At 39.2% G+C, this 144,179-nt stretch overlaps 7 protein-coding genes, 1 non-coding gene and 3 pseudogenes across 8 annotated transcripts in view; 3 read left to right on the top strand and 8 right to left on the bottom strand.

The window, feature by feature from the left end:
* The window catches only part of slc35a1 (solute carrier family 35 member A1), a 5,035-nt gene extending 3,446 nt beyond the window's left edge, over positions 1-1,589 (top strand). Inside the window, exons 7-8 of the mRNA XM_030781286.1 lie at positions 513-647; positions 812-1,589. Coding sequence (XP_030637146.1) covers positions 513-647; positions 812-945 — 269 coding nt within the window. The 3' untranslated portion in view covers positions 946-1,589. The remainder of the gene's footprint in view (positions 1-512; positions 648-811) is intronic.
* A 659-nt stretch (positions 1,590-2,248) lies between these two features.
* Positions 2,249-12,289, bottom strand: rars2 (arginyl-tRNA synthetase 2, mitochondrial). The gene is made up of 20 exons (XM_030782357.1): positions 12,207-12,289; positions 11,907-11,980; positions 11,496-11,598; positions 10,980-11,063; positions 10,600-10,697; positions 10,344-10,399; positions 8,859-8,942; positions 8,532-8,608; positions 7,357-7,515; positions 6,684-6,790; positions 5,530-5,625; positions 5,210-5,270; positions 5,021-5,097; positions 4,645-4,769; positions 4,116-4,183; positions 3,670-3,779; positions 3,392-3,490; positions 2,647-2,721; positions 2,484-2,547; positions 2,249-2,335 (listed from the first exon to the last, which is right to left on the bottom strand). The coding sequence occupies exons 1-20, from the start codon at positions 12,240-12,242 to the stop codon at positions 2,249-2,251; spliced, it is 1,740 nt and encodes a 579-aa protein (XP_030638217.1). The 5' UTR covers positions 12,243-12,289.
* Positions 12,290-15,478: 3,189 nt separating this feature from the next.
* On the bottom strand, positions 15,479-25,473 carry LOC115819336 (B-cell receptor CD22-like). Its single transcript, XM_030782899.1, has 8 exons — positions 25,347-25,473; positions 22,261-22,584; positions 21,116-21,460; positions 19,072-19,299; positions 18,033-18,302; positions 17,827-17,906; positions 15,721-15,944; positions 15,479-15,530 (listed from the first exon to the last, which is right to left on the bottom strand). The coding sequence occupies exons 1-8, from the start codon at positions 25,471-25,473 to the stop codon at positions 15,479-15,481; spliced, it is 1,650 nt and encodes a 549-aa protein (XP_030638759.1).
* A 779-nt stretch (positions 25,474-26,252) lies between these two features.
* On the bottom strand, positions 26,253-31,412 carry LOC115819335 (sialoadhesin-like). Its single transcript, XM_030782898.1, has 9 exons — positions 31,304-31,412; positions 29,164-29,340; positions 28,415-28,759; positions 28,091-28,324; positions 27,716-27,985; positions 27,245-27,521; positions 26,814-26,874; positions 26,507-26,730; positions 26,253-26,316 (listed from the first exon to the last, which is right to left on the bottom strand). The coding sequence occupies exons 1-9, from the start codon at positions 31,410-31,412 to the stop codon at positions 26,253-26,255; spliced, it is 1,761 nt and encodes a 586-aa protein (XP_030638758.1).
* A 9,704-nt stretch (positions 31,413-41,116) lies between these two features.
* On the bottom strand, positions 41,117-58,651 carry LOC115819333 (semaphorin-4E-like). Its single transcript, XM_030782897.1, has 18 exons — positions 58,439-58,651; positions 58,273-58,335; positions 58,022-58,120; positions 57,729-57,828; positions 57,267-57,377; positions 56,802-56,953; positions 53,129-53,301; positions 52,560-52,716; positions 52,206-52,428; positions 51,792-51,907; positions 50,382-50,574; positions 49,635-49,743; positions 47,935-47,989; positions 47,728-47,842; positions 45,878-46,024; positions 45,292-45,398; positions 42,112-42,163; positions 41,117-41,214 (listed from the first exon to the last, which is right to left on the bottom strand). Exons 1-18 carry the CDS (start codon positions 58,649-58,651, stop codon positions 41,117-41,119), a joined length of 2,283 nt encoding a protein of 760 aa, XP_030638757.1.
* An 11,615-nt stretch (positions 58,652-70,266) lies between these two features.
* Positions 70,267-102,486, top strand: LOC115819332 (B-cell receptor CD22-like). Its single transcript, XM_030782896.1, is given in 21 exon segments — positions 70,267-70,321; positions 71,527-71,859; positions 71,943-72,176; positions 72,517-72,864; positions 72,961-73,209; positions 73,588-73,866; positions 74,040-74,312; positions 74,394-74,658; positions 75,272-75,276; positions 87,241-87,281; positions 87,283-87,390; positions 88,180-88,415; positions 89,165-89,205; positions 93,721-93,914; positions 94,393-94,575; positions 95,249-95,366; positions 100,843-101,091; positions 101,331-101,597; positions 101,784-101,871; positions 101,980-102,034; positions 102,391-102,486. Coding segments are annotated over 21 exon segments (3,717 nt in total).
* LOC115818297 (translocon-associated protein subunit gamma pseudogene) lies at positions 80,522-81,467 on the bottom strand (annotated as a pseudogene).
* On the bottom strand, positions 90,489-90,607 carry LOC115819876 (5S ribosomal RNA). The gene has a single exon (XR_004025550.1). It is a non-coding gene; the product is annotated as a 5S ribosomal RNA (ribosomal RNA).
* Positions 102,487-109,775: 7,289 nt separating the features above from the next.
* Positions 109,776-134,113, top strand: LOC115819331 (sialoadhesin-like). Its single transcript, XM_030782895.1, has 13 exons — positions 109,776-109,980; positions 110,080-110,328; positions 112,694-112,895; positions 114,273-114,363; positions 114,738-114,741; positions 129,756-130,079; positions 130,342-130,563; positions 130,864-131,208; positions 131,423-131,647; positions 132,275-132,619; positions 132,988-133,221; positions 133,409-133,536; positions 133,997-134,113. Exons 1-13 carry the CDS (start codon positions 109,776-109,778, stop codon positions 134,111-134,113), a joined length of 2,691 nt encoding a protein of 896 aa, XP_030638755.1.
* On the bottom strand, positions 117,260-117,368 carry LOC115819893 (uncharacterized; annotated as a pseudogene).
* LOC115819891 (uncharacterized) lies at positions 118,061-118,179 on the bottom strand (annotated as a pseudogene).
* Positions 134,114-144,179: the final 10,066 nt, after the last annotated feature.

Raw genomic sequence — 144,179 nt, 5'->3', positions numbered from 1 at the left:
CTTTTTTTTGTCCGGATGAAACGGCATGAAAGAGCCACAGTCCCTGAAACTGAGGACCCTCCTGCCTCATTCAAATGAACGATGTGGCAATACAATCAGTTTTGCTGTCATTTAGGACAATGGAAATCTTGCTGTCATTTTCTAGATGCAGAACCTTAAAAGACACTCATGGAGAAGAGCCTAAAAATAACTGGTCTTGAAGTTTAGTTTTCTTACACTCATTTTCTAAAAGGAGAACCCGTAAAATAAAAGGTTCTGAAGATTTGGTTTTCTTTCATTCTTAGTTTTTGAAGAGCTTTGTCGCTATTTGCGTTACGTGTGTTCTTTTTGTGTTCAATTTCTATATGTTTAAAAACTATAAGAAAAACGTCACTGCTGAGTTTTCTTTCAACTCAGACTGAACCGTGGTATAAAATTGGAGGTTAAAACCATTGAATAGGATGAACGGTTACACCTTCGGTGTCTGTGTTTTGAGTGTGTTCTCAGATTTCTCCGTTTTTTTTTTTTCTTAGTTTTGGCCAGTGTGGGTGGTTTGTATACGTCCATAGTGGTGAAGTACACAGACAACATCATGAAGGGCTTCTCTGCAGCTGCCGCCATTGTCCTCTCCACGGTCGCCTCTGTCTCTCTGTTCGGTCTCCAGATAAGTAAGTCAATCATTCACATGCAGACAGCTTCATAAGCCTCCGCCACGCCCCTCCCAAATCCCTACTGCCTTTATGACATCATAAAAGATAGAACGTCAAGCCGGATTCTGCTCCTGACTCTCTGGGCATGTCAGCTCACTGCTGTTCCTTGTCTCTTTGTACAGCTGCAACCTTTGCAACCGGAGCTCTGCTGGTGTGCGTTTCCATATACCTGTACGGACTTCCCAAGCAGGATACCAGCAAGTTAGCCAGAACCGAACCTCAAAAGGACTCGAAGTCAAAACTGATCTCCGTCTGAGAACCCGTGGAGGACGGAGGGATGGACTGAGAGATGAAATGGCCAAATTGCTCCATTTCTGCTCTGGTCATTTTTTTTTTTTTTCTGGAAGAGGCCATAGTTCAAGATTAAAGCCCATACTACTGTTTCTGGGAAATTCCAGTCGCCAGTCAAGTTTCAGAGGTAAACCCCTGACATCAGCCACCTGGGGTCCTGGAAGTGGAAGTCGCCACATGTGAAAATGCAGCGTGTTTTTGTTAATTTGTTTGTTTGTTTGTTTGTTGTTTTTTGGGGAGGGGGGTAAACGAGGGTATTGGGGAGTCGGTCAAAGGGACTGTGACTGCACACTAAAGGAAGCTTTTGTCCTGGTTTTTCTGCCTTTAATGTGCACTTATAATGCTGTTTGTGTTAAGACTCAGCAGTCACGGAGACTGCGCTCAATCAAATGAATTCTGTTCTTGTTGCCATGTTGAATGTATTCATATCAGACAGACATCAGAAGTGGAACTAAGACAAATCTCTCAATCACTTTTTATTATTATTATTATTATTATATATTGTAAAACCAATATTTCTGTTTTTTTTGTCATTTATCTTTGTTAATTTAAGTGCATCACTGTCTACTGTTTACTGAACAAAATCAAAATTTCATAAATTACTTGATGACAGCCCCTGAACAAGTCTTGAGTATGAAATTCTGAACAGTGTTCTGTTTGCACCATTTCATAAACATGAGACTCAAACTGAATGTAGACAGTCTGTTTTAGTACTTAGGACAAGCTGGAGGAACGCGTGGGATGATATTTGTACAACGGTTCCGAGAAACAATTTGTTACTGCCCACAAGTTTCGTCAAGGTGATCACTTATCCAAGTAGAACACCAAAGGTCATGTAATGAACTTCTGGCCTTCTTTACACCCCAAGTACCATGTTATTATCGACATGACTGTTGAGTGAAGCGATGAGTAAAAACAAAAAAAAAAGAGGAAATATTGTATGCTATTGTCCTTAAAACTCTCAAGAAATACCTGACGGGTTACTGAGAGTCACAGTTTTTGAAAGATATCTATTGAATGCATAGCACCCTGACCCACCGTCTGTGAGCTCTCATGAGTGATGAGAGTATGCTGTCCTGTTACAGGTCAGAAACAGCCTACAGCTAAAGGTAACGGGTTTTGGCACAACCGTAAAAAAAAAAAAAAAATTGTTTATGTAAGGCTTTGTATTAACAGCATGTTTCAGTTCAATGACCCACAGAAGGTTAAGGAAAAAAGAGACGAGCATTTATAAAATATTTTAGCACTTTTTTTTTTTATTATTATTTTCACATTTTCTCTACTGGCTGCATTCCCAAGATCGCCATTCCGTTTGCCAACACACTGCGAGCGCCGCTGAAAAGATGGAGCCTCGCCTGTCAATCAAACAAAAACAAACAAACAAACAAAAATAAACGCAAAGAGATGGATGAAACAGACAGCACAGGTAGCCGTCACAGGAGTGTGTTCATTTACATTCTGTGAGATCAAACAGATAACATGAGGGAGGTGCGTCTTATTTACCTGGGCCACCTCTGAACAACTTCCTTTCACTGGTAATTCTCTGTGAGCTGAGGCCACGAGATGACTACAATCATGATAGGAAAGAAAGAAAAAACAAAAGATGTCTAATCATGTCTAATCGTTCTGTCTGTGGGGTTTATGGTTTGGGAGTGGTTCCTCTTACCATAGAGTCATAAGAAAATTGACCAGATGCTTTGGTTGTAGATCTTGTGAACACTGATAAAGCACCTCGTCATATCTGGGAAAAGATTAAACACAGACTGTTCAACTGGTCTTTTTTCACCCAGAACCATGTCAGTCAACAGTAAAGAATATTAAGATCTAAAGTAAGGATCCTTAAGATCTGGTTCTTTTTCTTGGTTGGTCAGTGTGGGTGCCTGTCATAGGGTTAAACCGCGTCATTGAAAGAAAACATCATGACTCTCTCGGGCTGGGTGGGGCATAGCGGGCCAGGTGTGGGATTGTTCTGGTAAACTGGAATATCTCTATAAATACTGAAACCACCAGATTACAATCAGACACATGTATTTGGCAGTTCGTAGTTTGGCATCACGCCCGGTATCTGACTGAACCGGGTGGTGTAGGATCGCTGTGTGTGCATGCCTGCTTCATGCTTGCACGTGCCAAAACTTTCAGCACCCACTTTTATTAGATCTACTCAACTGGTCTAATGATACCTGGCAATGCCAGCCTGTGTGGCACTACCAATTCATGTAATATAACCCCAGCAGTGGGGTTATAATCTACCACCCCCCCCTCCTCCCCCCTTCACACACTATTGTCCCTTTATCTATGTCTCGGTTGAAATGTAGCAGTCAGGTTGCCGGGGCAGGTTTACCGTGAAAGGGGTTGTGTGTGAAGCGGAACAGTGTGTGTGTAACAGCACGCGCAGGACAGGTTAGACTCACCTGAGGAGGTGTTGGAGAATGGCAATGCTCCTTTTCTCCATGAGAGGTAATGGGTCAAAGCTGCCATCCAGATGGCTACCAGCCTGCATCTGTAACAAACTGAAACCCAAAGTCTTTGTCGGGCCGTTAAAACGCAAATACGAAAAGCGTAAAAGCTATAGATGTGTTTGTCAAATCAAAACTCTGGTTAGGTTGCAGAAAACGTTGAACCATTCACGTTCTGTTTGTATCAAAGTAATGCCACCTTAAAGGCCTTAATGTTAGAGGTTAAAACACACCTGCAGAGTCGAGCATGTGTGTACTGCAGAAATACTCCAGTGTCCCCTTGGGCCTGTAAGACTCGCTCCCATTCAAACTTATAATCAGATATGAGAGGTCCTTTGAAATCCTGAAACAACACCCATTGCTTGACGTGACAAAAGTACAAAAATCCTACTTCACAATTTGTCACAATAAATCACATTTAAAATACCTAAACAGGTGTGGACAGAGGAGAGGCAACAGAGACAACACTTAAAATAAAACTTGGATTTTTTTTACGTGGGTGGAATTATGTCATGGCACGAAACACCTTTGGGTTTTTAAATAAAGAGACAATACAAGTGATCAGTTTGCCACCCACTACTATTGTCTGTAAAATTGACTAAAGTCAGCAAACCAGTTGAGAGACTGAATTGAAGAGAGCTTGAGCATTCCTTAGGTCAGTTTAAGAAAGTTGTTTTACCTGAATTATCAGAGCACTTATCCCCACCTTCTCAGCAGTGTCCTTGGGGTTAGGCAAATCTTTAGAGGCTAGAAGAAGAAAGAAACAGACAAAAAAACAAAACAAAACAACCCCCCCACCACCAAAAAAAAAGAGGTGAATGATTCTCTATCAACACATCTACTTGCAGTCTAAAATTGTTGTCTTGAACGATACCATCACAATATTTCAGTTTTAACACTAAGAAATCTGTGGGATGTTTTTAAAATCATAGAGAAGTCATCAGATAAGAATGTGCTTTGCCTTTTAAGCTAATTCACATAAAATAAAAGACCAAATAAACAATTAAAATGTTTACCCTTGTGTGCTTAAGGGCTTCTGTGTAATATCTAAGTACTGGAAAATATGTGGCTACAAACAGTTTTTTGTCTCAGAAATATCTGCTCCTGTAAAATCTTCCACTGACACATCGGACTCCATGGACAGCGTATCTAAAACGTGGGGCGCCCCTGAAAAGCCCTGTGGAGAGTGATTTCGGGGCGGTCCTTACTCTTGGACAGGCTCATGTTTTTGAGCATCCTGTCGCATGCTTCGTCCAGCACGTCCTCGAGGAACACGACCTCCCCCTGCCGCGTCCGCATGCCCTGAACGAGGCCGAAGGGCACGTGCCGACACCTGCATAACAGCAAGGAGTGTACGCACACGCGCGCGCGCACACACACACACACACACACACACATTTAAAGCAAAGCAGCAGGGAGTACTGCACACAGATTTAAAGGACAATACACAAACACACACATTTAAACCATAAAAGCATGAAGCCTCTCACACACACACACACACACGCACACACGCACGCACAGGTACACACACAGTGATACAGTGATATATGGCAGCAGTACAAGTAAAGCTTATGGTTTTACCTCTCTGCCCATGGATGTCCCATTGCCAAGAGGATCTGAAACAGATGCTTGAAATGGACGGTTTGACTCTTGTCTGTCTAAAGAGGGAATAAAAACACAGAGTCATCGCTCTTGGGACAAGACTCGCGTGAACGTTAAAGAGAATCATCTCGATCTAATCTTCAGGAAGGGCTTTGACTTATCTCCTACCACATAGATCATCTCATCGAAGTTATACGTCTCTTTTCTGTCCAGAGCAGCCGCAAGGTCTCTAGGGAGCATACACAAAAACGCTCTATGCTCACCCGGTCAACTGTACTGTCAATTATGTATGAGTAACTGCATTCAATACATTTAGACTGCTGACTGCACTCGAATGAAGTCATGAAGGAATTATGAGGGAGATGACCAAAGGACTGAAATAGTTTATGGAAGCTAAAAGATCTACAAAAAAGACAAGTTTGATTGCTCTTAAAAGTATGTCTCAGCGGTCTTCTTTTAAGCTGTTATCTTCAGATCCCAAGACCTGCCTGGTGATGTAGAGGGAGGTGCCGTCACTGCGAACAATGGTGGAGTAAGAGGACATGTCGCCGGCCGGAGAGAGATCCACTACTCCTGTTCCTTTCCTACACGCCCAAGCATCACAGCACAGCACAGGGTCAATGAATCAATGGAACAATGAATCAATCAATCAAAGAACCAATCAAGTTTTGACAAGGGTGTTATTTGAGGGAAATCTTGTGTTGGATAAAAACGCCTTTAAATAACACAACCTAGTAGCGATCCTGACCAGACTCTGACTAGAGAAAAATGGGAGAGTTTATGCTCACATCTCAAACACACACACACACACACACAGACACACACACACACACTCTCAGAATAGGTCTGCAAAATTAATCGAATTAAAATCGAAATCGCGATAAGTCCGCGTGCAGTTGCTAAACCACAAAGAGCTGTGACTGAATAAAATATATTTATAACATAAAGTGACAATGGAAAATACACGTGGCTGACTGGCTGGCAAGTGTCAAGCTTGTGTATCTGAACATCTCAGTCATAAATTCTGTCAAAAGTTTAATCACTGTTTTAAATCAGTGAACCTGCATTCAGCGTAGGCCACCCTACTTCGTGTGGAGTTCTTTGCCTCCAACTCATTCATTAGTTTTCTGGACACCCTGTCGGGCATGACACCGTACTTCACGACGACTTAGAGCTTTATGATGAATTTATGTGTGAAAGAGAAAAAAGACAGATGAAAGCCGACCTGAACTAAAAGAGGCAATTGCTGGTACCTTCACATACGTGATGTTCGGTGAGAAATCCTTTTTTGAAAGATCATAAACTATTTGTGCTGTTTTGTCATTGAGTACTTATGTTATTCTTAAGTTTTTATTGAGTTGACATACTTATTTCAAAACATCCTTTTACAGTGTGGTTTTATCCCTTTATCTGATTTTAGTCTTGACAACTAAGTAAAAATATGAGATGCTAACTTAGATGTTCATCATATCGCACTTCAAATCGCAATCGAAGAATGTTTCCGTCTAACAGCGATATACGATTTTTGACCAAATCATGCAGCCCTAACTCAGACACACACACACACAGTGTTTTGATGAGGCTTCTGAAGTCAGTGTTAGCTGGTTTGGATAAGCGTGCATGTATTACAGTCATAACTCACTCTGTGGTTTTCAGCAGGCCTTTACTGGTCAGATCCTGCAGCACATCCCGAACGCGGCTCTGGTGAAAGGATTCCCCTGCATAGTGGTCAAAGTGAACCCCTAAACGCTAAATATAAAACACAACATCATCAAAGTCCCGACTCTCTGAGCAAACAGTAACCCCCTCTCCACCCCCCCTTTCCCCATCTAACTTCCTGGCAAACACGTAAATCTGTTCCCTCTGAAACAGATTAATAGACCAAGATGCATTTTTGAATGGAAAACCCTTGTCTCTCATTTCCCATATTCTACATCAAACCCTGGGGGTCCAGAACCCTGTTGGTTTTTAGGACTCTGAATGGTTGTGGGGTACATACACCTGTTTCCATGTAAAATCCAGCCTCAAGTTATGAGCTGAGAACAAAAGCCAGCATGACGGCAGTCTTCCAGAACCAGTTTAGAGGATTCTCGATCTACGTTTTACATCTTTCAGAGAAACGTATGATGTACAACTTTATGCTCTACATTCGCTTTAGGCTGGAACCTAAGGGGTTTTCCCAAAACTGACTGGAGTGACATTACTGCCTGACTGCTCCTGTACTGTGTCATTAAGAACACTGCCTCGTTAATGGACTTAAGACCAATGAGACTACTCAGTAGAAGTGATTTCAGTAAGTTCAGCAGTTGCATTACCTCATATATTCTTTTGTATTCCTCCACTGTTATGTCTCTGAACTGTTTCCATAGTGACAGGGACTGTTCCTCATGCTGTTCCAGAGACCTGAAGAAATCTCGAGCATCCAAACGAAGACTTTCATTGTTGTCTGCTTCTCGATTTACCCGTACGTACACCTGTAAAGCACACACACACACACACACACACACACACACACAAACACAAAATTGAGGTAAAGGCCTCTTACATCTGAACTGAGAGTAAAGTAATCAGAAGTAAACGCAAATCAAACATGAGAAATAGCAAATGATAATGTCTAGTATAAAAATATTTGACAAATTCTAAATTCTCACTGACTTTTGGAGAACTTCCAGATTTGATAGCTTTACTGAATGGAGTTTGAATAGACCTTTACTGTGGAAGTAGTTAAGAGTTCTTACAGGCTGGGGATCAGGCACTGTACAATGGGATATATGCATACTAAGCATATTTCACATACTGACATAACAGAGTCATTTAACAACGTCTCCCTGTACTAACGTTAACCTAAGGGCAGATGTCTTTCAAAACTGTTAAACAATTCAGTCTTTAAGGAGGTCAAAACATCCTTCTTAGCAGTTATTCTAAGCATCCCCACCGTCATTTTAACCGATTATTTCATTACCAGTAATTAAGTAAAAATAACTTTTCCACTTCAATTTGACTGTTTAGATCTACGGAAAACACGGGACATTCCAGTTGTGAAATGTTCTAGGAGTGTGATCGTTTTTTTTTAAATTTGTTTTGACATGTGCTGGAGAAGTAAAAAAGGCCTTCATTTGGTTTTTAACAGTATAATTTACTCGGGTGACTGGAACACTTGTTTAATGACCATGGAGACGAAACACTGACAAATGGACGATGACAATTGAAGTGTCACTCACACTCAGCTAAAACCTGCAGTTCTGGTTAGGGCTGTCAGATTCATTGTGTGTGGTTGATGAAATAGGTACATTTGTTCTGCATAACGAAGTATTCGCTTTGAGAACAAGAAAGTTAATGCATGACTAAAACAAACAGACAAGAGTTGAAAAAATTGTTTGTGTTGGGGCTGCTGCAGTGTACACAGGTGAAAGTGACTGAAATACGACTGAAAATTTTGGATTTTGGATGAAAATCCAGTAAATAAGATTTTGGATTTCCACTGACTGACTTCAAAGAGATGCTGCAGGGGATTCTCCCTCAGTTTCTCCTGGGATCCGTAACGCTGAAATCCAGTTCCGAGCAAACCTGTCATTAACAAGAGGAAGGTCTGCTCATTCCACATGATCTTTTACTACAGTTAGCTGCATTGGTTTTAGTGTTTTTTCCTCATACAATGGATTGAAAATGTATTTATTTTTTGTTTAAAAAAAAACAAAACAAAACATGAGAAGTATGTTTAAGTTTTTGCAGGTTACAGTATCTAGGTTATAGCAGTTTGACAAACAGCTAACATTCCCAGACACAGAAGTTCAGATGGTAAAGTTTTACCGCTTACCAAACTGCATGCCCCAGTCTCCCAGGTAATTCATCCTGATCACCTCATTGCCCAAGGCCTGTTTCAAGTTCGCAATGAAGTTGCCTGTCACAAATGAGAATTCACTATAATAAATTGGTGTCCACTACCAGCCTATTTACATGTGAGGAATTCAAAAACTAGAGGGAAAAAAGAGAAGGCGATCAATACACGGTAAAGACACGGGCAGTCTACACTGGGTATCTTCTAATGTGGAAACTGAGTTGTTGGCGCAACACCAAATTTGAAAACCGGGCTCTAGAGGTGTGTGTGTATCTCTCCTGAGACCGACCTGATACTCATCCAGATGCTCGGTAAACGGTGCCATGCATTTAAGACAAATTTTGAGAGACCACCAATTACATACATGCTCGCTCGCACACACACACACACACACGTGCATACACACACACACATGCACACGCACGCACGCACACGCACACGCACACGCGCACGCACACACACACACACACGCACACACACACGGATTTAGCCCTGACTCACTGCAATAAGATGTGATGCAATCCAATTCAGCATAGTGCAAACAGTTCCATTTTAATCCTCCCTCATAACACACTTCTGGGAGAGTGAGACAGGAAAATGTAGGCTATACTACATTGGGATCCCTCACACTGTTATGACAATGATAACATCCTGTTTGTAATGTCGTTTGTTTACATACACGTATGTTAGCAGATAATAAAACATCACCCTATTCGAAGTAGTTTCACAACTGGGATTTATGGACGTTTGCTGGCGCATCACAAATTTGCTCTCCTTCACTCGGCACTTGACGTGACGTGTTCTACAAGTTGACAAGTTTAACAGTGAGCAAAAAAAAAGTCACAGCCACTTCATGTGTGTACAGACAGGCAGAGAGAAGCACTGCGAGGTAAACAGTGTCGTAACAGAGGGAGTCACACGGTTGGGAAGGAAATTAATCTAATAACGTTTCCAAACAACTGTAATAATAATAGTAATACGTGCCGGTGTGGTATCGGACTCTACTGATACAGAGACACATCCTCCCAGTCACATTTCCCTCTCCTCATTTGCCCAACACGTGTTTGAAACTGATTCAAACGGGTGAATTTTTCCAACTCTGCTTGTAGGATTCACAGTATTCTCACGTGTGGAGTGTACCCTCCACTGGTCAATGTATGAACTGCATCTTGCATCTTGGGCACTCACTGTATACCAGTAGATGACAGGGCCAGCACAAAATGACATTTTTAACACTAAAAACAAATTTGAAAATTAGATTTGCTCAGTATGGAAAAAAAATATATTACGTGCTTTTTGTTGGAGAAAGCTGACATATATCAGGGCACTGACTTACCTAATCAAGCTGGCATATCTAACGTATTTTAAATGGAATACACTGCCTTCATAAATTAGTAGAAACAAGGAGTCTGCTTGAAAAACACCCGTCCATAGCACTGATATTGCTAAAGTGATGAAACTCACCAATTATAGTGGATCTGAGGTGACCGGCATGGAACTTCTTTGCAATGTTTGGTGAGCTGTGAGATGAGGTGAAAAAAAGGGGGGGGGGGGGGTCTGGTTCACACTTCAATAAATTAAAGCAAATCCAGTAAAAACACATTAAACCATATCACACAATCTAAACCTGATGAACTGACTAACTGTGGTAGAGTCATGACTATATCTGAGGGAAATGTACAGTAACATGTACAGAGAGGTCACTCGTTCAGGAACTGACCTAAATTCTACTAGAGTACGAACTTTGCACAGGTCCCTGAATAGTTCACTCTTCACTCCAAAGAGATGAGGCTCCTTATGCAACTGATCCAAAATTCTCTGTCCAAAAATAAACGACAGACAGACAGACAGACACACACACACGCACGCACGCACGCACGCACATTAAAAAAACAAACAGATGGGAAATCAATGTCAAAACATTCACCACTATTACCAACGTAGTGAGTCGATGCTATTTCGAATGCAATGTTGGTCATCACAGAGAATAAATGTGTTTTAATTACAAATACAGAAATATGTCAAAATGGCAGGAAGTTCCAATTAAGGGCCAAGCTTAAATCTGCAGCGTGCGCTAAACGGAGTGAGGCTTCATTTTACCCTTGTCAGGAGCCGCCTGTTTACTCTGAAGTTAATCACCCCATGACCAGGCGAAACCTCTTCAATTACGCTGTCAGGTTTTATCTACAATACAGAGAAAGAGAGCCTGTTTTATAAAATGTGATGCAACACTGAACCATTTAACCACAATGAGCTAACAGGTTTAGCCTACTTTTACATTATTGCTTAACAGCAACAAAACACAAACAAAAAAAAACAAAAACAAAAAACTAAAACAAAAACTGACATTGGCCGACGTAAGTTAGTGAAACACAGAGACACTTTATCACTAAGATTCAAATGTACTCATGTGTGCTGACAATCTGTGTATGACCATCTGTCTTCACTCATGTATATCTAGAAATGACAGTATCATCCAGTATTGATATGATCAGGGGTCAGAGGTCACACACAACTACAACAACCTTTGGGATATGTGGTAAAAACTGTCATTGCTGGGGATACAAACCCTCAACTTTATGATTGCTAAGTCAACCACTCGACATAAACAGGTACCTGTCTAGCCAGCTTCTCTGTGGTAGACTGAAGATCTCCACCAGATGATACACTGCCATTGCTCACCAGTGAGTTTACTGACAGTCGGAAATCAGGAGTTTCTCTGAAGCGTAAAGGTCACATATGTTTGAAACGGATACTGCAATCCATTCAGTCAGTTACAAATACGAGTGGAAACAACCTCACGAATTGTAAACAACACCATTATATTTCAGCAGCTAGGTCTGAGAACTGATTTGTATTACTGGTGAAGTAAAACGGTTCACACCATAATATGTACAAGGACTACACAGAGCGCTCAACATCTGATTCATAAAGACTGGTGCGAGACTAAGTCTAAATATATGTTAATATTTAACGTCAAAACCAGTTCGGATGGAATGCTCTAAAATGTAAGGATGTTTACGTAACTGTTTCTTTGACACAGGGACTGCAGACAAACACGAGATGAAAGTTTCCTCTGGTCGTCCACAAATTCTGGAGAGCTGAGAGACCAGCAGTAACAAAACCAGTATAACTAACGATATTTGAATTACGATTCAGAACTAAACAATCAAGTGCATGCCCAGTAATGAGAATGAATGTATGCCTAATGCAGACAGGTTTCGGTCAATTCTTTCTGATGTCTCATTCAAGTGAATCAAGTTACGTGTATTTATATTAACTTATCAAGAAGGGCATGCGTTAATAGAACGGAAATTTCATGTTTACCTGCGATGCAATATTTCTCCTGAAAAAGCAAGCCATGTGCACAATTTAATACACACACGTGTGGAATCAAAAGTTGCAACGCTTATGGATTTAATAGCCGGTTACTTGAATTCAACCAAATAACCCATGGAATCACATTTGCAGTGTGAACACAGTAACACGGGAAGTATTACGGCAGCAAGGTTGTCGTCTGAACATTGTCAAAATAAAAGCCGAAGAAAGGAAATATGATTGCAGGCGTTACACTTAATATGTGGTTCTTCAATGGTCCAGTACGGACAGACACTTGAGCGCACTAATCATTGCGTGCCAATGGTACACTACAACCTTTCAAAATAAAAGCACCAGAGGAAGCGGACGCAAACCCGGTTTGTAACCTGGGTTGGTTCGGGCAATGAGAGAGTAAGTTCTCATAGTATTTAGTAGAAACGTTAAAGTGATGTGCTTTTTGTTTGTGGTATGTTCAGAGGTGTTTTTGGTGCATACTGTGGTAAAATAAAAGCACAATAACAATAAAAATGTGGTATTTGTACCTGACAGACCTAACAAATGTAAGCCAGTGGAAAAAAAAAACGACTGAAAAGGCTAATATCAGTAATCAGCTAATATAAAAATCATAAACAATCATCAAAATGCAAAATCAGCAAATATCAGCTAATGTAAAAAAGATGGTCATGGGAGACTTCTCCTTAGAGCCAACGTAAGGCTCAAAAAGGCAACTAGTTAGACTAAATGAATGGACACCTGAGATTATTTTTCATGAGAAGGGAAAGAAATAAGGTCAACATCTACCATGAGTGTATTTAATTTATCATGACTTGTATGTTGTTTTCATGTGGCTGAACACATGATTTTCATATTGCTATTTTGGGTGTCATTGGTCAGAGAACTTCTGTAATTTGAAGGCGCCAAAGGTTACCATGACCTGCTTGTACTCGTCTTGTAAAAGTCAAAAGGTGAGTAGCACATTCTTATCCAGTCCCAGGCATGGCAAACAGTGAGTAAAGAGGATCCAGAGGGTCTGGTTTCAGACTCAGATTATACAGGTCATGTAGACCGTGGAATGTCTAAAGACACAGTCTGCAGTCTCACTATTAACGATACTCTATCAATTCCATTCTAAAATAGCTCAGTTACAAATTACCTAACAAAATTTAACATGTTTGCTTTGCCATTGTAAATTAAATAGCAGATTGTTCTGAGTATTTCACTTTGATGTGCACACAAAAATAACCCTATATAATATCAAAGAAAAGCAGACACAACTGACCTGTAATATCCTCTACCCACTGAATCCTGAAGCTCACCTCTGTATGTGGCACAGAAAAATGAATGGTTTCTCAAAGGACCACACACTGACAAAATGACGCGTCTTTCCTCTGATGATATTTACAATTTACAATTTAGTATTTAGTAGACGCTTTTAGCCAAAGCAACTTACAATAAGTGCATCAGTCAGATCCTATTACTTCATAAACATTTATTTGTAATATTTGTAATCTTGGCTCCTCTGGGTCCGCTGGTGGTTCTAAACAGTATGTAGTGTTCTAGTGTTCTATACCTGTCATGGTAAAAATAAACAAATAAACGAAAACTCAGGAATGAACACAGAGTTTTGCCTAAACTGGGAGAAAACGTATTGGGACAGTTAGTGCTCTCAAATCAGGGCATGTTCCAGTGTTGAATCATTTCAAACCTAAGCCCAAGGTTAATGGATGTGTCAGCTGTCATCAGATCAAGTGGAAATCTTACCTCTTCAATATACACAAGTACCTAGTTCTACTGGTGTTATTTTCCTGGCAACAGGCATTTTGTATATGAGGTTGTGTTTGTACTTTTAAAATGGATTCATTTTGCCAAACATGAACATGCACAAAATTTACTGATTTAGTATTAGTACCAAATTTATTCTAATAATCCATTTTTCACACTACAGTGAACTTGCTGTGATGATCAAAATACACTCACAAAAATATAAAAGAAACAGACCAGAGTCAAGATTCTGATGGATGTAAACATATAATCAAGAACTGAATTTCTCTGCAATTCAAGGAAAGTGGGATTTTAGGATCCTGTTAAGACAACTACAATGGAACAAAGAATACAGCTTGCCAGCACAACAAGGAAAAGACCTAACTCATTACATTTGGAATGTGCCACATATTTCTAAAAATCCCAGGTGTTAAAACTACCATCAGGATGTGTTATATGTCTGTAAGAAAATATATGTATGTCTAAAGCTGATAACATCTAAGGCTTCGTAGGCACTTCTAATGAGGCATTAAGGCTAGGCTATTAGGCATCCTTCTTAAAAAGTCCAGGTAAGACAATACACACGAAGTGTAAAAGACAAAATGACTCTAAAGAAGCCATTCTTATTAAACAAAGAATTAAAATGTTGGTATGTCAAGGGTACAGTTGACATCAACCCTTTCAATACATTAAACAGAACTGGAGAAACTGGCATGTTATCTAATCTCTCTCTCTCTCTCTCTGATGCCACACAGAGAGAGGCCACAGAGAAGCCAGTCTGATGAATGGAAAGACTTTGTGATCTCCATTACAGATAATAGGAACTGAGGCCAAGGTAAACGCCAGCTGTCCAGTTCATATTACTGGACAGGACACTCAGCAGAGGTCATCCTTTGCAGATATAATATCTATCTTTTAACAGAAGAGGAGCTGTCACTTTCAGTAAAGAGAGGAACTATGATAAGGCAGCAAATCATTTGTGTACAGCACTGCATGACTTTCTTTCTCTCTTATTTTCTTTCTTTCTTTCTTTCTTTCTTTCTTTCTTTCTTTCTTTCTTTCTTTCTTTCTTTCTTTCATCAGTATCACATTCCATGAACACATCATCCAGTGGGATGGTGTGTGTGTGTGTGTACCACTACCTGACCGTTACAGTACATTTGCCACAGTAAGGGTTTCCTGTGTGTATCTGGGTATGTTAAAATGTTTGCATTCATATTTAAGCATGTGCTAGTCTTTGTATGTGTATTTGGGGCTTTGAGGGATGATGAGCTTTGTTTGGTTTGTCCAGGACCAGAGAGTGAAATAATAATGCATTCTGTGAGATTTCTGTGAGACTTAAGACACTCTCCTCTTATACACTGTAAACTGTATACTGTAAAAATCATGTATGTACAGAATGGATTATTTTAATGCTCTGTTGTGGGAGAACACTTGTGGCATGGTTTTGGGGCTGCTCATATATATTCATTTTTACACATGCAATTTAAAATTTAGTTATAACCTGACTATAGTTTCATTCAGGTTGTTGCTTTCTGGACTGTAGAGTAGATCACTGCTGTATCCTCTCTCCTGTCAGAGAATGAAGAGATGACAAAAACCATCACCAGTTTCAGGGTTTAAATATTTGACTATGGCTCCATACCATTCAAACTGTGTCATGACTGGTTTTGTGATTAGTATCAGCATGTTACTAATTATTGCTCCACCACAGTCACTGAACCATTACTACAGCTGTGTTGTAATAATCAGATTTGCTCACCGGGTGGCAGCACTGGGCCCAGTGAAATTCAAAGTAGCATACTGAACTTCCTCCTCCTGTGTGCTGCTGTGAGGCAGTTGGAGTGTTGAGTACAGAGGAATGTCAGACTGACTGAACTGAATACAGTTAGTGTAGTCCTGACTGTCTGAATCCTCTCCCTGTGTGGAGTCAGAGGTCACAGCCAGCGCAGAGTTGATGTTGTCATAAAGAGGAACCGGGTCATCCTAACGGGACGGAAACAAACAGATTCAACCAAAATCTGTATAACATGTAATCTGTTTTTGGTTATGGACATGTCATAAACTGAAGTCTGGACAAGTGCTGGCTCGAAATATCCAACTCAATAATCCTGATGTCACATTCCAAACTCTGCCTCACACTAACTCTGATTTATCTCACTGTGTACCTTCACTCACCTGTCTTTCTCAGTTGCCTACCTACTGATCTCACAGACCTGTCTACATGTCTCATGCTAAAACGACAGGTCATTTGCCTCCAGTCATATGCCACAGTACCTGTCTGACATCATCTTGGGCTCTGGTCTCTCTGTGTGGGCTGAGTTTTCTCTTGCGATTTCTGAAAGTACAGATAATAAGTGACGTAAACATCTTACGTTTCTCCTAATGAAAACAAGATATTTTGGGTTGTATTTTCTCACAGATAAAATGTAATTAATTTGTATTCACTCACCTCCACCACAGAATAAGAAGGATTAGTATGAGACCCACACACACTGTCATTCCAATGCCTACATATCTTGATGTTGGTGTATTTCCTTTAATTACTGCATAAGCAAAGTTAGGAAATTATGAAATTACATAACATAAGATTTCTAAAATTCTGAATTATCCACATATGTATGGAGAGAGGGGGGAAAGAGAGAGAGAGAGAGAGAGAGAGAGAGAGAGAGAGAGAGGCTGTGCCTTTTTTCCTTTTTTATGCCTCATTTACTTATGGTCTGACTTATTTCACAAATTCAACTTAATGTCTCCCAATTCTGACTTATGTCTCAGAACTCTATTTGGCATCTTTCATTTGTCTTAATTCATTTAATGCCTTCAAACAGTGGCACTGACAACTTAACATGTCAGAACTCCAATGAATCAATACATCTCGAGATCTGCGAGTTATCACCTGAAAACTGAGACTCAGCATTTCAGAATTACAAGTAAACGGACTGATATTACAACTTAATATCGTAGAGTTGTTACTTGATTTTTTGAGAATTACCGTTATATTTCACACAGTATGTTCTATCTCCATTTTAATATCTATAAATTGACTGATGACGTTTCACAAGTCCACGAGAACGCAAAAACAGAAATGAACGCATATTGAGAAACGGCCATTTTTCGCTGAACATTAACGGCACAAAATATATATAAACTGTCGTAAGAGTTGACGGAGTAAGTAAATTAAATCCAGATTTCACTTCTGTTCTTATGCACCCCAGTATGCGTTTGATTCATGAATTTTATGAAGAAATTGCACAATAAATATAAATATGTAGGTCAAATCTGTGCGCAGATACAGTATGTATATAAGGCAAAACGAAATCGAGTTTTTCCTTTCTTTTTAAAGAAATTAAGACCGCCGATTTATTTCTTTATTTTGGTTCTGGGTGCATACCTTTCAGTTAGCTGTCATGGCGACCTTTCATGCAGTGCTACTACTGCTACTACTACTACTATAAACACGAATTGAATAAAAAGGCATGCCAATATTTAACATTTCTTTCAACGGATCATGGTGTCTGAGCATATATTGTCGGTGTTTTCATGTGTTTAACAGACTACAGCCATTTTTTGAAAACTACCTTAAGTTATTTATCAGACAACAGAAATTTGCTGTCTTTTCCATGTCTCATTCAGTCATGGCCTCATGCATCTTGCAAATATAACTTGTCTGCAAATTCTGATTTAGATCTTATAAATGTGATTGAAATGTACCTTGAATTATAGGAGCAGATGTTCTTGATCCTACTGAATTGTTGGCCATGCAGTAATATAAACTGTCGTCCCCTGAAGTTAAAGTTAAATTCTTTTCTGTCCCAACAGAAATGAATCCATCACCAGTCTTTTTAAACCAGATGTAATTATGCGCTACTGGATTGGCATCACTGATGCAGATCAGAGTCACTGAACTGCCAGAGGAAATGACAGACACTGATGTGTTCTTAGGAGGATCTGAGGACAATAAAACAACAAGGTTTCAAATAGACTCCAGTTTGTCAAATTCTGTACATAAAAAATGCATCCACTTGGCACATGAAAAGAGGAAGATATAATTTTCAGCAATGTTGTCACACTCACATAAAACGTCAACTGTGATAAAGGTTGAGTTCTCTGGTCCTAAAATATTCTCTGTTTTGCAGTAATACTGTCCACTGTCCTCAGAGCTGATGTTAGTGATGCTGTAATTCTGTCCTGATCCGATCAGTGAGGTTCCAGCTCCAGTCTTCTTATACCAGGTGTATGTGTGAACTGGTGGGTTGGCATCACTGCTGCAGGTCAGAATCACTGAACTGCCCTCCACTATGTCACCAGAGGAATTTATGGAAGCTCTAGTGTTCTTTGGGGGATCTGATGAGTAAAATGTTAAGTTAATAAAATATTAGTGTTCATTACAAAACAAGAGAGATTTGCAAGGACTATTGGTAACATAAATCCATCTGACAAACACTTTCTAATGTAGTTAAAATTGCCTCATAGAGAGAATGAAGTATGACTTTCTCATGAAAGCACGGCACAATACGATAAAACTGAGAAATAATGTCTTATGCCTGTATTCCTGTTTCAGCTGGCACTGAATAGTCCCAATGTTACATGTATCTCTTCACACAGCTTTGCTTTATAATGTGTTGTAAATGAAACAAGGTTCTCACAAGTTACATTCAGGTGTACTTCAGTAGAGTTGCTGTTTCCAATCCTGTTCTCAGCTCTACAGTAATACTGTCCACTGTCCTCAGAGCTGATGTTAGTGATGCTGTAATTCTGTCCTGATCTCATCAGTGAGGTTTCAGCTCCATTCTTCTTATACCAGATATATGTGTGAACTGGTGGGTTGGCATCACTGCTGCAGGTCACTGAACTGCCTTCCACTATTTCACCAGAGGGACTGACTGACACTGTGGTGTTCTTTGGAATATCTGTGAGAATACGACAACATTTACAAATTTAATATATGTTTCTGGCTGAGGAGGTGAGTTTGAATATCGATGTAATTGAGACTGTTGACCATCTGCCTAGCCCCTCCCCCTTTAATGCTTGCTTTAATATGCTTTAATATTTTGTTTGAAAGCATTTTGTGATGGCAGAGATGATTAAAAGGCATGTAAAAATCCTCACTCACAAACTGCAGGTGATTGTTGATCCTCATGACCTTTTACAGCACAGCTGTATCTGTCCTCACTGCTGAACAACACTGAGCCTGTGGATACACGGTCTGGAGATGACAAAGCTTTTCCATTCTTATACCAGATGTATGTAGGGTTGTTACTCAGAGTGCAGGTGGTGTAACAGGTCAGTGTTACTCTCTGTCCCTCTGTCGCTGTGTCAGGAGTCACTGTCACCTGCAGATCTGAATAATGAAACACAAAATTCAATATTATGAAGCTGCATTCTTTAAAATAACATTAAATATGTTAGCATGTTAGCAATACTGAGGTCAAAGCCAAACCCCTTCTCCCTGTCTCTTCCCCTAACCACTCCCCCTTTCTCCTCTATCAGATTATATTGGAGATCTTTGGATAAAAGCATCTGCTAAATGCATACATGTAATGTAATGCAATGTAATAAGATCTAGTTTCAGCAAAATGACAGCACTGACCAACAGGGGGAAATGTAAACTACATAACATATTGCTAAAACCATCCCTTCTTTGATATGTGAATGAAGGGGCTGTTGAAAATTGTATTTTGATTGGTTCTTAATGGTGTTTCTACTACCTGTAACAGTTAGACTGACTCCAGATTCGCTGTTGTAATTTGCACTCTTATAATATGTTGATGGAGATGTTTCAAATCTGAAGAAATATTCTGCTGAGTCGGTCATTCTAAGCTGTGTAACTCTTAGTAAACATGAATGATCAGTACAAATGAACTTCATGTGGTCCTTCTCCTCATCTTGACTCAGCTCCTTAGGCTCTGGGTTTCTTCTGATGTACCATGTAGTTTTTGTGACTTTGCAGTAGTCAGGGTATGAGAAGTGGCTTTGGATGTCAACTGATGAACCTATTAATCCACAAATGTTTGACTGTGTATACGCTACACTCCAGCAGTTCTGTTGGAGAAAACCTGAAATGTAATATAAATAAATGAATAAATTCATACATACATAGATGCTTAAATACATACACACATACATACACACACACATACATAAATACATACATACATGCACACAGCATCAGTTAATGGATGAATATTTTCCCTTAGATCGATAGATAGATAGATAGATAGATAGATAGATAGATAGATAGATAGATAGATAGATAGATAAATAGACAGATAGATAGATAGATAGATAGATAGATAGATAGATAGATAGATAGATAGATAGATAGATAGATAAACTTGATAGAGATTTTAAAAGCTCTCTTTCGCTGAATTTTTTAAAAAAAATAGATGCATTTTGAAGAACCATTAACTTCTGAACATATTTTGAGGAAGATAAACATTGTTTTTGGCTTTCTGAACACAAATATTCAAATATTTGTTTTCCACAAGGCATTTGTTTTAAAACATATCTGTATGTATCTATAACTTATATATACATGTATCTTATCTGGAAGTCTTCCTGTCTCATTTTTACATATGCCATGTATCACCAAAGTGAATATTTAGATAAAATGCATGAGATGGTTCAAGAGACAACACAAGCCTGCATGATTTTAAATGTAACTGAAATCCATTAAATTTTTAGTCAATTTTAACAACCTCAGGCAAATGAAATTTAAGCTTACAAACTGTAGGAGAACGTAAGCCCTCAAATCCTTTAACTGCACAGGAGTAGCTGCCAGCATCCGCAGTGTTAGACAGGTATATTGTCTGGGTGTTTCTGTAAGTTCTGTAAGGCTGTCCGTTCTTGTACCAGATGAATGTAGGGTTGTTACTCAGAGAGCAGGATGTTTTACAGGTCAGTGTTGCTGACTGTCTCCGAGAACCATATTTGATGTCCACCTTTAGATCTGAATGAAGTTTAGCAAAGAATATGTCTTCCATGTGAAAAATCTCCAAATGCTTTTCACACTAATATCTATATCTGTATCTATATCTATATCTATATCTATATCTATATCTATATCTATGTTTATATCTATATAATGTGGCATGAGAATATGTGTGTGTGTGTGTGTGTGTGTGTTACATTTGCACAGAATATTTGTACAGAATTACCTGTTATAGACAGACTGACTCCACTTGTACCTGAATATTTTCCTTCTTCCTGGTTGGTCAAAAATCTGAATTTATAATTTCGTGCATCACTCTCTCTCAGATCTCTTATTCTCAGAGTGCAGTCACTCTTTTTGTCTCCTCTGAACTCCACACGACCCTCATAGTCTTCATCCAGACTCAGGTCTGTGGGCTCTACCCAGTACTGCCATGTATTAAACCACAGAGTTGTAGTCACTGTGTGCCAGGCTGGGTATGTGTAAGAACAGGACAGGTCCACTGATGAGCCTCTCAAGGCACAAATGTTCTTCTGTCTGTATGTGACACTCCAGCAGCTCTTTCCAATGCCTGAAACACAGTGACAGCAACAGTTACAAGAAAGGAGTTAGGTTTTAATACTTATTCAGCCTGAAGTCTCTGATACACATTAACAAATGAATCATTTAAATAGCTCTTACATGCATTTCATTTTCTCTTGTTTTCAAAAAATGGCTGATAGATTGTGCTTGAACAAAAATGTATTATAATCAAATATTATTACCATGTAATGATATTAATGTCATATAGTGTTGCCTGAACTATAGACTCATTCTTTAATGCATTGTATAAAGATACATTTGTTCTAATGCAGCAGTGTGACATGCAGGACCAAAATCTACACTTTCACACTTCAGGGGATCGGATGTTCTTATGGCTTTGCATAGAACAGCTGTAACTGTTCTCATACCAACTGTTCTTGTATAATGAGATGGAATCAGAGGGCAACCTCTCTAAATATCCATTCTTGTACCAGTCATATTGTATTACTTGGTATGGTGAACAGGTGGTGCTACAGGTCAGTTGCACCAATTGTTTTGTCTCTGTTTTTACCTTCACCAGGAGATCTGATTAGAATGAGAAATAAACATCCGATTCCTCAGTTACCTGATTACTTCATTATTTAAAAAAATATTTTAGCTTTTTCAATATTTAGCTCTTATTCAAATTCGGTCAGATATGTATTCATTATGCAAGGGAACTGATAATAGTAACAATAATAGTAATAGTAGTAATAATTAGCATTTTACACACACACGCACACATATATGTGTGTGTGTGCATATATAAACTATTTATATTTTAAATGGAGCCAAATAAGTGTGAATTACCTGTCACGGACAGCGTAACCCCAGATGGATCAGATATCCAGTCACTATTCCATGTTTTAAATCTAAAGTTATACACTCCAGAGTCACTCAGACTCAGTTGTTTGATTCTTAGTCCACAGCTCCAGTCATCATACTCCACACGTGTCTTGTACTCGGGGTCTGTTCTCAGATCTCTACCCCACCCTCCAGAGGTTTGAATCCTGTACCACTCTTTACTTTGGACTGTGTAACCATTCACTGTGTAAGTGCAGGGAATGTACACGTCTGTCCCTTTAAGAGCACAGATGTTTTTCTGAGGGAGAGTCACACTCTGGCCCACAACACCTGGAACACAGTCACACACAGTGAGAACTTTATAAAACATGAGGCCAAAGTGAGACATCCACACTTTACTGTGCTGACACCATTAGGGGGTGTTCACTGCTAGTGTAATTGTTTGTGATTGAGACTGTTGATAAACTAAGTGTGAATGGAAAGTGAAAATCCTGTGAGTGCAACAGCAGAGCTGCACTGAACAAGCACTTGGTATAATATCTACTAGTTTATCATATGTGCTCTGTTAATACTTTAATAATACACATAAATAACAGACACATCTAAACATAAAGTAGAGAAGAGAAATAAATATGAAGAGACAATTACCTCTCAGACAGAAGAAAGTTACAGCTGCAAATATGACTGGTGCTCTCCGGAATGTGGTTGTATTAGCCTGCAGTCATATATATATGTATACATACATACATACGTATGTATGTACAGGATACACACACACACACACACACACACACACACACACACACACACACACACACACATATATATATATATATATACAGGATATATGAGTTTATACAGTGATGTAATTATGACTCATAAACAGTGAAGATTTTCAGACAGACTCATAACTCAGTGATGCATATATGTAAAAGTATGTTTGGTAGTTGTATCAGTAAACACTTGGCTGTAGAGAGTGATCTCAGTCATTTTGCTTTTTACTATTATTTGATCATGAGGTAACAGACAACAAATGATAAGGATTACAAAAAACTGAATATAACAAAGTCACTGAACAGCAATACAATAATGTACACCAGTGAAGTGTAACTCTATATATACTCACCATATGGACTGAAGACTTCAGTTGTCAGTTACTAACTGGGTGTTGGAAAATTTCATATTCAGTCTGACTGTTGTCTGAGTACAGTGTGCTGATGCATAACACACTTCCTTCCCCATTTTTCTTAAACTCAGCACACAGTGTGGTTGTTGAATGACTCATTTAAATCCATTTTCACTCTCTCAGATGACAAAATATCTCTAATCTGTTCTGCTTTATTAAAGAGGAGATGAGGAGAAAGTGGATAATTTTCTGTTTTGTAAAAAGTCTTTGTACATGTATTCACACTACAGTTTCAGTGAGACAGAGGACCAGTCGTTTCATAATAAGAGGAAACAGTAAGTTGCTTCACTTTTCAAACACTACAGCCACGAAGGAATTCAGTCTCATTTGTCTAGATGTCATGGAGCCATCTAGTGGACCTCATAGGCACTGCGTGTTAGTGAGGGCATCCTGTTAAGTCTCGCAAAACAACGCTAAGATTGAATAAATAAAACAACAACTTGGTATCAGAAACCCTCTGAATGTGAGACAAACTCTGAGCAGACTCTGTTGCATGAGGTAGTGGATTGCAGGTTGACATATTTGAATAAATGATAAGAATCTCTCATTAGATTTGTCTTCATTCAACTCTGCTACGAAGAAGGTGCAGTAGACTCAGTCTAGAAATGTCATAATTATTCTCCAGATTTCCCTGGACTGCAGCCGTGTTTCCATGTGGATGCTGTCCAGGGTTCTTAAACTTCTATGGTCTTTGAGGTTAAAGGAGATGGAGGGGACATCAGCATTGCAATGCTGTACTGTCCCCACTAGGGGGGCTGCTGCATTCTACTTATCAAGCAGCTCAATGAAGCAGATGACTTCCTCTCATTCTGGGGAGATTTCTCTAAACATGAAACTGTTCTCAGCCATGCATAATGACTGGCCTCCCATGTGTCCTATTTTTTTTTCTCAAGTCATTTTTGTAAAAGAGTACATTACCAATAACATTCACAGGGTCAAATATTATATTAAGGTCTGGGTGGATTAATACAGTTACTCTGTTTAGTAGAAAACATCCTGTATGGGTTCTGAGCTAACATAAATAGTGTGTTTACAGTTCGCTGTGAGAATAAGTTATAGTTCATACACTCTGATTGAGTCTTACAGACCCATGTGATGTTTTGTAGTGATGTCACTGTCCATGGTGCTGAATCCTGCCTGTTGTGGTGGTGATGGGGATTCTCACTGGAATGATGTATGGAGAGACTGCAGCTGGTCCTGAGCGTTTCCCCTAGCTCATGTACAGTGTGCATACCTTACATTCATATTTATAGGGTTCAGGTAGGGTTATGTATAGAGAATACTAATCATAGACTTTTCACACCTATGAAACTGAGAAAAAGGAAACTTCCCTCTGTAACAGCACTGATCACTCTTCTCTGCCCATGTTCATTCATTGTTATTTTGTAAAACTCTCAAATACAAATACAAATGCAAATACAAATACAAATACAAATACAAATGCAAATGTAACATGCAATTCAACTTTTCACTGCATTTCAAGCTAAAAAGTATCTTCAGCTAACAAAGAGAAGAAGAAGAAGAAGAAGAGGAAGAAGAAGAGGAAAAGAAGCCATTTTACAAAAAGATATGGCTGTACAATTAGACATTTGATAATAATATTTATATATATATATTTAAGTCATATGTAATGTTTTGATGGGTTTTTATTTGCTTCTTATTGTGTAGTGTGTGTTTCTATGGTATTTTGCTGATATTAAGAAAAAAAAAAAAAGAGGTCACCGCAGGATTGAACGTACAGGTAAAATTCAAACATTAATAGCCAAGATGGCTAAATGAATTTTGAGCTTTTCTCAGTAATATGTTAATTAATATATTTTCTATACAGAATAGATTATAGTTCTGTCCAATCAGAGAAAGGTTCCAACCCTTGCAGCCTGTACTATATAAGTACTGAAGACCCTACAGGCTGACGTGCTGGAGAGAGGTGTGACCCAGGAGAGCTCCAGCCCCTGGGCCACATTCCTACTCAACACTGTTGTGTTATGAGACTTTGGCACTGCTACTGCTTCTACTCCTATGACAAGTATCATTTCTAGTAATAACAGCACTGCCGCAAATAATAATAAAGATGATGATTGTAATGAGCAGGCAGTCCTGTGTGGAACTTCTAGTTAACCTGGTGTAAAAGTCACAAGAATGCAGACGAGAAATGTCAGTATTCACAGTGGAACTCAAACCGTTGCTGTAAATTTGATCCAGTTAACTTAGTGAGAGGTAATTACCTCCCTGGACTGCTTCAGTCTAGAGACACCTCAAAACACATGAAATATGGGTTACAAGTAATATAAAACACCCCCAAATACTGCTATAGTCTTTGTACATATACTTGGAGATGTTATAGCATTTGTATGTATATTTAAATATATTAAAACATTTTGTTTTTGGGAAATAACACACTGGAATGAATGAGAAGCAGAGACAGTAGGAAAATGCAAGAGATTATGCAGTAGATCTACTGGTAATGTGGTTCGTTTGGTTTGTCCAGGACCAGAGAGTGAAATAATAATGGATTCTGTAAGTTCTGTGAGAACTTAAGACACTCTGCTTTTATACACTATACTGTAAAAAAAAATGTACAGAATGGATTATTTTTATTTTCTGTCCAAAGACGATATGCATGCACAGCATGACTTACATATCTTAAATGTTACACATACAGGATAATTTTATATTTGTTTTAAGAGTCCATACATTGTATGTACAGTGTCTGTTGGCTTTTATATATGTAAACATAGGAAACACCACAGATTGACAAGTGCTATGATTATATGTCTCATACAATGTACAAAACCATTCAATTATATGCCAGTTAGTGCTCCACTCCTGCTGTTGGGTTCTGGACTGTAGAGTAGATCACTGCTGTATCCTCTCTCCTGTAAGAGAATGAAGAGATGACAAAAACAATCACCAGTTTCAGAGTTTAAATATTTAACTATGGCTCCATACTATTAGAATTGTTTGATGACTGGTTTTGTGATTAATATCGACATGTTACTAATTACAGCTCCACCACAGTCACTGAACCATTACTACAGCTGTGCTGTAAATATCAGATTTGCTCACCGGGTGGCAGCACTGGTCCTGATGAAGTTCACAGTGGCATATGGAGCTCCCTCCTGCTGTCTGCTGCCGTGAGGCAGTTGGAGTGTTGAGTACAGAGGAATGTCAGATTGACTGAGCTGAATACAGTTAGTGTAGTCCTGACTGTCTGAATCCTCTCCCTGTGTGGAGTCAGAGGTCACAGCCAGCGCAGAGTTGATGTTGGCATAAAGAGGGACCGGGTCATCCTAACAGGACGGAAACAAACAGATTCAGCCCAAATCTCTCTAAACTACAGGTCTCATTGGCCCCCAGTCATATGCCACACTACCTGTCTGTCATCATCTTGGGCTCTGGTCTCTCTGTGTGGGCTGAATTTTCTCTTGCGATTTCTGAAAGTACAGATAATAAGTGACAGGAACATCTTACGTTTCTCTTAATGAAAAAAGGAGCTTTGGATATTCTGGGATGTATTTTCTCAAAGATAAACTGTAATTAATTTGTGTTCACTCACCTCCACCACAGAATAAGAGCCATTATTATGAGACACGCACACACTGTCATTCCAGTGCCTACACGTCTTGATTTTGGCTCATTTCCTGCATAACCAGAGTTATACAGTTATAAAAGCATAGAGAGAGAAAGAGAGAGAGAGAAAGAGAGAGAGAGAGAAGCAAAAGGGCTGTTTCCTTTTTTCATATCTCATTCAGTCATGGTCTCATGCATCTTGCAAATGCAACTTGTCCTCGAATTCTGACTTACATTTCATAAATGTGATTGACAAACACTTCTGGAGGTGTACCTTGAATTATAGGAGCAGATGTTCTTGATCCCACTGTATTGTTGGCCATGCAGTAATATAAACTGTCGTCCCCTGAAGTCAAAGTTAAATTCTTTTCTGTCCCAACAGGAATGCTTTTATCACCAGTCTTTTTAAACCAGGCGTAATTATGCACTGCTGGATTGGCATCACTGATGCAGATCAGAGTCACTGAACTGCCAGAGGAAATGACAGACACTGATGTGTTCTTAGGAGGATCTGAGGACAATAAAAGTGTTCATCAAAGACAAAAAATTAATCATGAAATGAATTGATCAGATTCTCAACCCTAATGATGTATCCATATTTACATTACACACTTTTAAAGCATGTGAATGTATAAATGTATAAAGATTTTCTACTTGTTCCCCAGAAGATGAAATACTTAAACTGCATAATCACATTTCACTCACATAAGACATCCACGGTAAATAAGGTAGAGTTATTTGAGCCCAAAGTATTCTCAGTGCTACAGTAGTACTGTCCACTGTCCTCAGAGCTGATGTTAGTGATACTGTAATTCTGTCCTGATCTCATCAGTGAGGTTTCAGCTCCATTCTTCTTATACCAGGTGTATGTGTGAACTGATGGGTTAGCATCACTGCTGCAGGTCAAAGTCACTGAACTGCCCTCCACTATTTCACCAGAGGGACTGACTGATACTGTGGGGTTCTTTGGAGAATCTGTGATAATACAATTAATTACACTTTTAATTAACATATTAAGCAGATCTTGACAGTTTGTGAAATTTTAAAAAGATGAATTTCTCAAGCTAAATTGAATCTTACAGACTGAGGGGGATCGTAGATTCTCAAGTCCTTTAATAGCACAGGAGTAGCTGCCAGCATCTGCAGTACTGACATCATTCAAGATCAGGTGGTTGCTGTTTGTTTGCCTGTTAGTTACAGACTGTCTGTTCTTGTACCAGATGTATGTAGGGTTGTCACTCAGAGAGCAGGAGGTGTTACAGGTCAATGTTATTCTCTGTCCCTCCCTCATATTAGAGACACCCACCTGTAGATCTGAATGAGGAATAAATGAGAATATGTCTCTTATCTGTGAGATTCCCAAAAAGCAATAAGACAACACTGTCATATTTAGTGGAGAATTACCTGTTATGGACAGACTGACTCCACTTGTACCTGAATATACTCCTCCTTTCTGGTTGGTCAAAAATCTGAATTTATAATTTCGTGCATCACTCTCTCTCAGATCTCTTATTCTCAGAGTGCAGTCACTCTTCTTGTCCCCTCTGAACTCCACACGACCCTCATAGTCTTCATCCAGACTCAGGTCTGTGGGCTCTACCCAGTACTGCCATGTATTATACCACAGAGTTGTAGTCACTGTGTGCCAGGCTGGGTATGTGTAAGAACAGGACAGGTCCACTGATGAGCCTCTCAAAGCACAAATATTCTCATGACTGTAAGTGATACTCCAGCACTCCTCCACACTGCCTAGAGCAAAGTCACAGTTACTTCAATAGGGAAAGCTTTTAGCCTTTTTTTTCTCTAGTATTTTCAATGTGTGAGACACAAATGACGTTTATAATGTATGAAGTTAGACCAGTCATTCAATTGTTACCTCCATTCAAACCACATTTTCCTACTGTTTCCTGTCAGAGTACTAAATTGCTTAGCTGTACAAAGCAAAAAGAAAGTTCAAGGACTAAACAACCATTTTTCAAGAAGCACAAAATTACCTTTGACAGACAGAGTAACTCCAGATGAGTCAGATATCCAATGGCTATATTTAATTTTAAATTCAAAATTATAAACTCCAGAGTCACTCAGTTTCAGTTGTCTTACTGTCAATCCACAGTCATACAAGTATCTTGATTTAGTGTTTGAGTACTCCACACGACTTTGATACTCTCTGTCCTTTTTCAGATCCACTCCAGATCCTCCTACCCGATACCATCGTTTTGACTGGACTTTCTGATTGTGCCATATTTTGTAACCACAGGGAATCTTCACGTCTGTCCCTTTGGGAGCACAGATCTTTTTCTGAGGGAGAGTCACACTCTGACCCACAACACCTGGAACACAGTCACACACAGCGAGGACTTTATTAAACACGAGGCCAAAGTGAGACATCTACACTTTATTGTCCTGACACCATTAGAGGGTGTTCACTGATAGTGTGATTGTGACTGCTGATAAACTCAGTGTGAACAGAGAGTGAACATGCTGCTGTGTATACACAACAGAAACACACTGATCCAGCACTTCATATGGGCACTGTTAGTGTATCATCCATGTTCTGGAATGCTATAAGAAATGTCAAACTAGCAGAGCCTGGCACAACTACTAGCATGTTGTATGGTTTTTTCAAGACACATAAAGCGCACTGAAACTGAACTCTCAAGTGGGCAGCATAATCAATCTACTTCAGCATTTCCAAGAACAATGACAACCTGTCCTTAGACACTTATAGAAGATAAATACTTATGAAGGGAAGATTACCTTTTAAACAGATGAAAGTTACAGCTGCAAATATGACTGGTGTTCTCACGAACCTGCCTGTTCTATCCTGCGGTAATATATATATTGTATGTGAGTTTATACAGTGATGTCATTATGACTCATCCGCAGTGAACATTTTGAGAAAGAGTTTGTCTCTATTTAGTTGACACATAAAAATAAAAACATGTTCGGTAGTTGCATCAGTAAACACTTGACTGTACAGAGTGATCTCCTTCATTTAGCTATCTAATATTACATGGTCATGAGGTAACAGACTAAAATTGATAAGGATTAAAAAAAACTGAATATAACAATGTGACTGAATACAGTAATGTATATCAGTGAGGTGTAACTCTATATATACTCACCATATGGACTGAAGACTTCAGTTGTTATTTACTGACTGGGTGATCGTTTTCATTCTGAAAGTGGCCTGAGGACACTCTGCTGATGCAAAACAGACTTCCTTCCCCTTTCTCTTTGTATATAGCACAGAAAGACGCACTTCCCAAATGACTCATTAAAATCCATATGAAGTGGCAAAGACATCCTTCATTTAAAGTGGTAATGAAAAATAAGCAGATAAACTGTTGTACTGTAAAAAGTCTCCGTGTATATACATCCTGCTAGAATGTGTGTATGTTCTGTGAGTGTCTCTCCCGTGTGTGTTCTGTGTCTGTGAGTGTCTGTTCCATGTGCCATTACAGGTTCTTCCAACATTGAACCCTGTCGTTCAGATTCCTGAACCCTTGTTTTGAATGTTGCAGTTTCCCATCTTCCTCTGTGTACTTGGTCTAGGGTTAGAGGTTTCTATAGAAGTGTGGCTTTGGAAGACAAGGATTTAACTTTGTGCTCATCCTCGCTTCATGTTTGCTCATGTGGTTTTACTTTTGTGTGTTTGTTCTGGATTTCAGCCTGTTTTGTTGTGTTTTGTTTGGATTTGCCCTTCTGATCATGGTCAGGGCTATAGGTAGTTATGCTACGGCCATGCCAGTTAATACAAACTCATGTTTTTACATACACCTATGTAAATACCCACATACTTCTTTGTGTGTGTGTGTGTGTGTGTGTGTGTGTGTGTGTGTGTGTTTTCCTGTTGATGAAAACATTTAATGAATCAGACATGACATTTTTAATTAGTTAATGTCATTTGAATAATGTGAGGTTAACATTATAGGACAGTTCATCTCAGCAGAGTAAATGAAAATCTGCTGACAACATCACACGGAAACCAATATTTCACACTAACCTAGAGAATGAGATAACAGAACAAGTGACAGCCTACGAGGAGTCATGCTTGAGTAAATTTACAGTACAACATGTTGACACCATTTACTGGAGTCCCAAAACTATTCAGAAAAGGAACTACACAGGTGCTGAGTGCATTCATGTTTGCTCTCCCACCCCACCTCAAGAACCGTGAAAACTATGTAAATTAGGGGGCCCTTTTTTTCAAATCTCGTTTCTTTGTTTAAATGTGTTCCTGGTACTCTTTTGGCACTATGGTTTTCAGCTAAACAAAATTTTTGTGTATACCTTTGACTGTAACTCTCTGAATCTTGTCCTCTGAATAGATACAAAGTAAGGTTCGCACCTCCTTTTTGGTCTGTTTTCCCGCTGCTTTTGGTGTGTTGTAGTTTTCCATTTTGCTCCAGCTTGATACAAAAATACTTACTAAACATGGGTACTTAAAAATGGTAGTAGGCCTCCTTGGTGATTTCACGACATTTATGTTTGACCAATCAGGACACTGCATTGTAAGCCACAGTCAGTATTCCCTGAATCGTCAAAAAGTCACTACTCTGGAGGTTCAGCAACTATGGTTCAGGGATCAAAATCAGCTCTTGTTCCTGTTAGCGGAAAAGGAGGTAAAATTCCTGATTCCTGAACAAAGTTTATAGTTCCTCAGAAAGTTCCTGTGGCAGAAAAGTGCCTACGGTGTGGATTGCAGCTTGACCAACTTGAATACATGTACAGAATCTGTATTTGGATTTGTCTTTATTCAGCTCCCCAATTAAAAACATACAGTAGAGAGTCCAGGCATGATAGAATGAAAGGAATTATTTCACTCTGATGAGTGTGACGCTCCCCCTACTGGTGACTGTGCAGCATTGAAATGCTGATGTCTTTTCCATTTCCTTCAGCCTTAAAGACTGTAGAAGTTTGAGGACCCTGGACAGTATCCACATGGAAACACAGCAGCAGATCAGGGAAGAATAATTCTGACCTTACATGATTAATGCTATAAAAGTATACTGTGAAAATCAGTCAGAGTTAAGGCACTGCCATTGATTCTTACGGGCCTACTCGATGGTGTGATGTTGTTGTTCATGGCACTAAATCCTGTTGTTCTTATTGATGGGGTTTTCTCAGGGCAGTGATGTAGAGAGACTGCAGCTGGTCCGCAAACTTTACATTCATGACATTTAAAAGCCTAGGTATAGAAACACTCACGGTAGCACTGAAAAAAAAAAGAAACAAAAGAAAACAGAACTTCTTTGCAACAGCTTTTCCAGCTGATCACTCTTCTCTACCCACATGCCATCATTGTCTTTCTCTTAAAAGTTACAAAGCGTGAGCTATTAGCAGAAATATTTCAAACCAAAAAAGCATATGCAATTACACAAAAAGAATGTAGTTTAAACATTCAGACATTACCATCTAATAATATCTGAATATGTGCATGATTTGTATAAGTGTGTAATGTGCATGTAATTTTTCATTATTTGTCAGTATTGTGTTTCTATGGTATCTCACAGATATTAAGAAAAAAGGCATGTCAGGTTTCAAAGTACTGATACAATTCAGACACTGACAATAATGACTGAATGAGTTCTGAGCTTTTCTCAGTAATATGTAAATTAATTAAATAAATTAATGTGTGTTATTTATGCAGTAGATCACAGTTCAGTCCAGTTAAGTTTAGAGTTTAAGGAAGCTTTGTCTTCCTGTGCTAGAGTTTGGTCTCTGCTTACATCTTCACATTCAACAGTTCCACTGTAGGGACAATCAGTTCAACATCTCACAACTCCAGACACAGCTCCACCAGAAAGTAAGTACATTATATTATGTAATAGGCCTACAACAATTTCAACAAAATGTTTGTTGTTCACAGCACAACATGTGAAACTTTACTGAAACGTAGAGACAAAACACACGAATAAGTGTTACACGTCATCACAGCTGAACTTGACAAGAGGCTTGTGCTGTATGTGAGCACGTATCACATAGCATAGTAACTGGACACATAACACAGTATATTGCATCAGGATAAAAAAGGATTTGTTCACATGCCTCGGGTTCAAATGAAAACATCAACCATCAGTTGAAATATGCAATTCCTGTCTTTCTGTTTAACCATTTCCTTGTCTACTGCACAAATATATCTTTGTCATCCTGGATATACATCATATGTCATGTGCTGATGTAACATGACTAGTCTTCTTGTCCTGTCATGGTACATCAGTACAAGAGTTCTTCAATATGTCCTGTGTTTTATAGTATGATCTGTTTTATCTTATACGTTACCACTGTAAGAACTGTCTGTTGTGCACTCTGTGGAGTGGACTATATTGCAATAGGCTGCTACAGACTTCTAGCTTTCTGCGTTTTATTGGGTTGTTACAGACTCACCTGTGAGCCTAGAATGACAAACCTTTTAGGAAACTTCATCGTTTACCTGTCATGCACTGAGAGTGACTGGAAACAGGTGCAGGCAAATCTTTAATCTAAGTTGTAATCCAAATACCTAGCCAAAAAACAGAGAGGGTCTTGTGCACAAAACGCAGGCTACTGGAAACTAAGAAATACCTTAAGTCAGGTAACAAGCCAAGTTCAGTACACTGGAAGGCTAACGGAAACTAAAAGACTAAAGGGGAAACAAGGCTAATAGGGAAACAAGGCTAGCAAAGGAACTAAGATAAAAAGAGAACAAGGCTAACAAGCAACAAGACAAACAAGGAGCAAGGCACCGCTCAGCGCTGTCAGTGTGTGAAAGACTTTATAAAGGCACACAGCAAAACACAGGGGTACGCATATATACAGACACAATGAGGAAACAAAATACACTTTTATTTAGTTAGTTAATTATAGTGTAACATGAGCTACAGTGTCCATTTCTATGTTGTGGGCCCAGTTTCTGCTCTAAGAAGAATTTGAGCTGAGTGCAAGTGCAAGTGCTATGCATAAGGTAATTGTGCAATGTTGACATTTGTTGAGTCTTTGTAATTTTGTGTAAAGCTTCCTTGATGCTTGGAAGGGTTTGTGTAATTAGTTAATGCATCTTTTGAATGGTAGATTGTGCACAGGGAATGGTAACTGTAGCAGTGATGCCAACCCACCAGTTCACACATACACCTTGTATAAGATCAGAGATGACAAAACCTCTCAGGTCGGCAGAGAGAAAAACCTAAACTTCACTTTGATGCATGAGACCAGTGGACATTACTACTGTAAGGCACAGAATCAGATTGGAGTTGAGAACTCAACTGTAGTTTCAATCCCTATGACAGTGTCACGCTGGTGATGTGGTGCAGGACCCAAGTGCAAAGACACGATGATGTGGGTGAAAAAACGGAAGACTTTACTTAAAATGAAGATCAAAATACAAGTGCAAACTAATAACAAAAGCCGATAACAAAAGGTGCAGCGTAACAGTGTGCACTAACACAAACAACGATAGACAATGGACAAGGCAAACACTAGGACTTAAATAGAGGGAGAACTAAACAGGGCAACACAGGATTGGTAGAAATTAACAAGGTAATAATTGGACAAACGGGTACAGGTGAGGGGCGGAGACAGACAGAGAACAGGAGCACAAAGACATGTCAAACCAAAAATCCAAAATGGCGGTGCAGGTTGTGACAGACAGGTATGATCTGGTTTTGTTTTGTTAAAGTCTTACTTGGAGAGTCTTTGTTATAGTGGTATGTTTCAAAATTTTATTATTCTGAATTTTTTTTTCTTCCTTGATGAGACATTTAAGAAGGGCCGAGAGGGGCGTAGTCACGGAGCTGAAATTCCGGTTGAAGCGGCAGGTAGAAGTTGGCGAAGCCCAGAGAAAGCTGGAGTTCTTTTACAGATGTGGGCTCTGGCCATTCTGACACCGCATAGATCTTTTCCTCCTCCATTCTGACTCCTTCTGGCCCGATCACGTATCCTAGAAAAGAGACAGCGGTTTGGTGAAACATACACCTCTTTAACTTTACATAGAGCTGATGTCTGAGCAGACGAGCCAAGACCAGGTGAACATGTGCGACATACTCAGGGAGACTGGCAGAATGGATGAGAATATTGTCAATGTAGGCAATGACAAATCTCAACAGCCTGACCCCACCCCATACCCAAAATATGGTTTTTACATAATTTTTCATAACTTTTCGAGCCGATTCAGATGCACGTTTGTATGGAACTCCAAATCTGAGTCGAGCCCTGTTGTGCGACATGTGTCTCATAAATCATATTTCGATTTTTTGAAAAATGGACTCTAGTGAAAAAAAACATTTGGCATTAAGCCTAACATCACACAGAATACATTCATCTGAATCTCGTCACTCTTGGATGATTTGTCTACTTTTGTGAACGTTTCTCATTGTTTCTCACATCCTCTCAACCTTCTCAATAAAATATGAAAAGATTTCTCATGGTGGTCTAATTTAGCTCAGTCACACGTTGCCACATCCGGCTTGTCCTCAGGAGGTTATTGATACCATCCACGGAGCAATCGGACAGGAATTTTTTAATGATTTGCAGCCTCACCTCGTGTCCGGGAGCAACGCATGGGTTGAGCACAAGCAGATTTTGGGGATTGTCTTGAAAATACACAGTCAAAGGACCTAAGAGACATGAAAGCTTTACAAATCCTTCTCTGGGCTTGGGAAGCCTACCTGAAGCTTCTAGGATCCCCAAGGCTTGCCAATTTTTTTTTAAATTTCTCATAATGGCTCTGTGTTTCCATTGACATTTTCACTGTATAGACATCTTGATGAGGACCATAACCTGACAAAAATGCCTTTGCTGAATAAGACAAACATATACCTACAAAGAGACAAACGCTAGCTTTGCAGTCAACCAACATTCACTAACTTTGAAATAAAAATTAAACATTTTTAAAATTAAACAAATGTACATGGGCTGAAAGTGGTTGTCATGTACATGTACATCTCGTATGTTTTCTAAGGAATGGATAAGATACAATGTTCTGCTTATTATCACTGAACAGAAGAGTATGAAATCTTTAATTTGATGTAAATTACTTGTTTTTTTAATGGGAGTATAGTTAATAAACAGCTTTAACAATGTGGCTATGCTAAGAGGCCTGAACAAAATGGGCTGGTGAGGCAAAATGTAGACCTTCATTCTTATAGGGATAAGATACAATGATGTGCTTATCATCACTGAAAGACAGAGAATGAGAGCTTTAATTTGATGTATATTATTTGTTTTTTAATTATGGTATGGTAAATGAACAGCTTTGACAATGTGACTATACAAGGTGGCCTGAGGCAATGAGTTCTCCTGACCTCAGAATTCACTTAGGCTGGGAATGTTCACACATAGGTTGACAGAGTTGGCTTTAGGTAAATGCTCAGGGCTGCAGAGGGAAAATGTAGCCCCACTTTCTTGTATGTTCTCTAAGAAATGGATAAGATAAATGTTCTGCTAATCCAAAGACCGGGGTGGACCGCTCGAAGGAACCGTAACTGATTTAAAGAGCCATTCACAGTTTCACTGTACTGTCTGTGTGAACATAGACTTGTATGGCTACTCTTTAAGACAAGCATATGTTTACACTTATGTTCCTAATATGATCATGATTGTATTATCTGTACATTGTCTAGTGTTGATAAATGGAATTTCAAAGCTCTACATGCTGTCGTTGCTTCACTATACAGTGCAAAGCAGGTGGAGAGACAGAGCCCAGAGGTACTCTCCCTACGGCTGGTGAGCAGCGGAGCTGGAAGGCAATGCATGTGCCGTAAGAGCGCAGCTGCTGGTTGAAGCAATAATGAAAAATGCCACAATGGTGGAAGAAACCACAGCCCCAGCCGCCCCTGCTGCACCAGCAAAAAAAGGCTAAGAAGAAGGCAGCCTCAAAGCCAAGAAAAGTGGGTCCTCCTCTGTAAGAGGTGCAAAGGAATTAAAGTCAGACGTAAGGTGGTGTTTATGTAATTCAAAGAGTTTGAGGCTGGAGCAAGATGGCAAAAGAAGATGTAAGGCACCTATGTCCAGGCATTGACCAAAGGACAACCACATATTCAACTATGTACACAATGGCAGAGGAAACTGCCACTAGCTCCTAACCCTAACACTAAACCTATCTTTAACCCTAGCCAGCCGCCCCTGCTGCACCCTAACCCTGAAAGGCAATGCGTGTGCCATCAGAGCGCAGCTGCTGGTGGAAGCAATAGTGAAAAATGCCCTAGTGGCAGACGAAACCACAGCCCTAGCCGCCCCTGCTGCACCAGCAAAAAAAAAACTAAGAAGAAGGTGGCCTCAAAGCCCAGAAAAGCGAGGGTGCATATCCTCAAAGACTTTGTCAAAGAGCACTTTCCAGCCACCTGGCTGCCCAGCTGCTGGACTACGCCCTGGAAGTAAAGAGAATCACCACTTCCACCTCCTCTCTGTGGCGCTCAGATCCATCTTGTCTAGGGCTTTTTTCCTTGTGTATGATTTCTGTATATAGTTCACCTTGTATCTAAAATTCTTTGTTTCTTTGCAAATAGTTCCATTGTAAATAGTTCCATTCTATGTGTGCGTGTGTGTGTGTGTTTTTCTGTTACCTTTCTTTATTTGTTGTCATGAATTTCACCCACACCCACCCCCAGTTTCCAGTTAGAGCACTTGGTAATCAAGAAGGATGGCAACAGCAGAAAAGGGTGAATCAATTGTTTGTTTGCCTTATTGTTGTACTGTAACCGTACTTGTAGGATTAACACTGAAGTCTCTGTGGACCTTTCTGTGAGAACAAATTTTGGGCCCAAATTTGGTTTTGTTTTGTCAGCGATATTCTGCTGACCTCTGACCTTTTTGGTTTGCTTCAAATGATTCGAAGTGCTTGACTACATACACAAGAAAACATATATAATATAGAGAGAAGGTCACAAGGAGTAGTTTGAGGTATAGTTCTCTGCATATCCCTTTGATTTCTCCTTCTCAGAGAACAAACCACAGCGCATCCCTGTTGCAGGCACTGTGTTCCTCCAGTTGTTGCTGAAGATGTTCTGGTGCATGCGCACGTACAACCTGGCCATTCTGGAGAAGATCCAGAAGAACCAGAGGCAGGACCACTTGAATTGCTAAATGTGGAATCCCATTCACTTTGAATATGATTGCAAGATTAGCATATGAAATGACAAATTCGTATCATAAAGTTGGAAGTCACTTGGGTGGCAACCAACAGCTAATGCTCAGTCAGATGGGGCTCAGTTCCTAAATATTTAATTCACATTTGCTAAATGTGGAATCCCATTCACTTTGAATATGATTGCAATATTAGCATACGAAATGACAAATTCGTATCGTAAAGTTGGAAGTCACTTGGGTGGCAACCAACAGCTAATGCTCAGTCAGATGGGGCTCAGTTCCTAAATATTTAATTCACATTTTTCTAAACATGAAATCCCATTCTCTTTGAATATGATTGCAAGATTAGCATATGGAATGACAAAATCATTCTCTTCTTTTCATATATCTTAACTGTCAGGTTGGGATTTGTAACATTTCAGTTTAGATAGTAATGCTACCCATTTAGTTTGATTACATATATTTAGTTTAGTTTTAGTTTTAGTTTGTTTACTATGGTTACATTTGATAAGAAGAGTATCGACACTGTATCATCTCATGAACCCTGTATCGAGGATCGTCTTGTCTTGTGGCCTGAATGTATCATCCCACCCCTAACATACACAATGTATACATTTCTGTATATAGTTTGCCTGTTGTCGTAAATTATTTGTTCATCACAAGGCTTTGTAAATAGTTGTTGCAGCTTTTCTGGGAAGCCATACTTCACAGATTTGGCTTTGTTCAAGACAAGCTCTCTGCATCATCCTTCAACTTCCCCTCAAAGAACAAACCACAGTGCATCCATATTACAGACACTGTGTTCCTCCAGTTGTTGACAAAGATGTTCTGGTGGGCCCCTCGCCCCCTGGCCTGGGTGGGTTTAGGATCTGATAAATGCACCTCTTTGACAACTCTGAGCTTGCCAATGCTAAGTCCTGCTTTTCTAGGCTTGGATGCCACCTTATTCTTGGACTTTTTAGGTGGTGCTGCGGTGACAGCTAAGTTGATTTGATCCATATCAGCCATCTTTGATCCACATTGTCATTTTCTAGTACATTTCAGTAATTCTCCTGTCTAAATTTATTAATTTATTAATCCCCCTCCCAGGGTCAGCACAATTTTGCATTTATTAGCTCTAGAATTGCCACAGTTGCAAGTCACTTGTCACACTAAATAAGTTGCCAAGTCGGAGTGATTTATCAACTTGGTAGTAAATGTCGTATTTATGGATTGGAGTACTTACACAGCATTTGTGTAAATACACAGTGCTATCTCTGGGCATACTGTCAGGCTCGCCACTTGTTATAAAGTGACAAGTCAAGTGAAGTCACTTATTTATAAAGCACATTCAAAAACAACAGAAGTTGGCCCAAAGTGCTTTCCAGTTGAGGCAGAATAATTATCAGTGCAAGTGGACAAAAGGAATAAATAGCATGTTTAAACGCAGGACTAAGAGAGAAAAAATAAATAAAATAAAAAAATAAAATAAAATAAAAGCACAGGAACAGAAAGAAATACCAGATGGAAAACAAAAACTAAATAACAAAGGTAAAAACCAGGACAAAACAGATGAGTGAAAGATCATGAGTAAAAGATATCAAAATCAAAGTAGTAAAATAGGAAATTAAACTGAATTAAAACCAAGAACAGATCAGAACACAACAGAGGGCAAAAAAAAATAAAAATTTAAGAGTGGACTTGACGAAACTCTTGGGGCAACCTCAGACTGAACTAAAAGCAAGAGAAAAAAGGTGAGTATTTAATCTTGATTTAAAATTATTAACAGTAGTGCATGACTTAATGTGAGATGGGAGACTATTTCAGAGCCTGGGGGCAGCAACAGGAAAAGCCCGGTCACCTTTGGTTTTGAGACGTGAGCGGGGAACTGAGAGGAGTTGTTGTGAGGATGAGGTAAGAGATCTAGGAGCAGAATATGAAATCAGCAGATCGGTGATGTATTGTAGAGCTAACCCATTAAGAGCTTTAAAAACAAATAGTAAAATTTTAAAATCGATTCTGTATTTCACTGGTAGCCAGTGCAAGTGAGCCAGGACAGGAGTTATGTGTTGTCTTTTCTTGGTTCCAGTTAAAAGTCTAGCAGCTGTGTTTTGGACCCTTTGTAATCGAGACAGCGTGGAATGGGTCAGCCCCATGTGCAAAGGACTGCAGTAGTCCAGCTACGAGGTGATAAAAGCACTGATGACCATTTTCAAGTCCTTATGAGATAAAACCGGCTTCAATTTGGCTATGGATCTAAGCTGATAAAAGTTGCCCTTCACAACACTACTGACTTGCTTGTTAAAATTCAAAGAAGTGTCAAAAAAGACGCCAAGGTTTTTCACTGCGTTTGGCAAATTTGCAGACAGGGGTTCAAGTGCATTGCTTAAGCTAGGGACGGAGCTAGGACAGCCAAATATCATTACTTCAGTTTTGTTTCCATTTAGTTTAAGGAAGTTCCATGCCATCCAGCCTTTGACATCGTCTAGACAGTTAAAAAGTGACAAGTCTCTGGTCCCATTTGCAGCAGCCATTATGAACTCAATAGAAACAGCTGCAAACCTATGAGTAGCCTACTCATCCAGCCAGTCAACCAATATTTTATTCTTGGAACTCCATGTCATCTTACATCAAGTTATTTTATTTACTTTTTTCTTACAGTTTTACCACATAGGTATTTCTCCTGTGTCCAGCATTATATTTTTGCTCATTTTCAACTTAATTCTGTTTCAAAGAGCAGATGTGTCAGTTCAGACACAATGTCAGAGAGTGAGGACAGTGATTTTGAATCTTGGCAGACTGTGAGTATAAAGAAAATATGATGATACTAAGTGTTCACCATGCCATATTCAAGTGCCATGCTCATAATGCCTTGCGGCTGACTCTACTTTTGCTTTCTTTTCCAGTTTGACACTGAAAGCCTGTTGCGTGAAGTGAGTTGTCAGTTTGTTGCTTTTTATTGTTTTATTGTTGTTTTTGTTTACTATTTTGAAGCTCATTTTTGTCATCAACCATTAAATACCATTTACTATTGATTTCAGGACAGTGAAGCAGATTTGCAGCTCACTGAAAAGGAGGAGGCACCAGCTGCTCCAGCACCAGAGCTGAATCCACTGGCACATGTGCCTGATGCACTTGTGTCAGCGGCACCAGTACCAATACTAGAGGAGGAGGAGGAGGACATAGAAGAATGGTTTGGACAGGAGACTGAAGAGGATGAAGAGGAAGAGGAAGGACAAACAAATAAAAAACTGTATTCCTCCTCCTCCTCTGATGAAGAGGGCATGGTGCCTCCTCCTCAAAAGAAGGTTAAAATGTAGTGTTATGTCGCTCTTTATTACTACTATTATGATTATTTTTTAAGAAATTTAAATGGATTATGTGTCCAGTTGCCCCAGATTGCCCATTAAATACTCAGTAGAGTATTCTTTACCACTAATAAACATTTGTCAAAGCAGTCTATTTACCATACCAGAATCAAAAAGCAAGCAATATACATCAAATTAAAGATCTCAATCTCTTCACTACAGTGATGACCAGCACATAATTCTCTCAGATCCATTTCTTAGACAACATACAAAAACATGGGGCTACATCATCCCTCAGCAGCCCTGAGCACTTACCTGAAGCTGACTCTGTCAACCTATGTGTGAACATTCCCAGCCTAAGTGAATTCTGATGTCAGGTAAAATCATTGCCATTGTCAAAGCTGTTTTTTTTTTGCCATACCACAATTAGAAGGCAATTAATATACATCAAGTTGAGGATCTCAGTCTGTTCTTTTCAGTGATAATAAGCAAATCATTGTATCATATCTATTTCTGAGACAAGAGACAAGAAAGTGGGGTCATGTTTTGCCTCACGAGCCCATTTGGCTCAGGCCTCCTAGCATTGCCACAGCAAAGCTGTGAATTTACCATACTCCATTTATGCATCAAATTGAAGATGTCATTCTCTTCTTTTCAGTGGTGATAAGCAGAACATTGTATTTTATCAATTTCTTAGAAAACATACAAGAAAAGTGGGGCTACATTTTCCCTCACCTGTCCTGAGCCTACCTGAAGCTGAGTCTGTCAACTCCACCACCTCCACCAGCCAGAGCATGTTTGGCTGTGAGGAGAGGGTAGGTTACAACTGGGCTTACAACACCATGATGACCAGGGCCTGGAGGACCAGCTATAAACTGTTTATATACTAAACTACCAAGGTTGGCACAGGAAGGCCGCGTCCTGCAGTTTTTTCCTCATGCCTGTGCTGGAGCTGCCCTTTGCCCTGCCCTCTCACTGGTATGGTGACCCCTGCCACACCCAGCTTTGTAAATAGTTCCATTCAAGGTGTTTTTTTGTTTTCTTAACATGAATTAAGGCATGTATTGTATGTATGTCATTAATTTGGTTTTCTTTTTTCCTTTTTTGTGTATATAGTTATATAGCTTGCCCTTGGTGTGTTTTTTGTGATTCTGTCTTAGACACAAAGTTTAAACAGATAGAAGATCTTACACAGCTGACTGAGCAGTGCTAGGTCGGGTCCAAAGATTGTGTCCTTTGTTCTGCAGGTGCTGCATACAGGTTATCCACTGCAATCTCAAAAAACCTCTCTATCTAAATCACACACATATGTTTATGATTATGTTCTCTGTACATTGTCTAGTGTTGATAAATGGAATTTCGAAGCTCTACATGCTTTCGTCGCTTCACTTTACTGTGGTTGCGGGTATCAGAAGTACTATCAGAATGCAGACTCAGGGGGGTCAGTTCAGAGGTCTGAATTGCCAAGCATCTTCACATTCAGTATTTGATGATCTCACAATACAAAAAACCTGTTGAGAGAGCACTGAGAAGGACCAAAGCAGGTGGAGAGACAGAGGTTGCCCACGTGGTGAAGGTGAGAGAGAGACAGGAGGACATAATGCCACTAGCCTAACATGACATGAGGAAAGCCCTGAGGTACTCTCCCCTGGGCTGGTCACCGGCTGAGCTGAAAAACGGTGAAGTCAGGGGCCGAAATGCACCTGTCCAGCTTCACTTTTCTGATCAACAAAATTACTTTTCTTTTTTCTTTTTCAATGAAAAATTACGTTCAGATCCATCTCATCTAGGGCTTTTTTCCTTGTTTCTGATTTCAGTATATAGTTCACATTGTGTCTTTAATTCTTTGCTCCAAACAAGACTTTGTAAATAGTTCCATTCCGTGTGTGGTTTTTTTTGGGGGGGGTAAACTTTTCTTATGTATTGTCATGAATTTCACCCACATTTGTCTTCTGTTGTTTATCATTTACTTAATGTATATGGTTACATTTATTCCTTCCTGTTTTTGCTTTTATAATTCCTTGTTATCGTATTTTTCTAACGGCTTATCTGATTCTTTAGGCTCTTGAGTGAATCAACGATTTTGTCGATCTTGTGGACTGGTTTGAGATATCTCAACTGTCAGGTTGGGATTTGTTACATTCCAGTTGAGATAGTAATGCTGGGCTACCCACTCAGTTTCATTACATTTGATACGAAGAGTATTGACAGTGTATCGGCTTGTGAACCTTGTACCGGCGATCGTCTTGTCTCGTGGCCTAAGTGTATGAGCCCACCCCTAATATCCCCAATGTATATATTTCTGTATACAGTTCACCTGGTGTTGTCAATTATTTGTTCATCACAAGGCTTTGTAGATAGTTGCATTCCATGTTTTGTTTTTTTTTTGTTTTTTTGCATGCAGCTGTTATAGGAAGCCGTACTTCACAGATTTGGCTTTGTCAAGACAAGTTCTCTGCCTCATCCTTCAACTTCCCCTCAAAGAACAAACCACAGTACATCCATATTACAGATACTGTGTTCCTCCAGTTGTTGACGAAGACGTTCTGGTGGGCCACATTGTCAAAGCTGTTTATTTACCATAGCACAATTAAGAAGCAAGTAATATCTTCTTTACAGTGATGATCAGTACATAATTCTCTCTGATCCATTTATGAGACAACATACAAAAACTTGGGGCTACATTTTGCCACACCACATCTGCTGTTTATTTACCAGTAATATAATATACATATATATAATAAGTAATATACAACAAATTAAGGATCTCATTCCTCCTAGCACAGGCCTCCTAGCATAGCCACAAAGCTGTTTACTTACCATACTCTCATTAGAAAACTAGTAATATACATCAAATTAAAGATCCCAGTCTGTTCTTCTCAGGGATGATAAGCAGAACATTGTGTCTTATCCATTTCTGAGACATTATACAAGACAGTGGGGCTACATTTTACTATGAACTATATACTATAAACTATTATTTTAAATTATGTCAAGCCAGTCCTTAAAATATACACAAGAATACATATGCAATGGAGATAGGGGATCACAAGGAGGGTAGCTGACATAGGCACTTATTTTAGGCTGTTATTTTGTGCTGATCTCTGACTTTTGTGGATTATTTTAAATTATTTCAAGCAAGTCCTTGAACATATACACAAGAAAACATATGTAATGGAGACAGAAGGTCATGAGGAGTATTTTGAGGTATAGATTGTCATAGTTTATAGTAATTTTGTTGTGCAAAAGCTGACTTTTTTCATTTGACTAATGAAACCATATTTCTATAACATAATTCCCTGAAGGTCAGAATTAGGGTTAGGGTTCAATGTATTCCCACAGCTTATAGAAAAATATGTGCAACATGTGATGTGGTGAACTGAAGACACAAGGTAAGCTATCTACAGAAATCACAAACAACATTGAGGAGTCTCAATATGCTATTGGTAGCCAAATAAAACTAGTTAGGATTAAAACTGGAAAACATAAAATATGTTGCTAAAATGTTGAGGGCAATATCTAGTTAAAAATACATGCCGTTGAACAGCCTAAGAGGTCAAGACAGAGCGGGAAAAAAATAATGATGCCAAAAATACCCCCTCTATTGGTCAATAAATAAAATGGAAATGATGTGTTGACAGAGTAGATGAAAAAGTTGACATTTGAATGTTGAAAGTTCATTTCATAACAGTAATGAGCCTAAGTGTGAGTAAGGACGATCGAAAGCAGTATGAAGGAAACAGACAAAGTATCAATTATTCCGTGCGAAAGTTCCCCCCGCAGCCCACACATTGCAAAAGAGTGAACATTACATATTTTATCAAAAAAACCCAGCCTGATATGAAGTCTTAATTGCAAAAGAATGAGAAATGGAGCTGACAGTTGAGGCAACAGGTGGCCGATGACGCATGTGTGCGGACTTGCTCACACGTGCGTTGCAGAGTCAACCTCCACAGGCTCGGGCTCTTGGGAAGGGGGAACCGAGACGGGTGAACTGGTGGTGCTGGACAGAAGGCGACGTTCCAGGAGGCACTGATCTGGCCGGATGGAAAGCGCAATAAGGGAGTCAAGGCTGAGATTTTCATCTCGACACGCCAGCTCCCTTGCCAGAGCGGTTGCTCATTCCAGCCGCTGGCTGCCCCAAAGCAAGCAGAGGTGGAAACTTGGTTCCCTCTCCATTCATACACTGCTGTAGCCCACTGCCACACTCTGGCAGTGAGAAGGTTGACGACTGTAGCGATTTTGGTAGAGTCTTTAGGAGAAGGGTGTTGATCAAAGTAGCCTATAACTGATATTGTGTTATGAAGCCACGACAATCCTGAGGAGAACTATCGTAATGCTGCAGAAGTTTCACAGGGGAGTCGTGGAAATGGGGAGCCTCAACTGATGGTGCTGGAGGAGATACTGGGGCTGGAGCGCGAAGTGGTGACTTGATGGTCATTCGCCCTACATGATGAGTCAACTCACCCAGGGCGGTGCGAAGATGGGTGAGTTCAAGCTACAGATCCACCACTACCTGAGCCAAGTCTGGACTCGGTGAGGACGGGGCGTGTTGCTCTGGACTCCATTCCATCAGGAGAGGGATCTCTGCTGTGTCCATACCTGGCAAAGTCTTCTGTCAGGACCATGGAGCAGGATGCAAGTGTGGAGTAACAGTAAGGGTCTTTAAACACAATGAAGGTTTGGTACAAAACGGGATAAACACGGGACTGAAACTAGATTCAAACACGCACTTGATGCACTTGATCCAAAAGTTTACATGGTTTAATTTATTATTCATTTTGGCTTTATTGGTTTGATGTGTATTGCACGATTTGACTACTTGGATATCAGTTTGAGTGGGGTTATTGTGTGAATTTATGGATTTGCTGTGTTACACTATGTTTGGACTGAGGATCAAGGTGATCAGAAACAGCTGTGATTAACTGAATCACCAACCTCCACAGCTTAGGGCTGGCTGACACAGGACTGTGTGTTGCAAATGTTTATTTAAGAAAGATGAGGGAGAGCTTTGTGAGGCAGCACAGAGGCCAGCATGACTGCAGAAATTTGGGTCACGAAATAAGGATGCCAGCAAGGAAGTCGGCTTGAAGCACGGCAGCACGACTGTATCGACGGGCGAGTAATAATTTTTCCAGAGAGTCACTTACTCAGACAATGAAGCAATCTGTCTTTCATCATCAACTTCCCCATCTCTTGTTTCATGTGAAACAAGAGTTCTGGAGTTAGCTCAGTATCTTCAGACCTTTTTCCATCCTCACTTGCTTGAACAGCAAATCCTATCACAGCATCATCATTATAAGCTTTTATCAGGTCCTGCTTTGATATCTGTCTCAAGGCCCTCAACTCAAAGTGTGTTGAAAAAGCAGAAATATCCGTTGCACATTCAGGAGAGGCTCCCGACTGATCTATGTGCCTTGGTGGTCTGTTAGTGGACCCAGAGACACAGATTTGTTGGCAGATGGACTTCACACCTGCCTGTGGTATGGTAACCCATTGTTGGATGGGTGATAAATGGGTGTACTGTATCAGGTATGGTATGTTTGGGATGGGTGTCTTCCGGGGGTTTCGGTTAGAACACACAGTAGTGCATCACATGCAATGCAGTAAATTACTTATGCTTCAAAACACAGCAAGCACAGCAGGGTACAAATTGTATGTATCAGTGTGATTTTTACAGCAAAGATGCATGCTTGACACACAGGGCTTCTCTCGAGTATTTCACTTTAACATTCAATTCTTGGGGACTCACTGGAAAGTTCTGTGTGACACATGTGCAGAGAAGCAGCCTTTCCAGCACCCATTCTCATATGTTGTCCAAGGCACACTTTAGAGACAGAAAAGCCAATTGGGTAGTGTCAGTTCTCTCAGACTGTTTCAGTTTTCTGCTGGCAAACACCACTGGTCAAAAACCCTCAGCATGTTTCTGGTAGAGTATGGCACCAAGTCCTTTTAAACTGGCATCAATATGCAGGATGCATATGCAGGTCCACAAATGCTAGCACCGATGCAGGAGTAAGTGACCTGCAAAAGTGTAGGTGCAGGACTGGTCCTACCTCTCACCAAAGGGCTCAGACTCTTTCAGATGTTTTACTCTTGTCATGCTTTTTACCTTGCTGAGTTGGGGCATAACTTTTTGTGAGATTCTGTGGCTATTACTGCAAGTTTAGAGGCCAATGGTTCTCAATCCTGCACCTGGGGGACCCCTGCTCTGCATATCTGTCCTTGCTTTGAACACACCTAATTAGTGTGATTAACATGCTCTTGATTAAATCAGGTGTTCTCAGCCAAACAAAAGTGCCACTGATGAGTTCAGTCAGGTAGGTAGAGCAGGGAAAGATGGAAAACTTGCAGAGCAGGGGTCACCCAGGAGCAGAATTGAGAACCACTGGCCCAGAAACCTGCAGTAGTAGCCACAGAATCCCAAGGATTGTCGGGTCTTCACGTTTGTGGGCTGAGGCCAATTGGTGACTGTCTTGATCTTCAGTGGGTCAGGCGAGACACAATGTGTCACAGGTATTTCACCTGCGGATGGCAAAACTGACGCTTGAAAATTAAGATGTTCAGCCTCACCTCTCCAAGTTGATCAAGAACTTTGGGAAGCCTCTCCTCATGTTCTTTCAAAGATCTCCCAAAGACAATCATGTCATCAAACTAAGACCTGGAACAAGTTCGTGTTGCCAACAGCCTGCTGTCTGGATTTCATGGATGCAAGATCGAAAGCCCCAGCTGGTATCGTACTTAGGATCTCACACACTGCTGGAAATTTTGCTTTGCATAGTTAGCTCTAACTTCAAGTATTTGCAGGCTAACTTTGCACTGCGATAATGTTGACGTCATTATGGAAGTAGACTTATCAGTAAATTGTAATTTTGGATGAATATTTAAGAAACATCACCCTACTAATTTTTGCTGCTTCAGTTTACAACGGCATCTGTCCAACAGCAGCATTGAGCTAACATGCTATTACACTGACAGGATGGCCACACACACACACACACTTGCAAGGACTCACTGTCCTTTGCTCATTCAAAGTCTTCACAAAGTCTTTGAGGATTTGGAAAATGCAATCAAGTCAATATAACAATCAACAATATTGCACTTTAAGGACAGTGTTGCTTGCTCAAAAACAATAACAAAACAAAAAAGCATATTTTGCCAAAGGAGCATTCGATATTTCGTTTTGAAGGTACTATGTGTGTTTTTCCGGTATTCGGCTTATGTGCACAAACTGGGTAGCACTAGCATGCTTTGTCACCTCTCAGTAGAGTGGTTTTGTATTCAAACTCAGTGTTACTGATGAATAATTACTGAGGTGTAAAAGTGATATCAGTTTTGCAATCCAAGATTTTAAAAGCAAACTTTTACTTTTAATGGTTACTTTATTGTTAATAGCAAATAAAACCTTACATTTAAAAGTCTTTCGGTATATATTACACTAACAGTTCACCACAGTAGGTGATAGTATTGAAATAATACTACACTTTATCATTTTGGGGAACCAGTCCTGACTGACAACGATGTCCATAAAAAATTAAATATCTGAAGTTATAAACTCTTAAAAGGCTTTACAGCTGATATGATATGAGAAAAACAAAATCACACCAGTAGAGTTTCTATGCAATTTTTAATAGTTTTCAAAATCATTAATTAAAGGGATTAAGGTATGAAAGATAACTGATAAAAGAATAATCTGGTAAAATAAAAAGAAAATTGCTTATATTAAACAGCGAAATCAAACCAATAGAGTTAAGATAAGATCAAGCAGAAACAATGTCAAATGAACGAAGTTAAAAAACAACTTAAACCTAACTAAAAGTTGTTTCACCCAAAGAGCTCTGTTTGCTACAGTCATTTCTGCAATTGAAGGAAACTGAACATCACTGTTCAAACTATATCAGAGATTAGTTATCATTCTCTCTCATGACAGAATAGCGAGAGGACAACTATCCTAATATGAAGCAAAAAAGTACTCTTGATCATCAAAAATAGGTTAATGAGAAGAAAAACAAGTCTCAGAGTGTTAGATTTATATTAAATTCAGCAGATTTCCTCTGCTTAGTGAAAATACAAAGAAGAAGAAAAATATCACATGCTCTCCACACAGGCTGTGTCAGCAGGACAATGCTTTAGAGAAGTTTATTTAGATTTCAGACTCCTTGCCGATAAACTGGAGGTCACTGTGGTCCTTTGAGCAAAATCACAGTGGCAGAGGAAAATGTCCTTTGACCAGGTTCCATAGCAACAAAAGTATCGTTGCTGTGGAGACCAACCCCAGGGCTACTTTCAGAGGCAGTATGTTGCTGTCCTCAGTGTGTGTCCCAGGACAGCAGGGTAGCTCTGTGCGGTCTCCCTCTGTGCTCATGTCTGCCCACTCTGTTGCTGTACCACAAACACACATCACACAGATAATTAATCAAACACAGGGATATTTTTGTCATGGCCTAGATTTAACTGTTTATGGGTAAAAATATTGAAAATCCTTTTTAGTCATGGACAGGGCTTAATCTGTGCATAGACAAAACACACATACTCTGTCAGGGATGTAACAATAGCATTTAACAGAGAGACAGTTTATCTGAATCATAAGATGAAAATATGAGTGAATCTTACTTGAAACTGGGCAAAGGGATGTATCCCTGTCCTGCAAGCTCTGGACCATGTTCCTAAACAAAATGGGAAAAAGCATGGACTTAAATATCTTCAGATGTATTTTGTCCTGATAAGCATTTTTATAACGGAATAAAATTTTTCCTTCATGGTTTTAAGGAGATTCTTCATTTTCTCATTTTCCCTAACATTCCTTCTAGTATTGACGACACAAAGCATAGCCCTGAAGTACAAGAGATCACAGGCCATTCTGTGAAAATGAGTATGTGAGTGTGTGTGTGTGTGAGAGAGAATGTGTTTGTGAGAGAGAGGGAATGTGTCAAGCTAGTGTGTGAAGGGGACATGCCCATATGTGTCAGTGTGTATAACTAGAGTGTGGGATGAACATACCCAGGTGTGTGTCTGTGTACCTGAAGTGTGAGGGAGGACATACACATACTTGTCTGTGGGACGACTGGGAACTCTAAAGCAGACGGCAGCTGTCAGATCCCAGGCGCAGTACGGATCTCTGGCTAACACACAGCGCAGACAGGAACCATAGCGACCGCAGTCACTCAAGGGCATTTGAACTGCTGCAGTGTTAGAACCTGCATACAGATAACCCTAAAACACACGCACATACTCAAAGTTACATACACCATATAATTTAGGTGCTACACAAACACTTTTTATATAATCTATACTGGACTGGACAAATGTGTGACTAACTGAAAACTAAACATCAACCATCTGTGATTAATAACGCTCATTTGGGAACAGCATCCCATGGTGTTCATAACTGTATTCACAGGGACTGTGGAAAGTCACAAACTGATCCTGAATCAGCACTGTCATTTTGAGAAATATGATACATATCTCTCCTGATCTAAATAGGGGTGAAAGAAATGATTGATAATGTAGAGTATCGAGATAGTATGTTTTGTGATATTGTATCGATTCTCAAAAACACTACAGTGATTTTTAATTAATAATTTACATGCAAGGATTCGTGGCAGACACTGGTTCATTTTGTGTTGTGTTTGGATCCACAACCGCTAGATAGCAGTGTTTTAATCTATCTTCAGCCATTTGACTCTTCCACTTCAACTTAACAACGTAAACTGAGAGGGGAAGTAACAGAAGGGCGCATTGCTAACATTAGCATTAGCAAATCTAATGCTAACATTAGCAGTAGCATTAGGTTTGCTGACGTTAACGTTACCACCAATGGCTGATTCAGAAAGAATTAGACCAGCTCCCTCGACACACAGAGATGAAGTGTGGGCTCATTTTAGCCTCCACAATAAAGAAGGCACTAAGGAGATCAACAAGAGCCATGTTGTTTGCAAAATGTGCCATGCCAAAATCAAATACTTGGTGAACACAATGAATCTGAGAGCACACTTACCAAGACACCATTCTGATGTACAGCTAACAGAATAGCAGACAGCTAATGTTAAACAAGTGGATCTAAAATTAGATTTAAAATATCACAATATATTGCCTTGCTTACAGTATCGCAATATATTGCAATATAATGAATCGTAACCCCTGTATTGGGATAAATATCATATTGCCAGATTTCTGCTGATACACAGCCCTAGATGTAAACCATATAACTCAAGAACAACCCTCAAAACAGCTTTAATCTCTTTCTACCTTATTGCAATAAACACATTCAAGGTTTTAGTGGTCAAACACTGGTCAAAATCACGGATGTGAACATATCCCAATGCAAAAAGAAATACAAAACATTCAAATGATTTGCATGTCGATGTGAAAGGATGCAGTGCCTCTTATGAGTGAAAGTGTGAGTGAGTGTGTGAGTAAGCTATCAGTACTGTGGATGATGACAGTCTGAGGATCTTGACTGGCTCAGGGACCTGGAACACCTGTACTTCTTCAATGATGCACATCTCTCCATTGTAGTTTACAGCTTTCTGTACAAAGCCGTTTTCTGCCATAAGAGAGATAGAAAAAGGTTGAATTTTATCTGAGAAATAGGTCGGCACTGTCTTCAGCCAATCACAGACCATTCTGCTGAGTTGATAAAAAAAAGAGAAATAAACAAACAAACAAACAAAAACAGGACTCCGGCCCTTCAGGATCATTCATTCATTAATTTTCAAAGCCACTCATCCTAATTAGGGGTACTGGAGCCTATCCCTTTAGGATCATTGGTTTATTTAAAATCAAGATAACATAACAAAGACAGTGTTTGACCTTAAACCTGTGACCTTAAAGGGGTGCCCCACCTGTGCCTACGAACATGACGTGGTGAACATGTCCATCAAGTCCGGTAACGCTGTCGACAACGAGTCGGGTGAATGCAGCTCCTCTACTGATCATCAGTGGCCCCCCAGTCAATGGCCTCACTATTTCGTCCATTAGGAGGCTGTTTTGGACGAACATAAGCGTCTTATCTGGTAGGTCCAATGATTGTTGTACTCCCAGACTCCTTGCGACATTATTGATACACTGCAACAGCAATAGCACAGCAACACAATGAGATCATCATATACTAGAGGTGATTTTTGTCTGTCAAAAACCTCAGATGATTTAAAGTAATTCCCAGATTCTCTTTGGGAACGTTATTTTGTAGCACTCACGGCTCCAGGGCGAGGAACAGGCACATCTTCATCATACGGCACCCATTTTTCGTAGAACCTCTTCACGATAACCCTCGTCTTAAACCTCCCACGGGAAAATGTACTGCTGATCTTGGATACTGAGTATGCACACACTGTGGACATGTTACAGCATCTCCTACACAGACACCCACACCCACACCCAGACCCACACACACACAAGCAGAGTAGCCTCTCATCTCTCTGAATATTCTATCATTATGAACATATTCTATCATAATAAAGAAATGGTTCTTTTTTTACTGACACCAGTGATACTAAAAGAATAGGAATATGAATGAACATGATATTACAGCATTTATTGGTGTCCTCATTTTTTGATTGGAGAACATAACCAATCTATGCTCTATGCTCTCGGAACAGGCTTATATTTAACATTTAGCTCATTTTTCAGGAGGAGTCTGAAAATTAAGGATGGCTGGCAACTGTTATTAAGCCCTCATCCACAACAACACTAACAAAACTAAACATACATTTCCACAACAATACACACACACACACACATGCACACACTGTCAGGGCTGACTTACAGTTGAGTGGTGAATATTGCGTAGAACATGCTCTTTGTCCAGTCACTGTGCTGTAAGTGAAAAACATCTTGAACCATGAAAGGCAGGCTGGATTCTGATACAGAGCATTCTAGAGCAGCTTTCAGAAATGATGTCCATTTCTTCTGCAGTTTTCTTTCTCCTCCCATGTCCCCCTGTACATCAAACACAACATCATGTTAGCATGTTCCCCTGTACATCAAACACAATGTTGTGTTATCGCAGCATGTCCCCCTTCAAATCAAACGCTATGTCATGTTATCACTGGCATGTTCCCCTGTGCATCAAACACAACATCATGTTATTGCTAGCATGTTCCCCTGTGCATCAAACACATCATGTTATCGCTAGCATGTTCCCCTTCACACTGCTAGTGTGCAACGTGAGAAAGGTAAACCTCACATTCACTGACAAAAGGAAATGATGTACTACTTCACAATAAGACTAACCTTATAAAGGGTTTATGAATGATTTATAATTAGTTTATTAATTAGGTTGTGAACACTTTATAAATCATTAACAAGCTGTTATAACACACTAGATAAAAAGGGCAGCAGTAACTTGTTGCTTGCTAAATAGTGAGCCCATATTTATCTGTACTCTTAAGCCTAAGATCTCATCGGTTACTTGGCTTTGTCTTCTCCATCAGCCAGCATTTATAACTGTCAGCTTCACCAGAAGTTTGTTAATAAGTTACTAGCATTTAACCACCATCAGCATATCTTAATAGTCAAAAAGTTTCATTTGGCCTATCAAATCATGGCATATCAAATTAACATATCAAGTTGCCGGATTCATACACTAAGGCTTTGGCAATATTGTTTCCTTGACATTTTCAGTGTGCCATCAGCAGCCATCCTCATTATTATTACAGGTGTTGATATGACATATGCTATCAGGTTTTTATACACACTGGATATTAAAGTGGTATATTGTAATGCGTGTTGGGGGGGTAGATGGGTGGAGCTTCCCAGCATGCCTTGGGGTGATGGACTGTTGTTTAGCCCCAGTTTGTTTCAGTTCAGCTTATTTTTCTGATTGTGTCTAGCAGAAGTGTATGTGTATTGTTCATCATGTACTTTTTGTGTTGTGTTGTTAATTCTTGTGATAGTTTAATATTATCTGTGAACCATAAATATAATTGTCTGCGCAAACGATGTACTTCCCTCCTACCGTGTCAGCATGTTAAGTCTGTTATTTCTTGGTTTGCAAAATAAAAGGCACATTGTCAAAATAGCAAAGGCAGTGTCATCACTCTAGAGAAAACCCAGCAATGCGGGTATTGGGCGCACGTGCATGCAGCAACTGGCAGTGAGAATTTGGCGTCCTCATGTTGTTGTTAATGTTTTATGCATGTTTTGTACTTGTTTTAAAAGTTCTTACATGTCCTTTCCTTTCTTAAATTAATCGTTGAGTGTCATTATGACTGAGTGCTCCTTGTCCCACTAATCTAAGATGGATCCTCGTTATCCGGCTGCTTTGTGGATTTTGTTAGATTTACTGCTTGCCTGCGATATCAATGGGGCTGTCTACCAGGACAGGACACAGTATACCAGAGATATGCTGCTGCAACTGAATCTTACAAGTGTAGCTGGCGTGACAAATATCATGTTACTGTTGCCGGACCTTATTCTGAGAGATTCTCATGCAAACTGTGGTGCAACGAGGAGTAAGAGGAGGAGGCGGGGTAAACGAGGAGGTGTCAGACTATGCTTGAGGAAACAGTGGCTCGTCCGTATTCCTCTGCCCTCGATGATTATGGGGAACGTCCAGTCCCTGAGGAACAAGATAACGTTTCTTACCAGAAGGACTTCAGAGACTGCTATGTCATGGCCTTCACTGAGACATGGCCCACTGAACACGACCAGGACATCGACCTGTTTATCAATGGTTTTGGAGCGCCATTTCGGCTGGACCAAAAGGTCGAAGTGACAGGGAAAACTCAAGGAGGTGGGGTGTGTTTATATTTTAAGAAACGATACTGTAGCTCTGTGACTGTCAGAGAACGCACTTGTACGCCAGATGTTGAACTCTTATCTGTATCGTTACGTCCTTTCTACCTGCCCTGAGAGTTTTCACAACTTTCTGTAACAATAGTGTACATACACCCGAAGGCAAATGCCACTTCTGTCTATAGCACTATCTTTGATGCAGTGCAAAAACTACAATCGATTTCACCTGATGCACCAAACTTCATACTGGGTGATTTTAACCATCTCTCCCTTAAAAAACGGTTTTAAAGAGAGAGAAAGCACAGACAAAGGACATAAAGAATCTGTGCTTTGCCTGCAAGAATGTTATGACTGCACTGACTGGGACATGTTTAAACAGTCTTGTGATGATGATTTGGACAAACTTCTTGATGTAACATGTTCATATGATGCCTTTTGTAGGGACATGATCATTCCTTGTAAGCGAGTTAAAATGTACCCTAACAACAAACAAAACAAATCTACCTCCGGGTACAAAGAAAGTAACCTGAACCTGCACTCATTAATATGTAGTGATGTGTTTTATACTTTACAATAAGGCTCCCTTTTGCCAGTTACAAATGTTAGTAACTCATTAGTAAATAGTGATGTGTTTTACACTTTACAATAAGGCTCGCTGCCCTGTGATGGACTGGCGACCTGTCTAGGGTGCTTTTCCGCCTCTCGCCCAATGAGTGCTTGGATAGGCTCCTGTACCCCCCGCGACCATAACTGGTTTAGAAAATGAATGAATGAATGAATGTATGTATACGGCTTACTTCTGGCAGTTATAAATGCTCGTAACTCATAAATAAAGGGTGATAAAAATGAGATGCTAAGAAACATTAAGAGGGATGCGGGGAGAATCAACTCGGTGATCAACAGATACCAAGGATGGTTCAGGCAGGCCACAGATATCTGAAAGTGGGACCAAGAATGGATGAGCAGCATACCAAGTAAAGGAAGGTCACCAACTGTGCCACATCTGGAATGCTGTCCTAAAGAAGATACCAATCAACTCAGAGTATCACAGTTTATCACTTTAATATCCAGTGTGCATAACAACCTGCTAGCATATGTCATATCAACACCTCTTACAATAATGAGGAAGATGGCAGGCAGCATGCTGAAAATGTCAGGGTAAACAATATTGCTTAGATCATAGTATGGTAGTAGGTAATTACTTGGTAATTTCACATGTTAACGTAGGCCAAATGAACCTTTCTATTGAGAAAAGACACTGCCACACAACCGTACTTCTATTGGTGGTTAAATGGTAATAGCATGTTCACAAATATCTGATGAAGCTGACAGTTTACCAGGCTGACTGATAAAGAGACAAGATAAAGTAAGTTACACAGATTTAACAGTATACAGATATATAGATAAAAAAGTGCAGCAATAACCTGATCTTGCCAAATAGTGAGACTGCATTGATGTATAAAAACTGTGTTATAACTTATTTATAACTGTTTATTAATGGTTTATAAAGTGTTTGTGTTTACAACCTGCACAATCTACACACACACACACACACACACACAGTGAACACAAACAGATTAAAAAAAAAACATCAGAAAGTCCATGGGCTAAGTTCATGTTTTCAACTGCCCTGTAGCGCTGAAAAGAGACGTATTTTTTTCTGACACTGTGAACGAGGGAGGAAAGATATCAGACTCTGTTACCTTGCAGACACGAGCGACCCGTGACACCCTCAGTCTAGGCTGGAGTCCGTATTCCACGGCGATCTCGCTGAAGAACACGTACACTTTGTCATCATCTCCCTCGGTGCTGTCCACACTCTCACGGACCAGATCCATAAAGACAAAACTGGGATCTGGAATGCAACAAAAAAAGTGTTTACTGCAGTAATCAAACAGTAATATCAGAAGATACTGTTATTTTTTGTATTGTTATTTTTGTTACAGTCTGTTATTTTATTGTCAAATGAACGCAGTTTCAGTTCTTCCGACCCTTGGGTTTAAAAAAATCATTTGGTGAACACACAAAAAAAATTGTCTTCCCGAGCGTGGTTGTGCACATACTACCGATGATGGATTTGTATGAGGATGAAATGATCTGAAGAGCACAGAAAACATTAAGAGAATGTGACACTGTATCTGTAGGTTATGAAGACACTGGGAACAGACCGCTGAGCGAGGAGCTTCCATACTCTGTCCGTAAAAATGTCGGGGAACTGCGGAGAATGCCCATATCAGACCCAAGCAAGTTCACTGAAGTGGCGGAGTACAGATCTTTCCCTACATCACAAAGAGAGAGAGAGAGAGATATTAGTAGGAGTAAGCTGAACCTATGTGCTCACGTTTCATTGTCCTGAATCTGATGTGTTCCAGTTTCTTTGAAATAAATCTAACTGTAGTTTACTTCACTTTCTCCCACAGAAAGTCTGGGTGACTTCAGTTTCCAACAAAGAAATTGAATTTCAGCTCAGATAAAACAGAGGTAACTGATCAGTACTAGTTAGAAATGCGCTGATGACTTTAACAAGTCTGGCCCACAGCACAAGTGAGGGTTCAGTGGTTTAATTTCAGCTGATCTTGCAGCTACAGCGTTTCCATCTAAAGGATAAAATATCAAAGGGGCCTACTTACCAACCATAACAGAGGAGTGTCTCTGAAAAGGATCGAAAGGACATTTCCCTCTTCCGCTAATCTGAATATTTGCCAGTTTCAATTTTCCATCTGTGTAGGTCTGTTCAGACACAAACACACAAACACACACACACACACACACTTACAATCACCTCTCAGTGCGTCAGCCGCATTGACATGCTTTTGCTGAAGCTTAAAATATATGGAGATGGAGAGAGGGGTACAAAGAGAACCAACACATATTCATTGTGACAGTTGTGCATTGCTTTGGGGTCATGTTATGTTATACTTGCCATGTGGTCACAGGTAGGATTAAAAGCATTCGTCCCACACACGTACATAGTCCCGTTATCCATCAGGTGAAGGGTCCGAATGTAGTTTCGACACTCATGCTGGAGGAAAAAAAGCAACCGTCACATTAAGTCACGTCAGAGATCAGCTGTTCTTCACCGCAGCTATGCCCATTCTCCACACAGTCATTTTCCCCATGCTTTTAAAATACAGTGGCAAAAACATGGATCATTAAAATGGAGAGCAGACTCACGTCAAAGTTTTTCCCTTTGAACTGACATTCCTCCCGCTTCTCTTTAGTTACGCCCCAGGGAACCTACGAGGTAAGACAGGTTCACAGAGACTGTCTAACAGAGAAATTCACAGTATGATTCTGAAAAAGAGTGAAAACAGGATTGTGGATGGATGGATTATCTGACCTTTGCTCTTTGGACAGAGATGTTATTGACGTCAAGGGCATAGATAGCATCCCTTGCTCCAACAATCAGAAGTCCGAGGTCTTCTCTCAGTAACATAGTGGAGTAATTCCAGGTTCCCTCATCTCTGAACTGTTTCACATGATCATCTGAAAAGCACAGTATGTTTAAAAGAAAGAAACAAACAACTCTTTGCCCTACATAGTGATTATACATATACATATATATATATATGTGTGTGTGTGTGTGTGTGTGTGTGTGTGTATATATATATATATATATATATATATATATAAACGTGTGTGTGTGTGTAAGTATATATATTTACACACACACTGGTTTTTGCCTGGTAAAATTTATGAAAAAATGATAAATTAGCTTGGTGGTCAAAATGTCTGGTAATAATGTTCATTCGAAACGCAGGTATAATGAAGGCCGTCCCTAAACAGGACACTGTAAGCTGCAAAGACACAATGGAAGCATTTGATTTCAAGTCGTCAGCAGAGGACTTTGCCGTAAAGGAAAAAAAGGAAAAAATAAAATGTTACCTGCTAGCCTACAGGCTACATTTCATGCCATGTAGGCCTAGCCTGTCCTTAAACAGGCTAAACAGGCTGCAGATGTTACACGTTACAGATGTTCTGCTTAATCTTTACTGTTCGTTAAATAGTCAAACTGATTTGAGTTTGTTATTCTTTTGTCAACCTAGATGTACATTATATTTGCATATATTTGCATATATTTGCAGACTGTTATTGAAACGTGACTGATAAGTTTCAAATTTGTCCGGTAAAATAAATTCTTTCCGTGCACTGGACCATATATATATATATATATATATATATGTACTGTAGGGAGTGTAAGGAGACTCCCTTACGTATAAGGGGAATTTTTACATTACTCTTACTCAAATGTGATGAACCAAAAAGTTTCCTCAACATGAAACTGAATGTGAGTAAGAGATGCAGAGCCTCCTACATGGATATCTAGTCTTTTTCCTCAGAGCGTAGTCCAGTTTGCTCTGTGAGCACGACATCAGGCAGCTTAAGATGCCACATAGGAGGGTAAGGAAGAAAAGTGGTGGCATGGCTACACAAATTCAGGCTCACATGGTCTCCTGCACACAAAAATAAAACATGTCAGGCAGAATGAAAAGAAAAAGAAAAAAAACTTTGCGCAGTTTTTGTCACTTCGGCCATTCTAATGCTTTGTGGGTGTGTGAGTGAGAGCCTAGTGGAGAAGAGCTTGTGCCAGCTGCCCCCTCACTTTGAGTGTGTTTCATGGTGATAGAGCTATGTGTTGGGCTTACGCTACAAAGAGAAGACGGTCTGCAAGTCCTCAGTCCACGCTCTGCATTGGTGTGCCGTTCCCTCCCCCAGAGAAAAGAAAACCGTAGATCTGTCAGCCTCACAGAAGGAAAGAAAGATGATCAGACAAAAAGATACACCTGTTGCCAGGATGTAGGTATGAGAAAACCACTGACAGGATGTCATCGTCGCCCACATTATATGTGAGGCACCATTTATTTAGATACTTTCAATAATATTTTGTACCACATCAACAAATCCATAAACTCTTATTTCGTACTCTTACTCTTATACATAAATTCTTATTTCAAAAAACAAATGCTTATGAGATAAAGCTATGGACATGACAGAAATAGCCCACACAGTACAGTTGGAAATTTTTTTGAGGGCAAAGCTATTGCATGGAAGAGTTTCAGAAAAGTAGAGACCTTAACCTTAACCTTCATGTAAAGTACATCATATTTGATTACTGACCCATCGTGCTAGTTAAGGTAACATAACATTACCCAGTTGACATAACTAATAATGCGCCTCAACACTAATTCTGTACTTTGCTTACACATTTTTGCAAAAATCCCTTAACTAAGCAGTAGCAGTACCTTACCTCCAAGGGTAGACAATACTCATATGGACTTGGGTTCAATTTTATAGCTCAAGATTTCCACAAGTCGTCTGGCTCTGCTAAAAAAACAAAAAAACAAAAAACAAAAAAACACCCAAACAAACTGTCAAGTTCTCTGCAACGTATACTGGGATTAATTTGGTGTTGTTTGCCAAACACATCTCAGAAATACATAAAGATCCCAAAGACCAGTTGAGGATGCTGTTGACCTCACCTTCCAGGCCTTTTTATCTGTGTGTTTGATTGTAACATGCAGTGTTTACCAAAAACCCTATGCATCACGTGACATCTCCGAAACGAACCACAGAATCATAAGGGGATAATTCTCTTTGTTCACGTTAAAAAAAAGTTACTTAGGTTACTATGAACTACAATTTACTAGTATGTGCAACTGATATAAAACGTTATGAATTTGCAGTACATATCATTTTTGGAGCGAAAATCTAGCTTAAAAAGCGACATGCTCTATTTGGGCTGGGAACACACAGTGGTGTTACATGGAGAAAGCAAAGTATCTAAGTTTTTAATGGATCAATGAAGGGGGAAAAGGTGGGAAAAAAGATTTCTAGTTGATCTACCTGGCTGTTGGCCATATCGAGTACGCATAATTAATCAACTGACAATTCAAACTTGGAATGGGCCGTTACTTTGTCGCATCAGTAACCTGGCACTGCTTGCCCTAACATAGCGAAAGCAAGGGCTCCGGACAGTGACCAAATTATTGATAGGGCTCCCCTCAGATACTGCAGAAGCTCACTGCATTCACAAAAGAAAAGATAAAATCCTTTATCTCATAATTATGAGTTACTATCTCTTAATTACAAGAAAAGATCTTGTAATTATGAGATCAGGATCTCATAATTAGGAGAAAAGTTAAAGTAGCCTAGTTTATCTCTTCGCAAACTATGACACGCCGCTCCGATGGGGATGAGGAAACTACCAGGTTGCAAATTTCTGAAATGTAGTGTGGCAGGGGAAAAAACTCAAGAGCTACCTGATTGGCCGACACAACGACACGTCGTGTTCATGCATAAAGCCTTTCAAAACCATGGCAGACCTAAACAGCACACAACCTGAAGTGCTTCAAGTAAGGTAGGCTATGTAGACATTAATGATGCATTATTTTTGTGAACTGGTAACAATATTTGCATGTTTGCCAGAAACTTGACACAAAATTTGTGGGTCGTTTCGGTTGTGATGTTCAAAAATGACGCACCACAATGTTTAACAGCAGAAAAATGCCCTAAATTATCTTTTTTTCAACTTGAGATTTGATTACTTTCCCTAGAGTGACCCCAACATTAGACAAAGTGAAACATCGCCTTTGTTCATATTTCCATGAAAGCTGTACACCACCAGGTCTAGTATTCTGTTGAATTCCTCATTGTACAGCGTATAAGAATATGACAGGTGTGTTGTAATTGTTGACCCTTAGGACAAGGAGAATATAGAATGTTAAGACTATAAAGGTTAAAGTCAGTGTTAAGTTTACGTTAGCCAACATATGCTTGTTGTCACGTCTCAGCTGATAAAATGATAAACGGTAATGTAGGCTTGTACACATGAGATTCATTATAACAATGTTTTAAAGTTTCAAGAGATCATTTTCTGTTTTGTTTTCTTCAAAGAGAACATGACAATTAATTGGTGTCATATTTGCCAGAAACTTGGCAAATTGGAGTAGCTAGACCTCTAACCTTGTCTGTCCCAAAAAGAAAGCACAATGTACCAGACAACTGATTTATGGGTATGGAGTCTGAGAGGGAGGAAACTCCATCCATTGCACCGCACTCACTGTGTCAGTGTGTGACTGAGTGTATGTCTCTAGGTCACAAACATACATAAAATAAATTAACTGTGCGTAAATTACATGTTTGTCCATTTGTTTTATCGTAAACTTGCAGCAACTTTGCCATTTTTGTAAGAGAATGTATTATAATTCGTTGATCAGGTCCTCAAAAGGTTCTGTTCTCCAGTAAGTACTGATGCCGTGATGCATAATCTTTCCTAACCAATATTTAATAAAGTTAGCTGTCAGCTGCACTCAGCAAAATTAAAGTTAAAATGTTTCTCCAAGATAAGGTAGTGTCCACTTTCAATTACACAAATCATTTTTATGAAGAATTAAATTATTATGTTAATTACATGCAAAAACAAACTGTGATATCTACTCCGTGTTCAGGGTTGCCACCTTATGAAAAATCATGTCTTAAGAAGTCAGTAAGGAGCCAGAGTGAGTGATTCTTTGAGTCTTACAGTGGACGATCGACATATGTACAAACAAGCAGTGATATCTGCGTAGTGTTTAGGGTTGCCATGGATTTGAAAGGCTTTATGCACACACTCGACGTGTCAGTTGTACCAGGTAGTGCTTCTTTAATGAATATTAATGAGTCTTCCCCTGCCACACTACATTTCGGAAATTCGCCGCCAGGTCCACGCCCCGTTGACTGAATTTCCTGCTCTGAAAATTGTAACTTGCTTAACATTCTAGAATCTTGAATAAAATGTTACTGTTTTCACCAGGCGAGTAACAGAAGCATCGAGTATAGCTTGACTGGCGAAGGGCAGGGTTCTGCAGACCAACAGTTTCCTCGTCGCGGTCCGGCGCGTCTGAGAAGACCGGAATTAGGCTACCTTAACTTTTCTCCTAATTACGAGATAATGATCGGGTAATTACTAGATATTTTTTGTAATTACGAGATAGTAACTCATAATTACGAGATAAGGTGTCTATTTTTTTCTTTTGTGAATGGAATGCGCTTCCGTACTGCCGCACAGGTGAGTGTCATATAGCCTAAAGGTAAGTATTTAAATCAAATAGCACTGATTACTTACAGATATATGTAAGTAATGTAAGTATATGTAAATGAACAGAGGGGAAAGAACAACAGCTGTGTTTGCAACGCTTTTTCAGTGCTAATCAAACTACGCAACTCTACGTGGATAGACAGCGTCGCAGTCAACATTCTAAAAACTCTTAAAGTGGCAGCATAGTTCCATTTCGGCTAAAGTGTTACCCATGTGTAGGCAGAACGAAACAAGAGAGCTCACTAAGGTTTACAACTCACTAAATCATCATCATCATGACAATGTTCTCACGATGACTGTAACATGAGCCGTTTTGGTTGGAGCTAATGCCCCTCCCAATTCTGCAGGTACGACATGTGATTGTAATGGCGAACAAAACCGACGTGTCACAGACATTACGGCTTCAACTGTTGGGCAGCACTTTATCAAGTCGGAAAAAACTTTGATTTCAGCCGAATGATTCACTTTCTCCAAATAACAATGTTCTAATTACATAATATACACAACAAACCTGAAAAATCGCAGAGATATGATAGGACATGCAGGCGTCAACAACGTTGCCCCAATCTTCAATTTTGACAATAAACGTAACAATGGCGGTGTTCCATACTGCCCTCTACTGTATGGGAATACGTTGCAGGTGCACTTCGGCGGCATGTAAAATGCACCGAAACACATGACAGAAACTGTCACAAATCCTCGTAGCTCAAATGCTTTATGATAAGTACATTATAAATTATACAAATGTGACCACACATTAATGAGTGTCACATTTTCATTATCTCGTCACTGATTCATTCAAATACAGAATTTCTGTATGCTGTTTATGGCTGTTTTTCTATGATGACGATAAATACCTCTTCAGGTTCACTCTTATATTAGATTTGTACTTCATACCAAGCTATGCAAGAGATTCCAGTATAAAATGTACATATGTTTCTTGGGTGGAATCGGTCAACTACTAACTAACTGAAATAGTTCATTCTAAGAATGAATTAATGGTAACACCACCATATGTGTTACAAGTTTAGTTGACATTGAAGGATGAAATGAAATGAAAGCATATGTAAAGTTCTCATGTTTACAGTATTTCTGAACTGATAAAATTGTAAAACATTACAGCTTTTAATTATTATTAAGTACTAGATCATTTCCATTATTAAAAGTATCAGTTGCTTTTAAAATCTCAGACTGGAAATAAATATCACCTTTGCACTACAAAGTTTATTCAGAAATGTCTTTGAGTTTGAACATAAAAACAGTTTTCTATGTCATTCCAGAAAAATAGAACAGCATTTATTCAACATAATGTAAATGTTTTATAAATAGCTGTTGAAGGTTGTATGGAAACCAATTGTATAATCAAAATAATTGACATTGTATGAGTGAAGCGTCTGTAGTTAACGCAACTTTGCCTGAGAAAGATGTATATTGGAGATGGTCTTTAACAGACTGTACCAAAAGCATTAAACAACATGGAGATGACTAATACTGTCACTTACCAACAGGTCTTGTAACAGTATTCATAATTACTATCATTTTTAGTAGATGGATGAGTCCAAAACCACATCTAGCATAAACAGAAAGTTTGGCAGCTGCAATGCTGATATCAAAAAGAAAACCCCGAAAGATTAGGATATACAAAGACAAGCTTTATAAGATCAGTGAGCAGATTTTTTTTTGACTCCCCCTTCTGCTTCACTTCATTGTGTTTCTATGGCGACTCTCTCCTCTGTAAGGTCTCATACTCTGAGCCCTGAGCAGTTCTCTAAAGAGCTGTGTACATGTCACTGGATAAGCACTTCACTCTCTAAAGGAAAGCAGAGATAAGATGATGTCATATGCACAATAATACAACACATACAGTCAGATACATGCACCTGCACAAGCTCATCTCCATCAGCTTTTCCATTATATGACTTGTTGGTCATTTACTTCTTTAACTATTGATTAAAAATATTTCCTTATTTTACTCCCCTACAGCTGACACTTACAGCCACAGTTTCATACCTAGACCATTGAGCTGGTCTTTTGTCATCAGAAGGGCTAAGAGGGACGTCTGGGTGAAACAAGATGGAACTCTGGTTATTCTAAATACTACAATGCATACAGTCAGACACATAAACACAAACAGATACAAACTCATTTACATGAGTATATGGAGCATGCATTTGTTGCTTTCTTTCTTTCCTTCTTTCTTTCTTTCTTTCTTTCTTTCTTTCTTTCTTTCTTTCTTTCTTTCTTTCTTTCTTTCTTTCTTTCCTTCTTTCTTTCTTTCTTTCTTCCTTCCTTCCTTCATTCATTTATTAATTCAGTCATTTATTTATTTGTTTATTTGTTTGGATTCCTTTGCTACATGGTGACTTTATCGACAACTTATGGGAGCCATATGTAGAATTAAGTTTTGTTATATAATACATTTACCTGGTATTGCATTGCAGTCCCCTGTGATTGTTTAATTTTTTGGTTTGGTGTGTATTTATGTTGTGTGAGTCTTTGTCCTCTCTACAGGTTCAGAGGGGAGGAGGAGATGTGTGGCTGTGCGTGACCCAGGCTGGGGGGTTGGGGGAGGGGGGGGGGGGTACAGGGACCAGTGCACACATTCATTGACTGTGCTATGCTAATGTGTCATGCTTCAGTGCTGAAGCAATTCATATTTGTTTTAGTCTTGTTTTGTTTGTGTTAAAGAAATATTACCAGATAAATGCCACATCTGTTCCCTGATCTCGTTTCATTTTTGCATGTGTCAGACAGGTAATGACACTTCATCCCACTGCTGATAAAATCAAGTAAACAGTTTAACACAGAATGTTACAGAGAAAACAAAATCCCTTCTTTTTGCTACTACACACTTACTGACAGATTTCATACTCAGAACCCTGAAATTTGGTCCTGTAGTTCAAATCTGTGTCTGTGTCATCAGGTACTACAGCACATACACTCAGATACACACACCATGCAACTTGTTTGTTATTTACTTATTTGCCCATTACGTAAACAATATATTTGTTTGAATGCCTTTACAACATGTAAACAAATTTACTGACACTTACAGCCATAGTTTTGCACTCAGAATCCTTAGATCTGGTCTTGAAGTTGAGATTTGTATGTGAAGTCGAGATTTGTACTCTGGTTATTTCAGTCTTTTGTAATACCTCTAATGTCTTTCATCTCATTTCCAGTCTCCCTCATTTAGGTATCTAAAATTACGCAGGTCTGCAACACATGAGCATGGACTAAGAAACTGTAAATAAATTAGATCATAAAAAGATGAATGTCAAGAGCTCACTGAAAACCAAAACTTCAGCACAGTGGGACAGGGATGGGACCTGCTGTACATTGTCTCCCTCTGGTGGAATGAAGAGGTGCTGCACAGCTATCAAAATGTCCAACCGATGAGATTTTAAAAAATATTCTAAAATAGTCAGAGGTCTTGTCCTCAAATAAGTGAGCAAAGTCAGCTTCTTGAAGATCCACAGGTAAGGGGTCTGCTTTGCATGATCCCCAGGGTGGATGTCTAGTCTCTCCCCGTTCTTGCCTGTACCAGCCTGGACATGCTCAGCTCAAGGCGTTTATAACTAGGTGGAATGTCTTTATTTGAAGAATATCTAAGGGTTTGCTGAATTCTTCTTTCTGAGCAGTAAGTCTAGGTATTGGAAGGAGCCTGAAAAAGCTTTTATTTTTCAACTTCCAATTTTTCACACATCTTCCCTTTGCTCAGTTCAAAACATTGACTAAAATTAATATTTTCTCCACTGAGAAACTTCTCTGCGGTGAACTGTGTGTTTTGAAAGCATCACTAACACTACAGTGTTATAGTGTGTTAATGAATTGTAACCTTATATACACTCATGATATGGACAGAAGCCCTGATTTGTGAGTTACTGATATGAAAATGAAAAAAATCCCTTTAGAGATAGTGGTGCACTTTATGTCCAAAGATGGCTTGTCTATTATTACCTACCACAGAACAGAATAAATAAAATTAGATCCTTCTGAGACTCATTTATACACATTTTCACACACCAACAAACACTCTTAAGGGTAAAAGTTTTAATATGATGCAGAATTAGAGAGGCCTGTAGTGGCTGTCAGCACCACAGTCAGTCAGTCCACACAGCAGAGTGCACCACAGACAGCTCTTAAAGAATCTTCAGACTGAAGAACTCATTGTCCTGAGACAAACACTCATCAGTATTAGACACACAGTATACAGCGGTCAAGCAATGTAGCTGGAGAAACGTGATTAGAGCAATATGCTGCCAAAGAAAAAGTTCTTTTTTTTATGCGTGAAAGTCTATAATGAATACAATACAGTCTACAATGAATACAATACAGTCTATAATGAATACAATACAGTCTACAATGAATACAATACAGTCTACAATGAATACAGTCTATACAAATTTCAACAAATGTGGTGAATATAATGTGTGCAGAGAGTACACAAGCAACTGGAAACATCCAGGACAAGCTGCAGTCTCCATACATCATTCCAGTGAGAATCCCCATCACCAGTAGCAGAACAGACAGGATTCAGCACCATGGACAGCGATACCACCACGGAACATCACATGGGTCTGTAAGACTCAAACACAGTGCATGAACTATAACTTATTCTCATAGTAACCCTTAAGTACCTTTTCTGAGTCATCATATAAGCTTAATATAACCTCATGCATTTATTTGCTGATTTGGTATAACAAGCAGACTGTCTACATCAACTCATCCTGAACTTATCTGACTGTGTGAGTATGTTGGTAATGTGAATGGTACTTTTTTACAAAAATGATCAGAAAAATAAAGACATAATGCAGAAGTTAAGTCAATCATTATGTAAGTAAGGAATACTTTAATATTAAGAAGCATCTCACCAAAGTAAGAGGAAGCTCTTTGCTCTACTGAACTACATGATGTGTAAGGCATAGCCCTCCCTCTATATTATAATAATAATAATAATAATAATAATAATAAAAAAATGATCAAAAGCACAGAGAGCATGATGAAAACAAATAGATTGCACTGGTGTGAGTCCACAGAAGCACCTCTTGTAATCAAAGGCCTTTAAATTCCTCTGTTGATGTGAATGTTTCTGAACCCTCTGAGAGTGTATCTGAAGCTGTGACAATTTCACCTGTCCATACACCACCCCAGACTGTCTCATCTCTTATAATGAACGTTTTTTAGGGGATCATAAAAAAAATCAGTCAATGTAAAATAATACTTTTAAATCAGGACAATTCATTAGTAAGTTGCTGCAATGTGTATATACTTCTGCTGGTGTATGGTGAGTTTGTTCTTTGAGAGAGAGAGAGAGAGATTCAAAAAGCCAATAAATGTGATTCTAACAAAATAAGTAACAAAACAAAAAGTAACAAAAAGAGTTACACCTCTTGCACCCCTCCCCCCAGCTCTGCTAAGATACATTGTGTCACATTTTCTCCCAAGTTAGACCAGTAGAGGGGGCCAACATGCCAAGATGTCCTCACACACTTGACAAAGGTGCATTTGAATTCTTATTCGTTCTTGAACAGAAATGTCTATAATTAGCAGAGATTATCCAGGCTGCTACTTTGTATTTTACTGTAGACACATACTGATCAAACAGTACATACATTAGATTTTATTTCCAATAAGATGATGACATGCAAGTGATAGTGAAGTTATTTACAGATCTGAACATTAAAAAGGAAGTTACGTCTTCCTGTGTTAGCGTTTGATAATTTACCACGTGTTTCACACTCAGTAGTTCCACTGCACAAATAGTAAGTTCAAGATCTCACCGCTCAGTTCAGAACGCAGTAAGTTCTTGTGTTTTTTAATATTAAAAATTATTCAAAGCGTATTTTACCATTCCTACTAACAATATTTTAGTCAAATAGTCATCCATCATAAATGAATGAAGCTCTTTTTTAGGATAATCATTCTGTTGTATATTGAGTGTGAATGGGAGGTGAAGTAACACTTTACTGCGTCCCACCCAAATTGACAAGAGACTGATCCTGTATCTGATAGATGGGCATGTATGACTTTACTTCACAAAAATGACTGCACAGTTTGGAAAAAAGCAACTGGTGACATCACACAAAATGTCTAGTTGGAAGAATACACAAGAAACGTACATGACAGCAAATCAAATGAAAATTTGGTGACAATTTGTAATTCTACCTGAGATGAAGAGTGTCAGTGTATTTTAGATTGATTCAAACCCCTAAATGAAATGAAATGGTCTCCTTTTCTCATTGCATATGGCAAGCATAGCAAGTCACAAAACAATAACTGGAATAGGTCACATGAAACAAGAGCAAAAGAGATGAGATCAGTGATAAGATTTCTGAAAGCAAATGGGAGGAAACTGATGAATGTACTGTGATGTTGGAGATGTCAGGGATCAGGAGGGAATTAAAATGAAGAATTTCACATTTTGCCAACAATTTAAGAAAATAATTTTATGCAAATGCTTACTCTTAATATGCAGAGTGCTCAGCATGGTCAGTCTCTTTCTCTTTCTGTCTTTTCCTGTCTGTTTTTCTCACTGCCCTGAGAGGTGTTAGCCACATGACTCATATTCATCACTGCTAACACATCTCATACATGTTTGATTGATCTAAAGACAGTTCCTGGAAAGTTAATGACGTCTGAGTGCAGAGAACAGTACAATAACCTCTATTAATATGCCAGTTCTAAACATTAATGACTCTATGCTAATCCTGTGTGAATATGTTGACACAGAGGTTTGTAGAGAATTAAAACAACCACACAGGAAGTTGCTGTTTGTATCTTGAATGGTAAACAGAAATAGCCTGGGGGCCTGTGATCTGGGGGGTATTCCAGAGAACGGGTTTAGTGAAAACTCTGAGTTAGTGAAATCAGAGCAAGTAGTAAACCTCCTAACAGAAGAGCCTTATGGCTTCCTTCTCCTAGCAAAACAAAGCCATAAGTCTCTTCTATCAGGAGGTGTACTACTGAATTAACTAACTGAGGAGTACCCCTCTGGACACAAAACATCAAACACGGAATGAACTAATATTTGACAAATTTTCACATATTTCTTACCTTAATGCTGTTCTCTTTACAGAACTGGTGTGAAAATGTACCTGAGGGCAGTAGCAGTGGTACATGCGGTGTTGCTGTGGTTTTCTCCAGGTATGACCTCTATTAGTTCTTTATTTATTTTACATATTTGGCCACAAATTGAAGGTGAGACTGAGACTGGATGCATGCGTAAGTGACCAGTATTTATTCAACAAATGACAAACCAGAAAACAGAGGCACTGGAACAAAAACAAGAGCAGGTGGAAAGAGGCAGGATTCACTTAGACTTACTCCTCCTCAGGTACATCAGATCTCATCAGACAAGATAAAAGATTCACACAGGAAACTAAAGAAAACTAGGGATATTCATAGAAAGAATAAACCAGGCTTGATAAACCAAAACAGGTGGAACTAATGACCGAATTGTCACAATGTGCAAAAGAGGTTGGATGCAAGTGCAGGGGTTTGTTCCAGAAAGCGGGTTTAGTGAAAACTCTGAGTTAGGTCTCTTCTACTAGGAGGTTTACTACTTACTCTGAGTTAACCGCAAGTTTTCACTAAATTCACTTTCTGGAATAGCCCCCTGGGCTTCAGGTATTAAAAGGCCAGCAAAACCAATGTGATGTGGGACAAACTCCAAACAAAGCCAGACAAAGAAACAGGGAAAAGGAGCTTTTATACACAGCTAAATGAGGCAAAACTACCACTAACTGAAAACAGGTGGAGTGAACAAACTAACAGGGCTAAACCAACAGAATTCAATCAAAACAGGACTGAACCAAGAAACCAGGAGGTAAACATACAAATAAACCAAAACTTACCACTGGGGGGTGGGGGGTGGGGCAAGAGGAACTAATGAAAGACCAGAGAGGGACAGAGAAGGACCAGGGCATGACATGAATAAACAAGTGAACCAAGGAAAACAGGGGGGAGTGAACCAGGGCATGATTAAAGGCAGTGCAGTCAGAGCAGTATAGATGTAGCCTAAAAATACTAATTTAAAATCTGATGCATGTTCAGTAGTATGTTATTGGTGCCATTCAACATGTTTTTATAAGAGCTCCTAAATGGACCATCCATAAAATGAGAAGGCACAAATGAAATACAGGATGTAATTATGGTAAATGGATGGTAGCATTTCCTGCAAACGACTTTCCTGAGAATAATTTAAAACAATCCCCATTTGGTATGGATAAGTCTTCTCTTTTCTTTCCTTGCCATACATTTCTGTTTTTTTTTATTCACAATTCACATAATGAGTGTACTGAATTGTTTACATTTTGTACTGTGTAACATTTATCATGTGAATCTTACAGATGTTGTGAGTCAGAATGGCTGGAGTGTAACTTACACCAGTCAGAGTATCTGTGCCTTAAAGGACTCATCAGTGGACATATCCTGCTCTTACACACATCCCAGAGGACATAGAGTCACTCAGACTTACTGGCACAAAGAACTCGATATTGTGGATCTGAAGCAGAGACAGGAATATAACGGTCGTGTGGAATACATTGATAGTGATAAGAGTGGTCACACCCTGAGAATAAAGCATCTGAGAGAAAGTGACTCAGCCAAATATAAGTTCAGGTTTATCACAGATGAAGGACAATGGAAATATTCTGGCAATCCAGTCACCCTTAGTGTCACAGGTAACAGTCTATGTGTACTGGATATTCGTATTCATTCATATCGTATTGATAGTAATGTCTCAGAGAGACTGTATGTGACTCAGACCTGCAGGTGACAGTGACTCCTGACACAGTGAGAGAGGGACAGAGAGTAACACTGACCTGTTACACCACCTGCACTCTGAGTAACAACCCTACATACATCTGGTACAAGAACAATCAGCCTGTAACTAATAAACACACCAACATCCTGTATCTTGACTCAGTCAGCAGTGAGGACACAGACAGCTACTCCTGTGCTGTAAAAGGTTATGAAAATCTCTGCTCTTCTTCCATATGTGAGTATGGATTTACAAACCTTTTTAAATAATTCAAGACACCGATTGATTGATTTATTGATTGATTGATTGATTGATTGATTGATTGATTTTTCTCAGTTGCAAACTCATCTGGACTGTGTAAATAGCTGATTGTGCTGGTTGTCTGAAGTACTGTGAAATTGTAGTTGCAAAAAAAAGCAACTTTAAGCTGTCATTATTGTGATTCTGTCAGAAAATTGAATATATTTCAGTATGGAATATCATCTCTCATCTTGTCCTGTAGACATACATTCAGTTATATTTAGTTCCAGATTTTGTTTTGTCATGTTTAGTTTCATGGCAATGCTTCATTTTTCAGGTCTCTATAATAAAGACTGTTGGAGTGTAAATTATTCAGAGAGAAGAATCTGTGCTCTGAAAGGTTCATCAGTGGACATACCCTGTACTTACACACATCCCACTGGATATACAGTCACTAAAACATTCTGGTTTAATAAATGGGCAAAAAAGGTGGAACCTGAGGATCTGAGTCACAGTACAGATTATCAGGGCCGAGTGGAATATTTCAGGAAAAATGAGAATGAGTGTAATATGAGAATCAGAGCATTAAGAGAGAGTGACTCCAAAGAATACCGCTTTAGGTTCATAACTAACATTCCCAAAGGAACATTTACTGGATTCCCTGGAGTTTTCCTCAATCTCACAGGTAATACACCGCACTGAATATGTCAGCTAATGGTAGTTATCTCATAATGTAATGACAGAGCACCTAAACCAAAATGCTTGTTATATTTACATACAGATCTGCAGGTGACAGGGACTCCTGACACACTGACAGAGGGACAGAGAGTAACACTGACCTGTTACACCACCTGTACTCTGAGTAACAACCCTACATACATCTGGTACAAGAACAGACAGCCTGTAACTAACAGAAATACCAATGTCCTGTATCTGGACTCAGTCAGCAGTGAGGATGCAGGCAGATACTCCTGTGCCATAAGAGACCATGAGAATTTACCTTCACCTGTAAAGACTCTCAGTGTCAGATGTGAGTGTCTGAGTGAGAATTCATTTCAGTCACTGATGTTTTATAACAGATGTGTTTACACTTTTCCTCTTTGTGTGATGCTCTGTAGTCATATAGTTAATGGATTGGACAGAAAGGCAAATTTTTACTGTTTTTTCTTTCATTCATTATACACTGTAAAAAACCTTTTTATTGAAAAATATCTCTCTTCAAATTTCTTCATATGAACACAATTCTGTATCAGTGTCAGTCAGTCCCTCTGGTGAAACAGTGGAGGGCAGTTCAGTGACTCTGACCTGCAGCAGTGATGCCAAGAGAGGGAATAAGTAAACAAGTGTATTAACAAGTGTTTTCCTTGTTTGATTTTCAATGCTGTGATCACTCTCTCCTCTTATACAGATGCTCCAAAGAACATGAGAGTGTCAGTCAGTCCCTCTGGTGAAATAATGGAGGGCAGTTCAGTGACCCTGGCCTGCAGCAGTGATGCCAACCCACCAGTTCACAAATACACCTGGTATAAGAAGAATGGAAAAGAGGATGTGTCTCTGTATTCGATTTTTACTGGAGATCAGCTTGTCTTTACTGCAGTCAAATGTGAGGACACAGGAGAATATTACTGTAAAGCACAGAATGACATTGGGACAGGACAGTCTCAGATTCAGCAGCTAAATGTGAAATGTATGTGTTGTAATCATATGTTGATATAGACCAGATATGAGCAGCGTGATTATAACCCATTAAAACTGTTGGACATGGAAATATGCAGTTTCTTTTTCAGTAATATCAGATTTCAGGACACTAATGAATACTGTGGTATAGCTCAATTTCCTCAACCCCTGTTTATTTATCAGATTCCCCAAGGAATGTGAGGTTGTCAGTCAGTCCCTCTGGTGAAATAGTGGAGGGCAGTTCAGTGACTCTGACCTGCAGCAGTGATGCCAACCCACCAGTTCACACATACACCTGGTATAAGAAGAGTGGAGACCAGTTTGTCTTTTTGAGGCGTACTGGAGTTGAGTGTGTCTTTACTGCAGTCCAATCTGAGGACATAGGACAGTACTACTGCACAGCTAAGAATGGGATTGGAATAGGACAGTCTCAGACTGAACAACTAAATGTGAAATGTATGTGTTCTTTATTTTTATGTTCACATACAGTGAGTCTTTTTGGTGTCTCCTTATCACATAACCACACTTCTTTCACAGATTCTCCAAGGAATGTAAAAGTGTCAGTCAGCCCCCCTGGTGAAATAGTGGAGGGCAGTTCAGTGACTCTGACCTGCAGCAGTGATGCCAACCCACCAGTCCACACATACTCCTGGTATAAGAACAATGGAGCTGGAACCCCATTGATAGGATCAGGACAGAATTACAGCATCACTAACATCAGCTCTGAGGACAGTGGACAGTACTACTGTGAAGCTGAGAATGAAGTTGGAGTTCAGGTCTCTGTCACCTTTCCACTTAATATGTCAGGTAGACTCATCTCTCAATGTAATTGCTGTTTCAGTCTTAGAATCTGGTTTTGTAGACAGTTTGGATTTTCCAATGGATTACTTTCCACTGTTATTATCAAATATATCTACAATACCGTTAGTATTTCAGGGAACTGAAGAGGGAGATCACTTAACCTTTTACTGTGCTGTGTTTGTTAATCAGTCACAGGTGGAACCTCAGATCTTCAATATATAGCTGCAGGAATGTCTGCTGTTGTAGCTCTGATTCTGCTGATCACTGGCCTACTGTGGATGAGGTCAAGGTCAGAGTTATTACTGTATTAATCTATAGGCTGTTAAAAACACTGTTGGATGCAGAACTAACCTAAATTTGTCTGTTCAGGAGAAACACAGGAGCAGCGAGAGAGACTAGAGAACAGGTACTTAACGCTTTCTGTTAAAACTCGACATTCATTGTGTTTTTGGTATAAAGTTGGCTCAAAGTGTAAATCATCCGACATGTTTTAATCAAACATATTAATAAAGATCAGAGTAACCAGAGTTTGATCTTGTCTTATGCAGACTGTACATCGTAACCCTTCTGATGACATATACACAAATCTCGACTTCAAGACCACATCTCAGGAGTCTATGTATGAGACCTTGGCTGTAAGTTTTAAGGAACTCAGACAAACAAACAAATGAAAATACATACACAACTACATACATACACACATACATACATAACAAACAAGTCACATGGTCCACATGGTGATGGAGGTGAACTGCGGGGTGTTCCAGAAAGCAGGTTTAGTGAAAACTCAGGGCTAGTTAAGTCAGAGTAAGTGGTAAACCTCCTAGTGGAAGAGACCTATGGCTTCATTCTCCTAGCAAAACAAAGCCATAGGGCTCTTCTAATAGGAGGTTTACTACTTGCTCTGAGTTAACTAACTCTGAGTTTTCACTAAACGCGCTTTCCGGAATACCCCCCTGGTGTGTGGGGGTGTGTGTGTATCAAACATGTTTCCAGCCAATTCTTTGTGCAGCCACTCTGGTCATGTTCAACCTCAGCCATGCTTCTATTTAAATTAAAAAAAAAAAATCCATTGACTCCTTCATATCAGTGTGTTTATGTATGTGATTGTGTATGTCTGACTGTGTGTTCTGTAGCATTTTATATATGATATATTTTCTTTATCTCTGGTTTCCTTTAGAGTGTGAGGGATTAATGCAGTGAAACGTACACAGCTTTCCAGAGAACTACTCAGGGCTCAGGAGTATGAGACCTTACAGAGGAGAGAGTCACCATAGAAACACACTTAACTGAACCAGACTGGGACACAAAAGAAAAAAGCCAAAGCCAACTGTGTTAATATAGTCATTCAGTTATTTAATAAACTGTTTATTAACTATATTAATACTGCAAATTTGTTATTATATCTTAAGAACTTTACTAACTTGCATTGCATCTTCTCTTTTTTTAGGACTTTAATTGTATAAACTTTCTTTTATAGAAAATATAGTTCAAGTAAATACAGAGCCGTTAATTACATATAGTAATTGAGATAATCGCTGAGATAATCACAAATTTTTATTATGTCCAAACTGTTGCACAAGGAGTGCTGTCGTAATGTCTGTAAGGTTTCTCTGCTCTGTGACCAGTCACACATGTCCAGTGTGAAAAGCATTACACAAATAAAACTGAACTGAATTGAAATTGAAAAGTTCCACAGCGTTTAAGTCTGAAAGTCATCAGTATTTCAGTTCTGTAAGTCACCAGTTACAGGGAGTGTGTCATGTTACACATTTTGCTATGCACAATACAATTCCTCAGATTCTAGGGAGATTCCTCTAAACGCTAAGCTATTTTCAGCCATACATTGTGTACTATTTGAAAAACAAATTAAGTCCTAGTTCATGCACTGCAACTGATTTTTACAGACCCATGCGATGCTCTGTAGTGATGTCACTGTCCATGGTGCTGAATCCTGTCTGTTCTGGTGGTGATGGGGATTCTCACTGGAATGATGTGTAGCAACTGCAGCTTGTCCTGAGTGTTTCCAGGAGCTTGTGTACTGTATGCACATATTAAATTAACCACATTTTTAGGGTTATGTACAGATAGCACTCATGGTCAACTTGAATAGTCTTGAATAGTCTTCACACTTATTAAAATAATAAGAGAACCCTGTCTGTAGTAGTGTCTTGCACTGACCACATTTCTCCACCCACATTCCTTCACTGTCTTAAAACTGATGAATACAAATGTGACAAGGTTTTTCCGGTTCACAACTCACAAGCATAATTTTTTTCTCCAACTGTGTATTAGTTAAAAAAATGATGAAACAAAGCAGTCATATCCCCTAGCCAGAGATGAGATCAGTGATGTGTTGTAAATGCATAAGGAGGGAAACTTACTAAAATTGACAGATACCCTTGAAAACATCTGGGGTTGCACTTAAAATAATTAGCTTTATTGTCAATACTTTTAATTGTTTTGTTTTGCTTTTGTAACATAGAAAGGGAGGTTTGGCAGTGGGGGAGAGGTGGGCTCTGAAAAAGTGGGTTTTCAGTTTTCTGTGGAAGATGGCAAGAGATTCTGCAGTCCTGACTGAGTGAGGAAGGTCATTCCACTATCACAGAGCTAAGGCAGAGAAGAGGCGTAATTGAGAGGAACGGCTGCCAGGTTCCCAAAGTAAGGGGACCACCAGCTGACCAGAGGTAGTAGAGTGGAGAGCTCAGGTTGGGATGTAAGGAGTTATCAGAGACTGAAGGTAGAATGGGGTGGAGCCTCTTGTGGCCTGGTAAGCCAGCATCAGTGTCTTGAACTGGACGTGGGCTACTACCGGAAGCCAGTGGAGTGCAGTAAGAAGCGGAGTGACATGAGAGTGTTTTGGGAGGCTGAATACCAGGCGTGCAGCAGCATTCTGAACAAGCTGAAACGGCCTGATCGTGCAGGCTGGTAAGCCAGCCAGTAAGGCGTTGCGGTAGTTGAGGCGGGAGATGACAAGTGCTTGGACCAAGAGCTGGGTTGCTTGTTGCATGAGGAAGGGGCAGATCCTACTGGTGTTGTAGGGGGAGAATCTACAGGATTGAGTGACCGTCGTGATGTGGCTAGACAAGTTCAGCTGGTCGTCCCCCCCTCTGGAGTCTAGATTAAGGTGTAGAACAACAAGCAACCATATGTGCTTGAGACATGCTTTTTGTGTTATTTCATCATCACCATGTGACGATACAACAACATGTCACTGGGGATTTTGTTTTAAAGAGTTACAGTGTGTAACTCTGGCAGAGGTCAGAACTCAGTTGACCAGGACCGGGGTTTGATGTGTACCACTACACACAAATATGTGTTACAAACGCGCTGTTGCAGAATTTGTGATAAATATGTCAAGGCAGTAGCAGTTGCCCTTGATACATATTTGGTGGTGCCTTCAAGTGTCAGGTTTCATAAAATGATAGTAAATACTGAGGCCGATCATGAAGAGCTGTCAACATATCTCTGGAAATTTTGTTTTAAAGAGTTACAGTTTGTAAACTCTTACAGAGGTCAATAGTTCACAGCCTTCCAAAGTAAATATATTACTCTGTATTTGGTGCATTGATATGTGTTGGCAGCCATTCCACAAACTGCATTCCATTTCTTAGTCAGCGGGGTCATACCGAAGAAATATGAGGTCTCGCAGGTGTTTGCCTCCATGGCTTTGAAGTAAGCTAATACACACATCTGTGTTGCACACTGAACATCTTGTGATAATACATTTGTAACGGTAGTGAGCGAGTAGAGTGCTGTGCAGTGAGTATACCTCACTTCCCCGACACCTTCAGAGGCGTACTAGTGACTGATGCTAGTTCCCATGGGTTTTAGCCTCCTCGCTAGCACGCCCGCCTCCCATCCCGAGGGTTGCCGGTTTGAGCCAAGTGTAGCACACAATGCAAAGCAGTAACATGTTCACAAATGTTCATTAGTGGTAGAGAACACTCTACTGAATATTTAATGGCCATTTGGGGGCAATCGGACAAATAATTCACCTATTTCAAACGTGGGCAGAAAAATAAGACAACAAGGAATTACAAAAACTAAAACAGGAACAATGAATGTAACTATATTGTCGTGCCAATGGTATAGGGAAATTCTGGTTAATGGCATACTGTGAATATTAGACTTGATACTAATATCACTTAGCTGTAACCATAACCTTATTTCAGAACCTGAACCCAGCGAAATTACAGTTATTCTGAAAAACTTTACAGCTCAGCACTCTGAACACTGAACCTAGAAATTATTTAAAATAACTCCTCATCAGCCTTAACATATTTTAAATAATAGCATTAAAGTTGCAAGTACAATAATACTCTTTGAATTCAATATTTCTATAGCTAACTAAATTCCTGGATCACCACATTCAGTAACTTGGAAACAATTTATCACATACTCAGAGAGTGGGAATATGAATGTACACATTTATTACAATGATCAAATTCAACAGTACAGAATGAATCTAATGTTGAATAAATTGTGATTTAGGTGGAATTAAGGCAATCCGCTATACACACTTATACAACAGCATCTAAACTACTCACAAGAGGACAAACAACTAATGGTAGAAAATAACAATATCCTCATTACGTAAAGTATGTATGAATGAACAACAAGATGAGTATGAGGCATTACTCACGAAGAGGCACGCTTAACCAAAAGAATTGTCTGAGTTATATTCTAGTGGAGTTACTTACACACAAAAGGGTAGTGAGGGAAGGAGAGAAAAAGGGGGAAGAAGAAGAGCAGGCCCAGTCACATTTAGGTACGAGAGACCAGAGTACATGAGGTTAGCAATAGGAGACCGTGAGTAAGACTTAGCCGTGTCTGTGCCGGGAGAGTCTTTCAGCATCGCGGATCTTACGAAGTGGTGAGGCTGGGCTGATTCTTCCCAGTGATGAGCAGGTCAGAATGGACGGACTACATTGGGACAACCGGAGCTGAAGCTGAACCACAGCTTAGCTGAACCAATAGCTGAACTGCAGCTTAGCTAAAAGCTGAACCGCAGCTTAGCTGAAAGCTGAACTGAAGGATAGCAGGAGGTCTGGCATTTTATCTGACTTGCAGATGGGGGGGTGCTGCTATCCTTTTGGGGGTGTCTCTGGGAGGAGACACTCCTTGGAATTTTCCGACAAATAGAAAGGGTCAAGGAAGGGTGAAAAGAGATAGGAAGGGTGAAGGAATTGTGACAAGTGATAAAAAGGTCAGGGAAAGGTGAATAGAGATAGAAAGGGTCAGAAAGAGAGAGAGAGAACAGGGGGACATGGGGAGAATATGTGCAATGTATAACCTCAGAATCATTCTGTGCAATGTTTAATCTCAGAATCATTGAAACATTTATTAACCCACACATTCGTCCTCTATAAAATTACATACAATCAATCATCAGTGTTGATCTCACAGTGGACACAAATTAATGACATACGTGAGTGAAATTCATGACAATACATAAGAGAAGTGTACTTTGTTGTGCACATTTGCACATTTTATGTCACATAAAATGACAGTCTGAGGCCTGAGGTGAACCAGAAACAGTACCATTCAAGAGGTCCTGCCCCTGGTTCCTATGGATCTTCTCCAGAATGGCCAGGTTCTCTTTGAAACTCTGGAGACTGTGCCTCTTATCCTCGCCATATCCATGGAGGAAAATGTGATAGTAAGACCAAAAACTGACCTTGTTTCAAGAGAAAATATTATTTTCATTTTAGCACACTGGTAGCCATTTTGTCTGATCTGCGTGTACGTGCGTGTTTGTGTGGCTCTGTCTCTGGAAATGTTTTCCTGTCATTTGCTTATTTAAATGCATTGAAATTGAACATAAACACTATTGAATTGCACACTAAACACACTCTCTCCCTTTCTTTGTCCTCTTCCAAATCCCTGTGGGTCTTATTTGGAGCCAGTGGAGAGCAGGACGATGAGTCCTGAGGAGGCACTGATGGACAAGATGTAGTTCACTGTAGGGTTGAAGTTCTTGAGGAGGAAGAAAGAGGCGATGATGACCAGGACGAGGAACAGCGTGTTGTAAAAGATGGAGAAGGTGGTGGCCTCATAGTCAGAAACCTCATTCTTCTTTCACAGGATCCTCTCAGCTTTCTCTTTACGGGACATCTTGCACTTGTCAGCCTCAGACAGTTTGCAGGTCACTTCATTAGAGACAGCATCCTCACATTTCTGGGCAACCTTGTCCTTGAGAATGAATTTGATGTTCTTGTATGTAAACTTGGACCAGTTGGAATCCATTTGCAGGTACCTGAGCTCAAAGAGTTCTCTCAAGCACAGCACTAGTATGTTCTCACAGATCTCATTCTTAAGTTTCAGCATCATGGGGATAAGGTTATGGATAAACTCAGTTATGCTCTGAGCACCACAGTCAAACGGCTCCTTAGAGCCAAAGGCCTCACCAAGGATCATCACAGCTTCCACATGGGCAGTCTCTGTCAATCCACCTCTGACACGCAGCCCTCCCCTCCCCCTCCCCTTCCCCAACACACACAAATTCAGTTTCTCGTCAAAGAACTCCACACCCTGAAAGAAATAGGAAATACAAAAACAAAAACAGGAACAATAAATGTAACTACATACATTAAATAAATAACTATAATAACTATATACATTAAACAATTCATAACAGAAAAGAAACACAACACACAACATCCACATACATGATTTCTGCACCTGGCACATTTTGGGTTAGGGCATGATTTGTGCCTGGAGTTGAGCTGCCCTACTCCCTTTGGTATCTTTTCTCACATTCAAGCTCTTTGAATCACACAAATATCACCTTACGGGCACCGCATGCATGCCACCAAGGCTCAGGGAAATGAAATGGATTGAAACTGATTCCAAAAATAAAATATTGCTCTCTAACCTCCACAATGTGATGCACAGTACACAGTTTCTCATCAAAGAAGTCCACACCATGAAAGAAACAGAGCAAGACAGAGTAAACTGTACAAGTGGTAAAAGTTCCAAAATTCCAACTGGAAAGTGTGAAAAGTTCTGTGAACACACCAATTGTGCTGAGGCATTTCATGATCAGGTTTCTCCAATATGTGATATTTTCTGCCATAGAAACCACATTACCAAATGAGTGAGCATCTGATTATTGCTAAGTACAGTAATTATCGCTAATTCCTAATGAAGAATCTGACAGGATTCCAGGATTAGAATATTGAGTGCAAATGAGTTGTCATTGCTAATTGCATTGACTATCGCTAAATTCCCAAGGAGAGGTCTGAAATTCCAAGATTTGAATATGCAAATTAGTTGTAATTGTTCATTTGCTTTGATTATCACTCATTTCCAAATGAGAGATCTGAAATTTCAAGATTCAATTATGCAAACTAGTTGTAATTGGTAATTGCAGTGATTATTGCTAAATTCCAAACGGGAGATCTGAACAATTCCAAGATTCAATTATGCAAATTAGTTGTAATTGGTAATTGCAGTGATTTCCGCTAAATTCCAAATGGGAGATCTAAACAATTCCAAGATTACAATATGCAAATTATCATGTGCACTTCTGGGGGTATTCACTTTCAATGCATTTCAGGACCTGATCCTGACCCAGGATTACTTGTCTGCCTATTTTTCCCACGAAGGCCAAAGAAGTGGCTGTCTGGGCAAAAACAGTGGTAGATATTCATGACCTCCTTAGGGATCAACGATGTGTGTCTTTAAAATTGTGCAATCTTATTTCCCTTTTTTTCTTGGTTGTCACGTGGTATGCAAATGTTTTCTTTGGCACTGTTGGTGATGACGGTCAGTGTTTCTGTGTTCTTGTTTGTTTTTTGTTTGTCTGTCTTTCAAACCCCATTATAAAAAGTGAATTTCAATAAAAAGAAAAAGAAAAAAAGAACAGAATCTTAGACAGCAAAGTCAAGGTCATTTGTGGAAAAAATGATTGTTCTTTAAAACCACTTAAAAATCTCAGAGTCAGTGAGCAATTTGAATAAAAAATGAAGAAGAAATGTTATAACAACGCTATCAAACTACTGTATGGTCTGCTGTACAGACAACAACAACACAGCCTGGTGAGCTTTCTTCAAAAAGAGCAGGGTCAAAGGAAATCACTACAAAGTCAGAGTCGTAGCCCTGGCTCATATTATCTTCATTTTAAGTTAAAATATCAGTGCTTATTCAAATGTTTATTTAACCAAAATATCATTAAAAAAGGACAAAAAAAATGTGGTAAAGAACACTCTACTATTTAATGGACATTTGTTGGCAATTGGATACATGATTCACCAATTTTAAACATGGGCAGAAAAATAAGATAACAAGGAATTACAAAAACAAAAACAGGAACAACAAATGTAACTATATACATTAAATAAATGATAAACAACAGAAAATAAATAAGACTTCGAATCAATCATCTACATTATTTTCACAGTAAAATAAGGACACATTAATCACATACAGATATGTCTTTACTTATATGGGTCTAATTCATGACAAAATATTAGTTAACAAGTTAAAAAACAAAACAAAACAGGGAAAGGAACTATTTACAAAGCCTTGCTGGGAACAAGAAAGGAAAGGTGACAATAAATGTGAACTATATACAGAAACTCAGCAGGACCCCTCTCCCACAACGTCCACACATGATTTCGACATCTGGCACACTCTGGGTTAGCGCATAATTTTTTCATTGTGTCCTTATCCTTATCCTTGTTTTTATATAAAAGGTAGGCAGAAGCAGAGCACTACAAACACCAGCCCCTGTCCCTCAGCTCCTCCCCCAAACTCCCACCTCCTCCACACAGCTCTCCACATATCTACATAATTCTACATAAATCTAAATATACAAATGAGTGTTAATTGCTAATGACACTAATTACTGCTAATTCCAAATGAAGAATCTGACACAATTCCAATATTTGCTAAATTCCAAACCAGAGATCTACATAATTCCAAGATATGAATATGCAAATGAATGTTAACTGCTAATGACACTAATTATTGCTATAGTGTCTTCTTGATGTTGCGAACTTCCTGTTTTTCTGATGAGAAAACTCTTCACGCTAATATATCACTGACCCACAAAATGGCTGATTTGCCTTCTCTTCCTTTTTATCTACTTCAACATCACTTTTGTAAATGATAAAGTAATTTAGCAAATAAGGTTACTTTACGTACTTTACTAAATAAGTCATAGTTATTTGATCTGTGATATTGCACTCTGTAATCACGCTTGTTATTTTTGCTGAGTTTTATCCTCAGTGTTCTGATACAAAGAGACTGCAGTCAGTCCTGAGTGTTTACATTAACTCATGTCATGTATGTTTGTGCAACACTTTAAAAAACCACACTGTTCACAGTCTTGACTATAATTAACACTCATACTGGACAAAATTCACACGTCTGAACAACAAAAGAAAGTTCACTTTGTAGCAGCATCTTCCACTGTCTTCATATCACCACCTTCATTCATTCACTATTATTTCTTAAAACTTACAAAATCAAATACAGCACATCAGCAGCACCTCATTCCCTTACGAACATTTCTTAAAGCTTATGAATACACATACAATGCATGGAGTTGAGTATATATTTTTTCTGTATTGTGTGTTTGTACAGCATGTTTATATGACCATAAGAAAAAGAGAAAACTTCATGTATTGAATGTGCAGATGAAATTCAGACACTGACTGTAGTGACTAAATGAGATCTGATGTATTTTTCAGTCATATGTTAGTGTGTTCTGCACACGCATCACTTTCACTGTTAAACACGGCCATTCTATACATTAAAAGAAACGTTTTCAGTTTAGTATGTACTATATGTCAGTCTAACCCTTTACTGTACTACATATGATGGTAACGTTATTTAGAGAGCTGAATGTTAATGAGAGATCTGCCTCTTCCTGTGTTAAGGTTTGGTCATCAAATGCATTCTTCACACTCAGCATTTCTGCTTTTGAGATGGTCACTTCAACATCTCACAACTCTACTCCTCTAAGTACATTCTGATTTTTCATAAACCACTTTTTAAAACCATTCAAATACACTAGTGGTCTGTTCTTAAACATAATTTTACTGAAATGTATGACTAGCATAGGTGAGTGATTTCCCTTTGTGATAATCATACTGTTACATATTGAGTGGGAATGGGAGATGAGGGTTGTGTTTACTGCATCACAACTGAACTTGACTTGTACTGTGTTTAACAGCTGGGCATATGTGACACCACACAACAAGAACATGACAACACAGCTTAGCAACATAGCAACTGGAAACACAACACAAAATACCAAGTCAGAATGAAAGAATGTACAGTATATTTACATTATGATTATTCAAATAAATACCAGTTAATTAAAATGTGTCACTCCATTTGTTATACAAAAAAATAAATCAATGTCAGGGTATTTCAGGGGATTAATAAGCCAAAATACAGCATGTGACTGTGTATTTCTCTCATTGTCCATTAAGTGTTAACAGTAGTGTTCATCATGCTCATTCAGGAAGTTCTTTAAACATCTCATTTTATGGCATCAGTTTCTCTATATTATTTCTTTCAGGAATATGGTGAAAAGTGTTGCTTGTTCAAGTTATTAGACGTCAATTTTTCAGGCATAAAAAACTGGGATTGGGAAAGCTCTGTGTTGCCATAAAACATCATTTTCATACCTGATGTTCTTTGTACAGACTGGGTGCTACAATGTGCCTGAAAGCAACAGCAATCATATATGTGATATTGTTATGGTCTGTTCCAGGTATGATCTCTTTAATGTTTCAGTTTTGTGTTGATTTGTGACATGTAAAGTCATGCAAAAATCCTCTTCCTCAGTATGTCTTATCATTATCATCTTAGCATGGATTTAAAACAGCTGAAAGCTTCTCTAGAAACCACAAACACCATAACTATGCTGCAGAGTAATGCATTAGAGTGCTGTAAGAGCAACACAGCTTTTCATAGTAATATGTGAATTATTGTGTGTCTCTAAAGCAGACCAATGTAACAGTTGACCTAGGAATCAAACCTGGGGCTCTGGGATGGAAGCCCAGAGCCCTACCCCTGTGCCACCAAGTGGTAGACCCAAAATCAGAGAGCAAGGCAAAATTTATTCAGTGAGATGGTTCCTTTTAATAGGTAAATCTGGGCAGAGGTATCCAAGGGGGTCAGGCAAAAGTCAGAAAACAAATCCAGGCAGAAGTCAAAACCAGTGAGCAAAGATATCCAATGTCAAATCCAGGGAAAACGGCAGGCAGAATCCTGGTCAAACAAAACTGGTCAAACAAATACTCAGTGCTTACAAGAAGGCTTGATCTGGAATTGCACACAGGGTAACAACTGAAGACTGAGCAAAGAACTGAACAGAAAAGAAGACTTAAATAGACAGACAGAAAAAGACACAGGTGCAAACAATACAACAATAACGAACTAAACAGGAACCAAAACTAAGACTGAGGACCCCACATGGAAAAAAAAGAACTACAATCCCAAAAACAGGACAACCAAAATGTATCAGATGTGATTTCTCTATGAAATTTTAAAAGAGAGTAGGCTATACTACAGAGTTTTTAAAATGTTTAAATTATTCTAAGATTAAATTCCCCTTCTTTTTAGAATTTGGCCGGTGAACTCACTCCTTTTCAAAATATAATCCATTTACAGTATTCATCTTTTAGTGTTGTATTGTCAGTTAACATAAGTCCTGAAGAGTTATGCTTCACTGGGGTAGTGTGTAATGTTTGTTATGTGGATCTTACAGATGTTGTGAATCAGAATGACTGGAGTGTAATTTACACCAGGCAGAGTATCTGTGCCTTAAAGGACTCATCAGTGGACATATCCTGCTCTTACACACATCCCAGTCATCACTAAGACTTTCTGGCTTAGGCACAGGGAAACTGTTGACCTGAGTCAGAAACTGGAATATCAGTGTGAAATATGTGTGAATTATGACAGTAAAAAGAATCATCACACACTGACAATAACACATCTAAAAGAGAGTAACCCTGGAGAATACTGTTTCAGATTTATCACTAAAAGAGGAGAGAAATATTATGGCAAACCCCCAGTCTCTCTGAGAGTCACAGATAATAAATAATATATGCATTTCAGAGACTTATTTACTGAAACAATTTCACTGAGATTGGTTCTGGGGAATTGACTCTGGACATCTGTATGTGACTCAGACCTGCAGGTGACAGTGAGTCCTGACACAGTGAGAGAGGGACAGAGAGTAACACTGACCTGTAACACCACCTGCACTCTGAGTAACAACCCTACATACATCTGGTATAAGAGGAATGGAGCTGAAACCTCACTGAAGAGATCAGGACAGAATTACAGCATCACTAACATCAGCTCTGAGGACAGTGGACAGTACTACTGTAGAGCTGAGAACAGGATTGGAAACAGCATCTCTACTGAAATACACCTGAATGTAACATGTGAGTAAATCAGTATATTTATTTATAAACAGAGTGTGTATGATGTAACTTAGAGACACAGAGCACATTCAAACTAATAAATTCAATTCAATTTAAATTCAGATTCAATTTAAACAAGATCTAAAGTCAGCATGTACTGTACTATGCATCATATCAAGTATCCTTTTTAGACTCCCCAAAGAACATGAGAGTGTCAGTCAGTCAGTCCCCCTGGTGAAATAGTGGAGGACAGTTCAGTGACTCTGACCTGCAGTAGTGATGCCAACCCACCAGTTCACAATTACACCGGGTATAAGATCAGAGATGACAAAACCACTCAGGTCAGCAAAGAGAACATCCTAATCCTCACTTTGACACATGAGACCAGTGGACATTACTACTGTGAGGCACAGAATCTGATTGGAGTGCAGAACTTGACTTTGTTTTCAGTTCTAATGCCAGGTAAGTTTTGGTTGAGAAAAGTTTGGGTGATAAATTGATGATAAGTTTAATTTCGGTTTGTTATGAAATTACTTGTAGTTTTTATCAAGCACTGATAATGATGATTTTATATGTGTTATATTTCAAGTGATATTTCATTTAATATTTAATTTTTTGCTAATCTCTCTCTCTCTGTGATCAGGGAAACTAAGAACTGTTCTGTTTGTTGCCATTGGAGTCCCAGTTGTTGTGGTTGTTACAGCAGTTGTCACTGGAGGAGGTGAACATTTCATTTCATGTTCCCACTTATATTCCCTTTCTGTCTACCTACCTTTCTCTCAGACATCTGCACATTGAGAACAACATTTTAAGACATAAGAACTGCTTAACTGGGGGGTATTCCAGAAAGCAGGTTTAGAGAAAATTCTGAGTTAGTAAATGCAGAACAAGTGGTAAACCTTCTAATAGAGGAGACCTATGGTTTTGTTTTTCTAGGAGACTGAAGCCATAGGGCTCTTCTATTAGGAAGTTTACCACTCACTCTGTCCACAACATGAAAAACACCAAATCACCTAAATACACAGGAAGTCCAAAGAATCGTAGACAGGTGAGCAGGTCATTAAAAGACTGATGGGGTTTTAGCAAGTGTACCAGAAATTTTTACATCTCTCTCTCTCTCTCTCTCTTAGGCTGACTCTGATCCAGTGTATGATGATGTCTCAGCTGTGGCCATGACCTCCGACCCCACACAGAGAGTGAACACTGATGATCAAGATGATGTTCACTATGCCAGTGTTCAGTTCAGTTGCTCTAAGAGAGAGGAAGTGTCTCTGTACTCCACAACTCAACATCAGCAGCCTGACAAACAGGAAGAGGATGTACAGTATGCTACTGTGAACTTCAGCAGAGCCAGTGCTGCCACCCAGTGAGTAAATCATATCATTGCAATAATATGAACTACTCTTGTGTGATATTGTATGTTGTCATTCTTGGTCTGCATTTATCACTAAATCAAACTTAATCAGCTTAGAATCTTTTTCGTGATTTTTACTAATGTACATTATGTCCCCCAGTCATTGAATCATAATGTTATTAAATGTTGAGTTGCTGCAGTCAATAAAAAAAGAAGTGATCTATATTAATGATCACGTTTTGAAATGCAACTACCAGGTGAAATTTAATTCATTTTTTTACCTTTAGACCTGTGGTAGCAGGGTCACCTGAGGATCCATCTGTGATCTACAGTCAGGGGGTTAAATGTATTCATGATGCATACCAGCTCCGTTTTTAGGACTTTGCTCTGTCTTACAGAAGTTTTTACCTTTCGGGTTTATAAAGAGGTCACTGCAACCTAAAGGTAATTTATATGTGCTACATCAATACGATCAGCCACGTTTGCTTTGTTTGACAACACTTATGTGTTACTCTTTTCCTGTGATGCTAATTACTAGGTTTTGATACATCAATCGGCATAGCTTCGTCAACTCGGGATGGTGAAGAATGTATTCAAATCTTTAGTTGACTGTGCGGGCACGCCTGGTGCTATAGCCACGCGTTGGGGTGGATCGGTCACGTATCAACCAATGCTTGTGTTTTTACAGACCTACAGAATTATCACTGTGCAGTCTGTACCTGTTTTTGTTTATAGTTTCTCCTCCTCCTCCCCCTCCTCAGCAGACATAATCCTACTTTGTACCAGAACATGTTCAACACTGGTAAGATTGGCAGGGAGACTTCAACATTATTCACTATTGAATAACAATGCTCGAAAAGAACTGCTTTCAAGTTAAAGCGAGACAGGAGTCGGAAGCCAAACGGCGGAGCCTTTGCTCATCTTCAAATAGCGCTTGTGTTTTATGTCTCTTGGAATAAAATGAGTAATCTCTTGTGGCAGTATTCTATGCACATCAAAGGTCAATTAGATTAAGTTTTTTGATAAGTGTATTCAACAAGTTGGATGAAGATTAGATGTTGCATCTGGGTTATATTTATCAAGAATGGGGTTAAGGACAGCATTTAAATCACCACCCATCACTAGGGAACAGTCTGTTAGTTCTAATGCCGTATTGCCAATATAGGTAAAAAGTCTTTGTCTAGGTCATTCGGACAGTATATGGATATGAACGCTACTTAATGACTGAGTATATTGCCGTTAATGAAGGCAAGCTTTCCATTTTCATCGTTCCCTGTGTGTCTGATGTTTAAAGGAAATTTCCTATTGACTTGGTTGTGTTCAGGGCACAGGAAGAAGTGATCAGTCTGAGATGTTTGTTTTGAAATCGGGCCACGTTGCATTGTTTTATGTGCGTTTCTTGAATTAAACGCCATGCAGGTACTCTAGAACACGGGTTTAGACCATTCAGTGATAAAATATTCAGCGATTGCATCAGTGTTTTGTATAGGTAAGATCAGTCTTAAGAGCGCACCGGCACAGACGCGCGCTCAAATACCGGCGACACCGACCCCGACTTGCGCCGGCACATTATGACGTCACAGAGCACCTGGAACCTGCAACAACTTCTTCAAACCGCGCCACCTCACACACTGCATTGCACCCGATTTAAACAGGATACCTTTTTTTCTTCTTTGACCACTGTCTCGATAAAACCACAATGTAATTCATCTCGCTCCTTTGCTCTATCCTCCGCTCTCTCGACGCAAACAACCCCATCAAACGCCTCCAACGAGGCTAAACATCACATAACACTTCATATGGCAGCATAAACGAATACAGCAATATGCAATGCAGTAAAACAGGTCTTCTTCCAAACCAAGAAATTACTTCAGTGCTACAGATATACTTCATTGTCGTCAGACAGACACAGAGAGAGAGAGAGACAGAGTGAGAGAAAGAGTGAGAGAAGGAGGGAGAGAGAGAGAGTGAGAGGGAGGGAGAACGAAAAAAGGACGAAATGAAAATCACCCGGATTGACAGCGGAGAGCCGAGGAAAGACAAACAAGAGATAGAGAGAAAGAGAGACAAGGGGAAAAAACAGAAAGCTTATAGCACCTGGTATTCCCAGGCGGTCTCCCATCCAAGTACTAACCAGGCCCGACCCTGCTTCGCCTCCGAGATCGGACGAGATCGGGCGTGCTCAAGGTGGTATGGCCGTAAGCGAACGCTGCGGCGGTACAAGCGCCATTTGAAGATGAACAAAGGCTCCGCCGTTTGGCTTCCGACTCCTGCCTCGCTTTAAGAGCGCACCGGCACTGATGCGCGCCCAAATACCGGCGACACCGACCCCGACTTGCGCCAGCACATTATGACGTCACAGAGCACCTGGAACCTGCAACAACTTCTTCAAACTGCGCCGCCTCACACGCTGCACTAGACCCGCTTTAGAGGACGATGCTGTGAGTCCGCAGAAGCACCTCATGTAATCAAAGGCATTTCATCTCCTGTTGATGTGAATGTTTCTGAACCTTCTGAGAGTGTATCTGAAGCTGTGACGCTTTCACCTGTCCATGCACCACCCCAGACTTTCATATTTCTTATACTGTTTCTTAGGAGATTATAAAAAATCATTCAACTGAAAATAATACTTTTAAATCACGTTGTTGTCAGTATGTGGCTGCAATGTGTAGTTACTTTTCCTGGGGCATAATGATTTTTTAATTAGTGACTCAAATTTGAAGTGGCATTCTCAGTCCAGCAATGGAGAAAAATGGGGTCTTGCTTTGAGGAGTAGGAGGATGAGTGAGGAATGAGAGAGAGAGAGAGAGAGAGAGAGAGAGAGAAAGAAATTTAAAAATCCAATACATGTTATTCTAAATAACAGTAACAAAAAGCATTACACCCTTAGCCCCCTCTCACTGCTAAGATACATTGTGCCACGTTTTCTCCCAGTGGAGGGGGTCAACATGCCAACACACCAACATGCCAAGATGTCCTAACACAGTTCACAAAGCTGCATTTGATTTCTTATTCATTCTTGAGCAGAAATGTATATAATTAGCTGAGATATTTAGGCTGCTACTTTATATTTTAATATAAACACACACTGATCAAACAGTGTATCCAGCACATTTTATTTCCAATATGATAACGACATGCAAATGATGGTGAAGTTATTTAAAGAGCTGCATGTTAAAAAGGAAGGTGTGTCTACCTGTGTTTCACACTCAACAGTTCAACATCTACTAGCTCGACTCATCAGACAGTAAGTACTTCTGTTTTTTAATATTTAAAATTATTCAAACACACGTTTGAATAATGTAGTGTTCATACTAACAATATATTAATCAAATAGACAACCATCATAAATAAATGAAGCTCTTTTTTAGGATAATTGTTCTGTTGTATACTGACTGTGAACAGGAGGTGAAGTAACAGTTTTCTGCGACACAACTGAACTTAACAAGAGACTGATCCTGTATCTGATAGTTTGCTTCACAAAAATGACGGCACAGTTTGGAACAAAGCAACTGGTAACATCACACAGAAGTCTAGTCAAAAGAACACACAACAAACTGATATGATAGCGATTCAAATGAAAAGTCGGTGAAAATTTGTTATTCTACCTGAGTGTCTACAGTGTATTTTAAGTTGACTCACTACTACTAAATAAAATGAAATGGTAAACACACTATTTATGTGAGCTCAGAACCCATACAGGATGTTTTGTACTAAACAGAATATCTGTATTAATCCATCCAGACCTCATTATTCTTGACCTTGTGAATATATTGGTAATGTACTCTAATACAAAAATGACTTGAGAAGAAAAAAAAATAGGACACATGGCAAGCCAGTCATTATGCATGGCTGAGAACAGTTCAATGTTTGGAGAAATCTCCCCAGAATAAGAGGAAGTCTCCTGCTTCATTGAGCTGCATGATAAGTAGGGTGAAATGGTTCCCGTAGTGGAGACTGTGCTGCATTGCACTTCCTTTTGCCTTAAAGAACCCTGGACAGCATCCACATGGAAAGACAGCTGCAGTCCAGGGAAATCTGGAGAATAATTATGACATTTCTAGACTGAGTCTACTGCACCTCCTTCGTAGCAGAGTTGAATGAAGACAAATCTAATGAGAGATTCTTATCATTTATTCAAATATGTCAACCTGCAATCCACTACCTCATGCAACAGGGTCTGCTCAGAGTTTGTCTCACATTCAGAGGGTTTCTGATACCAAGTTGTTGTTTTGTTTATTCAATCTTAGCTTTGTTTTGCAAGACTTAACAGAATGCCCTCACTAACACGCAGTGCCTATGAGGTCCAGTAGATGGTGCCCTCACATTTAGACAAATGAGACTGAATTCCTTCGTGGCTATAGCGTTTGAAAAGTGAAGCAACTTACTGTTTCCTCTTATTATGAAACAACTGCTCCTCTGTCTCACTGAAACTGTAGTGTGAATACATACACAAAGACTTTTTACAAAAGAGGATTATCCACTTTCTCCTCATCTCCTCTTTAATAAAGCAGAACAGTTTAGAGATATTTTGTCATCTGAGAGAGTGAAAATGCATTTTAATGAGTCATTTAGCAATCGCACTGTACGTGCTGAGTTAAAAGAAAAAAGGGGGAAACAGGTCTGTTATGCATCAGCACACTGTACTCAGACAACATTCAGACTGAATATGAAAATTTCCATCTCCCAGTTAGTAACTGACAGCTGAAGTCTCCAGTCCATATGGTGAGTATATATGGAGTTACACTTCACTGATGTACATTATTGTATTGCTGTTCAGTGACTTTGTTATATTCAGTTTTTATGATCCTTATCATTTGTTGTCTGTTACTTCATGATCAAGTAATATTAGTTATAATATACATATATATAACTTCAGGCTAATAAGGCCGCATTCAGGAGAGCACCAGTCATATTTGTAGCTGTAACTTTCTTCTGTCTGAGAGGTAATTGTCTTCATATTTATTTCTCTTCTCTACTTTATGTTTAGAGGTGTCTCTTATTTATGTGTAATTATTAATGTATTAACAGAGCATATATGATAAAATAGTAGCTATTATACTAGGTGATTGTTCAGTGCAGCTCTGCTGTTGCACTCACAGGATTTTCACTTTCCATTCACACATAGTTTATCAACAGTCACAATCACAAACAATCACACTATCAGTGAACACCCTCTAATGGTGTCAACACAGTAAAATGTGGATGTCTCACTTTGGCCTCGTGTTTAATTAAGTCCTCGCTGTGTGTGACTGTGTTCCAGGTGTTGTGGGTTAGAGTGTGACTCTCTCTCAGAAAAACATCTGTGCTCTTAAAGGGACAGACGTGTACATTCCCTGCACTTACACAGTGAATGGTTACCCAGTCCAAAGTAAAGAGTGGTACAGGACTCAAATCTCTGGAGGGTGGGATAGAGATCTGAGAACAGACCCCGAGTACAAGACACGTGTGGAGTATGATGACTGGAACTGTGGGCTGAGAATCAGATCACTGAGACTGAGTGACTCTGGAGTGTATAACTTTAGATTTAAAACGTGGAATAGTGACTGGATATCTGATCCATCTGGGGTTATGCTGTCTGTGACAGGTAATTCACACCTATTTTCCTCCATGTAAAATATAAATAGTTTATATATATAAACTTTCAGATGTCCAAAGAGGGCAAATTGTTGGAACACGAATGGCAAGCGCTTCAGTAACAAAAACTGATGAGTTGTTTAACGTATCAAGAGGAACTGTTTCTAAAGTCATTATGACATACCAGAAACTAAGGAAAACTACTTCTGGGAAGCGTAATTCTGGACGGAAGCCAAAACTCTGTGAACGTGACTGTAGAGCACTAAAACACATTGTGTCAAAAAATCACAGAACCACAGGTACTAAAGTGACTGCAGAGCTAAACCAACATGTTGCTAACCCAGTATCAACCAAAACAGTTCATCCAGGCTGGCACTTAGTGACTAAAACTCTGTGGTTTACTAAATGGCAGTACTGGGTAGAGCCCACAGACCTGAGTCTGGATGAAGACTATGAGGGTCGTGTGGAGTTCAGAGGAGACAAAAAGAGTGACTGCACTCTGAGAATAAGAGATCTGAGCGAGAGTGATGCACAAAATTATAAATTCAGATTTTTGACCAACCAGGAGGGAGGAAAATATTCAGGTGCAAGTGGAGTCAGTCTGTCCATAACAGGTAATTCTGTACAAATATTCTGTGCAACTGTAATACACGTGCACACACACGCACGTACCCATGCACACACATACTCTCTCACACACACACATGCACCCATGCACACACACACACACACATACACACACACATTGCCACAGTATATAGATATAGAAATAGATATAGATATTAGTGTGAAAAGCATTTGGAGATATTCTTTGCTAAACTTCATTCAGATTTAAAGGTGGACATCACTTCTTGGGAATATTCAAAAGCACTGACCTGTAAAACATCTTGCACTCTGAGTAACAATCCCACATTCTTCTGGTACAAGAACGGACAGCCTTACAGAACTTATGGAAACACCAGGACCACTGACCTGTCTAACACTGCGGATGCTGGCAGCTACTCCTGTGCAGTTAAAGGATTTGAGGGCTTACGTTCTCCTGCAGTTTGTAAGCTTAAATTTCATTTGCTGGAGGTTATTAAAATTGATGAAAAATTGAATGAATTTCAGTTACATTTAAAATCATGCAGGCTTGTCCATTTTATCTAAAAATTCATGTTGGTCACACATTTCATAAGTAAAAATGATACAGGACGAGTTACAGATAAGATACATACATATAAGATATAGACACATACAGATAACTTTTAAAACAATTGCAAGTGTCAGTCAGTCCCTTGGGTGAAATAGTGGAGGGCAGTTCAGTGACTCTGACCTGCAGTAGTGATACCTACCCACCAGTTCACACATACACCTGGTATAAGAAGAATGTTCTTTATCAGGACTGTAAGACAGATAGATGCGTTATTAGTGTCAGGGTTCCTGCATGAACTATTTCCCCTGTTGTGCCCCTGCTGGCCATGTTGGAGTTAGCTGTCATTTGTTTTTGGTTTTGTCATGTGCTTTTGTTTATTTTGGTTTTCCATGTGCCCTGGCCCCGCCCCTCACTTGTCATTGTGCTCACCTGTGTCTCGTTGAAGTTGTAATTAGTCTGTCTATTTAAACCCTGCCTGTTCTACCCTTTGTTTGTCAGTTCGTACCGCTTTCCACAGTGTGTCGTGCCAGCCTTTTGTTATCCTGATTGTCTTCTGTTCTTGACCTCTGCCTGTTTTTTGACTTTGTTTGCCTGTTGGATTTTGCCTCTTCTGCCTGCCTGCCTTGCCCTGCACCTGGTTTTGAATCTTTCGCCTGTCTCTGGAATTTGCCTTTGCCTTCTGTTTTTGGATTGTTCACTTGCCTCTGACTGCTCTATGGTATGACCCCTGCTTGTTTTTTGGATTCCGATTTCGGTCAAGTGTATTGAAAGACTTTTGCCTGGCAAAATAAACATCTCATTAATTTCAGTGAGTCTGCAATTGAGTCCCCTGTTTTCCCTGACAATTAGTAGAACGGTTGATTTTTATATGTTTTATTCTTTAGATTCAGTCTCTTTACATTTTGCACTTTCTTCCACAAAAAGCCATGAGTTACAGAAGAGGTCTTACTAAGTAAAGTTTTTGAAAGATGCAATCTGTCCTTTGTTTATTTGTGTTGCAATATATTTTTCTTTTGTTTGAACAACAGGAAGAGGAAGTCCAGAGGGAAAGAATACAGGAAGTCCAGAGGGTCACAGACAGGTGAACAGGCTGGAGAACAGTTCAGGAACCTTTTGAAGTGCACGACATCTGGAAAAATTCACCTCTCTCTCTCTCTCTCTCTCTCTCTCTCTCTCTCTCTCTCTCTCTCTCTCTCTCTCTCTCTCTCTCTCCAGAAAGTCCATCCTAACCCTGCCGATGACACATACACAGCTCTTGATCTCAGGACCAGATCCTCTGAGTACGACACTCTGGCTGTGAGTCTCTATTTATATCTCTCAGTTTCAGTGATGAATCAGAGATTTAATTTAATATCCGTCCTGGATTCATTCAGTGTTTTTCCTGTACTATTTCTAACTGTTGTTTGTGTTTGTGCTACAGTGAATGATGTTCATAGTTTAAGGTGGAGAGATTTGTTTTGTCACATAGTGCTGTAGGCAATTTCTGACATCATGAAAAGTTCCTGATGGTTTTCAGAGTAGAGACACAAAGAAATAGATTTGGGGGGGGGGGGGGGGGGGGGGGGGGGGCGGTCAGTGAAGTCCAATCACCAGTAGGGGGAGTGCTGAACCTTGAACTCCAAAGAGTTCCAAGTTTTAGAGAACTAGCTCTTCATTTCGTGGGTATTCTAAAACCTGAAATTTTCTCCTAAAATAAGAAACAAACATTTTCCAATAAAACAGCAAGCTGAGGAATGTTTTACTGAGATACATTGATTCTGATAACCAATCAACTAATCAGACATGGTCGTTCAGTTTATGAGTTCTCACAAATGTTGCTTTGAGGAAACAGTGAAAATAAGTCATAGTTCGCACACAGTAAGTGATTATTGTAAAGCTTGAAAAGGTCAGTGTTTTTGGTGATGAATCCTGACTTTCTGGGTTATTGATCCTCACTGGAATTACTGTGAGGGGCTGCAGTTAGTCCTGAGTGTCTGTAATAACTGGAGCGCTGTATGTGTGTGTGATCTTTTAAAACCATGGTTTGTAATGTCTACAGTTAACAATCACTTTGTACATGATACCCTCAGGTCTGAATGCTATAAAAGATGTTCTTTCTGCAGCAGCATATATAACTATATGCTGTTATATAAAAGAAAGTACATGATGTCTGAGCGTTTCTTGTGAATTCATTACGTTGCTGTTAAAAGATGCTGTGCTACTTTAAAGCAGACAACTTGCTGTTTTTCCAGTGTAAAATCCTGCCACTAATGTATTTGGTTGGCTTGTCTTCAGCTCTTTTTTTTTATTTCAAAGCTTATTTGTCAATAAGAGGATTACTAAAACATTCATGTGATGAAATAAGAAAATATGTTTCTAATACGTTCACTTTCACTCTGTTTTTATAATAACTCATTCAGCGGGTTCCAGATGATGTGAGGCCTCACGAGGCTTGTCTTGAGGTCAAGAAGAAGACATGTCATAGTTACTGCATGTGTAGTGTTACTGTCTGTGGGCCTGCTTGTTGTGTTACTTTCTTGAGTTTTATCCTCACGACAACAATACAGAGAGACTACAGTTGGTCCTGAGTGTTTACAGTAACTCATGTTCTGTATATTTGTACAAAACTCTTTAAAAGCACACTGTTCACAGTCCTGACTATAGTTAACATTCATACTGGACTTGACAGAATTCATATGTCTGAACATGACAAAAAGGGAAGTTCACTTTGTAGCAGCATCTACCACTGACTTCATATCTCCACCTTCATTCATTTTCTATCTTGTCTTAAAATGTACAAAATCAAACAAATCACATTGTTTGGTATGTGAATATAATTTACCTGATGTTTGGAAGAAAGTCTCAGCTTGAGAAGAGAGCCTCATGTACACCATGTCAGGAAGGCCTGACGGTGTACATGAGAAACCATCCTTGAGGATGGAGTTCAGTTTTCACCAGCCAGACCAAAGGATGAAGAGATTACAGATGGGTCCCAAAATGATTCTGACTCCATCTCACTTGTGCTCCAGTCTGATACATAAAACTCTCTGTAGAGATGGTTACAATACACATACATGACTCTCCTGTGAGACCACGGCCCGGCCAGGGTTTCATTGAGTAAACAATCTGACTCATTCAGGTTCCAACAGTCTGTGCTGTGGAACAAAGATGATTCTCCCATCATCACTGATATGAGATATTTTAATACCTGTACTGAATATAACATGGTTCTATCATTTCTTTTTGTTCACTGTTAGAATGCAGACGCATTTGGAGGGTGTGGAACGCAGTGGGCCTGTAATGACTGGCACTGAACCTCATTTCAGGTCAAAAAGAAAAAAAAAGTGAGTGTATTTCAGGGGTGTACAGTCATCAGTAGAGGGAGTGTTTCACTGTGTACAGTACATCATAGCCTGTGTTTAATGTTGGGAACTTCCTGTTTTTCTGATGAGAAAACTCTTCACACTAATTTATCTCTGACCTACCAGATGGCTGATTTGCCTTCTCTTCCTTTTTTCTACTTCAAAATCATTTTTGTAAATGATAAAGTAATGTACTAGTTGAGGTCACTTTACTAAATAAGTCAAAGTCACTTGATATGTGATGTTGCAGTCTGTGATCATGCTTGTTATTTTTGTTGAGTTTTATCCTCAGCGGAATGATACAGAGAGACTGCAGTTGGTCCTGAGTGTTTACACTAACTCCATCTTTACAGTGAGGTTCTGTATGTTTGTGCAATGCTTGAAAAAACCACACGGTTCACAGTCCTGACTATAATTAACACTCATACTGGTCAAAATTCACATGTCTGACGCCAAAAAAGGAAGTTCACTTTGTATCAGCATCTTCCACTGACTTCATATATCCACCTTCATTCATTCACCACTATTTCTTAAAACTTAAAAATAAACAGATACAGCACATTAGCATCACCTCATTCCCTCACTAACATTTCTTAAAGCTTATGAATACACATACAACGCATGGAGTTGTCACATTTTAGTGTGTATGTAATTTCTCGGTATTGTGTCTGTGTGCAAAGGATCATAGAAAAAAACGAAAACTTCATGTATTGAATGTACAGATGAAATTCAGACTGGCTGTAGTGACTAAATGAGTTCTGATATATATTCAGTAATATGTTAATGTGATCTGCACGAGTATCACTTCTACTGTCAAACAGGGCCATTCTATACATTAAAAACAACTTTTTTCATGTACTATATGTCAGTGAAAGCCTTTACTGTAATACATATGATGGGGACATTTTTTAGAGAACTGAATATTCATGAGAGATCTACCTCTTCTTGTGTTAGGGTTTGGTCATTAAGTGCATTCTTCACTTTCTCTCTCTCTCTCTCTCTCTCTCACACACACACACACACACACACACTTGCTCTCTCACATGCACACACACACACATGCAATGCTGTCAACAAAGAGCTCTATCTCTCTCTCTCTCTCTCTCTCTCTCTCTGTGTGGCTGTCTGCCTGTCTGTCTCTCTCTCTCTGTCTCTCTCACTGTCTGTCTGTTTATCTGCCTGCCTGCCTGTCTGTCTTTCTCTCAGTCTGTCTGTTTGTCTCTGTCTGTCTCTTTCTCTCTCACTCACACACCCATGTAATGCTGTCAACATAGAGTTCAGTCCCTCTCTCACATTAGTGTTAATGACACAGTACTAATCATGCTCATTCAATAACTTCGTTAAACATCTTGGTTTATGACATCAGTGTATGAGTAATGTATTATTCCTTTCAGTAATATGGTGAAAAATATTGCATGTTAATGTTATTAGATATTCATTTTTCAGGCATAAAAAAATCCCCTCATCTGGAGAACACTGGGCATGTTCTGTGTTGTTTTAAAATCTCATTTTCATACCTGATGTTCTTTGTACAGACTGGGTGCTACAATGTACCTGAAAGATACAGCAATAATATATGTGATATCGCTGTGGTCTGTTCCAGGTATAATCTCTTTAATGTTTCAGTTTTGTGATGATTTTCATAGTAATATGTGAAGCATTGTGTGACTTTAAAGCAGACCAAAATGTATCAGGTTCTCTCTTCAATTTTAAAAGTGAATAGGCCATACTACAGACATGTTTGAATTAATTTAATGTTTAATGTTTGAATTAATTTAAGATTAAATTCCCCTACTGTTCAGGCTTTGTGCCTTTGAACTCACACCACATCAACATATAATCCATTTACAGTATTCATCTTTTAGTTTTGTATTGTCAGTTAACATAAGTCCTGAAGAGCTTTGCTTCACTGGGGTAGTGTGTAATGTTTCATATGTGGATCTTACAGATGTTGTGAGTCAGAATGGCTGGAGTGTAACTTACACCAGTCAGAGTATCTGTGCCTTAAAGGACTCATCAGTGGACATATCCTGCTCTTACACACATCCCAGTCATCACACAGTCACTAAGACTTTCTGGTTCAATAAACGGTTGGAAATTGAAGAGCCTGTTGACCTGATTCAGAAACTGGAATATCAGGGACGTGTGAAATATGACAGTAAAAAGAATCATCACACACTGACAATAACAAATCTAAAGGAGAGTGACTCTGGAGAATATTATTTCAGATTTCTGTCTAAACAAGGAGACAAATATCATGGCAAACCCCCAGTCTCTCTGAGAGTCACAGGTAATAAATGAGATATTCATTTCAGAGTATTTACTGAAACGATTTCACTAGGATTGGTCCTGGGGAATTGACTCTGGACATCTGTATGTGACTCAGACCTGCAGGTGACAGTGAGTCCTGACACAGTGAGAGAGGGACAGAGAGTAACATTGACCTGTTACACCACCTGTACGCTGAGTAACAACCCTTCATACATCTGGTACAAGAACAGACAGCATGTAACTAATAAACACACCAACATCCTTTTTCTGGACTCAGTCAGCAGTGCGGATGCAGGCAGATACTCCTGTGCCATAAGAAACCATGAGAATCTCCCTTCACCTGTAAAGACTCTCAGTGTCAGATGTGAGTGTCTGAGTGAGAATTCATTTCAGTCACTGATGTTTTATAGCACAGATGTGTTTACACACATATAATTCATAGAGTGAACAGAAAAGTAAATGATCAGTTGTTCTTTCATTCATTATACACCGTAAGAAACATTTTGTGCGAACACTGATAGGTCTTGTGACAGACAGGAGGAGATGAAGGTGTGACATCTTGTATGATTTTCAAAGCTGTGATCACTCTCTCCTCTTGTACAGATGCTCCAAAGAACATGAGAGTGTCAGTCAGTCCCTCTGGTGAAATAGTGGAGGGCAGTTCAGTGACCCTGACCTGCAGCAGTGATGCCAACCCACCAGTTCACACATACACCTGGTATAAGATCAGAGATGACCAAACCTCTCAAGCTGGCAGTGAGAAAAACCTAAACTTGACTTTGACACATGAGACCAGTGGACATTACTACTGTGAGGCACAGAATCAGATTGGAGTTCAGAAGTCGACTGTGATTTTAGTTGAACTGCCAGGTAAGGCTTGATTGAAGCAGGTGAATTTGTTGAGGTAAACTGATGAAGAGGTTTGATTTCAGTTTGTTATGAAATGACTTTATGTTTTAATCACACACTGATAATCATGTTTCTATGACCAAATTAGATTTCAATGATGATTCATTTAATATTTAATTTTTTGTAATTCTCCCTCTCTGTGATCAGGGAAACTCAGAACTGTTCTGTTTGCTGTCATTGGAGTTTCAGTTGCTGTGGTTGTCACTGTGGTTATCACTGGTCTTCTATGGGGGAGGTGAAGTTTTATTATGCTTTACTCTTTAGAATCACTCTCTGAATTTACATTGTTGCACTTTCTTCCACAAAAAGCCATGAACAAGACAACATTTTATTTGAACAACAGGAAGAGGAAGTCCAGCTCCAGAGAGAACACAGGAAGTCCAGAGAGTCACAGACAGGTGAACAGGCTGGAGAGCAGTTCAGGAACTTTTTTCCAAGTGCACCACTTCTGGAAAAAAAATCACATTTCTCTCTCTCTCTCTCTCTCTCTCTCTCTCTCTCTCTCTCTCTCTTTCTCTCTTTCTCTCTCCAGAGAGTCCATCCTAAACCTGCTGATGACACATACACAGCTCTTGATCTCAGGACCAGTTCCTCTGAGTACGACACTCTGGCTGTGAGTCTCTATTTATATCTCTCAGTTTCAGTGATGAACAAGAGATTTTATTCAACATCTGTCCTGGATTCATTCAGTGTTTTTCCTGTACTATTGTAAACTGTTTTTTGTGTTTGTGTTTATGTTTGTGTTTTCTTTAAGAGTGTGAAGAACTCATCCAGTGAAATGTACACAGCTCTTCAGAGAACTGCTCAGGACTCAGAGTATGAGACCTTACAGAGGAGAGAGTCGCCATAGAAACACACTGAACTGAACCAGACCAGGATGAAAAGAGACACATTCTAAAATCTCTACACTTCACTCTATGAAATCTGTAGGAGAGAGTTTTATGTAGAAAAGGTTTGATGTGTAATCAGTTGGTAGTGTTTGGTTGAATGCAACTGAGTGAATTGACTGCATTTATATTTGATGTTATATAAATGTATCAACACCATGAGGATCTTTGGTCACTATGTTGATACAGAACATGAATGTGACATGTTTTAGTCATGAGGAGTGTTTAATATGCAGTGTTTAAATATGTTCTTTGAAAATGAGTAAGGCATTAGAAACCAACAGTCAGTTTCCTTTACATTTGTCATGTCAGGTTTTTGTAACATTGAAACTGAGAAACCTATTTTTGCCTTTAGAAAATGCTTTGATGTGTTTTGTCAGAGATGTGTATGGTTTTGTTTCCCAATCTTGCCCCCAGGGACCCACAGCTCTGCACTTTCTCACTTCGTCCCACAGTTCACTCAGTGAATGAAGAGCTTGGTCATTAACTGATGAGTGGGGTCAGGTGTGTTAGAGCAGAGAGAGACATCAAATAGACAGAGCTGTGGATGCCCAGGAACAGGACTGGGGAACACTAGTGTACAGTGTCTGTTAAGAGCTGTGTCTCTTTGTGTGTCTCTGCTTTTGTTATTGATGGTTTTGTAGTTCATAATGCTTCTGTAATGTATATTTTTCACATGATGTATCTTCTCAAGCAGTGAAGTACTTGGTTTGCAGAGCCATTGGTGAATGTGAGCTTTCAAAACACTGTTCTGAATATAAAATGTTGTATGTAAATTCAGTAACTAGAATAAATATGTGTTCAGTACAACGACAACACATGGTCCTCTGTAAGTACTCTGCTGGCCTTAAGAAATCACAGAAATCATACTGGAGTTTTTTAAAGCAAAGAAAACAAAGCAAAACAAAACAATGCAAACAAATATAGAAAACAGATTACTAATGGGAGGTAATTCTCACCGGAGTGCAGATTTCAGCCGTAGTACCTTTTGAAACTAAAGTTATGAAACAGTCCTATTTGAGGAATTTGTATTTGTACAACAGTATTGAATACTTGATTCTGATTGGTCAGTGAATGGTCTAATTAATGCACAATGACTGCTGATTAATGATCACCATTCCACGTTATCACAATACACTAGTTTGTTTGTTTGTTTGTTTTTGTACTTCATAAGTTTTCATTCCTCTATAAGACCATATTACTAATGCGTTCATAACTCCATCTTTACAGTGACATTCTATATGTTTGTACAGCACTTTATATCCACACTGCTCACAGTCCTGACTATAGTTATCTCTCATACTGGGCTTCATAAGAATTCAGAAGTCAACAGTAGGTTCACAATAGGCTCCACTAAGAACTGTACAGTCCAATAAGCTCCTTTAACGTCTCTGTTCACTGCAATAATGATGGTATGTTGAGATGTTGTTAGTATCTTTAGTGGTGAATAACTACAAACTGCAGATTTTTGTTTTTCAAATCCCTGATTTGAACTTCTCTTACTGATGCTGAGGTGAAAAAAAAATTGTGGTTCACAATACGTTTATTTTTCTCCAGGGGTATATCCCATAGGTTATATAAATAATTCACCCCCCCCCCCCCCCCCCAACTGCTGTTTTTACCTCCTGGGGGGTCCAAGTCTTAATTTGGAGTCAGACTACCCAGACTACCTTAATTCAAACCCTGCCCTTTTTTTTAATTTGGTCTGAATTTGTTTTTGTTGTTGTAGGTCTGCATTCATCACTGGATTAAATGGAATTATCTAAGAATTGTTGACACTTAGTGACACTTAGATCTCTGATCTATAATCAGATCAACAAACCCAAATCCTGAATATGATCAACCGATCAGAACTCATTATCACCTCAGGTGGTTCATGGTAACGCAGGCAGTAAGAACTTTGAGCTTGTTGCTGCAAATTCTTTCTTTTTTTTTATCCGATTTAAAGATTTAAGATGGGCTCTTATTTCTGTAATGACAACTATCTCTTCTCTAACATGCTTAAATAATCGAGCTAATTTAGTTTTAAGATGTCGAGTCTTTTGCTGGATTTAAATCCCAACACTGCCAAACTTTAGAGCTTGACATCCTGCTATAAACTGTGCTTCCTACAGCTGTAGCTCCACAAATGTCTCAGATGCTGAACTGAGCCATGTTCATTCACCACACAGCACATGGCCCAGGTATGTCACATACACTCCAGACAAGAGAAGAGGTTTTCTACCAGACCACCATTAACCAAGTCCTCAGGGCCTACCCATAGTCTGCCCAGAAGTGGCTGTGACAAGAAGCTCAAAGGTGCCAGTGAGGACTTGTCAGAGAAGTGGGGACCCCAGAGGAGATGAACTAGTCAAGAAAATAAACACTATGAATGACTTTCAACTCAATAATTTCACAACATCTTACACTATTTTTGGTGCAGAGGCACAAAGAAGTAGACGGGGAAAAATAATCAAACCACCAGTAGGGGGAGTGCTGAACCTCTAAACATCATAGAGTTCCACGTTTTAGACAACTACCTCGTTTTTTCTGTGGTTATTGTTTGACTGCAAATTTTTCTTCTAAAATAAAATAAATAAATAAACAAACAAACATTATCCTCATAAATGTTGCTTTGAGGAAGCAGTGAAAATAAGTCATAGTGATGACTTAAGTAAGTGATTATTGTAAAGCTTGGAAAGGTCAGTGTTTTTGGTGATGAATCCTGACTCATTGGGTTATTGATCCTCACTGGACTTACTGTGAGGGGCTGCAGTTAGTCCTGAGTGTCTGTAATAACTGGAGCGCTGTATGTGTGTGTGATCTTTTAAAACCATGGTTTGTTGTAATGACTATAGTTATCCCTCACTTTGTACATGATGATACCCTCAGGTCTGAATGCTGTCAAAATATGTTCTTTCTGCTGCAGCATATAAAACTATATGCTGTTATATAAAAGAAAGTATGTGTTTTCTGAGAATTTCTTGTGAATTATATAATTGTTAAAAGATGCTGTGCTACTTTAAAGCAGACAACTTCCTGTTTTTCTAAAGCTAATCTGTTTGGTTGGCCTGTCTTCAGTTCCTTTATTTTCACTTCAAAAGTTGTTTTTGTCAGTGAGAATATTACTAAAACATTTGTGTGATGAAATAAGAAGGTACATTTCTAATGCATTCATTTACATTCTGTTTTTATAATAGCTCATACATGGGGTTTATGATGATAGGAGGGCTCACAAAGCTTATTTCGAAGTCAAGAGGAAAATATGTCATAGTTACTGCATATGTAATTTAACTGTCCATGGGCCTGCTTGTTATGGTTAAAATGTTTACTGTTTAAAGTAACTCATGTTCTGTATGTTTGTGCAACACTTTAAAAGCACACTGTTCACAGTCCTGACTATAGTTAACACTCATACTGAACTTTACAGAATTCATATGTCTGAACACAAAAAAAGGGAAGTTCACTTTGTATCAGCATCTACCACTGACTTCATATCTCCACCTTCATTCATTTTCTATCTTGTCTTAAAATGTACAAAATCAAACAAATCACATTGTTTGGTATGTGAATATAATTTACCTGATGTTTGGAAGAGAGCTTCCAATTTGAGAAGAAAGCCTCACATACAGCATCTCAGGAAGGCCTGATGGTGTACATGAGAAACCATCCTTGAGGATGGAGTTCAGCTTTTACTGGCCAGACCAGAGGACGAAGAGATTACAGATGGGTCCCAAAATGATTCTGATGGAGAAGACTCCATCTCACTTGTGCTCCAGTCTGATACATAAAACTCTGTAGAGATGGTTACAATACAGACACATGATCCTACTGTGCATAACAAGACCATAAGTGGAAGAGACACCCAGACACATGGCCAGGGTCTCATTGAGTGAATACTCTGACTCATTCAGGCTCCAACAGTCTGTGGAACAAAGAGTGACAGACACAGTAAGAGGGAAAGGGGGCGGCCATTCTCCTATCATCATCACTGATATGAGATATTTTACCACCTGTACTGAATACAACATGGTTCTTTCATTTCTTTTTGTTCACTGTTAGAATGCAGACGCATTTGGAGGGTGTAGAACACCTCGGGCCAGTAATGACCAGCACTGAACCTCATTTCAGGTCAAAAAGAAAAAAAAGTGAGTATATTTCAGGGGTGTACAGTCATCAGTAGAGGGAGTGCTTCACTGTGTACAGTACATCATAGCCTGTGTTTAATGTTGGGAACTTCCTGTTTTTCTGATGAGAAAACTTCACACTAATTTATCTCTGACCTACAAGATGGCTGATTTGCCCTCTCTTCCTTTTTTCTACTTCAACATCATTTTTGTAAATGACAAAGTAATGTACTAGATGAGGTCACTTTACTAAATAAGTCAAAGTCACTTGATATGTCATGTTGCAGTCCGTGATCATGCTTGTTATTTTGCTGAGTTTTATCCTCAGTGGAATGATCCAGACAGACTGCAGTTGGGCCTGAGTGTTTACAGTAACTCATGTCATGTATGTTTGTGCAATGCTTGAAAAAAACCACACGGTTCACAGTCCTGACTATAATTAACACTCATACTGGTCAAAATTCACATGTCTGACGCCAAAAAAGGAAGTTCACTTTGTATCAGCATCTTCCACTGACTTCATAAATCCACCTTCATTCATTCACCACTATTTCTCAAAATTTAAAAAAACAAAAACAGCACATTAGCATCACCTCATTCCCTCACTAACGTTTCGTAAAACTTATGAATGTACATACAGCATATAAGGATGTCATATTGTAGTGTGTATGTAATTTCTCGGTATTGTGTGTCTGTGTACATAAGATCATAGAAAAAAACTAAAATTTCATGTATTGAATGTACAGATGAAATTCAGACTGGCTGTAGTGGCTAAATGAGTTCTGATGTATATTCAGTAATATGTTAATGTGATCTGCACGAGTATCACTTCTACTGTCAAACAGGGCCATTCTATACATTAAATTTTTTTTTTTTCATGTACTATATGTCAGTGTAAGCCTTTAGTGTAATACATATGATATATATGATATGATGGTGACATTATTTAGAGAACTGAATATTCATGAGAGATCTTCCTCTTCCTGTATTAGAGTTTGGTCATTAAGTGCATTCTTCACACTCAACAGTTCTGCTTTTGTCATTTCAACATCTCACAACTCTACTCCTCCAAGTAAGTACATTATGATTTTTCATATTTAGAACCATTCAAATACACTAGTGTTCTGTTCTTAATAAGCATAGTTTCATTGAAATGTATGAGTAGTGTAGATGAATGATTTCTCTTTGTGATAATTATACTGTTATATATTGAGTGAGAATGAGAGATGAGGGTCATGTTTACTGCATCACAACTGAACTTGAGAAGAGACTTGTACTGTGTTTAACAGCTGTGCATGTCTGACACCACATAACAAGAACATGACAATGTAACATAGCAACTGGAAAAAAACCTGAAAATACGAAGTCAGAATGAACGAATATGTATTTAAATAATGATTATTCAAATAAGCATTAGTTAATTAAAATGTTTAACTCCATTTGTTATAAAAATCAGTGTCTTGTCAGAGTATTTCATGTGATTCACAAGCCAAATGCAAAAGATAAGTGACAGGCTTTTATTTCTGTGTCACCTGCATAAATGTATATTATAAACTGAATTAAATGCTAAAATAGGGTTTTCAGGGTTTAGGGTTTTAGGCTTTTCTGTAAAAAGAGTTTACATTTTAAAACATGCAATGATGTCAGTCTCTCTCTGTCTCACTCACTGTTTGTCTGTCTCTCCCTTTCTATCTATTATGTCTTTCTCTCATTGTCCATTAACTGTCAAAATGAGATATGAAATAATGTAGTGAGTCAGTCGTACTTTACACATGGATATGAGATCATGAAAAAGATTAATAAAAGCAAAGGAAAAGTGACTAGATTTTTTCTTCTGAGTCACGGGCATAAATGTATCTTGTGAAATGAATTAAATGCTAAAAAATTTTTTTTAGGGTTTTAAGTGCAAGAAATTCGCATTTACAACATGCAGTGCTGTCTATCTCTCTATGTCATTCACTTCTTCTATGTCACTCTCACTCTCTCTCTCTCTCTCTCTCTCTCTCTCTCTCTCTCTCTATCTCTGTACACACACACACACACACACACACACACACACACACATGCAATGCTGTCAACAAAGAGCTCTATCTCTATCTCTCTATCACTGTCTCTCTCACCCCCCCCTCTCTCTCTGGCTGTCTGTCTGTCTGTCTCTCTCTCTCTGTCTCTCTCACTGTCTGTCTGTTTATCTGCCTGTCTGTCTCTCTCTCTCAGTCTTTCAAACACACGTTCTCTAACTACAACAGTTCAATCTCTCTCTGTCTCTCTGTTTGTCTCTGTCTGTCTCTTTCTCTCTCACTAACACACCCATGTAATGCTGTCAACATAGAGTTCAGTCCCCCTCTGTCATTTGTGTTCATGACACAGTGTTAATCATGCTCATTCAATAACTTCTTTAAACATCTTGGTTTATGACATCAGTGCATGAGTAATGTATTTTTTCTTTCAGTAATATGGTGAAAAATATTGCATGTTAATGTTATTACATGTTAAATTTTCAGGCATAAAAACATCCCCTCAGCTGGAGAACACTGGGCATGTTATGTGTTGTTATAAAATCTCATTTTCATACCTGATGTTCTTTGTACAGACTGGGTGCTACAATGTATCTGAAAGCGACAGCATTAATATATGTGATATTGCTGTGGTCTGTTCCAGGTATAATCTCTTTAATGTTTCAGTTTTGTGATGATTTTCATAGTAATATGTGAAGTATTGTGTGACTTTAAAGCAGACCAAAATATATCAGGTTCTCTCTTCAATTTTAAAAGTGAATAGGCCATACTACAGACATGTTTGAATTAATTTAATGTTTAATGTTTGAATTAATTTAAGATTAAATTCCCCTGCTGTCCAGAATTTGCGCCTTTGAACTCACTCCATTTCAAAATATAATCCATTTACAGTATTCATCTTTTAGTTTTGTATTGTCAGTTAACATAAGTCCTGAAGAGTTATGCTTCACTGGGGTAGTGTGTAATGTTTGTTATGTGAATCTTACAGATGTTGTGAGTCAGAAAGGCTGGGGTGTAACTTATACCAGTCAGAGTATCTGTGCCTTAAAGGACTCATCAGACGACATATCCTGCTCTTACACACATCCCAGTGGTCACACAGTCACTAAGACTTTCTGGTTCAATGAAATGATTAAAGAGAAAGAGCCTGTTGACCTGATTCAGAAACTGGAATATCAGGGACGTGTGAAATATGACAGTAAAAAGAATCATCACACACTGACAATAACAAATCTAAAGGAGAGTGACTCTGGAGAATATTATTTCAGATTTATCACTGATCAGAAGGGAGGGAAATATTCTGGCAAACCCCCAGTCACTCTCACTATCACAGGTAATAAATGACATATGCATTTCAGAGTTTTATTTACTAAAACAATTTCACTAGGATTGGTCCTGGGGAATTGACTCTGGACATCTGTATGTGACTCAGACCTGCAGGTGACAGTGAGTCCTGACACAGTGACAGAGGGACAGAGAGTAACACTGACCTGTTACACTACCTGTACTTTGAGTAACAACCCTACATACATCTGGTACAGAAACAATCAGCCAGTAACTAATAAACACAACAAAGTCCTGCATCTGGACTCAGTCAGCAGTGAGGATGCAGGCAGTTACTCCTGTGCCATAAGAGACCATGAGAATCTACCTTCACCTGCAAAGACTCTTAGTGTCAGATGTGAGTGTCTGAGTGAGAATTCATTTCAGTCTTTGATGTTTTATAGACACAGATGTGTTTATACTTTTCCTCTTTGCATGATGCACATATAATTCATGGAGTGAATGAGAAAAGTAAGTGTTCAATTGTTTTTGCATTCATTATACACCGTAAGAAACATTTTGTGTGAACACTGATAGGTCTTGTGAGAGAGAGGAAGAGATGAAGGTGTGACAACTTGTTTGATTTTCAAAGCTGTGATCACTCTCTCCTCTTATACAGATGCTCCAAAGAACATAAGAGTGTCAGTCAGTCCCTCTGGTGAAATAGTGGAGGGCAGTTCAGTGACTCTGACCTGCAGCAGTGATCCCAAACCACCAGTTCACACATACACCTGGTATAAGAAGAATGGAAAAGAGGATGTGTCTCTGTATTCGATTTTTACTGGAGATCAGCTTGTCTTTACTGCAGTCAAATCTGAGGACACAGGAGAATATTACTGTAAAGCACAGAATGACATTGGGACAGGACAGTCTCAGATTCAGCAGCTAAATGTGAAATGTATGTGTGTTGTAATCATACGTTGATATAGATCAGATATAAGAATAATGCCTATTGCCAATTAATACCAATTAAAACTGTTGGACATGGAAATATACACCTTTTTTCAGTGATATCAGGCCTCAGCTCTCAGATGAATACAGTGGTACATCTAAGAAAGCACTGGTAGAGAGCAACCCTCCTTTGTGTGCATCTAACTGCAATATATGAGGACAATTTACTTGAAAATGTGTAATTGTGTTCAGGAAACCCTACATCTACCTCCTTCCTCACATCCCTCCATCCCTGTTTATTTTACAGATGTATGATGCTCATATAATTCATAAAGTGAAAAGAAAAGTAAATGATTTTTTGCATTCATTGTACACCATAAGAAACATTTTGTGTGAACACTGATAGGTCTTGTGAGAGAGAGGAGGAGATGAAGGTGTGACATCTTGTTTGATTTTCAATGCTGTGATCACTCTCTCCCGTTATACAGACGCTCCAAAGAACATGAGAGTGTCAGTCAGTCCCTCTGGTGAAATAGTGGAGGGCAGTTCAGTGACTCTGACCTGCAGCAGTGAAGCCAACCCACCAGTTCACAAACACACCTGGTATAAGAAGAATGGAAAAGAGAATGTGTCTCTGTATTCAATTTATACTGGAGATCAGCTTGTCTTTACTGCAGTCAAATCTGAGGACACAGGAGAATATTACTGTAAAGCAAAGAATGACATTGGGACAGGACAGTCTCAGATTCAGCAGCTAAATGTGAAATGTATGTGTTGTAATCATATGTTGCTATAGATCAGATATAAGCAGAATAATCATAAATCATTAAAACCGTTGGATATGGTAATATACATAATTTTTCATCGATATCAGATTTCAGGACAATGATGAATACTGTGGTATAGCTCAATTTCCTCCATCCCTGTTTATTTCACAGATTCCCCAAGGAATGTGAGAGTGTCAGTCAGTCCCTCTGGTGAAATAGTGGAGGGCAGTTCAGTGACTCTGACCTGCAGCAGTGAAGCCAACCCACCAGTTCACAAACACACCTGGTATAAGATCAGAGATGACAAAACCTCTCAGGTTGGCAATGAGAAAAACCTAAACTTGACTGTGACACATGAGACCAGTGGACATTACTACTGTGAGGCACAGAATCAGATTGGAGTTCAGAAGTCGACTGTGTTTTCAGTTGAACTGCCAGGTAAGGTTTGGTTGGGGCAGATGAAGTTGGGGGGTTAAATGGATGGAGTAGTATGATTTGAGTTTGTTATGAAATGACATGGAGTTTCAATCAAACACTGACAATAATGAGTTTTGGATCACATTATATTTCAAGTGTTGATTGTTTAATATTTAATTTTTTTGTAATTCTCTCCCTCTCTCTCTCTGTGATCAGTGAAAGTCAGAACTGTTCTATTTGCTGCCATTGGAGTCTCAGTTACTGTGGTTGTTACTGCAGTTGTCACTGGTTTTCTATGGGGGAGGTGAACATTTCACTTTATGTTCTTACCTATATTCATTTTCTTTCTACTTTCTTTTCAAACATCTGCACAGTTTGAAGAACATTCTAATATGTAACATTTGTTTAATTGGTGTCACTTGTATTTATTTGTTTATTTTTTAATTCACGTCCACAACAGGAAGAACACCAAATCACCTGAATACGCAGGAAGTCCAGAGAATCATGAACAGGTGAGCAGGTAAGAAAATGCTTGATGAAGTTTTTGCAAGTATATCAGAAATATTTACATCTCTCTCTCTCTCTCTCTCTCTCTCTCTCTCTTTCTCTCTCATGCTGACTCTGATCCTGTGTATGCTAATGTCTCAGCTTTGTCCATGACCTCTGACCCCACACAGAGAGTGAACACTAATGATCAAGATGATGTTCACTATGCCAGTGTTCAGTTCAGTCGTTCTAAGAGAGAGGAAGTGTCTCTGTACTCCAAAACTCAACATCAGCAGCCTGACCAACAGGAAGAGGATGTACAGTATGCTACTGTGAACTTCAGCAGAGCCAATGCTGCCCCCCAGTGAGTAAATCATGTTATTTCAATAATATTGACTACTCGTGGGTGATATTATATGTTGTTATTCTTGGTCTGCATTTATCACTAAATCAAACTGAATCAGCTCAGAATTTTTTTTTATGATTTTTACTAATGTACATTATGACCCCCAGTCACTGAATCATAATGTTATTAAATGTTATATTGTCACAGACAGTATAAAAAGTGAAGTGATCTATATTAATGATCGCTTATTTTGAAATGCAACTACCAGGTGAAACTGAATTCATATTTTTCCCATTAGGCCTTTGGCAGCAGGGTCATCTGAGGATCCATCTCTGATCCACAGTCAGATCAACAAACACAAACCCTGAATTTGATCAGCCAATTAGCACTCACTATCAGCTTAGGAAGTCTATGGTAACACTGGATAATGGTTCACTGAAGGTGACCAGGAACATAAGGATTTTCTCTGATAGAGAACCAGGGTGAAATGGCTTCTTATATCATTGGTAGTATGTCTTTTGAATGCATAGTTTTTGGTAAAAAGCTCACCCCCCCCCTCTCTCTCTCTCTCTCCCTCTCCCTTTCTCTCTCCCCCCCCTCTCTCTTTACATTTAAGTTCTTTATTTTGCACAGAATTTTCTCAGTGTCTAAAAGCGTAATTCCTGCCTCCTAAAAATAATAACATTTTCCCACTTTTTAACCTGCTAACACAAAAAGCAAATGCATTTTCAATACATAAGCAAACAAAACAGGTAAATTTGTGTTTTTAGATGAACACAGTAAAGCTGTTGTGTATTAATGTTTATGACAGTAAACTGTACATTCTTAAGACTTCTGAGAGCCATACTGTGATATTAATTTTCTACAGCATTTTTTTAAAAAAAAAAAAGCATTAAAAAATGAAGCATTATGTAAAGTAAGACTCACTCCAAATTGTACTCAGGTTTTTTTTTAATTAGTATGTGTTCTATGAGGACCAGTTGTGGGAAAAATATTGCTTTGAATTATGACTGTAACTTTTAGAAGGAAAATGTATTAATACTGTAAGGACCTGTGCTTGCTTAATTACTATATACTGCAAAATATATCTGTGTGTTAGAACAATGAAGACAAAGCCTCTGTGTGTCTGTAACACCTGGGGAGTGAACACCAAGTATCCTGTGCTCCATGGATAAAGTTATCTTGTAAACCCCCACACATGTCCTTGGACTTGTTTGTATCACTGCATGAAAAGCTCTGTGTTCCTTAACCTCAGTGAGAACTGTGCTCCATCTCTGAGGTCTGCTTCTCCCATGATCATGTAATAAAGACTGATTCATAATATCTGTATTGGCTGGTTCTTCTGAAACTTAGCAACTCTCTTCCATACAGAGGAATTTCCTCCACATCTCTTAGAGGGATGAGCTCTCTGTCAACTCAACATCCAACCACTCGTTACTTCTACCTGCCACCTCAGTGCTCCAGGTCACTGCTCCCTCCATCTCAGGTGAGAACTGTATGTAATGACACTGAAGCATTGGCCAGGTTTTTTTTTTTCATCCGAGTAATCTATCTTAGACTGACTCATTAATGATACAAGTGAAAATAATGGAAAAAAAGTGGAACTGAATGACACTCACAGCCAGCAAGTTCAGCAAAAAAAAAAAAAAAAAACTTGCGCATGCACAGAGATATTGCCATGTCTTTCTTTTCTTAACACCAGATGTATTTTTGAACATTTCACAATTGATTTCAGAATTTCTTTGAAACATTTCCAACATTTAAGAGATACTTTAAGTGAAGAAACGTTCCATTTTGACAATTAGCTCAACTAAGGAAGAGTTTACACTTTGTAACATTTTGTGCTCTGTGTACTCATAGGAGAGTATGAGTGGAAATCAGCACATTTTCAAAGAAAATTTATATGTACAAATCATTAACTGTTTACACTTCCTTTTACTCCTCTGACTCTTGTTGTTGATATATATCTCCTCCATGTAATTCCAACAGACTGTAAATGAATTACATCATGAAAAGCAGTCAAGATCTGACTGAAAACACAGTGAGACAGGGACGAGCCGTGCTGCACATTGTCTCCCTCTGGTGGAAGCAAAGGGTGCTGCACAGCTACCAAGATCCCCAACAATGTGCTTTTAAATGAAGACACTCCCCCGGTTATAAAAGCCTTGAGCTGAGCAAGGACAAGCTGGAAGAGCCAAGAACAGTGAGAGACGAGACATCCACCCTAGAGATCACGTAAGGTGGACCTCTGACGTGTGGACCTTGGAAAAGCTAATTTGGCTTAATTATTTTAGGACATGACCTCTCACTGCTTTATTCAAAGACAGATACGAATGCTTTCTGAATTTGTCTTGTCTCTGGGCAGTAAGTCAAGCTTTTCCATTTTTTTCATGCATCTTACCCTATTTCTTTGTTTTGTTTAAAGCGTTATTTAGAGTAAATATTTTCCACACTGATTCAAACTGGTTTGTGAGGCAAAATTTGGTATTGAATGCACCACTATCAGTTCGATGTTAGAGTATGTTGAATTATAACTTTATGTACACTCACCTCACAGTATGAACTGAAGGCTTCATTTATCAGTCACTGGTGTGAAAATGGAAAAGTCTCTTTAGAGATAGTGTAATAATGTAATGTAGCTGGAGAAGCATGATTAGAGCAATGTACTGCCAAAGAAAAAGTTTGTTTTTTATGTGTGAAAGTCTACAATGAGTGTTATTTATACATGTCCAGAACAATGTGGTGAATTTAATCTGTGCATAAAGTACATGAGCAACTGGAAACACCCAGGACAAACTGCAGTCTCTATACATCATTCCAGTGAGAATCCCCATCACTAATAACACAAAGGGCAGGATTCAGCACCATGGACAGTGACATCACTACAGAACATCACATGGGCCTGGGTTCAATCACAGTGCATGAACTATAACTTATTCTCTCAGTATCCCTTAAATACCTTTTCACCACTCATCATGTAACCTCATTATAACCTCATGCATTTATTTTCTGATTTGATATAATAAACAGACTGCCTGCATTAACTTATCCTGAACTTAATTATTTGACCATTTGACTATGTTGGTAATGTAAATTATACTCTGCCTTTTAACAAAAATGACCAGAAGAATACTGACTGAGATGCAGAAGTTAAACCAACCATTATGTGAGTAAGGAATACTTTAATATTAAGAGACATCTCACCAGAGTAAGAGGAAGCTCTTTACTCTACTGAACTACATGATGTGTAAGGTGTAACACTCCCCCTACTGGTCACTGTACAGCATAGAAATGCTGATGTCATCTCCACTTCCTTGAGCTGTAAACTATAGGGAACCTTGATGACCCTGGACAGTATCAGTACAGAAACAGAGCATCTGGTCAGGCAAGCCACTCTGAAGAATAATAATAATAATAATAATAATAATAATAATAATAATAATAATAATAATATCATTCCTGGACTCAGTCTACATTTTAACTACATGTTATTTGCCTTCAGCCCATTATCATGGATTTGAATGCGAATGTAATGTGATGCTGTGCTGTTAAATGGGTTCTTTCAGGAACCAATCCATGTAGAGAGAGAGAAAGAGTGAGAGAAGGAGGGAGAGAGTAAACAGGACGAAATGAAAATCACCCGGATTGCCAGCGGAGAGAAAAACTTACAGCACCTGGCATTCCCAGGCAGTCTCCCATCCAAGTACTAACTAGGCCCGACGCTGCTTAGTTACTGAGATCGGGCGTGCTCAGGGTGGTATGGCCGTAAGCGAAAGCGGCGGCGGCACAAGCGCTATTTGAAGACGAGCAAAGGCTCCGCGGTTGGCTTCCGACTCCTGCCTCGCTTTAAGAGCGCACCGGCACAGACACGCGCGCTCAAATACCGGCGACACCGACCCCGACTTGCGCCAGCACATTATGACGTCACAGAATACCTGGACCCTGCAACAACTTCTTCAAACCGCGCCGCCTCACACACTGCACTAGACCCGCTTTAAACAGGGTACCTTTTTTTCTTGGTTGACCACTGTCTTGATAAAACAACAGTGTAATTCATCTCGCTTCTTTGCTCTTTCCTCCGCTTTGTCGGCGCAAACAACCCCATCAAACGCCTCCAACGAGGCTAAACATCATATAACACTTCATTATGGCAACATAAAGGAATACAGCATTATACAATGCAATCAAACAGGTGTTCATCCAAACCAAGAAATTACTTCCATGCTACAGATATACTTCATTGTCGTCAGGGAGAGGGAGAGAGAGAGAGAGAGAGAGAGAGAGAACAAAGGACGAAATGAAAATCACTCGAATTGACAGCGGAGAGCCGAGGAAAGACAAACAAGAGACAGGGAGAAAGAGAGAAAAGAAAAAAAGAGAAAAGCTTATAGCACCTGGTATTCCCAGGCGGTCTCCCATCCAAGCACTAACCAGGCCCGACGCTGCTTAGCTTCCGAGATCGGGCGTGCTCAGGGTGGTATGGCCGTAAGCGAAAACTGCGGTTTCACAAGCGCTATTTGAAGATGAGCAAAGGCTCCGCCGTTTGGCTTCCGACTCCTGCCTCGCTTTAAGAGCGCACCGGCACAGACGCGCGCTCAAATACCGGCGACACCGACCCTGACTTGCGCCAGCACATTGTGACGTCACAGAACACCTGGAACCTGCAACAACTTATTCAAACCGCACTGCTTCACACACTGCACTAGACCCGCTTTAAATAGGCTACCTTTTTTTTCTTCTTTGACCACCGTCTCGATAAAACCACAATGTAATTCATCTCGCTCCTTTGCTCTTTCCGCCGCTCTCTCGGCGCAAACAACCCCATCAAACGCTTCCAACGAGGCTGAACATCATATAACACTTCATATGGCAACATAAAGGAATACAGCATTATGCTATGCAATCAAACAGGTCTTCTTCCGAACTAAGAAATTACTTCCATGCTACAGATATACTTCATTGTCGTCAGACAGAGAGATTGAGAGACAGAGAGAAAGTAAGAGACAGACACAGAGAGAGAGAGAGAGAGAGAAACACAGAGACAGAGAGAAACAGATAGCGAGAGAGTCAGAGGGAAGGAGAGCGTAAAAAGGACGCAATGAAAATCAGCCGGATTGACAGCGGAAAGCGAAGGAAAGACAAACAAGAGACATGGAGAAAGAGAGAAAAGAAAAAAAGAGAAAAGCTTACAGCACCTGGTATTCCCAGGCGGTCTCCCATCCAAGCACTAACCAGGCCCGACCCTGCTGAGCTTCCGAGATCGGACAAGATCGGGCGTGCTCAGGTGGGTATGGCCGTAAGCCAGAGCTGCAGTGTCAGAAGCGCTATTTGAAGATGAGCAAAGGCTCAGCCGTTTGGCTTCCGACTCCTGCCTCGCTTTAAGAGCGCACCGGCACAGACGCGCGCCCAAATACCGGCGACACGGACCCCGACTTGCGCCAGCACATTATGACGTCACAGAGCACCTGGAACCTGCAACAACTTCTTCGCGCCGCCTCACACACTGCACTAGACCCGCTTTAGATGATGATGCTGTGAGTCCACAGAAGCACCTCTTATAATCAAAGGCCCTTCATCTCCTGTTGATGTGAATGTTTCTGAACCTTCTGAGAGTGTATCTGAAGCTGTGACACTTTCACTTGTCCATACACCTCCCCAGACTTTCTTATTTCTTATGCTGAATGTTTCTTAGGAGATCATAAAAAATCGTTCAACTTAAAATAAATCAGGACGTTGTTGTCAGTATGTTGCTGCAATGTGTAGTTACTTTTCCTGGGGTATAATGAATTTTTAATTAGTGACTCACATTTTGAAGTGGTGTTCTCGTTCCAGCAATTTAGAAAAAAGGGGTCTTGCTTTGAGGAGTGGGAGGATGAGTGAGGAATGAGAGAGAGAGAGAGAGAGACAGAGAGAGAGAGAGAGAAAGAAATTTAAAAATCCAATACATGTTATTCTAAATAACAGTAACAAAAAGCATTACACCCTTAGCCCCCTCTCACTGCTAAGATACATTGTGCCACGTTTTCTCCCAGTAGAGGGGGTCAACATGCCAACACACCAACATGCCAAGATGTCCTAACACAGTTCACAAAGCTTCATTTGATTTCTTATTCATTCTTGAGCAGAAATGTATATAATTTGCCAAGATATTTAGGCTGCTACTTTGTATTTAATATAAACACACACTGATCAAACAGTATATACAGTACATTTTATTTCCAATATGATGAAGACATGCAAGTGATGGTGAAGTTATTTAAAGAGCTGCATGTTAAAAAGGAAGTTATGTCTTCCTGTGATAGAGTTTGACAATTAACCATGTGTTTCACACTCAACAGTTCCACTGCACAGAGAGTGAGTTCAACATCTACCAGCTTGACTCATCAGATAGTAAGAGCTTCTGTTTTTTAATATTTAAAATTATTCAAACACATGTATGTACTGTTCTTACTGGCAATATTTTTATCAAATAGACAACCACCATTCATGATGGAAGCTTTTTCTTTATGATTATTATTCTGTTTTATATTGACTGAATGGGAGGTGAGGTAACAGTTTGTTGTGACAAGAGCCTGATCCTGTACCTGACAGTTTGGCATGTATGACTTTACTTCACAAAAATGACAGCACAGTTTGGAATAAAGCAACTGGTAACATCACACAAAATGTCTAGTTTGAAAAACGCACAAGAAACATATATGACGGCAATTCAAATAAAAAGTTGGTGAAAATTTGTAATTCTACCTGAGATGAAGAGTGTAAGTGTATTTTAGATTGATTCACTTTCCCTTAATGAAATGAAATGGTCTCTTTTTCTCATTGCATATGGCAAGCATAGCAAGTCACAAAACAATAACTGGAATAGGTCACATGAAACAAGAGCAAAAGAGATGAGATCGGTGATAAGATTTCTGAAAGCAAATGGGAGGAAACTGATGAATGTACTGTGATGTTGGACATGTCAGGGATCAGAAGGGAATTATAATGAAAAATAATTCACATTTTGTCAGCATTGTAAGAAGGTAGTTTTAATTCGAATGCTTATTCAAATGTAGTTTTGCTATTTTTTTAATTGAACAATGAAAATGTTTCTATGGAGGTTCTTTATGAGCACTGAGGAGCATAAACAGTTTATGATATGCAGAGTGTTCAGCCTGACATTCAGACGTGTCTCTTTCTCTCTCTGTCTCTTCCTGTCTGTTTTTCTCACTGCCCTGAGAAGTGTTAACCACATGACTCATATTCATCACTGCTTACACGTCTCATATATGTTTGACTGGTCTGGAAAGTTGATGATGTCTGAGTGCAGAGAACAGTACAATAACTTCTATTAATATGGCGGTTCTTAACATTAATGACTCTATGCTAATCCTGTGTGAATATGTTGACACAGAGGTTTGTAGAGAATTGAAACAACCCGACAGAAATTTGCTGTTTGTGTCTTGAACAGTAAACAGAAATAGCCTGGGGGCCTGTGAACAAACATAGAATGGACTAAAGTTTCACAAGAGTGCTCACATATTTTTTACCTAGAAATGTCATTTTTCATGGCGCTCTCTTTGCAGAATTGTAAAGTGCAAAAATGTACCTGAAGGCTGTAACAGTGTGTGGTGTGGCTGTGGTCTTTTCCGGATATGATCTCTCATAGTGGTTTTTATTTGTTTTAGTTATTTAGTCACGAGATGACCCAGTGAGGAAAATAAAACACGATGAATGGCTTTCAACTCAATAATTTCACATCGTCTCACACTGTTCGCCGAAGATCCTGTGACATGATTAGAGAAAGTCTCGGAGGGCTTTCGCGTCGGGGACTGCGCTTCTGAGGCTTCTGTTGCGCGAGAATTGACTGTATGTGGTTGAGTGAGTAGAACACACGTTCAGAAGAAACGAAAGAAACGGAAGCAGCGTACGCGTGCCGATTCAGTGGTGTGAGTGAGCTGAAAGGGACCCCTGCTAATTTTCCCCCGAAACACCGGACGAGAGGGGAATCCCGACGGCGAACACAAATGGTGACTTAGTCCCCCGACCCCAGACACTGAATCACTTTCCTTCCGTTCCTCTTGGTCCCCCTGCAGTCTTTCCTTATACTGATACTTTGTTTGGGACTCACGGAAATTACCTGGGACTATCTTGTCGAGACACCATTTTCAGGATATTCAGTTTTGTGTTAGCGCTGTTGTATTCTAATTTTGTTTAAATAAAGGAGACTTGATGCTGGGTGGTTCTGTGCTTCTGGGATCTTAACCTACCAAGGCGAGGTGTCGGGGTGATTAACCAAGCCAAGGTTTCTAGCCTGCCACTAGAGGACATGATGACGTCCTCCAATCAATAAATTAAAGCATGGCAGAGTAGGGCCGGGTGGTAGTTGGGAGCAGCAATACAGCAGAGTAACAGATGTCACACTGAGGTAGGCCTTGCTGTAGAGCAGCAGTGCTTTAAATCTGTAGTGTTTTACGCCTGTTTGTTCATTCATGGCTGTTGATCCGTTCATTGAATAGGCGGTGACAGACGGTCATGGCCAGGCCAGTTGTTCACCCCTGTTTGGATTTGATGGTCATTTGATCAGATCAAAGTGTCTGGATGTTTGTTCATTTGTGTGTCCATTGACTAGTGGTCTGTTGAGTAATACAGGACATGTATTGTGCCTGTACATACACTGAGAGCTGCTGACCACTGTGATAATAGGAATATGGTTTGTCTTTATTTAAACAGTTTTATTTTTTACTGTAAATGTTAGAGATTACCCAGAGTTTTGGTCGGGTATGTGACTAACACTACTGTCCTGTGACAAATGGCTTTATTCTCTAACTCCCAGCTCCATGCATCCTGAAGTGTAAAGAGTATTGTTTTATCAAAGTGGGAAATGTTTGTTTTAATACACCTCTGGTAAATGTACTGATTTTTATGTATGTTTAGATTTACATTTCAGTGGCGCACAGTCATCAGTAGAAGGAGTGCTTCACTGTGTGCAGTACACCAGGGCATTTTTGGAACTTCCTGTTTCTGATGAGAGCTCTTCACACCAATATCTCTGACTTACAAGATGGCTGATCTGCCTTCTGTTCTTTGAATCACTTTGTAAAAGAAATTAACATGTTCATGTGATGAGAGTGCATTCATTTACATTCTGTCATTGTAAGTCATGTGTGATGTATTGAAGGTTGTTTTAAGGTTACTTCACTGACTTAATAGTCACAGATACTTTGTGATATTGCAGTCTGTGATCACACTTGTTATCCTTGTTAAGTGTTATCGTCAGTGGAGTGATACAGAGAGACTGCAGTCGGTCCTAAGTGTTTACAGTGGCTCATGTTCTGTATGTTTGTGTGACACTTTAAAACCATACTCTTCACAGTCCTGACTATAGTTAACACTCATACTGGACAAAATTCACACATCTGAAAAAAGGGAAGTTTACTTTGCAGCAGCATCTTCCACTGACTTCATATCTCCACCTTCATTCATTCACTATTATTTCTTAAAACTTAAAAAAATTAAATACAGCACATTAGCATCACCTCTTTCCCTCACAAACATTTCTTCAAGCTTATGAATACACATACAGCACATGGAGTTGTCATATTTTACTGTCTGAAATGTAATATTTTTGTATTGTTTTTTTGTACAGCATGTTCATATGATCACAAGAAAAAGACAAAACTTTATGTATTGAATGTAAAGATGAAATTCAGACACTGTCAGTGTAACCCTTTACTGTGATACATATGATGGGAACGTTATTTTGAGAGCTGAGTATTAATGAGAGATCTGCCTCTTCCTGTGTTAGGGTTTGGTCATCAAGTGCATTATTCACACGCAACAGTTCTGCTTTTTGAGACAGTCACTTCAACATCTCACAACTCTACTCCTCTAAGTAAGTCCATTATGATTTTTAATATTTAAAACCATTCAAATACATCATTTGACATCATTTTATTGAAATGTATAACTAGCATAGATGAATGATTTCCCTTTTGTGATAATCATGTGGTTATATATTGAGTGAGAATGGGAGATGAGGGTCATGTTTACTGAACTTGAGAAGAGACTCGTGCTGTGTTTAACAGCTGGGCATGTCTGACACCACATAAGAAGAACATGACAATGCAGCTTAACAACATAGCAACTGGAAACAAAACACAAAATATCAAGTCAGAATGAAAGAATATATATTTACATTATGATTATTCAAATAAATACTAGTTAATTAAATGTTTAACTCCATTTGTTATATATTTAAAAAAAAATCAATCAGTCGATTCACAAGCCCAATCTGTCATGTAACTGTGTATTTCTCTCATTGTCCATTAACTGTCCAAGTGAGATGTGAAATAATGAAGTGAGTTGATAATATCACTCGGATGGCCATGTGATCATAAAAAAGCAAAAGAAAAGTGACTGGCTTTCACTTCTGTGTAAATGTATCTTATGAACTGAATTAAAAGCTGAAACAAGGTTTTAGAAGTTTTCTATGTAAGAAATTTACATTTTATAACATGAAATGGTGTCAATCTCTTTCCCCCTCACTCACTGTCTCTCAGTCTCTCTGTTTCTCTGTCTGTCTGTCTGTCTGCATTTTCTGCAGCACTTGCTTCAGTTTAAATTACCATAAAAACTACCATGTTATTAACATTGCTGTTTGGTATTTCTTTAATTGATTTAGGACAATTTATTTGACCTTTTGGGATTTTCGTGGTGAAGTGGCGGGATGGCGTCTATCCCCGGCAGGGGTGCGCCACGTCCCTCTCACAAAGTGACGGGATCAGGTGTTGTTGGAAGGTTGTTGGATTTTCTTGTGATTTTACAAGTAAACAAACCAGACCACAAGCGCTTGGAGAAAAGATTTATTCGGTGGTGATGGAATCCGGTAGAGTGTCTGCCTGTGCCGAAGCTTAACTCAGAGAACTGTTATCGTGATCGGCCTTTTATACCATGAAACAAACAGACAATAGGTGCACAACGTTGATGCAAATCAGAATCTAGGTGTTAATGCTATAGTCCCCTTTTGTCTGTGGTGGTTGCCATCAGGTTAAACAGTTCTCTTATCCTGAACCATGTCTGTACAGATGTGACTATAATCTTACAGGGTGTTTTGGTGGGAGTAGGAAAACAAATCGATTATATATTATATATTATATATATTACAAATCAATTATAATATATTTTCAGCCTCAGGGATGAGCAAGGCAGTGGTTGTGTTTGTATTTGAAGAAACTCTTGTTAAGCGGTTAATTGAACATAGAATCTGGGTAAGTGGAAGTCTTCTCCCCATTTCTCCACTAGTTTCACCCGCAGCAAGAGTCACAATTTAAAAAGTGCCACCATACATCTCAAACGGTTTGGAAAGTTTCCGGTTTGGAAAGTTCATAAGCTCTGTCAAACTATAGTCTGTGGACTGCAAAAACCCAGCTTTAAGACACGTCATGTCTCTTGAAAGGCGGGTGTTGATGTTTTTGGACGTCTCTTTCAGAATGTGGTATGGGGAAGTCCTATGCTCTATGTGAATATGGGAAGCACGAAGTGCTTTGAATGTGGAGATATTGGGCATGAAAGGCTTGCCTGCCCACATAAGGCTCAGATTAACAAGGACACAGGGCCTAGCATTGCTCCCATGTGGATGCATCAGAGCCCCATCAAAATGACCTAGAGGCCGCGGATGCTCACATATAGTGTGACGTTATTTTGACCTAGAGTGGCTTGGCTGCAATGGATTGGTGATGAAAATATAATAGATATAAAATAGTGATATAAAATATAAAAGAAGAAAAGGTAAGAAAAAGAACTTTATTTGTCACACTCACACTGAACAATGAAATAGAGCATGTGTGTTTGACCCATCCTAACACCAGTGAGCACACACACACACTGTGAGCTAGGAGAAGTGGGTAGCCATCGCCGCTGACGCCCGAGGACCAACTCCAGGTATAATCCTTGAATGCATGTCTTTGTGGTGGGAGGAAACCAGAGGACACCCATGCAAACAGAAGGAGAACATGCAAACTCCACACAGAAAGGATTCAAACCCAGGGCCTTCTTGCTGTGAGGCAACAGTGCTAACCACTGAGCCACCGTGAAAATGTGCAGAAAAGTGCAATTGATAAGGTCATTGTGGAAGGGGTAGGTCTGGAGGCACAATTGTTGGTGATGGAAGAAAGCAAAGATAATGAAATTATTGGTGAGATTACCAGACGGCCTGCAGTGGGGCAGAGCAGGCATGAAATGCCTGGGAGTCTATTTAGGCCTCAGGGGCTATCAGGAAAAGAACTGTGAGGGAATAGTGGAAAAGGTGTGTGGCTAGTCATCTAAACGGACATGGGTCCTGCCCCAGCTGTCTTATAGGGGGAGAGTTATGGTCGCCAACAACCTGATTGATTCCATACTGTGGCACAAGTTTATGGCGCTGGACCCACCAGTCTCTCTATTGAGAGAAATACAGAGGAAACTGGTGAATTTAGTCTGGTCAGCGGAACATTGGACCAGAGCTCCTGTCCTCTATTTACCAACGCAGGAGGGAGGACAGGGTCTCATTCACTTACACAGCTGTATAAAGGCCTTTAGTGTACAGGCAGTGCAGCGGCTCTTGTACCTACAGGACCTGATGTGGACTGGAACAGTGTGTGTGCTTTTAAGGTGTTTGTAGTGGAGACGAGGTGTGATAGACAATTGTTTTTTATTAAAACTGGGGGTGATGGACCTGTCTGAGACCACCCCATTTCATCCCTGTGTTTTGAGAGCATGATCTTCGGTTTTTAAAGTGGCTGAGTGAAGGAGCTGCTGTAAGGTCCAGCCGACAGAAAATTCTTGAGGAAGTTGTCTCATCACTACCTGTGAAATTCAGGGAGGAGCTTGAGCTGGACAGTGAATCTTGACTACAGAGAGGTGGTGACCTGCAGTGCCCCCCCCCCCCCCCCCCCAATCATGATTTCTCTTTCTGTGGAGAACTATCAAGAGGGGAGGGGATCACTACTGTCTTTTACAGCTCTACAGCAAATGGATTTTGAGGGAACACTCAAACAGACTTTGCACCGAACTGGTGTCAAAGTCACACATTTTAACTTAGCCTGAACTTAATTTATTTGGCTGTGTGAGTACATTGGTAATCTAAACAGCACGGTGTCGTTTCACAAAAATAACCACTGAAGTAATGACTTACTTCGCCAGAAGTAAGAACTTTTGTGCTTTTGTTTTCTCTTGAGTGTATGGGGGTTTTTGATTGTGTCATATAAGCTACTGGATGCCTAAATTTTCCTTGGGATGAATAAAGTATCTATCTATCTATCTATCTATCTATCTATCTATCTATCTATCTATCTATCTATCTATCTATCTATCTATGATGCAGAAGTTAAACAAATCATTATGCAAGTAAGGAATACTTTAATATCAAGAGACATCTCACCAGAGTAAGAGGAGGCTCTTTGCTCTACTGAACTACATGATGTGTAAGGTGTAACACTCCCCCTACTGGTCACTGTACAGTATAGAAATGCTGATGTCATCTCCACTTCCTTGAGCTTTAAACTATAGGGAACCTTGATGACCCTAGACCAGGGGTGGGCAAATCCGGTCCTGGAGGGCCATGGTCCTGTTGTTTTTCTTGTCGACCAACTAAATACAGTCTCTGATTGGCTGAAGAGCATGCACACCTGTTTTCAAAGTGAAAATCAACAGGTAGCTAAGAGGTGAAAACAAAAACCGGCAGGACACTGGCCCGCCAGGACTGGATTTGCCCACCCCAGCCCTAGACAGTATCAGTACAGAAACACAGCATCTGTTTGGGCAAGTCACTCTGAATAACAATAATTATAATATCATTCCTGGACTCAGTCTACATTTTAACTATATGTTGTTTAACTATATGCCCTCTATCCATTATCATGTATTTGATTAAGAATGTAATGTGATGCTGTGCTGTTAAATAGGTTCTTTCAGGAACTAATCCATGTAGAACATGATAAATATGATTAGATGACACTGCTGTGAGTCCACAGCAGCACCTATTGTAATCAAAGGCCTTTAAACTCTTCTAATGATGTCAATGTTTCTGAATCCTCTGAGGGTAAATCTGAAACTGTGACAATTTCACCTGTCCATGCACCACCCCATACAGCACCCCAGACTGTCTTATCTCTTATAATGAACATTCCTTAGTAGATCATAAAAAATCAGTCAACTTAAAATAATACTTTTATATCAGGATGTTGTTGTCAGTATGTTGCTGCAATGTGTATTTACTTCTGCTGGGACACAGTGATTTCGAAGTGGCGTTCTCGGTCCAGCAATAGAGAAAAAAGGGGTCTTGCTTTGAGGAGTGGGAGAATGAGTGGGGAATGAGAGAGAGAGAGAGAGAGAGAGAGTGAGAGAGAGAGAGATTTAAAAATCCAATACATGTGATTTTAAATAATAGTTGCAATAAGCGTTACACCCCTAGCCCCCTCTCTCTGCTGAGATACATTGTGCCATGTTTTCATTCGCCGAGATATTTAGGTTGCTACTTTGTATTTTAATATAAACACACACTGATCAAACAGTGTATACAGTACATTTTATTTCCAATATGATGACGACATGCAAGTGATGGTGAAGTTATTTAAAGAGCTGCATGTTAAAAAGGAAGGCGTGTCTTTCTGTGTCAGAGTTAGACAATTAACCACGTGTTTCACACTCAACAGTTCCACTGCACAGAGAGTGAGTTCAACATCTACCAGCTTGACTCATCAGATAGCAAGTACTTCTGTTTTTTAATATTTAAAATTATTCAAACACACGTTTGAATAATGTAGTGTTCTCACTAACAATACATTAGTCAAACAGACAACCATCATAAATGAATGAAGCTCTTTTTTAGATTAATTCTTCTGTTGTATACTGACTGTGAATGGGAGGTGAAGTAACAGTTTCTGCAACACAACCGAACTTGACAAGTGACTGATCCTGTATATGACAGGTTGGCATGTATGGCTTTACTTCCCAAAAATGACTGCACAGTTTGGAATAAAGCAACTGGTAACATCACACAGAAATCTAGTCTGAAGAACACACAATAAACTTATATGATAGCGATTCAAATGAAAAGTTGGTGAAAATTTGTAATTCTACCTAAGATGAAGAGTGTCAGTGTATTTTAAATTGATTCACTACTGCTAAATGAAATGAAATGGTCTCTTTCTCTCATAGGTCTGTAAGACTCAATCAGAGTGTATGAACTATGACTTATTCTCACAGTGCACTGTAAACACACTATTTATGTCCGCTCAGTACCCATACAGGATGTTTTGTACTAAACAGAATATCTGTATTAACCTATCCAGACCTTATAATATTTGATCCTGTGAATGTATTGGTAATATACTCTTTTACAAAAATGACTTGAGAAAAAAAATAGGACACATGGCAGGCCAGTCATTATGCATGGCTGAGAACAGTTTAATGTTTAGAGGAATCTCCCCAGAATAAGAGGAAATCTCCTGCCTCATTGAGCTGCATGATAAGTAGGGTGGTTCCCCTAGTGGAGACTGTACATTGCACTTCCTTTTGCCTTAAAGACAAAAGAAGTTTAAGAACCCTGGACAGCATCCACATGGAAACAGCCACAGATCAGGGAAATCACTATGGAGAATAATTATGTCATATCTAGACTCAATCTACTGTGCGTTCTTCATTGCAGAGTTGAATAAAGACAAATCCAATGAAAGACTCTTATCATTTATTCAAGTACGTCAACCTGCAATCCACTACCTCATGCAACAGGGTCTGCTCAGAGTTTGTCTCACATCACAAACTCGCATTTAGAGGGTTTCTAACACCAAGTTGTTTTTTTATTAGTATTATTTTTATTTATTTGTTTATTTTTATCCAATGTAGAGTTGTTTCGCGAGACTCAATGGACTGTCCTCACTAAAGCGCAGTGCCTATGAGGTCCAGTAGATGGCGCAATGACATTTAGACAAATGAGACTGAAGTCCTTCGTGGCTGTAGTGTTTGAAAAGTGAAGCAACTTACTGTTTCTTCTTATTATGAAACAACTGCTCCTCTGTCTCACTGAAACTGTAATGTGAATACATACACAGGGACTTTTTACAAAAGAGGATTATCCACTTTCTCCTTGTCTCTTCTTTAATAAAGCAGAACAGATTAGAGATATTTTGTCATCTGAGAGAGTGAAAATGCATTTTAATGAGTCATTTAGTAATCGCACTGTACGTGCTGAGTTAAAAGAAAAAGGGGGAAACAGGTCTGTTATGCATCAGCACACTGTACTCAGACTACAGTCAGACTGAATATGAAAATTTCCATCTCCCAGTTAGTAATTGACAACTGAAGTCTCCAGTCCATATGGTGAGTATATATAGAGTTACACTTCACTGGTGTACATTATTGTATTGCTGTTCAGTGACTTTGTTATATTCAGTTTTTTGTGATCCTTATCATTTGTTGTCTGTTACCTCATGATCATGTAATATTAGTTTTTATTACATATATATAACTGCAGGCTAATAAGGCCACATTCAGGAGAGCACCAGTTATATTTGCAGCTGTAACTTTCTTCTGTCTGAGAGGTAATTGTATCTTCATATTTATTTCTCTTCTCTACTTTATGTTTAGAGGTGTCTGTTATTTATGTGTAATTATTAAAGTATTAACAGAGCACATATGATAAACTAGTAGCTATTATACTAAGTGGTTGTTCAGTGCAGCTCTGCTGTTGGACTCACAGTATTTTTACTTTCCATTCACACATAGTTTATCAACAGTCTCAATCACAAACAATTACACTATCAGTGAACACCCCCTAATGGTGTCAATACAGTAAAGTGTGGATGTCTCACTTTGGCCTCATGTTTTATAAAGTTCTCACTGTGTGTGACTGTGTTCCAGGTATTGTGGGTCAGAGTGTGACTCTCCCTCAGAAAAACATCTGTGCTCTTAAAGGGACAGACGTGTACATTCCCTGCACTTACACAGTGAATGGTGACACAGTTCAAAGTAAAGAGTGGTACAGGACTCAAACCTCTGGAGAGTGGGGTAGAGATCTGAAAACAGACCCCGAGTACAATACACGTGTGGAGTATGATGACTGGAGCTGTGGACTGAGAATCAAACAGCTGAGACTGAGTGACTCTGGAGTGTATAACTTTAGATTTAAAACATGGAATAGTGACTGGATATCTGATCCATCTGGGGTTACGCTGTCTGTGACAGGTAATTCACACCTATTTGGTTCCATTTAAAATATAAATAGTTAATATATGCACGCGCGCATATATGTGTGTGTGTGTGTGTGTGTGTGTGTATAAAATGCCAATTATTACTATTATTACTATTATTGTTATTATTATCACTTCCCTTGCATAATGAATACATATTTGACCGAATTTGAAGCACTAAAATATTTTTTTAAATAACGAAGTAAACAGGTAATTGAGGAATCTTTATTTCTGTGAATTTTTATTTCTCAAATCAGATCTCCTAGTGAAGGTAACAACAACAGGACAATGGTTGGTGAAACTGACCTGTAGCACCAGCTGTTCACCATATTACCCAATATTACAATATGACTGGTACAAGAATGGACATTTAGACAAGTCGTCCTCTGATCCCATCTCATTATACAAGGACGGTTGGTATGAGAACAGTTACAGCTGTTCTATGCAAAGCCATAAGAACATCCGATCCCCTGAAGTGTGTAAGTGTAGATTTTGTTCCTGCATGTCACACTGCTGCATTACAACAAATGTATACAATGCATCAAAGGATGAGTCTATAGTTCAGGCAACATTATATGACAATAATATCATTACATGGTAATAATATTTGATTATAATACATTTTTGTTCAAGCACAATCTATCAGCCATTTTTTGAAAACAAGAGAAAATGAAATGCATGTAAGAGCTATTTAAATGATTCATTTGTTAATGTGTATCAGAGACTTCTGGCTGAATAAGTATTTAAACCTTGTAACTGTGGCTGTCACTGTGTTTCAGGCATTGGAAAGAGCTGCTGGAGTGTCACATACAGACAGAAGAACATTTGTGCCTTGAGAGGCTCATCAGTGGACCTGTCCTGTTCTTACACATACCCAGTCTGGCACACAGTGACTACAACTCTGTGGTTTAATACTGAACAGTCTGGGGTAGAGCCCACAGACCTGAGTCTGGATGAAGACTATAAGGGTCATGTGGAGTTCAGAGGAGACAACAAGAGCGACTGCACTCTGAGAATAAGAGATCTGAGACGGAGTGATGCACGACATTATAAATTCAGATTTTTGACCAACCAGGAAGGAGGAAGATATTCAGGTACAAGTGGAGTCAGTCTGACCATAACAGGTAATTCTGTGCAAATGTAACACACACACACACACACACACATTCTCATGCCACATTATATAGATATAAATATAGTTATAGATATAGATCTAGATCTAGATATAGATATAGATAAAGATATAGATTAGATATACATACAGATATAGATATTAGTGTGACAATCATTTGGAGATTTTTCACATGGAAGACATATTCTTTGCTAAACTTCATTCAGATCTAAAGGTGGACATCAAATACAATTGGGGACAGTCAGCAACACTGACCTGTAAAACATCCTGCTCTCTGAGTAACAACCCCACATTCATCTGGTACAAGAACGGACAGCCTTTACCTGACAGAAACACCCAGAGAACAGACCTGTACTATGATTACACTGCGGATGCTGGCAGCTACTCCTGTGCAGTTAAAGGATTTGAGGGCTTACGTTCTCCTGCAGTTTGTAAGATTAAATTTCATTTGCTGGAGGTAATTAAAATTGATTAAAAAGTTAATGGATTTCAGTTACATTTAAGATCATGCAGGCTTTTGTTGTCTCTTGAACCATCTCGTGCATTTTATCTAAATATTCACTTCGGTGATACATTGCATATGTAAAAATGAGACAGGAAGACTTACGGATAAGATAAATATATATAAGATATAGACACATACAGATAAGTTTTAAAACAAATGCCTTGTGGAAAACAAATATTTGATTATGTTTGTTCAGAAAGCCAAAAACAATGTTTATCTTCCTCAAAATCTGCTCAGAAGTTAATGGTTCTTCAAAATGCATCTATTTAAAAAAAAAAAATTCAGCGAAAGAGAGCTTTTAAAATCTGTATCAAGTTTATCTATCTATCTATCTATCTATCTATCTATCTATCTATCTATCTATCTATCTATCTATCTGTCTGTCTGTCTGTCTGTCTGTCTGTTTATCTAGTATTTCAAATTGTTCAGTTAATTTTTAAATGATTTTGAAAATCTTGAAGAACATAGAGAGAAGGGAAAATATTCATCCAGTAACTGATGCTGTATGTATGCATGTATGTATGTATGTATGAATTTATTTATCACATTTCAGGTTTTCTCCAACAGAAGTGCTGGAGTGTAGCGTATACACAGTCAAATATTTGTGGATTAATAGGTTCATCAGTTCATATCCAAAGCCACTTCTCATACCCTGACTACTACAAAGTCACAAAAACTACATGGTACATCAGAAGAAACTTTAATCCTAAAGAGCTGAGTCAAGATGAGGAGAAGGACCACATGAAGTTCATTTGTACTGATCATTCATGTTTACTAAGAGTTACACAGCTTAGAATGACTGACTCAGCAGAATATTTCTTCAGATTTGAAACATCTCCAAGATATTATAACAGCCCATATTACAACAGTGCATCTGGAGTAATTCTAACTGTTACAGGTAATAGAAACACCATTAAGAACCAATAAAAACACAGTTTTCCATAGCCCCTCGCCTCTTCATTCACATATCAAAGAAGGGATGGTTTTAGCAATATGTTATGCAGTTCACGTTTTCACCTGTTGGTCAGCGCTAAGTCTGTCATTTTGCTGAAACCAGATCTCATTACATTGCATTACATTACACTTATGCTTTTATCCAAAGCTCTCCAATATAATCTGACAGAAGAGCACAGGGGGAGTGGTTAGGGAAGAGACAGGGAGAAGGGGTGGGGTTTGAGCTTGGTATTGCTCACATACTGACATTATCTTAATGTTATTTTAAGGAATGCAACTTCAGAATATTGACTTTTGTTTTTCATCCTTAAGACCTGCAGGTGACAGTGAGTCCTGACACAGTGAGAGAGGGACAGAGAGTAACACTGACCTGTTACACCACCTGCACTTTGAGTAACAACCCTACATACATCTGGTACAGAAACAATCAGCCTGTAACTAATAAACACACCAACATCCTGTATCTGGACTCAGTCAGCAGTGAGGACACAGACAACTACTCTTGTGCTGTACGAGGTCAGGAGAATCTCCGCTCTCCAGCAGTGTGTAAGTTTGAATTTAACACCTCCTACTGAAATACACCTGAATGTAACATATGAGTACATCAGAACATTGACCGATCCACAAAAGTATGAATGATAACATGTAATTTAAAAACACAGAGCACATACAAACTAACAGAAAAGATACAATTTTAACAGATCTAAAATCAAAATGGATCATGCTTTTTTAGATTCCCCAAAAAACACGAGAGTGTCAGTCAGTCCCTCTGGTCAAGTAGTGGAGGGCAGTTCAGTGACTTTGACCTGCAGCAGTGATGCCAACCCACCAGTTCACACATACACCTGGTATAAAAAGGATGTTCTTTATCAGGATTGTAAGACAGGTAGATGTGTTATCAGTAATATCAGATCTGAGGACACTGGTAAATACTGTTGTTCAGCTGTGAAAAAAATGGGATCCAGTCAAACACAGTGTGAACAACTGACTGTCAAATGTGAGTACAATTCTGAGTTACATTTGACCTGAATGACAGTCAATGAGTGTAACAATTAACAATTATGTCATAATATCCCATGTCTATAAAATGTTTTTCAAGACAATTTCTTAAAAGAAATGACATAATCCCACATGTATAATGCAATGTGAGTATAAAAGTTTTTTCTTTTAACCGATCTCCTCTTAAACAGATGCTCCAAAGAAAATTACAACTTCCATCACTAACTCAGCATCTAGTGAAATAGTGGAGGGCAGTTCAGTGACTCTGACCTGCAGCAGTGATGCCAACCCACCAGTTCACACATATATCTGGTATAAGAAGAATGGAGCTGAACCCTCACTGAAGAGATCAGGACAGAATTACAGCATCACTGACATCAGCTCTGAGGACAGTGGACAGTACTACTGTAGGGCTGAGAACAGGATTGGAAACAGCTAGCTCTACTGAAATACACCTGAATGTAACATGTGAGTACATCAGAATATTTATTTATCCACAGAAAGAATAAATGATAACATGTAATATTGAAACACAGAGCACATATAAACTAACAGAAAAAGATACAGTTTAAACAAAATGTAAAATCAAAATGGATCATGTTTTTTTAGATTCCCCAAAGCACACGAGAGTGTCAGTCAGTCCCTCTGGTGAAATAGTGGAGGGCAGTTCAGTGACTCTGACCTGCAGCAGTGATGCCAACCCACCAGTTTACAAACACACCTGGTATAAGATCAGAAATAACATAACCTCTCAGGCTGGAAATGAGAAAAACCTAAACTTGACTTTGACACATGAGTCCAGTGGACATTACTACTGTGAGGCACAGAATCAGATTGGAGTTGAGAAGTCAACTGTGTTTTCAGCTGAAATGTCAGGTAAGGTTTGGTTGAGGCAGATAAAGTTGGGGAGGAAGAACTTTGATTTCAGTTTGTTATGAAATGACTTGGAGTTTTAGTCAAACACTGATAATAATGATTTTATGACCAAATTAGATTTCAGTGATGACTATTGATTACTATTTAAGAGTTTTGTAATTCTCTCTCTCTCTCTCTCTCTCTCCCTCTCTCTCTCTCTCTCTCTCTCTGTGATCAGGGAAAGTCAGAACTGTTCTGTTTGCTGCCATTGGAGTCCCAGTTACTGTGGTTGTCACTGTGGTTATCACTGGCTTTCTATGGAGGAGGTGAACAGTTGGTTTTTATTATGTTTTACTCTTTAGATTCACTCTCTGAATTTACACTTTTGCACTTTCTTCCACAAAAAGCCATGAGTTACAGAAGAGGTCTTACTAAGTGATGTAGTCAAAGTGTTTGAAAAATGAAATCTGTCCTTTGTTTATTTGTGTTTATATGTTTTTTTCTTTTATTATCATCATCTGAACAGCAGGAAAGGGAAGTGCAGCTCCAGAAAAAACACAGGAAGTCCAGAGGGTCACAGACAGGTGAACAGGCTGGAGAACAGTTCAGGAACCTTTTGAAGTGCACGACATCTGGAAAAATTCACCTCTCTCTCTCTCTCTCTCTCTCTTTCTCTCTCCAGAGAGTCCATCTTAACCCTGCTGATGACACATACACAGTTCTTGATCTCAGGACCAGATCCTCTGAGTACGACACTCTGGCTGTGAGTCTCTATTTATATCTCTCAGTTTCAGTGATGAACAAGACATTTATTCAGCATCTGTCCTGGGTTCATTCAGTGCTATTGCTGTACTATTTCTAATTGTTGTTTGTTTTTGTGTTTTCTTTTAGAGTGTGAAGGACTCGTCCAGTGAAACATACACAGCTCTTCAGAGAACTGCTCAGGACTCAGAGTATGAGACCTTACAGAGGAGAGAGTCTCCATAGAAACACACTGAACTGAGCCAGACTGGGATGAAAAGACACAAAGTCTGAAATCTCTACACTTCACTCTATGAAACCTGTAGGAGTGAGTTTTATAGGCTATATAAAAAAGGCTTTGATGTGTAATCAGCTGGTAATGTTTGGTTTAATGCAACTGAGTGAATTGACTTGATTTGATGTTATATAAACGTATCAACAACATGAGGATCTTTGGTCGCTATGTTGAAACAGAACTTGAATGTGACATGTTTTAGTCGTGAGAAGTGTTTACTTTGCAGTGTAAAAATATGTTCTTTGAAAATGAGTAAGGCATTAGAGACCAACAGTCAGTTTCCTTTACATTTGTCATGTCATTCATATTCACAAGATGCCCAGAGTTTCCACATGGTTGTTGTAACATTAAAACTGAGAAACCTATTTTTGCCTTTAGAAAATGCTTTGATGTGTTTTGTCAGAGATGTGTATGGTTTTGTTTCCCAATCCTGCCCCCAGGGACCCACAGCTCTGCACTTTTTCACTTTCTCCCACAGTTCACTCAGTGAATGAAGAGTTTGGTCATTAACTGATGAGTGGGGTCAGGTGTGTTAGAGCGGAGAGAGACATCAAATAGACAGAGCTGTGGATGCCCAGGAACAGGACTGGTGAACACTAGTGTACAGTGTCTGTTAATGATGTCCATTCCACGTTATCACACTACACTAGTTTGTTTGTTTGTTTGTTTTTGTACTTCATAAGTTTTCATTCCTGTATTAGAGAATATTACTAATGCGTTCATAACTCCATCTTTACAGTGACATTCTATATGTTTGTACAGCACTTTATATCCACACTGCTCACAGTCCTGATTATAGTTATCTCTCATACTGGGCTTCATAAGAATTCACAAGTTGAGAGTAGGTTCACAATAGGCTCCACTAAGGACTGTACAGTCCAATAAGCTCCTTTAACATCTCTGTTCACTGCAATAATGATGGTATGTTGAGATACTGATATTATCTTTAGTGGTGAATAACTACAAACTGCAGATTTTTGTTTTTCAAATCCCTGATTTGAACTTCTCTTACAGATGCTGAGGTGAGAAAAAAAAATTGTGATTCACAATACGTTTACCCTAAACCAGAGTGCGAATTATACAATGACAATTCTGGGGGGGGGGGGTGTCAACTTTTTCTCCAGGGCTATATACCATGGGATATATAAATGTTTGACCCCCCCCCCCCGAAATGCTGTTTTTACCTCTAAGTCTTAATTAGGGGGGTCAGACCCCCTCAGTCCCCCCAGTAATTCGAATCCTGCCCTAAACCTTGACAACAGAGCCGCAGTTTTTTGCCTCAATACAAACCTCTTACACAACTGTTTGAAATCATTTATTCTCTCTCTCTCTCTCTCTCTCTCTCTTTCTGAACAGGGAAACTTTCTGCTGTGAGTGCTTCCACTGTAGTCTGAGTTGCTGTGGCTCTTATCATATTTACCACTGGTTTTCTGTGGAGGAGGCAAGCAGTTCATTTCTTTGTGTCCTGACAATCATGGTTTCTACAAATGTACCAGAAGCATTAAATTTTCTCTCTCTCTCTCTCTCTCTCTCTCTCTCTCTCTGTCTATGCCAATGTTCAGTTCAGTTGTTCTAAGAGAGAGGAAGTGCCTTTGTACTCCACAGCTCAACATCAACAGCCTGACAACTAGGAAGATGATCTGCAGTATGCTCCTGTGAAGATCAGTGAAGCCAGTGCTGCCACTTAGTGACTCAATCATGTCATTGCATTTGTACTAACTTTTTTTTTTTATCTGAAATTGTTTTTGTTGTTGTAGGTCTGCATTCATTACTTGATTAAGCGGAATTATCTAAGAATTGTTTTTGTGACACTCAGATCTCTGATCTATAATCAGATCAACAAACCCAAATCCTGAATATGATCAACCAATCAGCACTCATTATCACCTCAGGTGGTTCATGGTAACACTGGATAATGGTTTAGTGAAACTGACCAGAAACTTCAGGATTTTCCTGATAAATAACTACAGGTAAAGGGCTAAATGGCTTCTGATATCAGAATTAGAATCTGTCTTTTGAATCTGGATAGTTTTTGGGCAGTAAGAGCTTTAAGCTTGTTGCTGCAAATTCTTTCTTGTTTTTTTATTCAATTTAAAGATTTAAGATGGCTTCTTTTTCCCTTAATGACATCTGCCTCTCCTCTAACATGCTTAAATAATCAAGCTAATTTAGTTTTAAGATGTCGAGTCTTTTGCTGGATCAAAATCCCAACACTGCCAAACTTTAGAGCTTGACATCCTGCTATTAACCCACCTTCCTACAGCTGTAGCTCCACAAATGTCTCAGATGTGGAACTGAGCCATGTTCTTTCACCACACAGCAGATGGCTGAGGTATGTCACATACACTCCTGACAAGAGAAGAGGTTTTCTACGAGACCACCATTGACCGAGCCCTCAGGGTATTCCCATAGTCTGTCCAGAAGTGGATGTGACAAGAAGCTCAAAGGTGCCAGTGAGGACTTGTCAAAGAAGTGGAGATGAACTGGTAAAGAAAATAAACACTATGAATGACTTTCAACTCAATAATTTCACAGCGTCTAACACTATTCACTGAGAATCCTGTGACATGATGAGAGAAGGTCTAATTCGTGACTGCACATCTCAAGATATCAGCACCCTCTAGTGGATCTCTTGGGCACTGCACACTGTGAGGACATTTAGCTCTGGACTCAAACCAAGAACAGTATGCAATCAGACCAAAGGTCTTGAGTGAGAAAACCTTTATGTGTGGGGTTTGTGCTTTGTTTGTCCTTTCTTTTCTGTCCATGCACTTTCTTACTGTTTTCATTCAAAAAAATCAGCTGACTGTAAGTTGTACTTAGTCTGTAATGGGTCATCCATTTTTTTTGTTCATTGCTGTATACTTTGATATGTTGAAATCATGTAAGTTAAGAAGTCTTTCTAAAAGTATATCTAAGACAGAACTTCAGATTTCTCTTTGGGATGTGCTGACAACAGAACTGTGTAATCCCGTTGTGTTTATCATGTTCTCCTTGGACTGGATCGAAATGAACCTGATTAACACACATTATAGACCACAGAGATAGGCACGAGTTGGAGGAACTAAAGTGAATAATGTTCATAGTTTAAGGTGGAGAGATTTGTTGTATGGCCCAGTGCTGTAAATACTTTCTGACATCATGAAAATGTCCTGATGGTTTTTGGTGTAGAGGCACAAAGATGTAGATGAGGAAAATAATCAAACCACCAGTAGGGGGAGTGCTGAAACATAACTAATTAACATCATAGAGTTCCACGTTTTAGACAACTACCTCGTTTTCTCTGTGGTTATTGTTTGTCATAGTCATAGTTCACACACAGTAAGTGATTGTTGTAAAGCTTGGAAAGGTCAATGTTTTTGGTGATGAATCCTGACTCATTGGGTTATTGATCCTCACTGGAATTACTGTGAGGGGCTGCAGTTAATCCTGAGTGTCTGTACTAACTGGAGTGCTGTATGTGTCTGTGGTATTTTAAAACCATGGTTTGCTGTAATGACTACAGTTAACCCTCACATGATGATACCCTTAGGTCTGAATGCTGTCAAAAGATGTTCTTTCTGCACTATATACTGTTGTATAAAAGAAAGTATGTGTTTTCTGAGAATTTCTTGTGAATTATATAATTGTTAAAAGATGCTGTGCTACTTTAAAGCAGGCAACTTCTTGTTTTTCTAAAGCTAATCTGTTTGGATGGCCTGTCTTCAGTTTTTTTATCTTCACTTCAAATGTTATTTTTGTCAATGAGAATATTACTAAAACATTTGTGTGATGAAATAAGAGGATACATTTCTAATCCATTCATTTACATTCTATCTTTATAATAACTCATACATGGGGTTTATGATGATAGGAGGGCCCATAAAGCTTGTTTCGAGGTCACAAGGAAAATATGTCATAGTTACTGCATATGTAATTTAACTGTCCATGGGCCTGCGTTTTATGCTACTGAGTTTTATACTCACTGGAGCAATACAGAGAGACTACAGTTGGTCCTGAATGTTTAAAGTAACTCATGTGCTGTATGTTTGTGCAACACTTTAAAAGCACACTGTTCACAGCCCTGACTATAGTAACACTCATACTGGACTTTACAGAATTCATATGTCTGAACACAAAAAAAGGGAAGTTCACTTTGTCGCAGCATCTACCACTGACTTCATATCTCCACCTTCATTCATTCTCTATCTTGTCTTAAAATGTACAAAATCAAACAAATCACATTGTTTGGTATGTGAATGTAATTTACCTGATGTATGGAAGAGAGCTTCCAATTTGAGAGGAGAGCCTCACATACAGCATCTCAGGAAGGCCTGATGGTGTACATGAGAAACCATCCTTGCTTTCACTAGCCAGACAAGAGGATGAAGAGATTACAGATGGGTCCCAAAATGATTCTGATGGAGAAGACTCCATCTCACTTGTGCTCCAATCTGACACATAGAACTCTCTGTACAGATGGGTACAATACAGACACATGACCCTACTGGGAGACCACCAGTGGAAGAGCAACACAGACACACGGCCCGGGTCTCAGTGAGTGAACACTCTGACTCATTCAGGTTCCAACAGTCTGTGGAACAAAGATGATTCTCCCATCATCATCACTGATATGAGATATTTTATCACCTGTACTGAATATAACACGGTTCTTTCATTTCTTTTTGTTCACTGTTAGAATGTAGATGCATTTGGAGGGTGTGGAACGCAGTGGGCCTGTAATGACCAGCACTGAACCTCATTTCAGGTCAAAAAGAAAAAAAAGTGAGTATATTTCAGGGGTGTACAGTCATCAGTAGAGGGAGTGTTTCACTGTGTACAGTACATCATAGCCTGTGTTTAATGTTGGGAACTTCCTGTTTTTCTGATGAGAAAACTCTTCACACTAATTTATCTCTGACCTACAAGATGACTGAGTTGCCTTCTCTTCCTTTTTCTACTTCAAAATCATTTTTGTAAATGACAAAGTAATGTACTAGATGAGGTCACTTTACTAAATAAGTCACTTTATATGTGATGTTGCAGTCCGTGATCATGCTTCTTATTTTGTTTTTATCCTCAGCGGAATGATATAGAGAGACTGCAGTTGGTCCTGAGTGTTTACACTAACTCCATCTTTACAGTGACCTTCTGTATGTTTGTGCAATGCTTGAAAAAACCACACTGTTCACAGTCCTGACTATAATTAACATTCATACTGGACAAAATTCACACGTCTGAACAACAAAAGAAAGTTCACTTTGTAGCAGCAACTTCCACTGACTTCATATATCCACCTTCATTCATTCACCACTATTTCTTAAAACTTAAAAAAATCAAATACAGCACATTAGCATCACCTCATTCCCTCACTAACATTTCTTAAAGCTTATGAATATACATACAACGCATGGAGTTGTCATATTTTAGTGTGTATGTAATTTCTCGGTATTGTGTGTCTGTGCGCATAAGATCATAGAAAAAAACGAAAACTTCATGTATTGAATGTACAGATGAAATTCAGACTGTAGTGACTAAATGAGTTCTGATGTATATTCAGTAATATGTTAATGTGATCTGCACGAGTATCACTTCTACTGTCAAACAGGGCCATTCTATACATTAAAAAAAAAAACTTTTTCCATGTACTATATGTCAGTGTAAGTCTTTACTGTAATACATATGATGCTGACATTATTTAGAGAACAGAATATTCATGAGCCATCTGCCGCTTCCTGTGTTAGAGTTTGGTCATTAAGTGCATTATTCACACTCAACAGTTCTGCTTTTGAGACAGTCACTTCAGCATCTCACAACTCTTCTCCTCTAAGTAAGTCCATTATGATTTTTCATATTTAAAGCCATTCAAAGACATTAGTGGTCTGTTCTTAATAAAAAATAGTTTTATTGAAATGTATGACTAGCGTAGATGAATGATTTCTCTTTGTGATAATTATACTGTTATATACTGAGTGAGAATGGGAGATGAGGGTCATGTTTACTGCATCACAACTGAACTTGAGAAGAGACTTTGTGCTGTGTTTAACAGCTGGGCATGTCTGACACCACATAACAAGAACATGACAATGCAGTGTAGCAACTGGAAACAAAACTCAAAATACAAAGTCAGAATGAACGAATATGTATTTAAATAATGATTATTCAAATAAGCATTAGTTAATTAAAATGTTTAACTCCATTTGTGATAAAAAATCAGTGTCTTGTCAGACTATTTCAAGTGACTCACAAAACCAATATGGCATGTAACTGTGTCTTTCTCTCATTGTCCATTAACTGTCAATAGTGAAATAATAAAGTAAGTTGATCATATCCCATAGATGGATATGAGATCATAAAAAAGATTTACAAATGCAAAAGATAAGTGACAGGCTTTTATTTCTGTGTCACCTGCATAAATGTATATATAAACAGAATAAAATGCTAAAATAGGGTTTTCAGGGTTTAGGGTTTTAGGCTTTTCTGTAAAAAGAGTTTACATTTTAAAACATGCAATGATGTCAGTCTCTCTCTGTCTCACTCACTGTTTCTCTGTCTCTCTCTTTCTATCTATTGTGTCTTTCTCTCATTGTCCATTAACTGTCAAAATGAGATATGAAATAATGAAGTGAGTCAGTCCTTTTTTACACATGGATATGAGATCATCCTGTCAATTGAATTAAATGCTAAACAGGATTTTTAGGGTTTTAAGTGCAAGAAATTTGCATTTTATAACATGCAATGCTGTCAATCTCTCTATGTCGTCCACTGCTTCTTTGTCACTTTCTCTCTCTCTCTCTCACACACACACACACACACACACACACACACACACACTTGCTCTCTGACATGCACACACACACACACATGCAATGCTGTCAACAAAGAACTCTATCTCTGTCTCTCTCTCTCTCTGTAGCTGTCTGCCTGTCTGTCTCTCTCTCTCTGTCTCTCTCACTGTCTGTCTGTTTATCTGCCTGCCTGTCTCTCTGTCTGTCTCTCACACACACACTCTCTAACTACAACAGTTCAATCTCTCTCTGTCTCTCTGTTTGCCTCTGTCTGTCTCTTTCTCTCTCACTCACACACCCATGTAATGCTGTCAGCATAGAGTTCAGTCCCCCTCTGTCATTGGTGTTAATGACAAAGTGTTAATCATGCTCATTCAATAATTTCTTTAAACATCTCGGTTTATGACATCAGAGTATGAGTAATGTATTTTTTCTTTCAGTAATATGCTGAAAAATATTGCATGTTAATGTTATTAGATATTCATTTTTCAGGCATAAAAAAATCCCCTCATCTGGAGAACACTGGGCATGTTCTGTGTTGTTATAAAATCTCATTTTCATACCTGATGTTCTTTGTACAGAATGGGTGCTACAATGTATCTGAAAACTACAGCAATCATATATGTGATATTGCTGAGTTCTGTTCCAGGTATAATCTCTTTAATGTTTCAGTTTTGTGATGATTTTCATAGTAATATGTGAAGTATTGTGTGACTTTAAAGCAGACCAAAATGTATCAGGTTCTCTCTTAAATTTTAAAAGTGAATAGGCCATACTACAGACATGTTTGAATTAATTTAATGTTTAATGTTTGAATTAATTTAAGATTAAATTCCCCTACTGTTCAGGGTTTGTGCCTTTGAACTCACACCACATCAACATATAATCCATTTACAGTATTCATCTTTTAGTTTTGTATTGTCAGTTAACAGAAGTCCTGAAGAGTTATGCTTCACTGGGGTAGTGTGTAATGTTTGTTATGTGGATCTTACAGATGTTGTGAGTCAGAATGGCTGGAGTGTAACTTACACCAGTCAGAGTATCTGTGCCTTAAAGGACTCATCAGTGGACATATCCTGCTCTTACACACATCCCAGTGGTCACACAGTCACTAAGACTTTCTGGTTCAATGAAATAAGGAAAGAGAAAGAGCCTGTTGACCTGATTCAGAAACTGGAATATCAGGGACGTGTGAAATATGACAGTGAACGCAAACATCACACACTGACAATAACAAATCTAAAGAGGAGTGACTCTGGAGAATATCATTTCAGATTTCTGTCTAAACAAGGAGAGAGATATTATGGCAAACCCCCAGTCTCTCTGAGAGTCACAGGTAATAAATGAGATATGCATTTCAGAGTCTTATTTACTGAAACAATTTCACTGAGATTGGGTCTGTGATACTGACTCTGGACATCTGTATGTGACTCAGACCTGCAGGTGACAGTGAGTCCTGACACAGTGACAGAGGGACAGAGAGTAACACTGACCTGTTACACCTCCTGTACTCTGAGTAACAACCCTCCATACATCTGGTACAAGAACAATCAGCCTGTAACTGATAAACACACCAGCATCCTGTATCTGGACTCAGTCAGCAGTGAGGATGCAGGCAGATACTCCTGTGCTATAAGAAACCATGAGAATCTCCCTTCACCTGTAAAGACATACATACACCTGGTATAAGAAGAATGGAAAAGAGGATGTGTCTCTGTATTTGATTTTTACTGGAGATCAGTTTGTCTTTACTGCAGTCAAATCTGAGGACACAGGAGAATATTACTGTAAAGCACAGAATGACATTGGGACAGGACAGTCTCAGATTCAGCAGCTAAATGTCAAAT

Source organism: Chanos chanos, chromosome 8 (genome assembly GCF_902362185.1).
Source record: "Chanos chanos chromosome 8, fChaCha1.1, whole genome shotgun sequence".
Lineage (NCBI taxonomy): Eukaryota > Metazoa > Chordata > Actinopteri > Gonorynchiformes > Chanidae > Chanos > Chanos chanos.
This window is presented reverse-complemented; position numbering and strand designations above follow the sequence as displayed.

Coding starts and splice junctions, on each gene's coding strand:
- LOC115819336 (XM_030782899.1), bottom strand. CDS start 25,473: ATGATACTTGTCATAGGAGTAGAAGCAGTAGCAGTGCCAAAGTCTCAT. Junction 18,303..19,071: donor TCAACAATCACCTGCAGTTT/GTGAGTGAGGAT, acceptor TTTACTCATCAG/ATCCCCCAAAGAACACTAGA. Junction 15,945..17,826: donor GCATCAGTGATGCCAATCCA/GTAGCGCATAAT, acceptor CCGTCCCGTTAG/GATGACCCGGTTCCTCTTTA.
- LOC115819335 (XM_030782898.1), bottom strand. CDS start 31,412: ATGGAAAACTACAACACACCAAAAGCAGCGGGAAAACAGACCAAAAAG. Junction 26,875..27,244: donor GTCAATCACATTTATGAAAT/GTAAGTCAGAAT, acceptor CTGTACTTTCAG/AAATCGCAAGAGAAAATTCA. Junction 26,731..26,813: donor CCCAAGATGATGACAGACAG/GTAGTGTGGCAT, acceptor CCGTCCTGTTAG/GATGACCCGGTCCCTCTTTA.
- LOC115819333 (XM_030782897.1), bottom strand. CDS start 58,651: ATGTATAATCACTATGTAGGGCAAAGAGTTGTTTGTTTCTTTCTTTTA. Junction 52,717..53,128: donor GCAATATTCACCACTCAACT/GTAAGTCAGCCC, acceptor GTGTCTGTGTAG/GAGATGCTGTAACATGTCCA. Junction 50,575..51,791: donor TCAGACTGTCATCATCCACA/GTACTGATAGCT, acceptor CGTGTGTTTTAG/GGTTATCTGTATGCAGGTTC.
- LOC115819331 (XM_030782895.1), top strand. CDS start 109,776: ATGATTAAAGAGAAAGAGCCTGTTGACCTGATTCAGAAACTGGAATAT. Junction 132,620..132,987: donor AGTAATTCTAACTGTTACAG/GTAATAGAAACA, acceptor TTCATCCTTAAG/ACCTGCAGGTGACAGTGAGT. Junction 133,222..133,408: donor TCTCCGCTCTCCAGCAGTGT/GTAAGTTTGAAT, acceptor ATGCTTTTTTAG/ATTCCCCAAAAAACACGAGA.
- rars2 (XM_030782357.1), bottom strand. CDS start 12,242: ATGGCTTGCTTTTTCAGGAGAAATATTGCATCGCAG. Junction 5,626..6,683: donor GGCCTGCTGAAAACCACAGA/GTGAGTTATGAC, acceptor TTGGGCGTGTAG/GAAAGGAACAGGAGTAGTGG. Junction 2,336..2,483: donor GTTGTTCAGAGGTGGCCCAG/GTAAATAAGACG, acceptor TTTGATTGACAG/GCGAGGCTCCATCTTTTCAG.